The 144,179-nt window shown below is 43.2% G+C and overlaps 3 protein-coding genes across 3 annotated transcripts; all 3 read left to right on the forward strand.

The window, feature by feature from the left end:
* The first annotated feature begins 9,098 nt into the window (after positions 1 to 9,098).
* On the forward strand, positions 9,099 to 68,929 carry CRYL1 (crystallin lambda 1). The gene is made up of 8 exons (XM_082489162.1): positions 9,099 to 9,171; positions 11,722 to 11,829; positions 22,916 to 23,042; positions 36,484 to 36,645; positions 40,735 to 40,929; positions 52,112 to 52,217; positions 66,567 to 66,673; positions 68,640 to 68,929. The coding sequence occupies exons 1-8, from the start codon at positions 9,140 to 9,142 to the stop codon at positions 68,784 to 68,786; spliced, it is 984 nt and encodes a 327-aa protein (XP_082345288.1). The 5' UTR covers positions 9,099 to 9,139; the 3' UTR covers positions 68,787 to 68,929.
* Positions 68,930 to 113,991: 45,062 nt separating this feature from the next.
* Positions 113,992 to 114,783, forward strand: LOC309671297 (gap junction beta-6 protein; the record flags this gene model as incomplete). Its single annotated transcript, XM_082482516.1, has 1 exon — positions 113,992 to 114,783. One exon carries the CDS (start codon positions 113,992 to 113,994, stop codon positions 114,781 to 114,783), a length of 792 nt encoding a protein of 263 aa, XP_082338642.1.
* A 27,380-nt stretch (positions 114,784 to 142,163) lies between these two features.
* Positions 142,164 to 142,841, forward strand: LOC309686153 (gap junction beta-2 protein-like; the record flags this gene model as incomplete). Its single annotated transcript, XM_082498709.1, has 1 exon — positions 142,164 to 142,841. One exon carries the CDS (start codon positions 142,164 to 142,166, stop codon positions 142,839 to 142,841), a length of 678 nt encoding a protein of 225 aa, XP_082354835.1.
* Between the last annotated feature and the right edge of the window lie 1,338 nt (positions 142,842 to 144,179).

The following is a 144,179-nucleotide window of genomic DNA, read 5'->3' on the forward strand; positions in this document are numbered from 1 at the left end:
GACAAGACTATTTTTTTTTCAGCTGTAACACGAAATACACGCACTTTAGCAGCTAAGCCTTAGCCAGAACGAAGGGCCGCACACCCCACCGAGGTCCAGTCCCGCTCCAGTCGCAACACGGGATTTCCCCCCCCCGCTGCCTCCCCCGTGGCTGAGGCCTCCTCACGGCGCCGCCGCCGCCCGAACCCCAACCGCTCCTTTTCGCGGGTTCCCTCAGCCAGCGCCCGAGGCGGGGGACCGGCGGCGACGTGCCTCAGAGGGCGGCAGGTCGGCGAGAGACTCAGGGAACCAACGCGACAGTGCCCCCACCCCGACACGGCGCACACGGCCTGCTCCCCGCTCGCCCACGGCGCGCTCCCTCTGTCCCGAGCGCGGCAGCAGCCACCGAGCCCAGCGTGGGCCGCGTTGCTAAGGGGGAAGCGGACGGACGCGGTCCCCTCACGCACCGCGCCCGGATGCGCGCAAGTTCCGCGCATGCGTAGAGCAGCTGCCGAAGCCTTTGCCCCCCTTGGGAGTATCCTGCTGTGAGGGGACGTTCCCCCGGGAAATGGCGGTGCCAGAGCAGTGGGGGGCGAGCGGGACAAAAGGGGCTTGTGCTGCTGGTATCGCTCGTCCCCTTGGGTGTCGCAGACGCCGGATCGCACGCCGCCCCTCCGCTTCCTGCAAGGATCGGCTTGGGCGTGCTTAGTCTTGGGGTTAAAAAAGGAAAAAAAAGGAAAGCCGACCCTCATCTCCTTTCCGCAAATTAAACGGCAAGGAAATTCTGCCCTACAAAATGTGTAACTGCAGGGAGGAACCCACACAAAAAAAATTTCCACGACTACCTTTTAGATGGGAAACTACTGCTCTGAACTCTCTGGACAGTTTTCAAATGGATTAATGTTGATCACTGAACTAGAGCTAAATGCGAACTAAATTTGACTTTCTGCTTGTTCTAGGACTTACCCAGTGTTGATCCTGCAAACATTTGAACAACACTTAATCTCCTGAGATAGGTTATGCATATTTCCAGGATGAGAGCCTGTGTGCTAAGGAATAAAAGCAGTATCGTAAGATGGACGGACACACCAATGTTGTTTCCCCCTATGCTTTCCTTAACTCCAAGAAGAGGAACACGAAATTCCTGTGAAGGATGGTGAAGGATAGTCAGACTGCCTACCTGTAGTCCACAGGATAAGGAAAACATAAATGGAAACAAGATCTGTTGTCTGCTAGACATTGCCTTGCTGTGTGCAAATAAAAGCCTGTGATATGTTGATAATATTTATTGACTTTAAAGGGAAAATTAGTAGGATAAATGAGATAGTGTTTCTAAAACATTCACTAGAGAGCAATTAAAATTCAGAACGGGGGAAAAATTCTAGATTCTCCATAATGGGGAATTTCTGATTACAGGACCATAGAATAATTCAGGCTGGAAGGGATCTCCGGACATCTCTCCCATCCTTACACCTAGTTTAAATTTCTTTGTGTCTCTTCCCTAGAGTAAAGCCAACCTGCTGTCATTTTATGGTAAAAAAACAGTATTTTATGCTACGGATTTGCTATCCTGAGAGAAAAACAAATCTAGTATGGTAAAGTGCATGGCTTCTTGCATAGCTGTCAAACCTTGTGCTCGAGCACGTGTCCCACGCCTGGGGGCACCTTATCACAGCGCATGCCTTTAGCACGTGTCTGGAGCTCCAGGCTATTGCTGGCCCATGCCCTCTGGAGTGCGGCATGCACCAGCAGGCATGGCTCCCAGGCAGCAGCTGGCACCTCCAGGCAGAGACCTCATCACAGTCACCGCTCACTCTCGGAGTCCTCAGCCCCACCATTTCTTCCAGTGAGCTGAGAAATATGCTCTCACAACTGAAAGGCTCAATAAAAAAAAAGTCGGTAAAGCTTCCCATCTGCCATAGTCTCTGAAACTAAATAAAAAAATTAAGGCCCTAATGTCTTAGAAAAAGATGACTCTGACTACCATTTTTACTGCTTTCTCTTAGTTGGTAGTTTTGGAAACCCTGACAAGTGTCAGCTGATTTGCCCACTGCAAATCGTTACACCCTGGGGAAAGTGTCCTGTCCCTAAACGGGAAACAGAATAGAGCAGGGATCTCTGAACATGCCTACAGTATTTCTGAGAGAGAAAATATTTTACGAGAGCAATTGTAACCTACCCCTACTGCCTTAAGCTAATGGCATAAGAAAGCTGCAAAGACAATATACAGTGCAGAGTCAGACAGAGCATGCTTTTTATGATCAGGGTTTGTCAGCATTATGCAATGTCGGGACTTTCTGCTGCTCACCTTCTTTCAGCCTCAAAGTCCTTTCTGAAGAGATAAGGCACAGAGGATATGAGTGAAAGGTCTTTCTACTCTGGCTCCCAACAAGAGAAACAAAGATAACATAAAGAAGTATTAAGACATTATCACTTCTTGCATTAACCTGTTCACGTTCCATGCATGAACCACTTTCACACAGAAACTTCAGACTTGAGACCTTTGGACATGAGACTGTTTATATCTGAAGTTTCTGGAATACAAGTATTTTGTAGAGTAGCAGACTTAAGGTGGGAAAAATTTTCAGGTGAGTTACTTACCACAAATGATGAACTTCAGCACCAGAAATATATAAGTTTCTAGCCCCCCTTTTCTACTTGTGACTCCTCATATACAATGGAGCCTATGGTTTTTAGATTTTTCTGTTTGTCCCCAGACACACTCATGCATACCCGAGCAGCAGGTACGTTCTGTGGCAAAAGCCCTAGCTCTGCTACCCAGCTTGTCCATATCAGGGACCTGGGCATACTGGTGCCCAGTTATCTAAGGCAGGGGAAAGAAGGCACTGTGATAAGGCGGCAGTGCATCTGCCTTGTAAATGAAACAGTGGTGAGGCACCACTGGAATCTGACCATGTTCATATTATCAAACTTCCTTAACCTCCAAAATTGGGTGTATACATTCAAATCAGCTATTGAAAGCGGTCCCTGGCCTGTATGGTCCCTGACCATGCTGGAAATTGGTTAGGAGAATGGTAACTTGCTAACACTATAATGGGCTATTTTAACCCCAGAGACAGTCGACTCCAGCGCCTCTGGCCCAGCCCCTGGCAATGCTGCACATTGTCCACGCTGCCAGAGCAGGCACCAAGGGCCAGGAGCTTGGGAACGCTCCCTGGCCCAGCTCCTTAGGCCTCTCTGTCCAGCTACTGCTTCTGACATCCTCACAACAACATGAGAGTCTCAACAGACTTTACTTACATTTCTAAAAGCTGTGTCAATCTACAATTTTTTTTTTTTTTCTGGTGCTGTGAAGTATAAATAGAGCTTAATGCATGAAGATTTCACACAAACCCCCAAAATCTCAGGATTCTTTGTGGCAACACGGGACCTTACTCATGAGTTGTGATTATAAGACATCTTCTTCTAACAAGATCATGCTACACGGAGAAACCCATATGATGCACTTGTCTTTACTGGGTTTGGCTAAATCCAGAGGGCAACCTGGAATGTGAAGCTGCAAAAAAATAAATGTAGTAAATTTAGTAAACAGCCCAAGCAACATTGTATGCTGTGAATTTCTGATCATTTTAAGTTGGATTAAGCCAGCACTGTCACTAAACGAAGTTGTCCCATTCTTTTCCCATCTTCTAATTTTCATTCCTACCCTGGATCAGTCCTCTGACTGGCACTGAGTTAGATGCTTGTGCAGCTGAAGCAAACTGCAGATCTGATCAGGTTCAGGTACCTTTCAAGACATCAAGTACCTGATCCAGTAAATTCACTGAAAACTTATGGCAGATTAAGGAGACCATGAAGCTATACTCTTAAACTACGAATTTCTTTGCCTTTCAACACATGGTGTATCTGTCTTTTTGCAGCAGTAACATTGCAAATTAGGACCCGGACAAACTGTTCCAGGTTCAGGGGTTACTGGCCATCGTCTGCCTGTCATAATCACTGTTTGTTATGGTGTACTTTACCCTTTCTCTGGCAGTTTAACTGTTCGTCTGATCAGCCACTAATTGGTGTTTTTAGAAAATGGTCTGAATTGAAAAAGTAATTCTCCCATTATAATCTTTAAAAAGTAATTTTCTAGCATTGAATTCTGGACTGACCAGGTGTTCAGAATTTTCTGATGTTGTGTAGAGACCCTTCAGCTAGCTCAACTGCCACAAATAGTGAAGCTGCGCTTGACTACTCCTCTGGGAATTAATGGATCTTGTCAGCATACCTCTAAAAATTACTGAACGGAAAGAAAATACAGAATGCATTTAAAATTACAGTCTTTCTAATACTTAACCTTTAAAAATATTTTTTTTTACTGTTGACAATTTAAGAGTTGGATGGTAATTGAACTTAATGGTAACTAAATTTATTTTAAAGACAATTAAATTTGAAAAAATAAAGCCTCAGATCATGCTCTTCCTACACTTGAAAATTCAAACTTCAACTGTTTAGTATTTCGCCATCTGGTCTATGTTACAGCCTTGATACTCTGAGCTCATTTATCTCATCAATAGATACATATTGCATATTACTTTCCTCTGTTATCAAATGTATGAACAGTATGGGTGTTAGAATCTCTATATTCACTTATTTCTGTGATGTTAAAAACACATCTCTAGCACTTTTTAACATAAAGTTATTCCAGTTAATGTTTCCTTACACAGAAACAATAAGTTAAATAAGCCTTTTTATCTATTGTAGCAGATTTAAAAATCAGTTTTATATTTGTGATCTCTGAGTCAATGTGCATAAACATACAAAAATTATGTTAAGAGACTTCAAGTTAAAAAATAAAGTTTCTAGAGCTATTCTTCATGCAATGATAAGTACAAGGATCAGAGTGTTTTCGGGGTTAGGTTCTTAAAGAGCTTTTTAAAGAGCTATTTCAGAGCAGTTCTAAGGCAGAAAATACTCAGTATAGTTCTGCTCTAAATATCCATTTACTATATAGTCTGCATTTAGTAAAGCAAGTAAATAAATCAATTTACGTACAATTTGAAAACAAACAAAATGAATGGAAGAACCTCATTATGAATAATACATATGTTATGAATAATGTATATGCTGTAGTTTGTGTTTAAAATACATTTGCAACAAGAAAATTATCTTGTTAACAGGTATTTTTACTATTAAAGGATATAATTCCATCTAGTTTTGCTGAATCATGTTTTTGTAATATCGATTTTACTACTGTTTAGTGTCCAATTCCTGCAGATAGGTTCTTTAAGAATCAGCATTTTAGCAACATCGGTAGCATTTGCATCAGACCATTTGCACTGTGAAAGACCAGCTAAATTAACTGCACAAACTACTAGTGATAATTAAAATTACAGTTTTAATTGTCGCATAATTTTAATATAATCACTGGTTATAATTACAGTATGCAAACCATTAGTTAGAAATCTACAGAATCGGAATGAAGTTATTAAAGCTATCGTTTTAAAGCATTATGTTTTCTGGACTGTTAGGATCATAGTAGCAATGTACCATAGTCCATTACAAAAGAAATGTACTTTCTGGGTGCTCTGGTGACCAAGTAATGTATTAAACCAATCTAATACATAACAAATGTGAACTATGCCTCTGTTTTCATCCCACGCCAAAAGCTCAGGCTAGGACACTGTATTTTAGAAGCATGCAATTCCTTTGTTTTCTGCAAGGGGGAATTCACATCCCCTTCATATTCCACCTCCCTGTGGCTCACAGTTAATGCTAGTTATTTCCCCTTGTTTATTCCATGACTTTTATACCGTCCTGCTCCTCCCCTGCAATAAACCCACCTCCTCTCCACAGCCAGTAGCTGTTTTCAGCTCCTCACGTGGGGCAGCAGAGGAGCATGCTCAATAGAGACTAAAACATGGAGTGACCAACTTTGCAGCTCCCCACACAAGTCAAGTCAAGTCTGCTCCTACTGCTGTTGGACTTGGAAGAAATAATATTGTCCTGGTAAGTGCATATTTGCTCCACTTGGGCCTCTCCTGCTGCCAGGACAAGCCCTACTTTTCATTCCCTAATGGAGCCCGGGGCCTTTCACCATACTGGTTATAGGTTTTTGATGTTTCTGGGCTCAGGGTACCTTCTGTCCTTCCCATGTGAGTTGCAGAAGAGGGAGAGAGTTGCTGTTCTTCATGGAAGCTGCAATTACTGGGTCTAAAAATTCTTATGCTATTACACAAAAATGAAACTTTGCTCTTTTTAAAAAAATCATATTTTCTTCCCTTGACTTACACTTATGAGAATTTAATTCTTAAGTTTTCCTTTCTTCTTGCAAACCTCTCTTCCTCTTCTTTTGATCTATTCAGTTTGGACTCTTCAGTGTGTCTGGTCACCACAAACAATGGGGAGTATGGCTGCTGTCATACCCTAATCAAATTACCAATGCAGAATTATGTGGGTTTTGTCACTAATATTTGGATGATAATAATATAGTTCAGATTTCATTGCCACAGACCTCTTGTTTTGTTCACCAACAGAACTGAAAGACCCTGTAATTGCTATTATCACAACTGTGATTAGCTCTTAACCCACTCCTGACCAGTTTAACTGAGCTTTTAATTCTGCTGAATCCATTTGTCTATCTGTAATGGATTTTCTCCCTAACAGTCTATTACCTAAGACAACCTAAGTTATAAATACACATCTCGGGAGGTTGAAGAATATTAAAATAACTTGATAAGTACTTCCAAATGGGAGTGATGGTGAACTTGTTCTGAAAACCATGTTTCCAAAGCTTTTCAAAAGGCTGAGAGAGCTGGGACTCTTTAGCCTGGAGAAGAGAATGCTGAGGGGAGACCTTATTATGGCATTCAAGTATCTAAAGGGTGGGTTGAAGGAGGATGAAGCCAGGCTCTTTTCAATGGTTCCCAGTGACAGGATGAGGGGTAATGGGCACAAGTTGGAACATAGGAAGTTCCGTTCAAATAGACGGAAACACTTCTTTATGGTGAGGGTGACAGAGCACTGGCACAGGCTGCCCAGGGAGGTTGTGGAGTCCTCTTCTCTGGAGATTTTCAAGACCCGCCTGGATGCAGTCCTGAGTAATGTGCTCTGGGCAATCCTGCTTTAGCAGGGGAGTTGGACTAGATGATCTCTAGAGGTCCCTTCCAACTCTGAAAACTCCGTGATTCCGTGAAAGCCAAAGAGACATCAGTTTTATGTTCTAGAAACTTGTTTGCTTTTCTTTGAAGTAAAAACTTGAGTACACAAAGTAAGTATACATCGATTACTTCAGTTACGCTTTGGCTAGACAAAGGTCTTTGTGTTAGTAACACGTGACAAATCGTGCCATTTTGAATTAGTGTTCAATGGAGCAAAATTGGTACTTGCTAAAATCATAAAGTGACACTTTCTATGCCAGTGTACGCAAGCTATGAGCAGCAGAACGGGCATGGCATTCTGCAGCCTTCTGTTCCGCTTCCTTCAATCATCCCGTGGCCCAGTTATAGCCCCTTTGCTCCACCTGCGTTTCCCAGCTACTGGCAGGTCTTAGGTTACATAGGTGGTGTTCAGGTTGGGAAGTCAAGGAGGTATTAGTTTGGTTTTCCACCTGCTATCCATTGAAAGGTCTTTGTGAAGCCTTTAAGAATTTATACTTTAGAGAGCTGTCTCCTTATTGAATGTGGTTGGAATAAGCAAATTGCTAGTGGGGGGGGATAGATATACAAAGTGATTATGGAAGTCTTTTATTTTCTTGGAAAGTAGAAGAAATGATAGCCAAACAAAGGTTCAAATGATAGCCAAAGGTTCGCTGAACTTTGTCAGTAACTATGAAACATTTATTCTGGGAACAAATGTATTAATTTTCAACTTAATTTTTTTCAGAAAGCCAGAAACACAAGAAAACTTGCAAGCATTTCTCACCTATATTAAGAGTACTGTAATATAATCCTTGAAAACAAGTAAGAATTTAAAATGTTAACTTTTGTTTCTTTTCAGGAATATCCAGCAAGATTACAGAGCAATATGCAGATGAGTAGGAACTACACAGAATTAGAAAAAATGAGTAATGCACCATGCCAACAGGAACAGGAGATATTGTAGAGCAGCTTAAAGATTATGTTGACATTGTAATGTCACAGTTTTGCACAATTTTTTTTAAAGTTTTTCTATGAAAACCAAGGACAGCAAAAATATATTTTTAATTCAGAATTCAAGAAGAAAGTATTTTTAAGAATAATAAGGCCTTGCTTAATGTGAAAAAAGTATGGAATTAGTTTCAAATTTGAACTTTACTTTGTAATTCATTTATGCCCTTGTCAAAAAATAGAGAGCAATGGCGTTTGATGTATTCTTGTACTGTCTCTGGTCAAAGCGTGATGGGGGTCTTTGGGTCCTCAAAGGCGGCTGTGAATCCTAAGGCCCAGACTCTCACAGTTTTATTGGGAGCTCACCTGAGAGTATCTGAACACCTTTGATTACGCAGCCACAAGGGTCTACCCTTTATAATGGTAGGGTAAAAAACCTTGGTCTATACCCAAACCTTGGCCTTGTCCCTCCCCAAGTGGGTATACCTGGCAGGCCTCTATCCAGTCAAAGTCTGACCACCTGCCCCTTGTCCCGCAGGTGACCACCCTCGTCCCACAGGTGACCACCCTTGCCTGCCTACCTCTTGGTGCAGCCTGAGGGTGAACACGCAGGGCCTGCCTTTCCACAGGGGCCAAAGCAGTGCCACCAGCACGTCGAGTTTGTGGGGAAGACTGTGCTGATCCTGTGAGAGGAGGTGTCATGGCCGTGCCCCCTGCCGCCTGTGGAGGTTGAGGAGGGGAAGGAGGCGAGCTGGGACTCGGCCCAGGTGAGAGCCGCCGGTAGGTGGGGGGGACGGGGAGACCTCTCCGTGTCGTGTGGGGGAGGGCACCGGGAGCCTATGGGCGAGAGGAACCCGCTGTCGCCCGGCCGGGGCCGGCCGCTCCCCGCGCCGCCTAGGGGCGGGCTCTCTCCCCGTCGGGGAAGCGAAGGCCGCGGGGCGGCTCGAGGAGCGGCCGCTGAGGGGCGCGGCGCGGAGCCAATCGGAGCGCTGCTAGCAGTATCCAATGGGGGCGGCCGTAACATGGCGGGAGCTGTGGGTGGGGGGCGGGCGCGCAGTGAGGCCGGGGCGGCACTGGCGGCGGTGACGGCTCTTCATCCCGCATCGCCCGGACCGGCGCCCGCAGGCATGGAGCCTTCGCAGGTTGCCATCATCGGCAGGTAAAGTTCCCTCTCAGGCGAATAGGTGCAGCGCCCCGGGGAGGAGGTGGCAGCCCAGCTCGGGCCCCGGGGGCTCTGGGAGCCCGGGGACGTGCGAAGGGTGTCGGGCGCTGTCCCGGCGAGGCCCGGCCTGCGGGGAGGTGGGTTTGCCGCCTCAGCCCTCCCTGCCCTTGCGGGCCTCGGCTGCCGTAGCGAGGTGCTAATTCGGGGCAGTCGGTGGGTTTCGGCGCGTGGGAGAGCCGGGCTGGGGCAGAGCTGACCGGGTGCGGGTTCCTGCTGCCGCTGGGGTTCGGGAGCCCGGCGGGCCAGGCTCCAGTTTGGCTCGTTAGAAAGAGTGTTTTAGTGCTGAAGTCCCTGACAGTTCTGTGCTACTTAAAAAAAAAAAAAAAAAAAAAATTAAAAAAAAAAAAAAATTACAGCCCGTAACAAACAGCAAACAAACATCTGCAGCATCTCTACTCGAAGTCAGTCATCCTTCAGGTCCGAAAGACTGCTGCCCTCTTCCATTGCGATGTTTTGTGTGAGCGCGAGAGGAGTGGGGAAGTCTGAGCACAGCGTTGAGATCCTGTTTGTCAACTATGTCAAGAAACTCCTAAGTTTCTCTTGGGCGCTCCTTCAGTAATACCTTTTTGCCGCAAGATACAGTGATGTTTCTGGCTTGTGTAGGAATACGTTGTTTCATCCTTCTCTTGAGCTAAAACTGAGGTTCTCTATTTGAACAGTAATCTGGTGGGGAGAGGAAAAACCTGCCCGAGAGTAACAGCCCCCTACCCACTGCTGTAACTCTGTGCTAAAAGCGTGGGCTGCAACGAACTTTATTGGTGAGACTGCTTGAGGTCTCAGCACACGTGTCTGGGCGCTGTCATGTGGTGGTGACAAAGCTGGCTCTTACCGGTGGCGCTCGGGGAGCTTTTATTCACCATAGGTGTACAAAGGGCCGGAGAGCTGGACTTATTTTGTATGGTCTGTAGTTCAAAAGAAAAACAACCCCCACAATCCTAAAAACCTGTATGGAAATAAAAGAAAAAAAAAAATTGATCAAACATTGATTTAAGGAATCTTCATTTAAAAGTGCCATTTGAAAGAGATGATGCTAATTTATGAAGATACTGGTAGCTATGCTTGTTTGTGTGATCCAAGTGCTTTTATTTTAGAAATATGTGTTACTCAGGAGGCTACAGTAGCTAACAAATCTTGACCCATACTTTAGCTTTTCTGTAAATGTGCATGTTCTGTAGCTTGCCTGAGAAATTCTGAGGTCTGGGCTTACTACAGTGAAGTTGTGTGTATGGTTTTTGTTTTAAATGGTAAGTTTTGAGTGAGAGCTTACTGCCGCTTAACAACACTAAATGCAAAGTTTAACTTTCTTTTTTCTTTTTTGGTCCCAGTTATTTCCACTGATCCCTGCTGTTTCCTGAAGCTTCCTGTTTTGTTCCTCTTTTTCATATTTAAACCAAAGGCTGAGCATGTTCCTGTTTACCTTTTCTCATCTGCCCTAGTGCTTTATCTCTGACTTTTACTCCCCTTTTAATCCTTTATTGATGCCCTAGTGGCCCTGCATTTTCCAGTTGCCAGAGATTGCTTGAGTTTAATACTGCAAATACAGTGGTCTTGGAAGTGACAGGAAATGCATGAAATTATAAGACCTGCCACTGTAACAGTCGTGGATATGGAGTTCTGCTCCTGTCTTTGTTAAAGATTTATTATTTTTTTTCTGATCTCAGGTTATTTAAGATTACTACCCTGTTCCTCAGTGCTTCTGTTTGAAGAGACTGATGCCCGCTATGAATCTAATTAAGTTAAAACCTGCGTTGCTTTAAGAGACATGATTAAATTGTCAGTTACTACAAGCTTCCTCTGGGCATTTCTCAGTAATTTGACTTCAACAAAAGATGTAGGCAGACTGTTCCTGCATGCCTTCAGCATCGTAGGGTGCTTCATCTAAAAATAAAGGTAGTGCTAGAAGTCAGTAGGTGGAAAAGCAATATCAAACACATAGTTACGATTTTTGGGGTTTTTCCTTTTCACATGCTCATGGTACTTCCTGAATTGTAGAGGACTTTAGTAGCTGGGCCTTTTCTGATAATCTCTGAAGCAAGATCCTGAACTCTTGGACCAATGGGCTGGTGTCTGTCTTTAGACTATGAACTGAACAGATCAGTTTTAAAAATAGTGGGGAAAAAAACCCACCTCTTTAATGTAATTCTATGCACCAATTCCAGGTTAAGATTGCAGCTGCGAGAACTGTTGATACTTGAGTGCAGTGTCCCAAAGTAGTGGTTCCTACCGTTTGGAATTTTGCTGTCCTTTTTCTGCTTCGTCTTTTTCTTGCTCATTATCTTTCTTCCAGCTCTTAGAGAAGCTGCTACACAGCTAACAAAGGATATTTCTCTGTTAGAGAGGGATTTGTTTCTTATCAGTATGTCACTGATCTTTTCATGAAATATTGAAGAGTCCAAGCTCTGTTTTCCTTCTTGTAATGCTTTTCAGACCCCCTTCCCCAAAAGAAATGCTGCTTTATTAATTGACTGATATTTATTTTCTTTTCAGTGGACTCATTGGTCGCAGCTGGGCCATGGTATTTGCTGCTGGAGGCTTAAAAGTGAAACTTTATGATATTGCACAACAACAGCTAACAAGTGCACTGGAAAACATTCGGTAGGTCACCTGACTTGAAATGACCAGGACTGTAATGAAACTGGGGTTTCTGTAATCATGAATGAACAGCCACATCTTACTATTTAAGGGAACATAGGTTTTAAGCTTGGAAGAAGGCTTTAACTTGGAAGTACAGGTCCTGTTAAGATCAGAACTGTGTTCCCAATGACACTTCTGAAGAGCACTTTAATTCTTAAGTAATGATTTAAGAGCTTAAGTTTAGATCCATATTCTTGAAACGATGTTTACCATGATATAGGTTAAGTTTAAAATACATGAACATAAGAGTTTTTGCATAAAAAGACAACAGAGACTTTCAGAATGGAAGTAGGTTAATATGGATTGCTGAGGAGCCCTACTGCAATTATTAGTATTTTATAACTAGAATTTTTTAAATTCTCAAACTAATATTTTTTGAGTCTTAAAGGAATGGATTGCGAGTTCCACTGATGATGCAACAACTGATCAGTTATAGTAGAGGCTGGGAAGCATCTTTAGAAAGAGCAAATTTGAGAGTGTGAACACACAAGAACAATCACACTGGTTTAGACCACCAATCCTCCAGCCCTTTACTGTGTTGCTTTGTGGCACTACGGCTAAAGACATGTGCTTTTGGTACATGACAGAGCTACAAGTTCAAGTCCTGCCTGTCTGCTCCCCTCCCCCAACCTTCAGTGCCTAGAAATTGTGTGTGTATTCAGTAACTCTAACTAGATTTCTTCCAAGTATTTCTCTAACCTTCCCTTGAACCTGTGTAAATCCTTTTGCAGCCTTCTTGCCAAAGGACTTTGTGTTCTGCAGGTTTATGGCTCACTGTGTGAAGAGCTGTTCCCTTTTTGTTTTCAACCTGGGTCCTCAGTTGCTCTGTTTGGCCCCTAGTTCTTATGTTAGAAGGGACAGTGGCTGGTTGGTTCTATTCACCCTCTTCTTGCTGGACCTGAAATAATAGCTTTTTATGTGGCTTTGAGAGACATTGCATTTATAGAGTGGTTCTGTGAACAATCTTAGGTTTCTGTATCAGCATTCTAAAGGACAGGTTGCTTCATGATCAGCATCAGCCTAAATGCATCAACCCCTCCCTTCGTGGTGCCTTGGAGTGAAATACATCAGCTGCTGTGTGTTAGCTGCTATGGGAAGTAAGCTGCACCTAGAAAAGGGTTGTGGTGTGTTGAGTCCTGACTGCCTTTTTGTAACAAGGCTTACACCAAGGAGAAGTGACTTCAGGAGCCCCTTGTAGGTCAGTTCAGTTGCTGGGGTTTAGAAGTTAAACGGTATGTGATATCCAGTGAGACTTGCTAGAAAAGGCTTAGTAACAAGAGAGGGGAAAATCTATCATCTCCTACAATTTTTTAATTTTTTTTTAATTTCACCAAACCTCTCTTTCCAGGTAGGTGTTAATCACACCAAACACCTCTATTGCTACACCTAGATGACAGAGACTTGTTTTTTGCAGAATTGCTGCCATAGTGGTAGCCCTGATGAGGTTCTGGATTATTGCGGAGGGGGAAGTTTTGCAGTCTACATTACTGAAGAGAGCACTCACCCTTAATTTTTTCTTTCTCTAATAGTGAAATGAAGCCTTTAGCCTTCTAAGGTTTTTGGCTTGGAAAAGTAAAGCACAAAATGTCTTGTGTAATAGAGTACAGTGCTATTTGGGTGTCTGTACTGTCATGTGCCTGCATGTGCTGCCCCATAGGAGTTCAAAGCAGGTTTTGCATTTGCATAAGGTGTTCTTAACTCAACTTATAATTAACTTGTGTATCTTGGCTGTTGTAACATCCTAGTTAAAAGCCTAGTTTCAGGACAACATACTGCTTGTGATTAGAGTACAAGCTATGCACTTTCCTTCAACCAGTATTTTACTGATTGTATCTATCAAAATATTGTCAAACTTGAACTTCTTTGCACCCATTTCATAGCACACAGCCTGCAGTAAATCCCTTTGAGTTACTGATACGATACTTGTGTAAGGGTTGGAGCTTGAGTAGGTAACGAGGGCTTGCAGGAGAGAGCAACTCGTAAAGCCAGCTGGTGGCTACTTCTCTGGACTTGCTGGGATTTGCTTTCCTTTTTCTTAGCAAATAGCTAGCACTTTTACAGAAGGTTTTAGTTTAGGGGTTTTGTGTTGTTTTGTTGTTATTGGTTTAGTTTTGAAAAGCATTTGTTCCGCTCTAGTCTGCAGTCCATGAACTTTTAGTGTATGGAGGTGCTCTACATATTAAGGAGAAATTGTAGTGTACGGACGACCATAGTTTACCTTTTATAAACAAAAGAAAAGTGAATCTTGTTCACTACTTAAATTGCACTTTACTTCTAAAAGGAGATGATACTCCTTTGATGACAAATTATACTTCTGTATTTATTAACTATTTTATGCGATGGACTTTTAGTACATTGACGTGTAACTTGACTTGTAACTTGTTGTTCTGAATTTATATAAGGGACATCTCAGGGTTCATTAACCTCATGAATTCAACTCTCACACTATAGTAGGGGCGACAGGGCTGTGTAGTCCTGCAAGAGAACTGGAATGAGTCTGGAATAAACCTACAATGATCATGAGAACCTGTGTGTATCTATGTGGGAAATCTGAAGTGTACTCTGTAAATTTATTCAAAACACTTGGTTATGGGTAAAAAATAAGATTAAAGTGTGGATTTTGGATCTACTGAAACAAGTGGAAATATGTATGGTGCTACCGCAATATCGGTAGATGAGATACGGGAAGACAAGGAGAGTGTATTTACTAAGGCCTAACACGGTGTGATGGATTTACTACCTATCTACCTGTTGACAGGCACATGGCAGGCAGTGCTCTGGCACGCAAAATGACTGCGCATTGGGTTGAACTGGGTGTACCAGTGGCATTATTAACCAGTGTCTGCTCTAATGGAACAACCTTTTGTTCTGCTGAAGAAACAAACTAATGAACAGCTTTATGCCACGCTTGACCTACTGAATGCATGCTGTAGTAACCTGTCTTGGACAATGTAGCTTTTCATATCCTTTCTTCTGAGTCAGTGGGATTCTGGTTTGAATGCAAGACTGATAAACTTTAAAATAATGAGAATTAGGAAAAAAAGTAGTACCCTATTCCTGAAAGTAATCCTAAAGCATATGGTGCAGTAATGCTTTAGTGCAGCCCCCCCAAAAAAACCTTTATGATCCTTGTGATATGTAAAACTTTTTTCAAATGGTTACTGTGCTACTGTTCTAAACACAACTATGCTGCTGGTAAAGATTGATTCATTACATTGGAAACACTGTATTTTTTTCCCCTGTGTAACTGGTTCATGTTTTATATAGAACAGTTTTCCTGCGTATAACGGACTATTGCAAGGGGAAAAAGTTTAGTTGACTCTGAAGAGAGCAAATTTGGATATTTGCACATGTGTTCTGTGATTTCTTTCTAGAAGTAGATGCTGATTAAATGTGGTATTTGCTTAGATACAAAACTGTGTCTCCTCCAGGACATGGGAGCAGGTAAACTTTTAATGTATAAAAACCAAACAGTTGTAGGCATAGAGGCTATAGCTAACTTAAGGAAAAAAGAACCCGTAGAAGATCTCAGGAAGTAGTCTGTGCTAAAATATAAAGACAAGATCATTATTTAAAACTACGTATTTCTATTCAACTGCACTAAACAGTAAATTTATACTAGAAGCTTTTTTCTATCTTCTGATCCTTCCTTTCTTCAGTTAGCCCAAGTTGAAAAATTTTCTGGATCAGGGTGAAGTGCTAGTTGTATCTAGGGATATGGGCACATAAAGATAATATTGCTACTTTTATTGCATAGATAGAAGTGAAATGCAATACTAATATCAAAACATATTTGGTTGGAAGGGAAGCAACTTTGACCCTCTCTTTACTAAATAATAGGGGCCCTTTCCCTTAAATTTAATTAATTAAAATGAAATAAATTATTAGTGAGTTTGGTTCTTCCTGAACTTTGCCTTCTGAAAACTGATACATGGTGCTAAGGTTGCCTAGTACTTTAAGCTCAAAAGCGAGGCTGTTCAGTGGGAACTACTTGTATGTCAGCTTTATCTGACTGTAGGTTGCTCTTCTGCATGGTTCAAAGACTGTGGGCCTTTAAAGAGTTGGAGCCAAGCAGCCTTGAGATCGGAATACCACACTTCCTCTCTTCATTAAGTATTAATTTAACCGTAAATTTTATTGGACTTAGTAAAGCACAGTATTGCACTAAGCAACCTTAACTTTTTCTGTGCTGTAGGAGCATAATTGCTGTGAAACCCGAACAAGATACAGGGCCTGGAAAAAAGTAGCATTTTGCTGCTCACCCTGGCCAAGTAGAGAGAAGTACTTTAAGAATTCTGTACTGTTGTGAATGGGGATCTGGAACTTGTAATGAAGTGCCCAATGTATGGCAGGTTGCAAGGCCAAGGTAGTAAATCATATCTATGACTTCGTTATAGCCAGAGTTTTGAAAGACTCTGCCCCCCTGTAACTCAAGCTCATTATCTTTCTCATTCCAGGAGGACACAAGTCTCTAGGAAAGACATTTGAAGGTGTATTACTTCTTGCTGTCTGGTGCCCTCTTATGCTTTGTTTGTATAAAAAGCACAACAGTTTCCTGGATTGGTTTTGTAGCATGAGGAGTACACTGATGGAGGCTTTGCTCTCTTTTCCTAGCTCATGGCCTGTTCCATGGCTGTGGTTAGAAACTTCTCCCAAGCTGGCTTCCTCTTCCAGTCTCTGGTCTGTATTGCTGTATTGTATTGACACTGTTTTTGTATCAAGGGCAAAATGCAGCTTGGCTTAGGTCTTCCTTCATAGTTTTATATATTTCCTTTGATGGGACACCTTCTAAGTACAGAATTCTTATCAAAATACATTTTGATCTTGAGTGCCTGACACCGTCACATCAAGCTTGTGCTAAATCATGGGCTCGATTCTACCTTTCAATTTTATCTTGACATACCTAATGAGTGAACTTAGCTCACTAGATGTGGAGACAGCACAATCTTCTAGCGGTAAGAAGTGACTTGTAATGAGTTGCAGACCTTGCTCAGCCTCAGCAATATTGGCGACTCTGCGTTTAACATGGAAAAACATGACTGTAACTGCATTTTCCTGTTACAAAATCTTTGCTCTTGTTGCAGCATCCAGTTTCTGTAATGCCAGTATAGACAACCTGAGAGTGCCACGGCTGGAAAACAGTTTGTGTGTGTGATAACTTTAGGAGATCTCAGGACTTTGATTGGATTTTGTGTGTCACCATGCTCTTATGCTCTGTCCAGGCTCCTCTGTAGTCCTTTGCTTTGTGCCTCTTCAAAACTGTGTTAAAGGGATATGTGCAACTGTCCCTCTTTAATAAACTGCCATTGGTATGGATGAAGTGCGTTTGACAATGCTGGATCTCTCTTGTCTTGACAGAAACATACGTGCTTCTGCGGTCTACCTTGCACTGCTCTTTCAAGGTGGTGTAATATGTAATAGCTTTTCTGTGGTGGTGTGCTGTTTGCTTACTTTTAGTCTGGGGGAAGCAGGAAGATGGAAAGTGGTTGCTCATGCTTTCCAATGACCAATTGCAACTCAATATTAGCAGCTTATTATTTGGCCATTTTGTGGACTTGGTCCATTATATCTTGGGCTAGATATGTGGGACCACTACTAGTGTGTTTGGTGGGGTTTTTTTTTGGTGCCGTGCTGACTACCCTCCCATTTATCAGACAGCACTAGATAGTAGTCTCGTGCCACGACTGGTCAATGGCCCGAGTCTTTGACAGCGATGGTTAGCTGAACTTTTAAAGAATAATATTGGTGTTGTCTTCTTTTCTTTCCTCCTTTCTCCTTGCTGCTTTGTGCAGTAAGTTTGTGATTCAGTGGTCTTTAATCTTGTGAGTATTTGCTTGTTGCAGCAGTGTGTGCTGAATGCTATGACTGCCCAATAATAGCTGTGGATAAAGGTGAGGCAGTGGGGTGTGAACAAGATGGGTTAAGTATTAGCATCACTTGCAAGGTCCTTCTCTAAAAACTTTTAGATTAGGATTTGTAACCATGAGCATCCCAGGTAGTTTACGTGATAAGGAGTGTTGTTATAGATTGGGTGCCTTATCTTGAAGCAAATACTGGCTCCATTTCCAGAGTAGTGTTGACATGGGCAGTCAGGTACAACAGTAAAATTCTGGGGGTAGACAAAGTGTGGGCTGGAAAAGGAAGAAGTATTTTCTTATGCATGTGAATTCTTTGTTTTTCAAAGACCTTACAGGTATGAGTCAAAGTCTTCAAACTGTGCACATAATACAATTGCAACGCAAAGTCCCGTGGTGTGTTCTGTGGACATGGCTGCAGTGACCTCAGTCTGTGGTCATCCTCAGGGGTGATCACCCTGAAGTCTAGGCTGCTTTGAATAAAAAGTCATCCAGTAGAGGTCAGTGGTGCACTGCTGTATGTTTGTGCCTTAATGCATGATAAATACCAGGGGAATACCTTTGCCACAAAAGTGTGGGCAATCTACTACCCCAAGGGAGTATAAAGAGAGTTTAGCATATAAAATTCATTTGTGGAAGAAACCAGCCAAAATTTCAGTAAATATATTGGTGAAGAGGGGTAAAAAAAAAAAAAAAGGCCAAAATTCAAGTACTGTGTAAATTTTATTTCCTATTCCATGTTTAAATAACTATACTAATTTAAATAAATGGCTGTCATGAAGATCGGTGATGTTAACAGGAAGACTTTTGTTTAGGAGGAAAAATCAGTCCAGCCTTAAGTTCTAAAGTCTGAAGACAGTGGTTTTGCAGGTTAATTAAGAAATGGTGTTCTTGGTGCACAGTGTAGTGTGTAATGGCTTATGACAGAGGAGCAGAAATGACAGGATGGTCATCACCAGCAGAGAAGGAAAGGTGTGGAACAGGAGATAGGTGCTGCAAACTTCTGTAAAAACTTGTGGAAGAAAAATAAAAGCCATATCTTTTAGTCTAAGCCATATCTTTTAGTCTGTCACTCTAGCCTTTTTGAATCACTCAGTTAGCAGTCATGGAGTGGAGTTTCAGAGGACCAGTGAGGATGACGCTAGTGTCATATTGCACAGAAAGTGAACAAGAACTTCGCCCTTTTCAAAGAAAGAAATAATTCTGTTGTGGTCTCTTCAAACTTAAATTTTGGTTTTGTTTTTTAAAAGCAATATGCAGCCTATGAGCAAGAGGAGGATGCTGGATTTAAGCAAGTAGACCTGGGAACTGAACTTTTGTTGAATGGTAGTTAAGACCTTTTGAATTAGGGAAACAGCCTCAAGTTGCGCCAGGGAGGTTTAGATTAGATATTAGGAAAAATTTCTTCACTGAAAGGATTGTCAAGCATTGGAACAGGCTGCACAGGGAAGTTGTTGAGTCGCTGTCCCTGGAGGTATTTAAGATGTGTAGATGTGGCACTTAGGGACATGGTTTAGTGGTGGAGTTGGCAGTGTTAGGTTTACAGTTGGACTCAATGATCTTAAAGGTCTTTTTCAACATAAATGATTCTATGATTTGTTCCTTACCATCTTGCCTCACAAGGTGTGAAGGAGTCAAAAGTTTAGATACTGTAGTTTAGGTGCACCTGTTTCTTTACAGATGAAGCACTGGCACCTTTAGTGTGCTGGAAACCTTAAGTATTGGAAGGACCTCTTGCCTAGTAAGCTGTGGTATACCCTGGCAGCTTGGAAAATGGAGTTGAAACTTCCCATTTCCTATTCCTTACCACACAGACTGCTCAAAAGCAGAAGTCTGTGCTTTCCAGCCATCCATTTGCTATGTTGTTCAGAAACCAAATGGGGAACTCATCCAGAAACTTGATGGATTTCCTGCTTATTTCTGCTGCCTGCGGGGACTGTTGGATCACTTTTTTTTTTTTTTTTTTTTTTTTTTCTTTCTTGAAGTGCTTTTAAACAAAACTTACCAGAAAAGAATTTCTGGCTAGTTTAGCTTTGGGTAGGAAAGATCTGGGGTTTTGAACCTAAGTCCATATTTGAGAAAAGAGGCAGAAAGCTGTTAACGGAATTCTTCTCATCAGTTTTAGACTGTATAAACTGGTAGGAATACTAATTTTGACACCAAGTCTAAGGGACTCCAGGGAAGCAAACAGGACAGACCTGAGCAGTGTCTAAAAAGCGTATGACTCTTGGCTTTGTTTTCCAACCTTTTCAAAGCTTGTCCAATATAAACAGAATGCAGTGCCTAGCTGTTTACCCAGGCGTGCTCTGCCTAAGAGTCAAAAATTATTGTCCGTGATCAGCTCTGACAAAAATAAAGCCGAAATGTTAGAACTTGCAGTACAGAAATGATTATGTGGTGTTAATTGCTGAAGCAGCTCATTGAAGAGGAGAAAGTTAATGCTAAATTAATTTAGCATTAAAAGTTAATGTAGGAGTTAGTGCTGTGTGTGCACATGCATGTGGATTTTTGTTGTTGCTTTTGTTCTTCCCAGTTCAAAATATGGGTGCGTATTCTAGTTTAGAAGGTGCACTGTCACTTTTACCAGCTTCAAACAGAGCCTCTGTTGGAATCTTACCTATTCCCAAGTTACTGGAAATACTTTGATTCATTGTACAAAGTCCACGGTGATCTGAAGGTATTTGTTTCTTCCAACCATTATGCTAAACCAGGAGCAGAACTGCTCTAGGCATTTTTTGGCTCCTCCTGAGTGCTCCTTGCCTTGACCTTATTGAGGTTGCTCCCAGGATAAGGTGTTGCTGCTCTGGGTTGGTGTCAGAAAGATGTATTAGGAAACTGTTTTGTTTGCTGGGAAACAAATGTTCTCTTTTCCATGACTTTGAGCGGAAGAAATTACATCAAAGTAACTTGTAGAGCAGCAGGTGTTTATGACCTCTTAATAAAGCCACGATAAAAGTGCTAGAGACTGTATTTGCTGTATTTTCTTGGACACAACACAACTACATGGATGCTGAAGTAAAATTCTGGTTCTTTAGAAGTTAAGGGTAGATTTAATGAGCCAGTTCAAGCTAAAGATCTGAGGGCCTATTGAATCTCTGCTGAAATTTGACTTGCATCTGTATAGTTAAGAAAGAACTGGACTGTCTTTAATTCCCTGCACATTTTCATCTTTTTGGTAACTTCAGAATACTATCGTCTAACTCTCTCATTCTAAGCTATTTTCTCTGGGAGGGGGGAATAGGTATTTCCATTATAAGACAAGATGGATTGCGTACTTGGATGCCTGTAAAAGATCAGATAAACACACCTGAAACACTTAGTTCTCGCTTCTCTAAGAGCTGAAGATGACTGTCTCAGATGTACATGTTGACAGGGTAGATGAGGTGAATCCCACTCGTTTTGTTTAGGAAAATCTGGAGAAGGAAGCTTAATATTTTTTTGATCTATGGACTCAATACTTCTTGACAGGAAAGAGCTCTAAATAAAAGGACGATTTGACAGAGTGTGAGTGTGTTATTACACATTGCTCAGCTGGTGGTCTGAAAGGGGTAGAGAGAAAAAGAGGCAGTGTGATCTACATCCTTTTCAATTCATTTAAAATGCTGTTGGAAAAATATAGATGATACTTCCCACAGCTGCATAAAGCAGTTGAGCTTAGGTCCAGTTGCTCACTGTCTGGTGTGTTTGGGATTGCTGGTGGCTGCAGCAGTGCCATTGGCAGTGGTGACGAAATGCCTCCCCAGGGTATAAGTGCTGGAGAAGTGGTCTGGGGCTGCGTTGTCCTGACCCTGTGGCTGACTGTCCGGCTTCTAAGGAAGGTGTTTGTCTCTGGCTGCTGGAGGTTGTGACAAGCATACAAAAATTAATCCAGCGTTACTATCTGGGTACGTGGAGGGGCCTGGCAGGTGTATTAAGGACTGAGGTGTGGCTGGCAGTGGAGATCATCTGGGCCTAGATAAATATGTTCTGCCCATTTAACATGTACTGTCCCATAAAGTGCCTAACGAAGACTGTCATGTGTGCCCCAGTGCCACAGTCAGTCAGGAAACACATGATGGATCACGGGTTATTCTATGCGCAGTTGTATGACTTGTGCAGTACAAAAATACACTAACTTTTTCCAGGCTGTACAGCTTCTCTGCTACAGCTTTTCCACCCTCCAACTGGGTGGCAAGTACAATTTATGATGTAGAAAGGCATCCAAAAAGAAGCTAAAGCTTCAGAATTCAATTGGTAGGAAGAAGAAAGGATTTTTTTCTGTGTGTGTTTTGTTTTGGTTTTTTTTTTTTTTTTTTTTCCCTGCTGCTAATTATTAGCTCAATTTCCTCCTCTGTTCAAGATGAGCAATTATTGCTGGATAATAACCAAAGGCTCAGAGGAGTTCTGGCTTGAGGTAACTGACAGCTTTAACTGATAATGGCAACATCAAATAGCTTTGTGTTGATTGTGATCAGATAGTTTAATCCCACTTAATTCCGGTGGGAACTGCTCTTCTAAGTGACTTTTAGCGGTTTGGAAAATGGCTTGCTTGCTCTGGACTTCTGAGACCTTAAAATGATAGATACTTCTGAGAAGGTAACATGTCCAGCCCGAGCAGTTACATGTACTTGAATGTTCAGTTCAAGCTCTGGCCACTCAATTTAGTAACTACTTGAATTTTCTGACGCTTTGTAGTCTTTACCTCTTTTAGGGGTATGGGTTTGGGTGTTTTTTTGTGTTTTTTTTTTTTGTTTGTTTGTTTGTTTCTGGTTCTTTGGGGGTGTGGGGAGGACTCCTAGCTGTATGGAATATTTATTTCTATTCAGTTAAACAGTGTTCCTGCAGTGAGGCTTCATACCAAAAGAGCTGTTGTTTGTAAAGCTAGATGAAGTATATGAGACCTCTCTTTGCATTAAATATGAGTTGAAAAATTCCTGCTGATCCTGCACCGGTGAAAACAGGTTTGAGGTGGTGACATGCTTGTGTCTAGGAGTAGATCTTGGAGCTGTCTGTGCTTGAAGAGAAGAAAAATGTTGTAAGATGGGGAGAGCAAAGAGAAATAACTGAAAAATAACCTTTCTATTTTTTTGAGTATAAATATATGCAGTGGCATGGCAAACGGCATATTACTGGGTTGTTAAGAAGCTTTTTAAAAAAATTAGTGCTGGCTTAACAATGATAAAGTACTTAATTGCGTGTGTTGTTTTTGTCAGCAAACAAATGAAAGAGCTGGAGGAGTCAGGATTCCTGAAAGGAACTTTGAGTGTGGAGCAGCAGTTGGCTCTCATTAGCATCTCTACAGACCTGAAGGCAGCAGTAGAGGGTGCTACTTTCATTCAGGTAAGCAAAGATTTGACAACTCCTAGCAAACAGTTTACAAAGATGTTTAAGAGCTGTGTTCTGCAGTCGATGGACAATGGAGGGTTCAACATCCTGACCACAAATATGTTTGTGCTTGTTACATTAAAATTATTTCTAGACTGCTATCTTGACATAGGAGATAATGCCTCTTTGCAGGGTTTTGGTACTCAAGAGTCCTTGCAAGTTTCTTTGCGTTATGTGGAAGAGGCTGGTGGCTGGCTGAGCCATGAGACCTCCATGTGTAACAAAGACTATACCTGTTAGAAAGATGAATATGGGGGTATGGGAGGCAAAAGATTCTTGGGGGAGAGATTATACTTATAAATACTTAAAGGGTGGGTGCCAGGAGGATGGGGCCAGGCTCTTTTCGGTGGTGCCCAGTGACAGGACAAGAGGTAACAGGCACAAACTTGAGTATAGGAAGTTCCACCTAAACATGAGGAGGAACTTCTTTACCTTTAGGGTGGCAGAGCACTGGAACAGGCTGCTCAGGGAGGTGGTGGAGTCTCCATCTTCTGGAGACATTCAAAACCCGCCTGGACGCGTTCCTGTGCAACCTGCTCTAAGGTAGCCCTGGTCTGGCAGGGGGGTTGGACTAGATGATCTCCAGAGGTCCCTTCCAACCCTATGATTCTATGATTATCTCTTTGGGAACACCACAGATTCTAGTGCTGGGACTAAAATGTGTTTATTCGTCTCAAAGTACCTCAGGAAGGCAGGGAGTATGGCTGTGCCTAGGGGTGACTTCCGTTCTGACTGTGGGGGACCACTGGAGCCAAAAGCAGCTATCTGATGGAGTGTTAGAGTATTAAAACCAGGGTTGATATACAGGGCTGGGATCTGTGCTGCTGAGTAACATTGGGATGGGGAACAAGCTGAATTACTGAACCTTGTAGTTTGTGGCTGCTTAACTATTTGTATGCTCACTGGCATGGGCATAGTTTAAGGAATAGGTGAATCAGGGACCTTTTCTGGGATAAAGTATGAATGAGTTTGCATTGGATTTGGCATCTTTTATGATACATGGTTGCCCAGTATTATTCCAGTATTGTACCATTAACTGTCCCTACATGTATGTGTGCTGCACCCAAGAGTTCACAATTTGTCCAGTTTCAGGCTGTAAATCCACAATCTGCTTAGCTTCAACACATCCCTAATAATAAATTGAATTTAAAGGAGACAGATTTCCAGACCTTTTCTTCCTCCCGAGTTGGTGAGGTAGAAAGGGAGAGAATGGGAGGCAGAGCAAAGCCTCACACAGGAGTCAAGGTGTGAATGCACTATAGACTTTTACAGTGGTATACTATCTTCTGTTCACTTCCTTTTCTCCCGGTCATGAAACTATATACTGTTATCCCAATATCTTACTCCTTCATCAGTAATGAGCTCAGAGCTTGTCCGTTCATATTATTGTTTTCACATATGTATCACTTAACCTCTACTGAGTTTAATCTGCAGATTTATTGTCTAGTCACTCAATCCTGTAAAGTCCTTCCACAAATGTTTGCGGTTGTAATGATGATGAGTGACTTAATTTTATGAACTAACTTTCAGGTCATTTATGAATGGATATAACAAAGGACGCAGATATCTGTGAAACAGCACTGGTCAGCATCTTCCACTGAGTAAGAAGTGACTGTTCTTCCTACCGTCTGCTTACTATCTCTTTACCAGTTACTGTCCATTAAATGACCTTTTCTCTCACATGTGATCAGTTAACTTCCTTGAAAGCTTTTATTATTTTTTGGTACAAGACTTCTGGTAGTCACACTGACTGCATCAGCTACATCACTCCTGTGCCTGTGCTTGCCGCTTCCTTTAGAGAATTCTAGTAGGTCTATGAAACAGGACTTCCCTCTGAAAAAGCTGCTTTGATTCTTCCCTGTTTATGTAATACTTATTTGGTGCTACCCTTTTCTCTTAACTTGCTTGACAGACATGTGCAGCCTCATTGTTGAGGTCTTTCCTGAAGTTCCCTTAAAAGTTGTCATGCTTGCCTCTCTTCTGGTCTTTGATACCAAAATAGCATATACTCAGTTTTGTTTCAAGTGAGCAGTTGAATATCGCTGCCACTGTGCTGGGTATTCAAATCCTATCAAAAGTGTCCTAGTACCTTGGTTCTGGTTCCCATCTCCTATCGTGACTTGAGACAGACCCTGGGTATCACCAAGACTAAGGCTTCAGTTTTCTGCAAGGATTAGAAGGAGAAACAGAACAATTGCAAAGAAGTCACTGCGCTGTGTATGTTTTCCAGATGATCATCCTTCTGTACTCTGATTGTTTCTTTATCCAATGCATTCTTGTTCTCCATGCATTTTGAAGAAAGAAGGGAAATTTTTTTTTTAATTATTCCTCTTCTAAATTGGGGGGGATCGTCTGCTTTGTTTTGTCTTATTTTGACAAATGAAGTCCTACATAGCCATATTCATTTGGGTACTGCCTAAGCTTTGTGAAGGCTGCTGTCTTGTTTCTAGCAGACTCTCCTAGTTCTGCCTGTTTTCTTTTGCTCTTTCAAGTGTTTCTTAATACCTGCTATGTCCATATGATGTCTTTACTTTCTTGGTATGTTACCTGTAAGGATCTAATCCTTCTTACTGCCAACTTTGCATCTCCTTAGTATCCTTGCTTTTATTTTAGTATCTTCTTTTGAAGCTAGGTGCAGCTGTGATGGAGGTCTTGGCTCTTGTTGCTCCTACAGAGATGTCAAATCTTAGTATGCTATTGTTCTTCTTAGAAAGGCTCTTCAACAGTAAGACTTTTGAACAAGGTCCAGCGTGCTACTTCAGATTATATCAGGGGCTGCATCATCCATCTATGCCACCATCAGCCCATCTATGAAATAGGCATCAGGCAAATGTGGCAAAATCAAAGTAATTTTGAGTTGGAAGAGACCTGTGGAAGTCATGTGGTCCATCTTGCTGTGGGACCAACTTATATCAGCTTGCTCAGGATTTGTGCAGTTGAGTTTTTAATGTCTCTAAGGATAAACGCTTCCAGTCTCTTTGAGTAAGTTGTTACGACATTTGATTACCGTCATTGTTAAACTTCTTTCCTAATATCTAATTGGAATTTCCGTTCTTGCAACTTTAGTCTCTTGCCCCTTGCCCTACCACCATGAATCTTTGAGAAGAATCTGGCTTCTCTGTGTGTTCCCTTCAGGTAGTTGAAGACAGTGGTGGTGTGTTGATGATCAAATAGCAACAATCTACTTGGGGCAACTCAAGCTTTCTGGTACTATTTTATGTTCCCCTAACCCTTTTGATGTCTTTTAATATGTAGTCATTAAGCATATACATAAATGAAAAATAAATAAACTGCAGTATGCCTGTGGGTAACAAATTGTATGTGGGTAACACTGTTGGTGGTATTCATATCAGCTCATCGGTTTCAAACCATAGAGTCAAATTCTGGTTTGATACAAAGTGTTAACAATTACACAGGGTAAGTGGGCAAATTATTTGAATTAGTCTTTAATTTGCACTTGGAAGGGCAGTGGAATAGATATAAAAGAATCTTAATTCTAGGCTCACAGCCTTATTTCAGCAATGAACAGACTACTTTCTGGCTGAACTGTATTAAACTTCAGAAACATTGCCTAGTGCAGCTTTGAATCTGGAAGGACAAAATAGACTAATTGTAACTTATGAGTGCAAGTATTCTGACTTATAGTTACTTAAAAAACAAAACATCAGTTGCATTAATGTTAGTTGAATACAGAGGACCCTATTTTCTTCCTTAGTGATATAACCTACTGATTAACTTGTTAGAGGACTTCCATGAGAACTGCATTTCTTTACCCTAGATTTCAGTTGGTTAAATCTTAACTTCTTTCCAAATTTGGCCTTTGTAGAGTAAGTCCACTTCAAGCTTCAAAAATTTCCTTGGTGTTTTGTACTCCTTGAATGAATTCTGCAGACAGTTGCCTTGTATGTCATTTTCATGGGACATAACTTAAAACAAATGGGATGAAACAGTAAAAAGTGGAACTTCTTAAATGACATTGGTGAAGATATAAAAGTGAAAAAGATGCAAGAAATAATTAGGACTGAGTAAGAAGAAAATGCATAACAGTAATGTCATGAACCTTTAAAAACAAGGTATGCCTCGATGCGTGTTATTTTATATATTCCTTCTCCTGAGCATTTTTATGAAGTAACTTGTCTTGATTGGTGTGCTTTGCACCAGCCTCAGAAAGAAATCAGTCTATTTTTTTTCTCTAAAACTGAGTATTCACACAGTTTCATTTCTCAGAGCTTTTCTATGCTACTTGAAGTAAGTGCATAACCCCTAGCATTTAGGTGAACGTGCACTGCAAGCTTCTTGCATCACTAAAAGCTTTAATTCTGAAATAACGTTTCCATTAGCTGAAAATGCTGTGGAGACAAGTTAATGGATACATTTGTGCTATAATGTCCCTGGTGTGGGACTGTCGTGGATCAGGTAGATGTTTCTTAATATTGTGTTCTTAACTTTCCTGCATAAATATGTCTTTTGTCCTTATGTGACTATTGGGTACTGAACTTACAAGTACTTCTTTCATTATTAAAAACATATTTGAGTGGATGTGTGTCTAGTTCCTAAATAATATAAGCTCAATAGCAATCAGTGCAGCATTTATATGATCTCTTGCCACAATGCTGGTAAAAGGAAAACATATATTTTTAAATGCTTTGCTTTCGAACAATTTACTAACAGAGTAATGAAGTTTTACTAGCTCTCAGAGGGGGATAAGATGACAAACTATAGGTAAGATCTCACTCTTGACAGCTGAGCTGCTGTGTGCGCTGGTGGGTTGGGAGGCCTGGCTGGGCTGGTTGAAGCCAAGCATGGAGGGTGCCTGAGGTGATCTCCAAGCCCATCGCTTGTGCTGTGGCATGGGACAAAGCAGACTGGCAAGGGGATGAAATTAAGCTTGTAACTTATAGCTTGTGATCTGAAGTATTTATCATTTTTCCTATTAAAGGAACCCTGCCTAAAAGCCTTAGAACAGTATCTTTTTTTTTCCTCTCCTTTCTTTTTAAAGAGAGGGTATACTCCCCCCTCCCCTGCCCCCGCCATTACACCTGCAAACTCTTTTGAGCTGGTGATAACACTAACAGATCTTTAGCCTCATCTCTTTTAGATCTTGCTGGCTCTTGTATCTCTCCCACTGAGACACATTTAGAAAAACTGTTACCAGCTTAAAAACAGCTTTCAAAAAGCCTGGTGGTGCTTCAGAATGGGAAACCAGCATTGATTTTTGGGAGCCTTGACAGTAGGTCTCATGTCTCCTGTCATAAAACTTTGTCTTTGATTGGCTGGTACCAGTTTCTACCACTAGCTTTTGTTTTACTTCCCTGGTGGCTTGCAAGAACCACTTCTGGGGATGAGGGAGTATCTGCAGACAGCAATGGGTGAAGATGTCTTCAGCTGCCCTGAGCTCATTGGATAGAAGAGCATCCCGGTTTGGAAGGTGTGTTAATGATATACCTCTGTAAATACGAAGCTGCTGGAAGGCAGAGTGTGCCAGTATTGCAGTAACATGGCTGTGTCCAGACTGGTCACTGGTCAACTCTGAGCACTGGACGGACAAACATGGGTCTGTTTGCTCTCAGCTGGGTAAATATGACCCTAGGCCTGGTTTTACCCTATTTATCTTAAACACTGACCTGAGGCACCAGAAGATATGTTTTGGCTTCTGAGGGAGCTGGCTTTAAGCGCATGACCTGACTCACCGTCTCTGTAGAGGTTTTGAGAAAACTTTTCCTGAATTTAGGGTTTGAAACAGTTTGATCTCAAAGACCTGCTGTAAAATACTTCATCAAGTCGGTGTTTGAGTTGAACTGAAAGATGATATCTGGGTAAACAGCTTTTCAGTGTCACTGCTGTGGTGCTGCTGCTGAATGGACTTTTGTCCTTCCAAACTTTCTAACATTCACTGTCTTGTGCATATAACAACTAGTCTTGTCTACCGTTACAGACTTCAGTATGGTTTTGGACCCTGTTACAGGAGGTCATCATTGCCAAACTGTCATCCTGTCCAGCAGTAAATTCTAGGGCCGTATTGCATTTCCGTTGCCTTTCCTAGATCATTTTCCCTCTTTTTCACGGTGGATAGGATCACAGCAGAAGAAAACAGAGATGCTCTGGTCCTTTGAGCAAGGATGCAGGGTGAAATAAGCCAATCAACCTGTTTGAGATCTTACTGCCCTTCCCTAAGGGAATCAAAAGGATCTTAATTTCTTCTGTAGCAGCCTGATCAGCTTTTCTGTCTGTCTTTTGAAAGTTTTATAGGGCACATGAAGATCATGGGAAAAGATGGTTCTCTTCATGGTGTCATACTGACACTAGATAAAGCAAAACTTGCCTTCATTTGTTGTATGCATGTTAAACAAAATACAAGCCAAACAAAAAACCCACACAATGCCCCCCCCCAACCCCTCCCAAATCTGCAAGTTTTGATTTCAGAAAATGTAGTTCTGAAAACTAGTACTTCCTCAAATCTTGTTTTGTATTTTGTACTAAAGGTTGAACAGACACTTATAATTCAGTCATTTATTCAGAACAGTATATAATGGCAGTAACAATATTTTTATTGCTCCAGTTTCTTAACAGGGTATGTTTCTGAACTGTAGGAAAGTACAAAATGTTTCCATCTAAATGCTGGATTTCACCTCACCAAAGTGTTATTTACTTGTACAGTATCACGTGATAGACAGTCTTTCATGTCAGTCAAGAGGCAGTGATTTAAGAAGCATCATATTTCGCATTGGTATGAGCTCAAGAATTCAAGACAACTAAGAAGTTATCACTTCTTTAGATTTGAAGTGAATTATAGCCCTAAATTAATTAAAAAAAAAAATTAAATTAGCCTGAAAGTACTAGTGTTCTAACTAGTTCTAACAACTGCTCTGTAATAAGCTTACTTATGTAATGTACTTTAGTTGATGGTTTTGAAGTCTATTAAAGCTTTTCTGAATATGAACTTAATACTATTCTGAGAGCCGGGCACTTGTAGATTTGCTGTAAGACACTTTTGTAACTATATTTTGAATGGAAATTTAAGCAAGTTCAAACCCTGTGAATCAGAGTTAAACTCATACGGGGGGGTTCCTCCCTGCCCCTTATCTGCTCCTCAGCACAACAGTGTATGAGAAGATGCCACCTTTATCAGAAGATTCACCTTTAACTTTGCTGCCCTGCCAACTGCAGAGTTATCCAAAATCAGGTTGGAAGGGACTTCAGAGGTTACTTAGTCCAACTCCTGCTCCAATCCAGGATCAGTCATACCTAGACAACTGTCTGTCAAAAATAGGTTAACCTGTTCTTAAAATCCTCATGTTGATGTGATTCTTTCTCCTCCCCTGTGTTAAGCATTTTACTTCAGTGCACGCCTACCCTGTAGAAAGTGTAACTGAAGAACCAGAACGTGAGCATAGGTGACCACACCTTTCTATTTATATTTTTTAATAATTGTGTCAAATAGTGATAAATAGTGGCCCTGTCATTAACAAGTTGCCAGTCTGCTTTTCAGTTAAATAAGCTGCAGTCCTTATCCTGCTTTCTTACCCTTGGCTTGCAGGATACCAATTCTTGTTCAGGTTGAAAATAAAGTCTTGGTTGCCATAGTTGTGGTGGCTTGTTTTGGGCTAACTAGAGTTGTTTTACATCTAAGGAGTGTTTTGTTGCCAAGCATATTTTCTTAACAATCTGGTATTTGGACGTGTGCTTGAAACCATCTAGTTTACTGAGGTATGTGGAATGGGTATCTGCAAGGGGAAAAGGGGCAAACAGCCTGATGATCTTCTGTTCCCTTGTGTGTATCCCATGCGGTTTGGTTCCTGCATCACCTCCAAGTGTTTCGGGGCCAAGTCCCACTTAATCTCACCTGCCTGCTGTCGTGCCCAGCCAGCTGCTCCCTCTGCTTCCCCATAACCCAAGCTCTTGGGGGCTTGAGTGCTAGTCATGCTCTAACGTAATCATGTCAATTATCAGACTTGGTTTTGTGGGTTGTGTGTTGGTTGGGTTTTTTTCCTTTTAATCTTCCTTGTTTTAACTGATGAAAATGCTGACACCGTACTGAAAGATGTGCAGTAGCCTGGGGACTCGTCCAGCTGTTACTGAAGGTGTCTCGTGTTTCTGTGCTGTGTCCCAAACCCGTACAGTGGTGCGCAAGAGTGTGTGTCTCCTGCCCAGCTGCTGTCCCTGCCTTTACCTTCAGATGAGGGTAATAAGACTTTCTAAAAGGAGACTGAAGTAAATATATTTCCCCCCACCATATTTTCAGATCAAAATGATACATTTTTATTTAGTAACTTGTCTTAATTAATATCCTGGTATTTTGGTATATCCCCATATTATCCATCTTTAAAGTGTCTCAGAATAAGCATCTGAAACTACCTTGCCGTTTTGAGGGGAGCATGATGGAAAAGTCCAAAATACTTGCAGTCAAGTATTTGAGTTTGAAATGTGTAATAATTCTGTGAAATTACCAAACCTATTTAATGCATGAAAAAATTCAGATAGTTGAGCTAAATCGTAATGGTTAATGATACAAGAAGCAAAATTGTTATTCTGATAGAATAATTTATTCTCATACTAAAAATACCATTTTATTTCTCTGCTTGTTTCACTAGCTGAAATCCCAAACTCTGCAGTCAAAATGTCACCTTTTTTAATTGTAGCTGGGGTAGTTCCCCAGGTTCATGTGCGTGACTCCTGTTTACTGAGTAGAATGCGCATCGGTGTCTGACATGGAATACAAAAGAAATAAGCTCTGGTTTCCTTAATAGAAGGTGCATCTTCAGTCTTCCAGAACAGAAATATAGACCTAAGACCTGCAGGAGACCAAACTAGCATGTCAATACAAAAGCCTAAATACAAATAATAATAATAATTAGCACTGAAATATTAATGATAGTAGTGAGCATTTTAAACGCTCTTTTCCTTAAAATATAATTTGACTTTGATACAGATTCTATAAAATGGTGGTAATGACAGCAACACAGCAGTCTGTGTGTGTCCACAAGCGGAGCAAATAGATGCAATCTTGCTTTGGTAACTTCAGTAATTTCAGCTTCACCAGTAGTATTGGTGGGAACAGAATTGGTTGGAAAATTGCAGGGTTTAATTTGCAGAGAGATTATTTTAGCGTATGTACTTTTTTTTCTGAATTCAACTAGGTTTTTACAAGAATCTTTTCATCGTTATTATTTAGATGTGGTAAAACTATATGGAATAGTTGTATTTGACTGTACAGTTGCTAGCTATAGTAATAGCGCTTTGAAATCTATATTTCTTTTAATTAAATTTACAAGTCTCCTTTTCAGGTATTTTTAATGCCTGTCTGTATACAGATAACCTGAATGCTGTTTAATCCACGTGTCCCTGCTTTATGTAGATTTATGTTAATCAAGCTTTGTTTTAGAAATATGACAGTCTAAAGTGTCTTGGTAGATTGAAAATAAAACAATTATGCCTGAAGTCTTTTCTGGGAAGTTCTTTTTCTAGTGGATTATTACTATAGAAGATAATGAAAGTATTTGTATAAATGGATTAGGCACCAAAACTTTCAGAAAAGCTGCTTTTCTGAGATTTAGAACTCTTTGTCTCTAAATCCTGTGAAGATCTTTATATTCCTCCAAAAAGTTGGACATAATGCAGTTCCTGTCACAGGAGTGCTGACAGTCTGGGTCCAGCTTGTGAGATAGTTCAGTGCTCTGAAAGCTGCTGCTACGTCTTCATTCTGTGAGAGGAGAGGATTGCTGTCACTTGACTCTGGGAACCGTTCTACAGAAGTGCCTCAAAATTGTCAACTAAGTTGCAGCACTGAAAAGCTGAGACCACTTAAAATGCTGTAAATTATATGTGTATAAATAGAGGAACAGAGCCAGGGTTTGTGGCATGTTTGGAGATCATCACTTAACTGCAGAAGATGAAGAGCGTCCTTGTAGCAATCAAAGTGGTTGCAGCTCTAAACAGTTTACTTGGTACTTGAAGCCCTGTTGAATTTACTGAAAAGAGGAAACTCATGAGACTCTTGAAAATAACTTTCTACCTCAGCTGTGGTTAGGGCAAGGCTGCAGGGTGCTCTTGCTGTAGCAGCTGCATCGTGGCAGTGGAGTACAGCTTTTGGAGGTTAATGATGCAAGATGAAGGCAGGAGAGGAATGGCTGCCTAGGGTGCTGTGAGCCAGCATGCACAGAGCTTAGCTCTTCATTCAAACCGAGTCAAGTTCAGAGCTTATGGGTCAGGATTAACAGGACCAACAATGTGGGAGACATGGTGGTAGGTATCTGCTACAGATGATCTGATCAGGAAGAAAAGGCTGCCTTCAGACAACTGGAGGAAGCCTAACATTTGCAGACCCTTATCTTCATGGCTGGGCTTCAACCACATCAATATCTGCTGGAGGGACAGCACAGGAGAGCACAAACAATTTGGGAAGATTCTGGAATGCGTTCATGGTAACTTCCTGACACAAGTGGTTGAGGAGGGGATATGCTGTGCTAGACCTCAAGCTTACAAACAAGGAAGAACTGGTTGGAGATGTGAAGGTTGGGTAAAGCCTTGGCTACCGTGACCATGAGATGGTGGAGCTGAGGATCCTGAGAGGAGAAGCAAGACAAAAAGTGGGATCACAACCCTGGATTTCAAGAGAGACAACTCTGGCCTGTTCAGGCCAAAATCTGCTTGGAAGAATCCCATGGCATGGGATACAGTCTGGGTATGAAGAGCTAGTCTAAAAGAGCTCAAGATTGATCTATCTTCCTTATTTTAGGACCATACTACTGTGTTGCAGTGCTTTACTTCAGGCCATGCTTTCTTTCTTTCACCTCCCAGTGCTAAGAAATCCATGGCATTGGCAGCGATTCCCATTGCTAGTGTAAGGAGAAGGTATTTTGCAAGATAGTGTCTTGGGGAGTGTTTCCTAGAAGGTGGTACAGGTGAGTTGCTACTTTGGCATATCAGAGAATGGAGAGGAAGAACCTGGGTAGATGCCAGCATTTAAATATAGGTAGATGAAGTTGTGCGCTTAAATGAGTGTGGATGTGTGTGGGAGCACAGATGGTGGATAGCATGGTAGAAAAGCCTGAAAAAAACAAAACAAACAAACAAAAAAAACCCCACACAGAGCCACTGGGTTTAAAGACCTAAAACTCCCTAGCTTTCTCTGTATTGGCATTCAAGGGGTTGTGTCATATGAGTGCAGCTTTTTAATTAGGGACAACTAGACCTCAATCACCTTGTTTGACTGTCAGTGTTGTCTGCTGTGGAGAGAGTGTAGTACGTGTTTTATCTTTGTGTAGTTCTTTAAGAGTTCATAGGTTGGTCAAGTAGCTGTTATGTATTTTGTGAACATGTATTTAAATAGTGTAATGGCTATTACATTTAAGCCTTTAATTCAGTACAACTCTTCCAGAAGGTGGGTTTTAAAAATTAACTGTAGTGTTCTGATCAGGCTGTTAAAAAAGATATCCATTAAAGTTTAAATTGAAAATAAGATTAGTAGCAACCTTGTTCAGGTGCTCAGGACTTGGAATAAAGGTGTACTGTTCACTGTTCTCTACAAAAAGGGCACAGAAATATACAGTGTCACTTAAAATGCGTAGAGTTGTATGCTAACCTTTTTGCACTGATTCTTTGAGAGAGACTGTGGTAGCTTTAAAACCATATCTTATCTGCTCACTGTTTGATCTTCTCTTTCTCAGGGTAAACAGAATAGCTTCAGACCTCTCTGGGCTCTATAACTGACAGCAAGTGAGGTTCCTGTTTAATAGATTGTTTAGAGCTTAATTTTCCCCCTGTTCTTCAGGGAATTGGTGTCTCTGAGAAAATAATTGCATGCTTGATGAGGACAGAAACTTTATTGCAGTGATCCAACAACCTGAATACAATTGTGACACTATATGAGAAACTTCAAGCAAATGGCCCATTCAGAAACCTTACGTAACCATGGCAGGTTTGAGTTTCCAGCAGATTTGAGTCTGCCTTTTTGATTATCATCTGATGTGAGAGGAGGCTTAGAGTTTCAAGTTCACAATAAACCTATTCAGAGCAACTCTTTTATTAGCTTGAACAGTATCTGCAGAGTTCTCTTCATCTTTGGCTTTACTAAAAGAAACTATTTAAACTTAACCAACAAGCAGGGATCCTGGAATCATAAGCAGAGTATCATTTTGTTTTGATAATGCCGTCTATTACTTTGGGCTCTATGTGGAGTTCTTAAATCACCCTGTTTATCTCTTCCGCATCATGGAACTTCTAGTACTGTTCCATGCAACTTGCTTGTTTTTAAGACTTCAAATTACTTTTAACCCATTTACTGGGTTAAAAACTCTGGCCCTGGGTGTTCCTGCCAAAGGGTCTGTCTGAAGCTGCAGGTATTAATGTAAATTTTAGATTATATTCGAAGTATAGCCTTTTTCCCTGTCCCCATGTGCAGTTCAGCATAACAGGAAGGACAGAATGAGGTACTGACAGGTGGGAGAAGTTTGGAGTTGGAAAAGAGCAGGTATTTTCTGTGTGTTTAAAGGTGAAAGCTGAGGTTTTGCAAGTTTGGGATCCTGTTTAGATTTTTTTGATTATTTTTTTTTTTTTAAATCCTTCCAAAAAATCCAGAGAACAAGCTGGTTTTGTCCTCTGTTTTCTTATCGTAGACTGAAGCCTTTCCTGTTGATTGTGGGATCCACTGTAGACATTCTCCCATGTCCTCGTTGCTTCCAGCCTGGTGGACTACTTCATGCTCTCCTTCAGGCAACTCCTGGGGATAATTTTGAAATTCCTAGTGACTGTAGATTGTGGCTCTTGGCTCATACATGTGAAATTTCACACAATACTGCAAAGCTGAACATGCTCAGTAGCATAATTCTGATAGCATGCATTCTACTTCAGAAATCTTTCTCAGAGTTGACATGAATGGAGATATTTAATCTTTTTAAGTGTGAGGGTAACTGAGAGATGTTTCGGTGCGTGTTCCATAACTGTACCTTGGAATCTCCTGCCATAGTTCCAGAGATTGTAAGTTTCTTCTTTTGAGGTACACTTATTCATTTCCATCTTGTCTGAGAGAGAATACTTACTTTTGTGTGAGATTCTCTGAAAAAAATGGAGACCAGGTCTTATTCCTCCATACTGTGTTATCTCTGTGCGTGAGTAAAAGTCTGTATTTTAGACAAAGCAGAATAATGTGTTTTGTGTTAAATCTCCTGTGGTGTTTGGTGGTCCATCTTCTGCTATAGAGAAACTTTTCATCTTTCCATTTCTTTATATGTGGGAAGGTATTTTTGCGTTATGGCTCACTGGTATATCTAGGCTGACTAAAATAGATGGGTTTTGCTGAGGTCCTGGTTCTCAAGGTGGGATCAGTGGAGTCTGAAATATATGGATAAATACTATTGAACTGGAAAGCTTCTAATACTGATTTTTGTTTTTATTCCAGGAATGTACTCCGGAGAACCTGGAACTGAAAAAGAAGATTTTCGGTCAGTTAGATCTTATTGTTGGTGACAATGTTATCTTGAGCAGCTCGACCTCTTGTCTCTTACCCAGCAAACTGTTCACTGGCCTTAAGCATGTTAAGCAGTGTATTGTGTCACATCCTGTAAGTATGATGGCATGTTTTGTTTTTGTAGTAGTGGTAGTACAGGTGTTTAACTAAACTGCATCCCAAACTTTTCACTGCAGACTGAGAGATATAGAAGGGTATTTGGAGCGCTTTTGTGCCATCGTTAGTGTGCATGGGCCTGACTTTTCAGAAAAAACTTTAGTTTGGTCAATCTGTGAACAGCAGCAGCATCTACTGAATTGAGAGTATGTAGGCATGTTTCATACTGTTGGCTCAAGATAAGCTGTGTAAGCTATTGTGCTGATACTGTTGTGTGTTACTCAAACTACTGGCTCTCAAAAAATGTAGGAATTGTGTGTTTTGAAGACAAACCTATAAAATTCCCTACTTTCTTGTTGTGGCATAATTAGTCTTTTCTAGTATCCTTTTTCAGCTGCTGTTGAGTAACAGTAAGGATCCAAACAGGGAGCTGCATGTGCTTGTCATGTAATGTTGATGAAAGGTAGAAAGAAGGCTTTGACTCTGGTTTCTTCAGTTTTGATGAAGAAGCGTTATACCCCAAGAGGAAAAGCAGGTGGATGAAATGGGACAGATTGTACTTGGAACTGAATTTGCATGCTTTGTGACCAGCTGGGACAGGCATGCCAGAAATGGCATGAGTAGTTGTGGCAGCAGAACCTCAAAAGGCTGAAGGGCACCTGTAAGCCTCTGTAGAGGTCTATGCGGGGCTGCCAGACAGCATTTTCTCACATCTCTCCTCGGTATGGAAGAGCATTTTGCCTTGATCACTGGGATCCTTACTCCTTCTGTTTTCCACTACTCCATAGCATGTTTGTTTAATGTTAGTCTGGTGTTTGACAGATCAGTTAAGAGGACTGTTGTTATGAAGGTTTGCAGTATCTGGAGAACGGTACTGCTGTGCTGTCTTCAATCTGGTAACTACATGTTGTCTCTCTGGGCATCCCTCAGGGTGCAGAGTAAATGTCGGTTCCTTGGGCATGCTCAAAGTGGCAGTGTGAACCCAAAAATACAGCACTACTTTACTGTAGTGTCTTGGCAGCTACCTGTAGCCTAATGCTGCATTGTCAAAGCATTTGGTCAGTCCCTTCTTGACACCCCTCCACAACCACTTGGGGTGATTGGGAAGCAAAAGGAACAAAAAGATTGGTTTCTTTCTTTATAATTAGTTTTCATCCCCTTTTAATTAGGGGGGAAAAAAAAAAAAGTCCAACTTCAAAGTATGTATCTGTGCCTAGGTTTAGCATTTCTCATTCTAAAATTCAGTAGTTCCTTATCTCGTATTTCCAGGGTTGAAACCTTCTGTAGTGTTAGAGAAGAGATAATGTTTCTTTTAGACTTCTGTATTAAGTAACTATAGCAATAATATTAATTTTTTTTATCAATTCCTTGGCTTCTGCCTATTCTCTGACTGTTTGTCAGTCTTTATATTACTCTTACTGTTTTCCCAAGTTGGTCTGTACCAGTTGACTTGTTGAGTCTGAGCTGCAGTCTTTGTAGGAGCCACTTCTGAAACCAGGTTTTATCAGATCTGGAAAGGTAGCTAAGTCCCTGCATAAACATTTTCTAGGTTGATGTTGTAAGGATATATGTATTTTCCAAAGCAAATACACTGGAGTGCCTTAAAAAGTCTAATTGTTCTGAAATGGCTTTGCAATCCAACTGAGACTATTTTCATAGTAATCTCAGCTTCACTCAAAGAGAAGTGTACTGGAGAAGCCTTGAGCCAATGTAGTCTTCCAGGGGCCTTTCTGCATCTGTTATATCAGGAAACATGCTTGCTTTCTTGGCTTTTGGTGTTTTTTGATTTAACCATGGCCTTACTAATATCTTCAACACAACAGTAGAACATGGGGAATGGTGGCTGCAAGAATCAAACAGCTCTGGAAGATACTGTGAGAACAAAAAGTTCTGATATACCAGAAAAATTAAAAGCTAAAGTTGTAAAGTCTCTGGCACAGATGAGCGTGTTGAGGAGAAATGAAATGAATGAGGAGGAGCTCATCCTTTTGCTTAACATAGCAACAGGTTCAGTAATTAGAAAAAATAAATTAAATCCCATAGCATAGCTGTATGATAAAAATGCATGCAATTCGTGTAGGTACAGCTGTTCTCTGCAAGCAGTTTCAGACGGTTTGTCAGTGGAGGTCTTCTGCAGAGTGGTTCATTTCTTATGTACTATATACACATGCTAGGTCACACAGCTCGAAATAATTAGGTGGAGGAGACTGTGTGCTATTGAGTGAAGTTCCTTGCTTTACAGGAAACCCTGTAATCAAATCACCTTAAAAATGTATTAACCTGTATCTGTTAGATTTTTTTTTTTTAACTCCACTACTCCTGTTGGAAGTTGTTTGTGTCTTCTAATCTTTGTTCCAATCTTATTAGCAGTCCATTGAAATTAATTTGACATGTGTTGGCAGCGTTTGTGTAGCTTAATTCTTTCTGTTTACTTTGTCATATCCTTTCTTAGCTTTCATTTTGTTAGGTTGAGTAAGGTAAACTCTTCTGTTCCCTGAAGAAAGGCTTTGCATTTACCTTCTCATTTTTAGAAACATTCCCCCACCCCCAATTTCATCCATGTTTTACAACTTTCAGTTTTTACCAACATGTATTATCTCACTCCTTAAAAATTGTCTTTCTAAGTCTCCTCAGTGTGCTCACGAACACACCCGTGTACTCTCCTTGCCAAGTTCATGAAACAGAATATTTCAATAAGATGACTGTCAACACTAATCTTGGAAGAAATTTATAATAGCCTCAGTCTCTCTCAACAATTAACTTGTCCTCTTCCTGATTGGAACCTGTGATATAGTTAAGGGTTAGAAAAGCCTTCAGAGACCTTCTAGGTGCTTGCAGTGGTTTTGGGTCTTGCTAAATTGCCTGGCACCACATCTGCAATGGTGCCCATCACGCTGTTCTCAGCATTGGTAGTGGCATTGCCAAAGAGACTGATGTGAGAAAGGTTATGTGGGAACACAAGGCACTTTAAAGGGAATGAAGTAAGTGTGTTACATCAGTAGTCAGAGCAAAGGTAGCCTACAACAGGTTACGTATTGGTCAGACCCTACAGTAAAAGAAACCATGTAAGTAACGAAAAGAAAGAACATACAGAGAGGAAAGACTGCTTGTGCATTGCTGTGACTAAATCCTGTACTTGCATTTGCATGAGCATAGTTAGAGCAGTTGAGTAAAAGGGAGGATGGTGAAAGAATCAGTACTTAATTGCCATCCTTTAAATGTCAATTTTATTTCTGGTAGTAATTTATGATATGTTAGCTCCTTCTATCGCCTGGAAACTAGACCAAGAGCTGAGTTTAACACCTTAAGAATGTGCCTGACAGACTGCTGCTTTTGGAGAGAGCGTGCAGGCAGTGTTACTGTCTGTAACACTATGACCTGAAGAACTTTTAGCTGTTTCTAGGATGTTCTTTAGAATTTTTTGTTTATTACTTTAATAATACATTACACAAAGGTCATGACTTCATGAGAAATTACATTTGGGAAGAGTCAGGGAGAGGGAATTTTTTTTTTTAAGTCGGTACAGTGTTTGAAGGTAACCTGTTCTGCAACTTTTTTGAAGTATGTTTTATGTGATACTTGTTACTGCGTTTAGCATATATTTACAGGCTTGGGTCAGTAGCAGCTTATCTATTAGGTGTTACATCTTACAGGTGGTGTTTAGCAATAATTTTCTTATAAAGTTCTTGAATATGTGAAGGGAAGTGCCTGCCTTCGTTTGGAAACACGGGTGGTAGCCATATGTCTTACAGCAACAAATAGACTTGAATATTGAGAAAGTATCAGTTACTCAAGTCAGTATGAAGTTTTCTAGTACTATTTGAGTGCCATCATCTTTAGTGTAGCTCCATGAACTTTGCTGGGGTTGAACAGAGTTAGATTTAATGCAAGATTAATTATTTTTTTAATTTGAATTAATACACCAGCTTTTATTGGACTGGTGAAGTCTTTCAGAGTCTGAAGATCAGGCTTACTGTGTTCACTGGAAAATATCCATGCTAGTAGCAAGCTATAAAGATGCTTTATATTGACTTGTTCTGTTAATCTGTTGATAGTTGACATTCTTCTTTTGTGTTTCTTCTTGAGGTAAATCCACCTTACTTTGTGCCGTTGGTTGAAATTGTTCCTCATCCAGAAACGGATCCTTCTACTACAGAGAGAACATACACCCTGATGAAGAAGATTGGTCAATCTCCTGTCAAACTAAACAGAGAAATTGAGGGGTTTGTTCTGAATCGGCTCCAGTATGCAGTGATAAGTGAAGCCTGGAGACTTGTGGGTGTATGTATATTTATTTTTTTTCCACTTTCTACACACACACACTGGTGGCTTTGTAGATATGACAGGTGAGACTGTATATTCAAATTTCCTATAAATTTGTGTTGTCTTTCTTAAACTGTGAATATGAACTATATACTAACATGTAAATTAAAAACAGTAAGAAGTGATGTCAGTTATAAATGGCAAAGACTTAGAAAAACAAAGTCATGATCATAACCACTACCCTTTATCCTCCTTTCTTTTCAGAATACTGTCATTTTCAGGACAACAAAAGGAACTATCTTAAAAGCACAGAAATCAAACTAATGTATTTCTTTTTTCTCGTAGTCTCATCATTTTCCTGTTATTTTCTGAATGTTGCTTGCCTACTGTACAGTGGTTATGAAAATTAGTATTTTAAATAGTTTTCTCTTTGGCCTTTCAGGAGTCGCACTCACAGGTTCAACAGTTATTTGATACTTGTAGTTAAAGACAGATTTCTCCTCCTTCTGCCCATTCAGACTTCTAGCTGAGAACCATTTGTTTGTACCCCTTCAGCTTTTCCCACAGTTACCTGTTTTGTGCTGCAAAGTCTGATCTTTCATCAGGAAGAGCTGAATTTGAGTCTGCATATTATTCTGTTGAGAAGAGATTCAGTTGGACTTGAGTAGGGCTTACTTTTTTGTCATGGAGAATGTTTTGATTTTTCAACTCTTTTTCCAAAGCAGTATCTAAACATAGTTGCTGAACTGATTTTGCTTACCTCTAGTTAGCTTCCATGAGCAATACAACACAACAATATAAAGGAGGTGGCGAATAATAGTAAATAAAACAGTACCGCTAGGAATGATCTGACTTCTACTGGAGATTTTTCTTTAAACTAAAGAAGTTTCTGTTATTAAAAAAGTTAATACAAATTCTTAAGTATATGATAAGAAAAAACCCTTCAGAAAATTGAAATAATGTTGAAAGACACAGGATATAAAGGATAGTAACCTCAAAATTGTTTTGTAAACCCTAATAATCGCAGATGAAAAAAAGATTTTGAGAATAAAAATACAAAAGTTACTGCTAAAAGTGAATGAGGAAGTTAAGTTCACTGGAAAAAGCTAACTGAGCTGCAGTGTTCATTGTTAAGGAGGTTCCCACGCTGTAATCTTTCCTTGAAAGGAAGGGATCTGACGCAGAAGTAGAACAAGTCATGTTAAGAACAAGATTTTTGGAACAGGAAAGAGTAAATGAGTAATAGCAGACTATGAGGGAGAAATGGAATTTATTCGAGAATCCCCAAACTCAAACATTAAGTTGATGAAATACTGATTTAAGCACCTTTTTACGGAACAACTAGCATAATACTGCAGAAATGGAAGTTAGCACTTATATCTGAGCTCTTTTAAAAGAGTTCAAAGCATTATTGGAAGACTGTAGACAAGTGAGTCTGATAATACCCTTGGTCAGCACAGGTATCCAGGGAAGTAATGCCTCAAAAATATGGTAGGATTCTTTCATGTCTCTGAGAGGCGTAAACTGAATTGTGGAAGTTACTGCTATAAAAATGTAGGATGCTAAAAATATGAGTGGGTTCAGGGAACATTTAGACACACTCATGTTAGAGGAAAACCATGCAGAAGGAACCTCCAGCTGTCGAAGTCTCAAAGACTGGACTGCTGGGAGCTGAGACAGTGCATATCATTGAAAGTATCACTGTATTTGGTCTTTGGTTATGGAAAGAGTATAAGAACACTTCATGGGCTACTACTGGAAAAGATGTATTGATTTGAGGTCAACCTTTAGTATGAACCTATACGAATGCTTTTGGTGTGTGTGGTGGTACATGAACAGTAACAAAATAGTGCTTGAAGCACTAACAGATAATTAAAGTTGCTTTTGTTGTGCATCATCAAAGTTTCCAAGTTGTTCTGGTTTTGTATAATTTTGTCCTCTTTCAGGCAAATACACATTTAAACTGTAACAACTTTGATGGCTATATTTCCATTCCAAAAGCCTGGACAAAATAGAACTATCAAAGGTGTATAGTTACAGCTGTGTGACTTCAGGCTACACACTGCCTTTGATGGGAGGAGAATCACTGCAGATAGGTGAGAGCTGCAGGCCTGGGGCAGTTTCTGTGTTTCTACTGTTGTGCTGCCAACTTAGTCGTTTTTATTGCGGGTCATGTTCTTTTGGTGTTTCCACTTTCAAAGTGGGGAAAAATACTTCTTGCTTCTCATTGTTAAGTCACTTTTCAGTCCTTATGGTTGAAAACGTCAGCCTCCCCAACTCTCAGTCTTTGAGAGGCTCCTAAAAATCAAGCTTTACTGACATTGACGCCTTCTGGTAACAAATATTTTCCTTACCTTAAGAAGCACTGGGGGTGGAAGATAAACTACAAATATTAGTAGGAGGAACATATTAATAAAGCATTCTTGTCCAAAGTGGCCACCCTATTAATCCTTTTGTGGTTAGATATGTAAATTACATGTATTGGATGAGGCAATGCAAATCAGCGTGGATACAGGACACAGACATTCTTATGAAATTACTTATGAACACTGTCATATTTTGATGCTAATAATTGTGTATTGCTTTTGACTATTGTGAAAGAACAATGAGACAGAACCATAAAACATAAATTCAAGGTTACTTGTTTTATTAGTGGTTGTAAAGGTCTGAACAAGTATCTTTGTATGCTTACAGTTACATGTCACAAACTGATCAGTGCTCCTATTTCTGTTACAAGTTTTCTTTAATTTCAACATGGTGAGTGCTTGAGAAAAATCTGCATTGTTGCTGGAGGACTGTTGTATTTGCAGTGTATCAGTTCTTTGCCACATAACAAAGACATGTCTTCCATATATGAATGCTATGTGTGAACCAGGAGAGAAACATAGCAGCAGTCTCCAAGTGTTTTGAAGCAACTTGAAATTATCTTAAATCAGCCCAGTTATGTAAACAACTGTCTGGTTTTTTTGAGGACTTCACTGAGATGCAGGCTTGAAAGTTCTCATCTGAGTCCTTGCCTCAAAAATATTTATAGTAATGGTAGGGGAGTGATCTTACACATGTGCACATATACTTTTATCAAAGTCCAAATTTAGACACCTTGGCACAGACCAAAAAAGTCTGTCTTTGTTTTGGTTTTGGGGGTTGGGTTTGGTTTTTGGTGGTTGGTTTTTTTTTTCAATCAGTTGAGCTTATTTCATTCAAGAAACTAGTGGAAACTTCTCCAGTAGAAGTATTTATATACTGTTAAAAAAGGTATTGGTGGTAGGACAGACATGCAAGTACAGCTGTACTAACAAGATTTGTCTGGAAAACTTTATCACAAATGGACTGGGCAGCTTGCAGGATGTGTTTTAGTTCCCAAATGTAGCTCAGCAGCTGATGACCTGCCAGTCTCTCTCTTTTCTTTAGCAGTGCTGTGTTGGGATGTGTGATGGATGAGGCACGGGAGAGGGATCATACGATGGGAGAAGGGCTCTGATACACAGCGTGAATATGGGGCTGTATAGAAAGCAATGTGGTAAATATAGCTGCTTGCTGGATGATGTGTGGGGCTCACCAACTTGTGCCTTGTGGGTCCAAGAGTAGGAGAGGCTATATATATGGCCTATAACACAGCTAGAAATCTGAGATAAGGCCCTGCCATCAGATTGGTCTCAGGCTCGGACTCCACGTGGTGCTCAAATTGCATGTGGGCATGGGTGCTGGAGCAGAGAGAGAACCATAATTCAAGGCGAAGTGATGAAAGGAGCAATGAGAATCCCAGGTATTGGGATACAGATTGTCTTTGCCAAAGGTGCTGGGGTCCCCAGGAGCATATGCAGGGAGCTGGTATTTTGAAGCTGGGCACAAAATGAGTGCTGTGAATGCAGGACAGGGCCAAATGTGGGAGTGGGAAGTACAGAGTTAAGGTGGTGAAAAATGAGGAGGCCTGAAGGCTGAGATCCCAATTTGTAGGAAAGTAGCAGAATGAAAATTCATTTGGAGACATACAGTTGGGTGGTGAGAACTTTGGCCGTGTGGACAATTAGGAACATGGATTTAAGGATGCAGAAGTTAGACTTTACAAGAACTTGGAAGCAAAGAGCGTAGATTCAGTTGTGGACCTAAAAGAAAGAATTCAAGCAAGTGCCCCCCTTTGAGGCAAGAGTGGTACAATGAGATGCTTCATTTTGGATCTGAGTTAGTCTTTTGTGTGACAAGATTTCTTTTTGAATGTTGTTTTCACTTGCAAGTCATGAGCACTTGAGCAATGCAGATGATTGTGGCAGGAACTTTTTGCATCAGTTATCTCTGTCTCCCCATATTCCACATTTAATCCATGAAAAAGATACTGGGAGCACTCCAGTCTGTCTCTTTAAGGTCATGTATCTGACACCATTCCGTAGGACCATATATTGTATCTGTGAATTTTCTGTAGGACCGCATAGCGTGTATGAGACTGATGTTCCTGTAGGTTTCTTATTTATATTTTTAATTCTTAAGTCTCTGGTAGAAGTGTTGCAAAGCTGGTTATGATGTGAGTAAAAGATGTACTGTGAGATGTTGAGGTTGAAGACCCTTATTCCTGTTTTCTCAACCCTAAATTTTGATATTACAAGTTTGGAATCGTTAGAATAACCTGTAGCCAGTAACAGGAACAATATCCGAAACAGCTTTCTCTGTTATTCCCTGTTACCATTTATTTACCTTGTCATGCCTCCATTGACAATGGTCACTGGTACATCTGATTTTGTTCATAACTCCTTGGAGCAGAGACTTACTGCCTTTATTTGTCTGGGAAACACCCTGTTCACTGCTGACACTACTACTTTTATATTGTTACCGGTACCAATACATTCTATAGTAGCTTGGAATTACGTTGCAAAAGCATGTTAGTTGAATAGCTTGACTTTGTCTTGTTCTGAAGGTAAAGTTTTGGTTGACTTCATCCAGAAAATAACAACCAAAGTTTCACTAATGCTGTAGATCAGAAGTCTCAAATCTTACTCTGAATATCTCGGACTGTCCTTTTGCTGTGGATTACTGAGTGGAAGCTTATCTTGGTGAAATATTATTCTGAGCATCACCTGGAATTTGCAAGGAGGTCATGAAATACAACAGCAGAGGTAGTGAGAACATGGCAGTTTTTCAGCCCTGATCTAATTTAGGAGTTTCAGCTGCTTTTAAGAACCTGCTAAAACTATTTTGCATGATGGATCATATAAATGTCTTAAGAGTCTGTATTTTCCTTTTTATAACTTTTTGATACTGTCTTAATGTATTTTTTTCTTTAAAAGTGGGTTTTCTTTTAGGTTATAGTAATTGTAAAAGATGAGAAGAATGGGGAGTCCTGCCATTTTTGTTAATCTTTTGGAAAGTAAGCAGTCATGGTTTGGCTGTGTGTCCATTTTATTTTGTTTTCACAGCAATCAGGTGCATTGGCTTCAGTCCCTAATTTACGTACCTCTCCCTTCTCAGGTGACTAGCTTGGCAGTCCTTAAATGCTGGCAAGACTTTTTTATTCCAAGTTCCTTATTATTAATAATTGTATTATAGTGTCATCCAGCAAACCTCTCCAAAAGATCAAAGATAAGGTATAGGGTTAAACATCTAGTTACATCTAGTGCCCCATAAAAGGGGGATATCATAAAAGGAAGTTTAAATGGCCAGGGAGAAAAATAGTGTTGATACTAAGTGTTTCTTACAGGATGAGGTAAGTGAGGGTGCCATGGAAGAAGGAAGATAAAAGCCAGCAAACCGAGGAGTTGTTGTCCTACACACTTCACAAGTTTCTCAAACATGATGAAATGGAAAGAGATGGAACTGGTAAGAGGGATCTAGGAGAAAAGTCATATGCCCAAAATGACAGGACTGGAAAAAGATCTCATCAGGGCGTGGATGGAAGGGACTTGATTGAAGTGATAGTGAAGAGAAGGGTGTAACAAGTGCTGCTAAGAGAGAATGCATATATTAGTGGCAATCAGGAAGAAAAATTCTGGATTTGGGAGATACAGAGGATAAAGTTGCAAATTTGGAGACAGAAAGTGTGTGGTCGGGGTGCCGTGGAGTTCAAAATAACTCTATAGACAGACTGGAGTGAGTAGGAGAACATGATGAATTGGTAGTATGACAAAAAGTAAGATAGGTTTTTTTTTGCCGTGTCATGTTTAATATGATTACAAACCAATTCAGTGACAGAAGTTGTGATGTGGGTGTGACTTACAGATGTAAAGACTGTTGATTAAAACCAAGCAGGTTGGCTTAGGGCCTAAAGGTGGAGACTGCAGAACTGCCATGGGTTTTTGGAAAGGAGAAAAGGGTCCCTGCATAGCAAGAAGCACTAATGAAATACGAAAGGAGCATTAGGACAATACTGTGGCATCATGGGAGATTAAAATCTCCAGGAAGATGAGGTTGTGCTATGTAAGTGGTTCCATAAGAAGAGTGGAGGATTCTGAGCTCGTCTAGATGTTGAAGTTTGACCATTGGGGTCACTGAGGATTTTGGTGGAATTTAGTTTAATTAAGATCCTAATTCTGTAGCTGTGAAAGCTTCTGGTGAACTCTAACACACTTCCTCTTCCTTCTGACAAGTGCTTGAGGGGAAGCTTACAGGAAGGTTACCCAGGATGAAGAGGATGAAAAATCCCCTTTGGAAGACTGTTTCACACCTAGACTTAATGAAACTGGGTTGGAACTCATTTACTTCTTAGCATAAACAACGATCCTTGTGGAAGACACCTTGCTGACCTTGCACCCACCCTGCTGAATCATTCCACCAACTTATGATCTCCTTAACATAAGTGGGAGTAGGGTTATTCCCTAGGGGAGGACGGTCTAGCTTGTTTCTCATTTATGTGATTTTAATTTCTGAAGAGAAAAAGTAAAAGGATTTTATTTAAGAGGTTATGTGGGACAAGGAGAAAGTGACCTCACATGGATAAAATAACATATCCTTCAGTTGGAGGGATCTGTAACGTTTTCCTCTGGTAGCAGCAACTTTTGCCTTTTAGCAGCTGTAACCATAAAATTACAGCTATAGTCAAAAGGCCAAGACGAAAAGCACTCATCTCATGATTGAGAGGGCACCTGGTCTTCAAATGTCAGTACCAAAGCTGAGGACTATGTAAAAGTATATCAGTTTTTAATTTGAAACTTAATTTGCAATGATTCTGAAGTGTTTCGAGAGCCTGTTAACTCTTTAACGTTATGTTTACAGTATTTAACTGCCACTGTGGTTCAAATGCTTCTCTGGAACTTGTGGTTAATCTTTTGTCCACAAATCCATGTCAAACAGGGAAAAAAAAAAATCACTTATCAAGCACAGCTTTACCAGCATAACTCATTGTTTGGATGAAGCACTCCCAACAGCAGAGTGCTTTTGTTGCCTGTACTGATGTCATTCAGAGAAATTGTGTTGCCATGTCAGGGGAAAAAACTTTCACAGAACGTATGGTGCCTGTGTTAGTTACACTGATGTTGGTCTGTAATCTGAATGCTGTCTGAGGTTTTCGTTTAGTCCTGTCTTTATACAGACCTTCTTGTCTGGCTCTAGATTGGTTACTTTACCATTCCTATGCCTTACCTTTAAGTTGAAGAAAATAACGCTTCCTTATCCCTGCCATTTTATGTCTAATTAAATTGTTACCAGAGCTGCGTGTTCTGTATATGGTGGGTAGATATTAATAATTGTCTTATTGTTCCCTTTTCAAGATAGAGTTCAAAAGCCACCTGCAACTGGGATTCAGCCAGGCTTTTTTTTATTAGGAGCAATGCCTACTAACAGATCAAGACTTGAGGTTGCGTAGAGTCTTTTATGACTCTACTTAAGTCTCAGATGATGAAACTTGATGTCTGTGGCCAGCTGTAGAAGTTATCGTAGAATCATAGAATGGTTTAGATTGGAAAGGACCTTGAAGATCATCGAGTTCCAACCCCCCTGCCATAGACAAGGACACCTCCCACTAGACCAGGTTGCCCAAGGCCACGTCCAGCCTGGCCTTGAACACCTCCAGGGATGGGCCTCAACAACCTCTCTGGGCAACCTGGTCCAGTGCCTTACCACCCGCAAAGTGAAAAACTTCTTCCTAATGTTCAATCTGTACCTGCCCTCGTCCAGTTTAAAGCCATTCCCCCTCGTCCTATCGCTACATGCCCTAGTAAAAAGTCCTTCCCCAGCTCTCCTGTAGGCCCCCTTTAGGTACTGGAAGGCCACAATAAGATCTCCCCAGAGCCATCTCTTCTGCAGGCTGAACAGCCCCAACTCTTTCAGCCTCTCCTCATAGGGGAGGTACTCTATCCCTCAGATCATCCTTGTGGCTCTCCTCTGGACCCGCTCCAGCAGGTCCATGTACTTCTTCTGTTGGGGACTCCAGAGCTGGATGCAGTACTCCAGGTGGGGTCTCACGAGAGTGGAGTAGAGGGGCAGAATCACCTCCTTTGACCTGCTGGCCACACTTCTTCTGATGCAGTCCAGGATACAATTGGCCTTCTGGGCTGCGATCGCACATTGCTGGCTCATGTTGAGCTTCTCGTCAATCAGCACCCCCAGGTCCTTCTCCTCAGGGCTGCTCTCCAGCCATTCCCCGCCGAGCCTGTATTTGTGCTTGGGATTGCCCCAACCCATATGTAGGACCTTGCACTTGGCCTTGTTGAACTGCATGAGGTTGGCTTGGGCCCACCTCTCCAGCCTGTCCAGGTCCCTCTGGATGGCATCCCTCCCCTCCAGCTTGTCTACCTCGCCAAAGAGCTTAGTGTCATCAGCAAACTTGCTGAGGGTGTACTCGACCCCACTGTCCATGTCGCCGGCAAAGACGTTGAACAGTACAGGCCCCAGTACTGACCCCTGCGGAATGCCACTTGTCACTGCTCTCCACTTGGACATCGAGATGTTGACCGCAACTCTTTGAGTGTGACCGTCCAGCCAGTTCTTTATCCACCGAGTGGTCCATTTGTCGAATCCATGTCTCTTCAATTTAGAGACCAGGATATTGTGTGGGACAGTGTCAAACGCTTTGCACAAGGCCAAGTAGATGACATCAGTTGCTCTTCCCTTGTCCACTGCCACTGTAACCCTTTCATAGAAGGCCACCAAATTTGTCAGGCATGACTTGCCCTTGGTGAAGCCATGCTGGCTGTCACAATCACCTCCTTATTTTCTACGTGCCTCAGCAGAGTTTCCAGGAGGATCTGCTCCATGGTCTTGCCAGGCACAGAGGTGAGACTGACTGGCCTGTAGTTCCCTGGGTCTTCCTTATTTCCCTTTTTGAAAATAGGGGTTTTGTTTCCCCTTTTCCAGTCGGCAGGAACCTCGCCAGACCTCCACGACTTCTCAAATATGATGGCTAGTGGCTTAGTGACTTCATCTGCCATTTCCCTCAGGACCCGCGGATGTATCTCATCAGGTCCCATGGACTTGTGCACCTTCAGATTCCTCAGGTGGTCTCACACTTGATCTTCACCTACAGTGGGTGGTTCTCCATTTTCCCAATCCTCGTCTTTGCATTCTGCGTCAGGGTAGTGTGGCTGCATCTTTTGTCCTTGCCAGTGAAGACTGAGGCAAAAAAGTCATTGGGTACCTATGTTATGTTGGTCCCTGGCTTATAGCTTTCTTTTAAAGTAACAGTAGATGATGTAGTTGATGAACACAGGAAGACACTGGGTGGGATTCAGCTCACTTAAGGTGGGATTTCTACAATGTAGGCATTAATATCCAGGTTGCTTACTCATCTTTCATTCAGTGAGGAGAATTAGGCCCTTTTAGGAGATAACTCATCTTACCTGTTCTAGATGCCTGCTTTAGGATGCTGATTTCCTTTTTCTCCTTAGTGATTATAAAGAGAGTCTAGATGTCTAGCTTAGATGTCAGTGTCTAGAACAGGTCAGGAGGGCTGTCCTGCATGCCTGTAACTCTAGCTGATCACTGTGTGATACAAAGGAGCATTCAAACAGGGCCCTGTGAGGTGGAACTTTAACAGAAAAAGACGTATCTTTGTCCAAGCAGATGAGTATACCTACTTGTGTTCTGCAGCTCAGAGGGGCTTATGGAGAAAGAGGTGCACTGATTGGGGAAGGCACCTCAAGGTAGGGTGAGAAGGCAAATTAGAAGCAGTTCAGCATGTCATCCTCCTTCTTAACCAGAAGGAAATGTTTTTATGTTTCTGGGAATAAAGATGACAAGTTCTTGAAACCAAGCTTTATCTGATGGAAGTTGTTAGAACAGGTCTTAGTTAATTCCTATCATTCTAGTTGGTGGAAAACAACCTCATATAATAAACATTATTATTCTCAACTAAATCTGTTAAGGTAATGAACTGTAACTCTTAACTTTTTTTTTTTTTAACAAGCCTTCCTGTGCTTGCCCTAACCTGATGGGGGCGTTGGCTTTCTTGTAAGTGCTACCATGTGGGTGGAACAGCAGTACTCAACTTTTAACAGGAGAAAAGCTTCATTTTGCATGCTCCGTATCCTGCCAGCTCTGAGATGTGAGGCTGGCAATGAACCTGAGAACCTGAGCACCTGAGCAGGTTGAGGCTGGGTAGGTTGAATGTTCAGTGAGTTTTGTGGGAGGGAGTGGCAGCTGCATTGCCTGCATGTTTGGTCCCAACCTTTTTTGCAGGTACCCACTGCTGCACCCCTGTTCTGCTAGTTGTGACTGCCCAAAAATCCAGAACTAAGAGAATATGAAGGGAGGTGTAAGATTTAGCCCAAACTCCTGTATTTAAAAGGTGTGGTATAGTACTTGGATTTGATATAAACTCTCTTGGTCACATGCTATGAAGAGTGTCACGTTTGCTCTGTGGTCTCCAGTTCTCAGTTTCTGTTAACATAAACAGCTCAATTTAGGTTTTGTACATGAATTATTATAAGTAATAAATATCAGGCAAACTAGTGTTTACAAACAGTTCATATTGTATGAAAAAGTATTAATTTATAAATTTAAAAATCTTAAATCTTAAAAATAAGATACTGACAAAAATGTATCAAAGTACTTGGGTTAATCTCAGATATGTGAATGAGAGTTTCTAGTGAACCATAGGAAGGCTTGCATAATGAACATTTCTGGCAAACAACTGTGTTTCTGTTTGCAAGCTAACTGGTATTTCTAGCCTTAGTTTTTATTACTTTTTAAATTTTTTAATTGTATACCAAAAGCAGGAATTTTGCATTAAACCCAAACATTCACAAATCTTCCTTCCTGTTCTACATTTGCTACTTAGGAGGGAGTAGTATCCCCTACCGATCTAGACCTTGTGATGTCTGATGGATTGGGAATGCGATATGCATTTATTGGACCTCTGGAAACCATGCATCTTAATGCAGAAGGTAGGTAGTTAAAATTATATGAATATGAAAGGAAGGCTTACGTTGCACAAGACTCTGGAAAAGTGATATAACAAACCAGGTTAGGATTGCTGCAACTATGACTTGTCTCTCTCTTTACTGTCATGATAAGAAAAGGCAAATTTATCTAAAACTTGAGGTTGGATGGAAGGAAATGGATATTGAATATCCTATTGTAACCGATCAGATGAAAGATGCCAAATCATTGAAACAGTAGCTCTGTAATTCATTTTTTCCAAGACTTGTCCCAGTGCTTTGCAAACATTGCTATACCCGTAGTTCAGGACTGTCTGAATGTCAGGAAAAGAAAGTATTGAAAAAGTTTATCTGATAATCCAATGTCAACAGGAACTCGCTTTCCATAGATGAGTGCTTCCCCCCCCCCCCAAATTTGTAGCAAAGAGAGTGTAAATAACACTGGTGCTAGCTTGCTTTAAGCTGACTTAAATCTGGAGTGAAGTAAAATTGCTCTGGCCACAAAATGCTGTGTGTACAAAGTTGACTTGACAAAGCAGTCAAGTAACAGTTCCTCATCTGACTTGCATGATCAAAACAGATTTTTAGATTATTTTGGAATAGTATAAATGAATCCCAGCTTAATGAAAAGTTAATTGCCTAAAATTAAATAAAAATTACATATAAGAATTACAAAGGTTTGAATTTAACAAAACATGTCAACTTCAAGTGAAGGTCAACTAAATAAATTTTTAGCTCCTTATATTCTGGGCTCTGCCTTTATTCTGGTTTTGTGTGGTCCCTGACATGGTAGGCCGCTGCTCCATTACTATATCTTATAGGCAGTGCTGCAATGCCTAATAATAAAATAATAAGAAACCAAGATCAATAAATATCAGTTCACAATTAGAAGTGTTACTTTATGTCTACTTGTTGGTTAGTTACTTGGCTGAAACTTGCATCTCTTAAGGCTGACTAAGCAAGTTTGACATGAATGTGGAATTGTGGATCCTCCACCAGTCTTTCAGCTTGTCAGTGTATCAGTAAATTAAATGTCACAAGATGTTTGCTTTTGTGCATTGTTAGGTAAACAACATCGATCCTCCAAATAGAGGCACCTTCCTAAAAGTTTCCCTCTTCTGACCTGTTAATATCTGGGAGTTTCCAGTCCTTTCTAGTGATTTCAGACCTAGTCGATATAAACCATATACATTCTTTACATAGAACAGAAGAGGTGCATGTAGTACTAGCATTAAGCACAGCAATCTACCTGGAGTCTTGCAGGCCAGGGTTGTCCAGTCCTGCCCCCGCCATTCCACTAAGGTGCCATGCCATCCTCTGCAGGAACTGTCCGTGCACAGGGTCTTCTGTCAGAGCAACTTGCTGAACTGCCTCTACTAAAACACAAAACCAAACCAAAATGCTTGTTAATACCAAAAAAATTTAATCTGTTTTAGAGATCAAATCATACTTGTGAATCCTTTTTTTTTGATCCATGTTTTAGAATTCTTAATTCTAAAACAATGTTTACTTGAGATGAATGGAATTGTATAAGTCATCTGGGTTGGTTTTGATGGTCTTCCTGGAGTGCCCTTTGGCATTTAATGCTCTATCATGATCTAGCTTAGTTTCCTCCCTCCCATCAGGAAGTAGTCATTGTTACAAAAACACTTCTGAAATTTCCCATCTCAAACCAGTTTTATGTAACATATGCACCTGGTAGATTGCTTATTCGTGGCAGGGTTCTAGAACCTTATCCAGCTTCTAGATTTAATGCTACCTTCCCTTAGGAATTTTAGTAGTCCAGATCAGAGGAAGAAAAATTATGAAATATAATCCAAGAGACTGATAAACTGGAAGAGCAATCTTGTGGTGGGCTTGCAAAATACAAACCCAAAATATACCTGTAGAGTTTTTCTAACATTATATAATATTCTCAATTAAAAATAACCCTAAAATAACATCATTCGTACGCTCATGGACTGGGTCAGTTACAGAAAAGCACCTTGTCAGCTTGTTCAGTAACTTGGATCATGAGAAGGATTGCTTCACTCCCAGTCTTCAGGTGCATTGTCTTTTGAGTCTAGGGCTGCTCCTGTTTATGTGCTGGCAGGCTGACTCAGGCTGTTGCTCTCATCAGAGACGGTTTAAATCAAAACTGCTGATGTCAGGACACTTGATGGCTTATGGTCGTAGTTCTGTACCAGTTCCGGCTTCTCTTTGGTTGCCCAGTATTGCTTGACATAATACAGAATAGAACGGGCCACCTCTTGATGGCCCAGGACAACCCACTCTGATGCACTGTACTAACAGTGTGTATTTTTTATCAGTGGAGGGAAATGGAGGTAGAGATAAGAAATCCCCTCTATCCTGTTTGCTAGCCTGTCTAGCAGCTTCACCATCTTCCCAGCAGCTGCCTTTCTTTACAGCCATAAGATATTAATTACCCACAGTCTTAAACTTGCTCTTAATCAGTGAGGAAGAATGGTGGGGATGCAAGGAAAAACATGAGAGAAAAATAGTGTTATTTGTGGGATATCTGGGAAGATGAAGAAGTCTTTCTTCCTGGTTTGTTTTTTTTTTTTTTGTAAGGGTGATGTGATTTTTGTTTGGTTTTGAATAAAGAATATTATTCCAATGATTTTTTTTTTCTGAGATCAGTGTTATTTTTTTCCCTGTGGGATGTGTACATCAAGATCTTCCCAGGAACTTCCTATGTGCTAATGCCAGGTTTCCCCCATGTTAATTCTTACGTCCTTTCCTCCATATTCATAAATAGCCCTATCAAAAGCTATTATCTAGGCCACTTTAGATTACCAGTTAATCCATGCATGAATATTGGGAATTTTGAATATATGGCAGTGAGCCAACACCCTTGAACATGGAATAAAATGACAGCGTTAAGTCACTAAAAGGAACAGAAGCAGCAACAGCACTTTGAGAACTGAATTGCAGCAGACAGGAAGGAAGCCCCTTTGAGGGGGGGGGGGGGGAAGCACATCCAAATTGCGTAATATTATCATGTTGATTGTTGGTTTCAGTAAATGAAATTAATGTTGATTTTAGTTTCAGTAAGCTCTGTCTTCTGAGTCTGTCATCTTATGATTTCAGATGGGAGCATCGCAACAAATGCTGTTGTCTTTTACGAGGAACGTCAGTAGACTTCACTAGAGTCATTTTACCCATTTACTTATCGTGGGATTACGTTAGCAGACACAGTGTCCCTCCTGTATATGTACTTGGCTATTTGTGAATACACTGAAGGTGTTCCGACCTCAGTAAGATTGTATCTCCTGAATCTTTTGTTTCTTGAACTGTCAGCTCCTTTTAAGCCCTTGCAAAAAATCATCTGTAAAACGAAATGCTAGACTGTCATACTGTGTTTTACATGTTTGCAGCAAAAGTTCTTCATATATATTTCACAATTGTTTTAGATCAATTACTTTAGCTCACTAAATAACCCACTAATAGAATTGGAATTTAATCTTGATCTAAATTGCTGATATTAGCAGAAGACCTGGATAGGGGGAGGTTGAAGGATCTTTGTTGCTATTTTCTCTCCTGCATTTCGAAAAACACCGCTCCAGGATCCCATTCTACCTACCACTCACTGTGTTGTTAGTACAGGTGACTACAGGAGTTGTGTGAAAATTGGGGCTGATGTATGTTCCCTATATCATAAGTGCAAATATCCAGTAAGCTAGGAATGAGTCTTCATGGTCAAAATTGTGTTTCTCCTACTGGAAATGGGAATGCTTGCTTGTTGTAGAAGCACCAGCCAGATGAATTAGTTTTGGATGATAGGAGCAGAATGATTGTGCTGTACGAAAAGCACAAAACATGAAAAGGAAAGAAGAGAGGAATCGTAAGCTATCGTTCAAAGCAAGGAAATATTTCTTGTCTGGCTAGGCAAAACATAAACATGCATGTTTTCTAACAATTACTGTAGACAGGTATTCTGGCTGGTTCAAAAGCAGAGACTGTTTTCATTGCTATAGCCACTACTTTAATGCTGCCACATAGGGAGCAAACTAATCTTTTGTATCACGAACTAGCAAGCAGAAGGTGTGGGAATCTGTAAGTTAAGGTAGTACAATCTAAGAAAAGGAGGATTGCCTCCATTTCTGTCCAGCCCACGTGTTATGTTTTAGGACAGTAAAATATCACAACTTAATTCAGGAATATTTGTAAAAGGGTACTACTGAGATGAAATATCGCAGTGGTACCTAATCATACAAAACCCCTCTTCTTTCATGGACCCACCAGTTATTTCATACAGGTTTACACATATTCAGTTCACTTCCCAAAAGGCTGGAGAAAGCAGTTTATAGTCCTTTGAGAACTGCTGTTTGCCTCTATGCAGCTGCAGGGCTTTCTGTATGAAAAAGTTTGTGTGCAATAAGAAAAGGTGTGAATTTTTCAGCATACTGGCTGCGGTGCACCAGTTTCCTTCTATGAACTCTTAGGTGTAAAGTGGTTCCCTCCATCTTCTGAAAGGAAGGCATGACTTTGCACAGGAATTCTTAATGCTTTATTGCTCAAGTCATTATAGAGGCGTCCTAAAGAACACATTTTGGTGCATCCTTCTCTCTTATGCTGACAAAAGAATGTGTATGGTCACCAAGTGGCTCAGACTGAGGAATTAATCCGAGATTTGAAACTGATTGTCATAGTCTCAGTTGGGACTGAGTTAACTTTTTTACTAGCAGCTGGTATAGTGCTATGTTTCAGATGTGGAATGAGAACTACTTTTGATGACGCACTGGTGGTTTTAGTTGTTGCTATGCTGTCAAGGCCTTTTCTGCTGCTTTTATTCCTGCCAGCGAGTAGGCTGGGGGTGCATAAGAAGTTGGGAGGAGACACAGCCAGGACAGCTGACCCCAACTGACCAAAGGGGTATTCCGTACCACGTGACATCATGCTCAGTATATAAAGCTGAGGGAAGAAGAAAGAAGGGGTGGACATTTGGAGTTATGGCATTTGTCTTCCCAAGTAACTATTACATGTGATGGAGCCCTGCTTTCCTGGAGGTGGCTGAACACCTGACTGCTGATGGGAATCATAGACTCGTTTAGGTTGGAAGAGACCTTTAAGAACAAGTCCAACCGTTAATCTAACCCTGCCAAGTTACCACTAAACCATGTCACTAAGCACTACATCTACAAGTCTTTTAAGTACCTCCAGGAATGGTGACTCAACCACTTCACTGGGCAGCCTGTTGCAACGCTTGACAACCCTTTCTGTGAAGAAATTTTTCTTAATATCCAATCTAAACCTCCCCTGGCACAACTTAAGGCCATTTCCTCTTGTCCTATCGCTTGTTACTTGGGAGAAGAGACCAACCCCCACCTCTCTACAACCTCCTTTCAGGTAGTTGTAGAGCAGTAAGGTTTCCCCTCAGCCTCCTTTTCTCCAGCCTAAACAACCCCAGTTCCCTCAGCCGCTCCTCATAAGACTTGTGCTCTGCACCCCTCACCAGCTTCATTGCCCTTCTCTGGACACGCTCCAGCACCTCAATGTCTTTCTTGTAGTGAGGGACCCAAAACTGAACACAGTATTCAAGGTGCGGCCTCACCAGTGATGAGTGGAGAGGGGTGATCACTTCCCTAGTCCTTCCTGCTGGCCACGCTATTTCTAATACAAGCAGTGACTGAATTTCTTGTTTTGCTTTGCTTCTGTGTGCAGCTTTTGCTCTACCTATTAAACTGCCTTTATCTCAACCCACGAGTTTTTCCTTACTTTTCTGGTTCTCTCCCCCATTGCAACTGGGGGGAGTAAGCAAGCAGCAGCATGGTTCTAGCTGCTGGCTGGGCTTAAACCACAATACTGATCTAACAAAAGAAGTGGCTTATATTAACTCAGTTTAATTCCTTGATCCAGCTCACAGCAGTCCTGCACAAATACTTGTGCATTGTTTTTGAGATGGTAACACTGGGACAGCGAGAATAAAACTTTTTGTGGTGCTACCACTGTCTTAGGGTAGTTGAAAGTATTCATGCAACTATAGTCTAAGTGAATTTATATGGGAATTAATGTAGAGTAGCAAGCGTCCTGTGGATTCACACCCTAACTAAAAGCATGCATCTGTGTTCAGACACACCCTTGATGAAGATAGGATTACATTTAGAAAGTTTTCTTTGGAGCTGTAATGTCTAAAAATGTAATCCCTCTGTCAGCAAAACAAAGAGTTTGGGACTCTTTTTTTCTCTGAACATAATCTAACCATGACAGATTCCTCCATGATGTTCCTGAAATATGCCCCTTCTTTTCTATTCTCATCCATACTCATCTTCAGTCTTACCAAGTGCAGCCTCTTAGGTTTTACCTGCTAAAATCAACCCCACCCCAATCTTTTCAAATTGTTGATGCTATTACATCAGTGGCTTGACCATCTCGCCTACTCTTTGAGTCATTACAGTATCTTATTATGCTGCTCATGGGGTTCAAAGTCATCAAGTTAATACTCAGTATCGTCAGGCACCCTCTGTCTTTGGTGTGTTCCTTGTCCTTGCCAGTAACACTTGCTCCTGTCTCTTGTTTTCTCTCACAAATGTCTTCCTTGTTTTGCCCCATGTGTAGTGTCCTTGCCAGACTGGTTTACCAGGTTTGTTTGCTTGCATCCTTCAGCCCTCCTGCCTGTTGTCTTTCTTATGAAAAGGAAGGAATAAGACTTAGCATACAAGAAGCTAAGATTTTAGACTTGTGCTTTCCCTTCTTTTTTCCTACTACTCCTATCACCTTTATGTTTATGAACCTCACTTGTGAAGAGGTCTTCTCAGAGCAGTTGTCCTGGTTTGAGGTAAAACAGAACCAATTTTGTTCAGTAACTTCGCTTCTTAGCTGGGCCTCTTCTAACAACTGAAATTAACTGCATATTGTGCAGAAAATGTTCACTCTCTCAGAGTGATAAGACCAACGTTTATAGCTGATGCCCAGGCATGGTATGCAGAGAGGCTCCTGCTTACACTTATTGCCATAACAGCCAAGGCCAACCAACTTTGTTATTTGCCATGTTGGAGGGTCGGAAGCGGAAAAGCATAGTAGGGTCCCACCTGCAGGGAGGAGCGGACAGGACAGGTGACCCAAAACTGACCAACAGGGTATTCCATCCCATCTGCCTCATGCTCAGTATAAAAGCTGAGGGATCAAAGGGTCACGGGCTCTTCCTTCAATGGCCGACGTCTGAGGAGGACTCTCTCTGCCTGTGATCCCAATCCTGACTCCAGATCCGGAATCCAGTTCCCGTCCGTCACTGAGTCCAGCCTGGGACTGCCCCAGTGCCAGCCGGTGACGTGATTGTCATCTCGGGAGCTTGATACGGTTTTGTATATATTTTTCATTATTTCCTTTTATTTTATTATTAATATTTCATTAAAGTAGTTTAGTTTCTTCTAAACTCGTAAGTCTCTTTTTCCTCCTCTGCCTTTCTCTTTGTAGAGGGGTAGAGGGGAGCATCTGTCGGTCCCGTCTGGGGTCCCTCGGGTCCCCAGTGGTGGATTTGGCCTAAACCACGACAGCAGTGAAGCATTTTATGGATTCTTCTAAACTAAATATCTGTCCTGAGTTCCTTTTCCTTCATCAATGCCTTGTTCATCGTGATGATGCAGCTAGAGGCATTTCACTGATACCCATGTTTGCACCACACCAAATGCAAGTCCTTCAGCAGTGAACCTGCAAACACAAAGTATAGTTGTATGAAAGAATTCTTGTGGGACAGTTCATTAGCTATTTTGGAAACTGCCTGGACTCACGTTGACGCTAAATAAGCAGCAGCTTATTCTTCCTTTGTTGGTGGTATAAAGAGCCTTGCATTTCTTAGATACATATGGGCAGCTAAAGAGCCTTGAATCAATGCCCTTGTCTGGCTGTGGTAACATGTTCCTGTAACTATACTGTACAAGTCAGAAATGTTGGGTGGGTTTGGGACTTTCAAGGAAGATAGAGTATTCCTCTTTTCATCTCTATAATCCTGTATCCACTGCTCACTTAGAATATTTTGTTACTCATTTCTCCTCTTCCACTCTCTGCCATAGTTGTAAACACGTGGTAGAAGGAAAATTCAGGCAACTCCTGCCTTCCCTGGAGGTATTTTTGTTCTGTGTTGATGGTTGTCCAGTGCCTGCTGTAACACCTACCTTCTCTCACAGCCCCTTCCCTCCAACATTGGTGAGGTGAGTGTGCAAGGAGGATGGAGGTTTAGACAGGGAGCCAACAAACCACACAGACAGGAAGAAACTACCATCATTCCTGTGCTGCAAGTTGATACCCCTCTTTCTCTGTCCCAGATGTATCTTTTGTCATTCTTTTTCTCCAGCTGGTGATAGTGGGGCACAGTGTGGCCATGGCAGCTGGATACAAGGAGTGATGTTGATTGTTTTTAACAGCCCCATTTGCCATCTTCTTCCTGTTTCACCAGCTCTGAGGTGCTGCTCTGCCTGTCTCACACTGTTTACAGATGCTAATTCTTCCAGCTTAAGTTGCTCCCTGGGCAGTATCAACAAGGATTAAAGTTAAAGGGATTCTATCATATTTGTTTTCCATCTTCTTGTCCCTGTGCTGCAGTCACGTGCTCTTCTCATCCACCTTTGCAGTAGCCCTGAACTTTGAACCAAAGGACTCCTAAGTCTAAAGGCCTGGAGTCAAATATTGGCCAGTTTTGAGTTTGCAGTTGAAAAAAGCAAAGTGATTTTTGTAGCAACATTCCCTGTTGCTCAAGTGTCTTCTTGAAGCTGGCAGCATAGCGTTGATCTTGATTACTTAAATGAAGTTAAAGATTGCACTAGTCTCCACTGACATTTCACACTGGGAGTGCTATCTTGCGTTATCTATTTTGAAATTATTATTTTTTTAATCTTTGAGTGAGACCTTGTATATATCCTAACTTTTGGTGTATTTCCTTCACTTGAGACTCAAAAGATTTTGCAGTGTCCACCCCCTGCTTGACATGCAGCATACACGCCTGCATGTTGCCATTTCAGCCACAATGTTGAGATCAACTATACTAATGCTGCTGGTCTTCTCTAGACCTGTAACCTTTTTTTACCTTTTCCTATTTTGCTGACTTTGCATACGGCTTCTTTTCATTCATACATTGCACGCAGTGAGTAAAATGTATTGCCCAGCCTGCATTTGCCATGTCTCTGTTGCATTGGTGAGCTGCACCCACCCAGGAGTTGTTCTGATTCATTCAAGCTGCAGATGAGCTGCCAGTAGGAGCTTGATTTCCAGGACTAGCTGGCTGAGTGAGCTTTGAAGGCCATCTCCAGCTCAGGAGTTCACATTCACTAGGTAAATAGATCAGCCATGTCCAAGCATTCAGCTTTTACAAGATACTAATGTTATCTCTTTAGATTGAGGCTAGTGAAAAAGATTTCTGGCACAGTCTTCTCTTACACCTTCTCCTGACTGTACCAGAATCAAAACTGCTCAGATCTATGGTATTATTACACAAGCCTACCAGGTGGTTGAGAGGTTCCCTGTGACTTTTGGAAAAATGCCAAACCCAAACTATTCAGCAGTGGTCTAGGTGTCATAGACTTGTGTGGGCTGGATAAACACTCGAATAGCTGGTAACTGATACTGCTCTGTTTACCATTCCTTCTATTGCCAATTGCTCCTGTGGATTTGCTTGAATTTCCATATTTGACTGAATTGCCTTTTTTGGTGTTGTAATTGTCCAGCTGACAACAGCTGCTGCCAGCAGCTGTGTGTCAGCAAGGTGTACCCAAGTCCACATAGTTCTGCACTCTTCAGCCTCAGACATTTCTATGTCTACCTCTGGAAATTTCCTATGATGTTACATGATGTGGGGGCAGACTTCTTCCTCAGGGTCCTCCCTGTTAGAGGAAAAAGCTCACACGAGCAAGGTGAAATGTAAATATCATTGTCTTGTGGCTGGTGCATGAGTCTCATCCAGAATTGTCTTGGGTTCCCAAGACTGCTCATGCAAATAGCGTATCCCCTCTAGGTTGATCTGGGTTGGCTTCGGATGCCAAAGTCTGTGAGCCCAGCTGTTGAGATGTAACACGCAAGCACTTACGTGAATGACAGGGTATGGTCAGTAAACCCTGATAACCAGTGGTCCTTTCCAGAGTGTTTATGGAGGAGGATGGTCTCTGCTTATTCCCTCAGTGAAGAGATAGAATTGTATCACAGCCTATTCCACATCCCACTGTAATGCTTCTCTTCCTGAATCTCACTTCCTGCCAGTGATGTTTTGGAGCCCACTAGGCAATATGAAGGTTTCTGGCTGTGTGTCAATTAAGAAAATTGAGCAAAATACTAAATTTCCATATTATTAGAGCACCCATATACCTGTATGACCGGCTGATCTCCCCTTTTGGTTTGGAGAAGGCCAGAACATGCCAGAGTGTCTTCTAGGAACGCATGTGCTCCATGGGTAGATAACACAAGGAAACTGGCTGGTTCTCCATACTCTTACTGACCTTAGAGGCCTTTTGGAAAACCTGTACTTCAGCGATTTCAGTATAAGTGTTGTATATAAGTGTTTTAGTTTATGATTCATAGTTGCCAGTAGTCAGTGGTTTCCTTTCAATCATCTGCCATTCAACCTCAACCATTTAGGGTTAGACAGGTGTGACTTCTTTGGTATTAATATCACCCAGTATTACATTCCAGGGAACTGTTTACAATCTGTTTAGGAAAGAGACTGCTTAATGACTCTTGAACAGAGTTGCATTCTTTTGTGTGGTAGTCAGGCCACCCCACTTACATTTCCTGCATTTTGTGGTTGGACAAGACCATGAGCAGTTCAGGTTCATGCTTCTTGGTCTGTATGATCTCCTGAGTCTTCATGGAAGAGTTGGTCACCGTAACTGCTTGCCCTTGTCTTCTGCAGCTTTTTTCTCTTTGCTTTGATAATTAGCTAAGAAAACGAGAGTTAAGGATGCAAATTATTCAGTCTCTATGGTTCTCAGAAAAGGGAGATCTTCACAAGCTTTTAGTTGCTATCCTTCTCAGATCTAGGGTGTTCCTCAGGATAATCACATTATTACTCATGTTAGTGTGCTTACTGCCAGAGAAGCATTGCTCATTTACTGTTCTGGTGCAGCTCATGGCTTCTTGATTGATGTACAGTGGGAAAGGCTGCCTTATCCTTTCTTGATTATGTGGTAGTTAATAGCACTAAAAAGTCTACCAGATGTATACGTCTGGCTAAATGACCAATATCTCTTTTTGGTGCATTTATCATTCCAGTTCCTCTCTAGTGCCTCAACAGTGATTTTTTTGAGATTCCTACTTGAGCTGACGGAAGGTGGACCTTTCCCTAATTCAGCCAAGGTCTACCTGACTGCTATTTTACCCATTATTTTACCAGTTAACTGGTTCTCAGGTTCTCTGACCATGTGTTTTTTAAGATGTTCACAGCAGGGTCAACTCTGAGGTCAGACCAAGCTGCTCAGGGTTTCATCCAGTCTTGAAAACCCCCAGAGATAGAGACTGCACAACCTCTGTGGGCAACCTGTGCCAATGCTTGAGTATCCAGTCTGAACCTCTCGTTTCAAATTGTGCTATTGTCTCTTGTCCTTCTGCCATCCATCAACTGTAAAGAGCCCGGGTCTGTCTGCTCAATGACCTTCCCGTAGGCACTGGGGAGCTGCTGTTAGGTCCCCTCAAAGCCATCTCTGCTCCAGGCTGAACAAGCCCAGCTCCCCCAGCCTCTTGTCACAGGGCAAGTAGTCCAGCCCCCACCATTTTGGTGGCCTCTGCTGAAGTTGCTTCAGTTTGTCAATGTCTTTCCTGTATTGGGGGATCCCCAGTTGAATGCAGTATGCCAATTAAAGGTGGGTAATAACTTCCTTCAACCTACTGGCTGTGCTGTTAACTCGGCCCAGGATGCTGTTGGCCCTCTTTGCTGCCAGGACACACTGTTGGTTCACGTTCAGCTTGCTGCCTACCAGGACCAGGAGTTCTTGGGGTTCACAAGCCTGTGTTGTTGCAAGGAGCTCTTCCTTCTGAGGTGTAGGGTCTTGCATGTGTCCTTGTTAATTTTTTTAAGGTTTTATTTTGGCTCGTTCCTCCAGCCTGTCTAAGGGCAGCCCTGCCCTCCAATGTATCAGCTGGTCTGCTTCCCCCCGCCTCCCACCCCTGCCCAATTTGGTATCAGTCATAAATTTTATGAGCAAATGCTGTTAAGCAGTACAGGTCTCAGCATAGATTGCTGTGGTACTCCCCTTTATTTGCCTTCAGGTAGAGCACAACCCCGTAACCACTACCATCTGAGCCTGAGTATCCAACCCATTTTTTGTCCATCTGGTTGTCAAAGCATGCAGACTTTAATGTCCTAACTTTGATACAGGATATCATAGGAGATGGTGTCAAATGCCCTTCTAAAGTTGAGGTACATGATATCCACTACTTCACTATTTTCCACAAATACATTGATTTTACCACCAAAGGCAACGAGGTCAGTCAGACATGATTTAGACTATGGTGTACCCATTGGTGACTAGATGCTGACTGTCACAATCACTGTCTTCTTATTCCTGTGCCCAATAATTTGTTTCAAGATGACTTGCTTTTTTATTTTCTGAGGGACAAGTAAGATTGATTTGCCCAGATTGTTCTTTTGACCTTTTTGGAAGATGGGTGCAACATTTGCCTTCAGTCATCTGGGGATCTCAAGTGATGAGATTGATGCATTGACTGGCATGATTTTTAAAATACAATAGAAAGCAGACTTGCAAGGGCATGGGCCATTTCTCTCATATCCTTGGATATAGTCTGTCTCATCCCATGGACTCAGGTGGGGCTGTGTTCTTGTGCATGGTCACTGACTGGATTGTCATCTACTGCTGATCACTACTCTCTTCCTTGAACCCTGCCTCTAAGCACAGAGGCATAGGAGACCTTGTCAATGAAGACAGAAAGCAAAGAAAGCAATGACTAACTTCGCTTTACCTGTTTCTCCTGTCACTAAATCACCCACCCATTCAGCAACAGGCCCACACTTTCCTTGTTCAGCCTTCATATACTAACATGACAGTAGAAGCCCTTCTGTTGCCTTTGACATCTTTGCAAACCTCAACTGGAGCTGAGCTTTGGATTTTCTGACACCATCTCTCTACATGCGTGGGCAGTGTTTTTAAGTTTCTCCTTTACAGCCTGTCCTTGCTTCCACCTCCTGTGTACTGCCTTTTTGCACTGGAGCTCATCCAAGCCAATCTCTTGATACATCTACTTGTCTTCCTGAATATCAGGATGGACTGTTCCTGCCCTTGGAGTATATTGTCCTTTACTGGTTTCGCTACTGATGCTGATCCACAGGCTCTCACCCAGCCAATTCCCCATCCCATAGAACACTCCATACATCTGAGCTGCTCCTTAACAGTGATAACACCCCCCTTCTTGTCTTCCCTGTCTGTCTTTCCTGCAGTGTGTGTCTGTCCACTGCAGCACTCAGTTGTGTGAGCCATCCCACTGCACCTCAGTTGCTCCAACAGTATTGTAGTTGTGTGACCACCCGTGGAGCTCTCATTTCCTCTGCTCGTTTCCCAGCCTGCATGCATTTGTGCACATACACTAGAGGTGGACTCCTTCTGCCTTTTTTTTACTTTATTGAGGTTTCTCTTGTACTTTTTTGCACTCTTTTCTTTCCACTCCCATACACCCCTTCCTCACTTGACTACAGGTTGTAATCTCACTTTTCCAGTGTTCCTAGTGTAAAGCTCTTCTCACCAGATTGGCCAGGTTTTTGGCAAAGATGCTTTTTCCCCACTTTGTCCGGTGCATCCCATCTCCCCATACCAGCGCTCAACCCCCAAAGAGGGGCTTGTGGTCATAAAAGCCAAATCCCCGTCGCTAACCCCAGTTGCAATACACGGTGTTGATCTGCAAGATCCATCCATTCCTCCTTAAGTGTTTCTCCTTCACTGGAGACCAGGTGGGTCTCCATGCCTTTGACACTTTCGCCCTGAGCGCTGTTGCTCTTGATACACTCCAGGTCAATAAATAAAAGTAACAACAGGAATGTTTCGACTGATATGAATCATACCGAACAGGAGGAGAGGAGAGTACTCTCCCAGTGGACACAGGTCGGGGAAGCTTTTTGGTCTCAAGTAACAAAGCATGAATATATCCATGGTTGTGTACTACGCCACTCACATAGCATCGTCTGCTGGTATGTAATATTGATTGGTTTTGCAGTGAAGGCATGTCTTAAATGATTTTTCCATGAACCTTAAAGGAAATCTGGTGCATAGAATCCATTTTTCCTTGATGACAATTAGGTGTCTTAAGCAAAAGAGCAGACCTTTTTTTTGGACTCTGATTTAAGGCAGTGCTCAAGCACAGGCAGACTTACTGAACTTAAGTAGGAATTTCTGTTGAAATGGAATTTTTCACTCTTATTTTTAGGTATTTCAAATTATTGCGAAAGATACCGTGAAGGTATGAGATGTGTTCTGAACACCTTTGGACCAGTTCCAGAATTTTCAGGTGAAATTGAGCAGAAAGTCAATCAGGTAAATACGGAGTTGATAAATACAGTGACATTCAGAACAAAGAACGTTAACATTTATTTTAACATCTGTACTGTTAACAGGTTATCTAGTTCGTATTTCTTGTGTGAATGTGTCTTTGAATGAAAAGATCAGTATGGAATGCACATAAGTCCCTTTTCAAAGCACTTTGACAGTGGGAAACTGGGAAAGTGATCTAGCAGCTGAGTAACATTATTACTAGACAGAGGAGTCAACTGTTAACGGCTATGGGTTATTGACATTAAATCCTTCACGCTATTTCTTACCACTTCTGTTCTCTGTCCTCTACCATAATATGGACAGCTCCAAGCTTCCTTTCCTACATGACTTTTCTCCCTGTGTCTTCCTGCATGAACCCTGTAGCTTTTTTCTTCTGGGTGTTCTTTTTCTTGGTTTTATATACGGTGCAAACTAGAGCTCCAGTCTGTAACACGTCCAAATACATGTTTAAGTTAAGCATATTAGCAGTGTGGTAAGGTTCCTTGCATGTTTAAAGATAAGATATGTTGAAGTGCTATGCTGGATTGGGACCCAGTTTGTCCATTAACATTTCTAAGCCTGCAGTTTGTTTATATTTACTGTGTAGGCTGTTTTGTATGATTATAGGAATTAACTAAAGTATTGTTATCTTCTAACTCTGCTTTTTCATAGTTGCCTTTTTTAATGCTTCGCTAAAGAACATGTGTATGTGTTGAATCGTTCTTGAATAGCTGTCAGGTTAATTCCATAGATGGAAACTCTGTCTGGAACTCAACATTTTTGTTCCTTTTTTTTTGTTGTTGTTCCTGCTTATAATAACAATCAATAATAATTGTGGAGTTATTAATTATTAGAAGCTTTTGATTAGCATGAAACAGTTTGGTTTTCTTTATGGAAAGCTGGATTTCACTTCAATGGCTGTTTCTGTCTCTCGGTTATCTTTGGTCTTCAACGCCAAAGATAGGTTAGCAAGAATCCTCTTAAGAGTAAAACATTAAACATTTCTTATCTTACTCCTCTGTCCCTCCCCCCAACTTTTTTCTCAAGTGACTGCTACTTGCCAGTCATTGGTACCAGGTCCAGGTTTTACCCAGTTTCTCAACACTTGCCTTTTAAACCACAGACCTCAGGTGCTATTTTGGCAAAGATCACCTTGTGATCTCTACCTGCCCTCTCAAAACAGCTTTTTTTCTTTGAAAGAAAACCTGTTACAATGTACTAGCTGGCCAGAGCTTACTACCTTTTGTTCTCCTTTCAATGATACATTTAACTGGCACTTCTAAGACAACTTTAATTATGCAACTCAGAAATACTTTTATTTTCCATTTTGTTTTAAATATCATTTTTGCATGCTAACTTGTTCAGACTTCCACCTTGTGTGTCCTCAAATGGTACTGTACTTTCTCTCCCTCATACTCCAATAAACAACAAAATCATAATTCTGGGTTTGTTATGCGTCTTCCCCTGTCGTTTTGATTATAACTGGCACTTCCAAGACAAAATATTTTTAATAAACATGGTATCCTTCATTACATTTATTAGGAGCCAGAAGAGAGATCACAGCTTTAAACACACGCACACAGGAATTTGGTTTAGAGCACATTTTAGGCCACATAAATGGCTAGGTTGCCTCCTTCCTATTTAATAAAAGGTTATTATAAAAGAAACTAGACAGTGGTTGTGTGGGGCAAACCCAGAGAGGAGGCTGATGTTTTGATGTTTCTGTAGGCACCTTCATTGCCACATTCAGGCCAACCTCCTCCAAGTGGGAGCACTTTTCTTCTCGTGCAGGTTAGCTCACTTCCAGTCACCCATGTAAAGAATTAGTGGCCTATTGCTTGTGATAGGCTAAATTACAGTTTGTGCGGATGGTTGCTAGGTCTGATGCAGGAAAAGCAGGAAAATGATGCTGGTGAGGAACTTTTTACGCAGAACGTGAGATTTAATCATCTTAAATTTTCTGTTCCAGGCAATGTCTGAAGAAATTCCAGCTGTTCCAGAAGTTCTGGATACCAGGAGAAAATGGAGAGATGAATGTCTCACTGGTCTTGCCAAACTGAAAAAAGAAATGAAATCTGACTGGGATGCACCTTGTCTAACAGGAGAGACCAAATGAAGAGCAGATCTTCATAAAAAGTGGCAATTTTTGGTCATGCAGAAGAGGAGACTGAATGTGCAACCAATGATATGCACAAATGTAGAGACCAATGAAACATTTGGTCCAAATTTGTCATGACATAATTCATGAATAACTGGAAACAGTTATTAAAAAGCAGTTAAAATTCATCAAATTATTATAAATATGCATTAGATGTGTAAGCATTAAGTAGCTTTAGCAATATTAATATTGTGCAATGCTGGAACACAATCATGTTTTAAATAATGCATTTTTCAGCTTGCTTAGGAATTCAGCACTTGGACAATATTTGCTTATGCAGGGATCTGAAATAGGCAAACATCAGCTGTTTGTCTCTGGAGAAAATAAGCCCTCACCTGCCAATCACTGTGGCAGGGAGGTTAATTTGTAAAGCACTGACTGTAGATAGGAGAAGGCCGTGTTGAGCAAAAGAGTAGATTCACTGGCTGGTGAGCTGAGACCTCAACAACAGTAAGGGTCACTTCAACTTAGCTCTGTGACTGTTCCACAATGTAGGGGAAGGAATAACTCCTCCTTTCCCTCTTTTTGGCACTTCTGTACCTGTATGATGATCTAAGTTGGAGTAAATAGAGCAGAATTCCCCCTTCATCCCCTACCCTTGGTTCTGTAAGACTTTCCAGAGACCTACTCGGTCTTTAAGATCATGCACTCGATACCCCATGGCTTTGCCCCCAGCTCAAGTCAGGTGTTTGATGCTGGCCATTGGCATTGCTGCATAAACGTGTGCCCCATTTTAAGACTTGTCTATGAAAAATAAGATATTTTGATTTAATAGCTAGTTTGGAAGACAATATGGTGTAGTGGATCGGCCTGGACTTTCTCCCAGGCTACTCCATTACTATTCCCAGGCTACTCCAGTCCACCTCTCTGTTGCCATGCCTATTTCATACATTATCTGAAGCAAGGAGTGCTTCTTCAGGACTCAGCTGTACTGAATAACAGCTGTAGCTGAAGGGACCCCAGGTATCTGCTGTTTTGCTCCCCCACAGAGGGAAAGATGCAGAGGATTAGATGTAGCATTTATGCTTTACTGCTGCCCTTCCTACAGGAGACACACCATCTCCTCCGCGTACAAGGACGCAGTATACACCTGGAAGTAGTAATATCCTCAGTTGCTGCAGTGGTGTGTTTTGGTCCACAGCAGCCAAAGTGTTACTACGAATGTATGTACCCTGTAATATAGTTGGACTTTGGTCTTAGCTGGAACCTTGGGGCACTATTGTTATGCAGATAGGAAGAGTAACTTGAAACAGTGCATTGCACCCACAGTGCTCAAGCTAAGCGTTTCTAAATTTGTACTAACTGGTCATGTAGCTTCAGTCGCAGCACACATGCAGAAGTGTTAAGCTGTCATTTTGCTAATGCTCAGCTCAGGGGCATTTCAAATCTTGTTTTTTTACAGAGGGTGCAGCACACAAACAAGTTACTGAAACTTAATTAGTTGCCATTTTGAGCTGAACAGCAGATATGTCTGCATGAACATACCAATACCACTTATTTCTGCTTAGGTCACGGTAAAAGAGACCTAAAATAGATTGTATTGCTTGACATAAGTGGTGGGCCAAGAAGACATCTATGGATGTGAAACATGGGGTGGCAGGCATAATGCTGAGGTTATCCCATGCACCTTTGTAATCAGTGAAGAGAAAGGAAAATTTGTAAGCTCAATTTATTTTATCCCAATATAGACTTGATATTGTCAGGTTTCTTCCATTGCTTTTTATTGCCACAATCTGCATTTAGACATCTGAAGCTAGGGAGGTCAATCCTTACTCCTGATGCCTTATTAAGAAATAGAAGATTAATTATGGGGCTGATTTCCTAATTTTATGTATGTTTTTGTATTTCAGACAAGGCCATAGAAAGTTCCAATACTTTCAGGATTAGACCTGGTTTTCTATGAGCATATGACATTGTCATAACTAATTAGCTTGCATTGCTTCTGTTTATTCTGAGATATTTTAAAACTCAATCATGTCATCAAATACTTGCCTCTATCTTTATTATTTGCTTATGAATAAAATATTTTAATGAGAAAGGTGTTAACTTCTGTGCTCCAGTGTGGTAGTCTAGTGGTAGCACTACATAATATGTCTTTAGAAACCAGTGCCCTGATAGAATAATTTGTGGATGTCAGTGGGAGTAAATAGACAAGAAATAATGTGCACTCTCCTGTAATTCGTGTGTAGGTGACCACCTGCTGCAGAGGCAGGGCCCTGCCATGAGGGAATGGCTTTCTGGGGCGGGGGGAGGAAGCACTCTGGAGAGTGCCAGAGCCATCCTGTGCGGTGAGCAGGTCATCCGCAGGGTCTGGCATACCGCAGAGCTCGCCCTGGAGTACAGTTCCCACCCAGGTTCACAGCTACAAGTTGGCAGGGAGACGCTTGACAAAAAAATGTGTTTTAGTTGACATTTGCTTAGGATTTGAAGCACACAAAATTTTTAGTTGGTAAATGCAACAACAACTGGAAAGCATTAGGAAAAGGTAGCTAAAGGAACAAAATGGGCTGTCCTCATCCCAGGGACCGGTACCCTGTTCACAATTAATCCCCTTTACTTGTCACTCATTAGACTGTGCCTGAATCCTGTGCCCAGCTTGAGGCTCCCTGGTACAAGACAGACATTGGACAAATGTTAGGGCAAGCCCCTGAGATGGTGGGGCTGAAGCAGTTTTCCTGCAAAGAGAGGCTGGGGGAGTTGGGCTTGTGCAGCCTGGAGCAGAGACGGCTTCAGGAGGACCTACCAGCAGACCCCAGTGCCTGTGGAGACGTCATCAAGGAGATGGAGACGGGCTCTCCAAAGTGGGACCAGATGGGAAGATAGAGATGAGTACATTAGTTGAAACACAAGAGTTTCAGCCTGGATGTAAGGAGACACTTTGTCCCCTGTGAGGACAGTGAGGCAGAGGCACAGGTTGTCCACGGATGTGGTGCAGTCTCCATTCTTGGAGGTTTTCAACTCCTGACTGGATGAAGCCCTGAGCAGCCCTGTCTGACGTCAGAGCTGAGCCTGCCATGAGCAGGAGGTTGGAGCAGAGGTCTCCTGAGCTCCCTCTCAGCCTGCATTAGCCTCATTCCAAGTTTGGTTTGATTTTGGCTTGTCTTGTATCAGAAATACTGCTCTGGTTTAAGTAAATTAACTCCAAAGGATGTGTATAGATTACTTCAACTTGTCACATATGTTGAGGACTTCTTAACTTAAATTGTAAATGAAGTTTAGGATGGTGTGAACGGATGTAGATAAATCTGCATGCGGGTTTTTCCATGCGTTTTCCTGGGCAGATCAATGTAATATCATTAAATAGTCACAACTTTTCACATATAAAGAATTCCTTACAGAAGAGTCTGAGCCAGCAAAAATCCCGTGTTGCTGGTCCCCAGGGGCCACCCCTCCTGGTGATGGATAAATGCTGCATTCACCGAGTGCAGCACCTGCACTGCTGGAGGCTGCTGGCAGGAGCGGGGCTTACCAGGAGGGGGTCCCCCCTATCTCTCCCCCCCTTTTCACTTTTTTCCTTTACCTTCCTTTTGATTCTCAGCTTCCCCTAATAGTCCATCACTAACTTTTTCCAGGGTATTTAGCTGACAATTTGGACAGAATAGTTTTGCTAATTGGACAGTGAAAAATCCCTTCAGGGGAGCAACTTGTCAGAGCTGAACTGCTTGTAAGAGACAAATCTCAATTCTGTTGAATTAACCGGTTTAATTATTTTCTTCAAATTTGTCTTACTCCTTCTAGCCCATTACTTTTTTTCTGCATATGCAATAGAGTTCTTGGGATAGATTGCACCTGGTAGTTTATGAGGACTCTTCTGGAATTAACACCAGCAGTCCTACAAAGTTGCATAACTACTGCATATATTGTCAAATATTTATTTTGTTTGATTGTCAGCAGAAGAAGTAATATTTTTATTTTATGGTTACAGATATTTTGGAAGAATTTACCTTGTGGTTTCTTTTTTACACAATTGTATTGTTTTTAATCAAGTTACACCTACAGAATTTTCTAAATCCCTGTCTTTGTTGCACTGTGTTTTTCTCTGTTTTATCAATTTGATATTTATTGTTTTCCATATTATTTGTACTTCGCTATTAGTTACTGCTGCTTATTGGAAGCAGAGTCCAATGTGTTCATACCAAAGCCTTTGATTTAATGCTATTGCAAATCAAAAAACCTACTATGTGTAAGATAAGGAAGAAAAGGCAGATGCAGGGAAATACTCATCTGCTTGACTGAGGGAAGTCCAGTATCTGTTTCCTAAATGTCTGAGTGTAATGGAAGTAGGTTGCAGCTTGTAAAGCAGCCGTGTAAATTTACTTTCCTTATTCTGTAGTTATTCTTCTGTTCAGTCATGATAATAGGTTTAAAGTTAAAATGTATTTTCTGATTGCCATATTATCTAATTGAAATGGTATTCAGAAATAGCGTTATCCTATCTATACCATCTTTTAGGCAAAAAATGAACTGTGCTTCATTAGGGAAGCGGGATAGTGCTTGTAGTGCTTGTTATAAAACCAGAAAAAATTGTTTTGAGGCAAAATTATGTCATTGTCAGTCTCAGTTTCTCAAAAGAAAGCAGAGAGATGCTGCCAGTACCTATACAGTTACATGTCAGGAATGCATTGCCGTAGTGTGGAGTTACATAAAGGTCTTTGAGAACATATAACTGTGGTACACTTGCAGAGACGAAGATATGGAGGACGGGAGCCCTCCATGAGAAGAGGAGCCCAGCAGATGTGAACCTAGCAATTAGTGTAAGTGTCAGTAGAAGAAACAAATGTTCTTTTGTTTTCAACAGCCTACCAGGCCCAAAGGGAATGCTTCACAAATTAATTTGGATCTAGTTGGAGTAAACAAGTGTAAATGAATGTGTTTGCTCGAGCTGCCTGCTCATCTGCGCCCATTCCCCCAAGCTGCAGTCACGCTGGCAGGGTCGCCCTCCGCTCACCCGCGCCTTCCCATTCTGTGTGTGTGTGCGCTATGGCAAACCAGTCAAAGTGAGTGGAAAGACAAAAACTGACCCCAGGGGAAAACTCACATTTGATTTGGTAAGGCTTTGTATCAAGCCAACGGCCAAGGATTTCTTTCTGTTCTCTTCTGTGATTTCAGAAAGAGAAGGGAATTCCTCCTGTCAGCATGTTACTCGGAGTTTAGTGGCAAAGCAGCTTAGAGCACACGGCGTAGAGAGAGGTACCCATTGACTGGTATTTCTTATCATTCATTTTTCACATAGAACTTTCTTCTCCTCTCAGAGTTTTTTCTTTTATTGTACAACTGTAAATTGGAAGAGTCATTTGACCATCGAATGCAAGCTAATATTCATACATGAATAATGATAAATACTGACTTTTATAATAAGGAATATCAGAAAGACAGGAACTTAAAATCCAGTGTATTCATTTCAACATGTACATTTAATCCTAGAAAAGCAATATTCAAATGGCAAGATTTAGCTGCATATCGTAATACTCATGAAGGCTTAAATATTACTTACAGCATGTGCTGGGAGCAGACGAGTAGCAACGGTTGATTCCTCACCGCTATGTCCATACAAAGCTATCCATTGGGAAGAGTGAGTACCCGCATCCTCCAGTGCTGCGTGTGATGCCATAAGGCGCAGGGCCGTGGCTACACAGACCTCTCGCTTCTTTTATAAACAGGAGGTCAGAAAATAAACTAAGAATTTAAATAGCAAATGCTGTCATATCAATAGTTTCATAAGAATTGGGGGGGGGGGGGGGGAGATGCTAGAGTGCCCTTTTGAGGCAAAACAGGGCAACCTTGAATGTTTGACCCCCAGAATTTGCTCTGAAGCTCCGGTTTGCACATGCTGATACGTGGTTGTGAAACGCTCCGAGGATGGTTTCAGCTGGCTCCGACTGCAAGCCGGCTGCAAGTGAAGCCGTGAACAAACACAGCTGGACTAGCAGTTTTTTGTTTACAGCTCATCAAAAATTGGTCCACTGTCCTGCTGGCTGTGAGGAAAAGCCTGCACCACTCCTATGGGAGCAGAGCGAATTTCAAGACCTGTTCGTAAGGGCACTGTTTCCACAAAATTCAGTGAACTTTTGAAATACACCAAACTGCTTTGTTTTCTAGTTTGTTAGAAAACAGCGTGATTTATTTTCTCAACGTATATTCAAAGAAATGCTCAACAGGGTTGCACATCCCTCAGCATTTTCCCTTCTCTGATGATTTTTGTTCCTTCAGCGAGGGTGGATAATCCTTCACTAGGGGAAACAGAGGGATGCTTGGAATAAAATGGCACTTAGCATGCATGGGATTTCTTCTTGAACCTGAGTGTGAAATGGAGATTTTAATACGTGGCTTTGTAGACTTCTGCCAGCTACTTGGATTTCAGACCTGTATTTGCAAGAGGTGGAGATGTATAAGATACAAAATCATCCAGAAACTTGTTTTTCTTTATCTGTGAGTAAAATGTAGTCTTAACATGGAAAGGTCAAGAGCCCACACTTGCATGTGGATATAGGACAGCTTTGTGCAGAACCTGAACTTACTTTTTTAAAATACTCTATAAAATAAGAGCTGCAAATTTGCCCCAAATTGGGTGTTTGATCTGTTTAGCTTAAGTCTAGTTGATGACTACCATTACAGTTTTAACCTACTGCCCAAGGTGTCCCTAAGGGTCCAACACCTCTGTGTTGGCACAACAGACAGAGATGTTTTCCAACAGAAAACATTAAAAGTCCTCTGTAATTTAAAACATTGTGAAAACCTTCCTTTGCATTTGTGATGTATTTAAACTGTAACATCAGATCTTGCACTAATTTTTCCAATATCGTAACAGTACATACTTTCCATATGAAGCCATAGTTGCTTGTTCTTGGTCGGCTTTAACAGATAATACTCCTAAGGAATGCAATGGCGGTGGTTTTCTTGCAGCCCAGGGAGAAAGTGACGAGGCTGGAAAATCCTCACTGTCACTCTGATATTGCTGAAGTACATGAATTAAAACTGACACTACCAGTGGAAATGGTTTACTATTGCCTTGTGCTTCCCTCCAGCAGCTGCCTCAGTGAACACCTTGGCCGTGTCCATGTAGCGCAGAGGAGTTCTTTATATGTGCCTCCCTCCTGCGCCTGCCAGCAGCAGCCGGGCAGCTTTACGCCCAGCTGTGTTGCTGTGGAGCTTGTATTTTCTTCTTAAGCTCTACTTAAAAACCTAATGGGGTGCAATCTGTCTCCTGAGTTCTTAGCAGTAATACAGAAAATATTTCTGTGCAGTTGAAAACAAATTATTGGAATTACCACTATAATACAAAGGCAGCAGACTAAGACGTGCGGAGCTTTCCACACCACCTTACAACCACAAAAACAGATTTTCTGATGTTACTCAGCAGTGTCATTTCAAACCCATGCAATAACGGAAAGATGTAATTGTGCCATTTCAAACATATGGGGTAGTGGAAATACGGAATTGCATAACCAGGCAATTTAACCAAGTGGGCAGTGCCTGTGCCTGATCCGTATCATACGTGAGTTTATGGAGTATCATGAAGTTGCATTGTGTCATTCTGTAAACCAGAAACGTTTCTTGCATTTGTTTTTGGTTTTCCTTTTTTAGGAAGAAAAGTTAATTACAAACATCATCTCCCCCCTATCAAAATCTGTATCAGTGCATAGTAAAGGGTAATTAGAGAAGTCTGCTTGATTTTAAAGTCTGACTATAGCTGCAATTGCTGAAAGAGAAAACATACTTCTCTAAACTGTAGTTTGCAAAACAAAAGCTATTAAAAATAAGGCTTTGAGAGCAGAGAAAAATATAAAATATAAATTTTCTAACACAATGCAGGTATTAGTTATATTACTACAAATAAAAACATATTTCATTAAGTAATAACCTGAGCTTATGTTTTAATCTGATCTTAGTATATGAATAGTTTATTATAAAGAAAACCATTAGACAGGGATTAATGCAATCTTATTTAATCATCAGTAAAAGTGAGGTACGTGTTTGTTACTATTGCCCCAGTACACAGAACAGTGCTTACTGTGTCTGAATATAGCTTTTGGTCTCTTCTTAGAAAAGTTACAGTCCGGCCTCCTCTGCAGAGTGCTGCCCTACCAACTCATCGCACTCACTGCCGTAAAACTTGCCGTGACAACTGTCCGCACAGCGGTCGCTGACTGTATCCTCACGTAATTATTGCCACATCCACCCTGTTAGCAATCCCGTCCCCGTGCATATGCAGAGCAAAAGAAAGTGTAATTTCCAGCTGCCACCTCTCCTGTAACCTGCCAATGAGTTTCTTGCGTGGACCTTCCTCTGACAGCCAGCTCCTGGTTGTAATATCTAATTGGCCAGTCTGCCCAGTCCAGCTCATAGGAAGCCCTGCCACAGCCTGTTGCATAGCTAGAAATGGATGTCAATAGTTCATCTTCATTCATGTCTCCTCCAGGCTAACAAACTTGGACTATTCACCTGTAAAATCAATTTTTTCCTTCCAAGATGATCTACCTGCAAAAGCTAAGTGAGGTCCCTCTGCCCTAGTGCTATGCTGGTCCAGGCTCTGTGTTTCATCATCACTGATGCAGCTTTTCTGATTTTCCCTAATGCAGGTTACCCCCAGCTGCCACCTGTCTGATGGTGTTATTTCAGCGTGAGGAAAGCTTGAGAACTTGCTGTGAGACTTAATATTCATCTTATCAGCAGCATGCGACTCTTTTGCCAAGATGCGTGTAGTTGTAGGACCTTCTTCAGGTGGCCGTATCAAAAGCTTAGAAGCTTATATTATCATAATTAAAAGGCAGAGGTGATCACCACTGGACGTTAGGGCCTACAAGAAGGGCTTGAATAGGACCATGGTCATGATTTATGAGTAATAAGGCATAAACAACAGGGATAATTTGGAAGCTCCCTAATTAACGCAGTGTTGAAAGACTTCTAGAACAATACATGATCACGTTGCTTATCGTAGGAAAGCACAAAGTCCGGAACTGAATAAAGCTCGGGTACAATGGGAAGACTGTTTGCTTTATCATTAAGTCCATAGCTGTCTCTTACTTTTGGTAACACTCAGCAAGCTTATTACCAATGGTGGCACTGGGACTGCATTACCCTGGTTGCTTCTCATAACTCCTCCTTCTTGGGTACACTTCCTCTAGAAGTTTCTCTGAGGAAAGCAAGACCTTGTATTTTACAACCTTTTTTAAATATATGTTCCTCTGCATGATTTCCAAGCTCATGTAACCATACAGTTATACATTACACTTTGTTATATTTCTTCTTTTTCCCTTTTTTTTAAACATCCCTTTGAATTGTCCATTTGCCATTTACCATCCACATCTGTTTCCACATTAGTCTCTTCTGATGACCGTTTTCTTTATTATTGATGTTTCTCAGCTGCTCAGAGGATCATCTTTAATTTCAAAAGTACCCACGTGGATTAATTGCTATCCAGATGTTGTACCAACCTCCCACCCCAGACTTTTTGGGTAATCTGAGTTTGTGGCAGCTGCTGATTTTTTTCCACTCAGCAGATGGGATCCAAATTTCAACCTCTGGCCATCTGGACCCTGCTTGATCATGGTTGATGTCTCAAGAGCCTGGTTTGGTCCTTCCCCAGCAGCACATTGCAGTTCCCCAGGCACAGCCCAGCTGCCCATTGGCAGCAACTTTTCTGACTCACATTCCTCCTGGGAGAGCACGGTGTGCTGCTGGCGGTGGAGAGCCAAACGCAGCTTTTTCCTAATCCTCGCTGTTGACAGTGATGTTTGGCTTCTCTGATTTAATCTCATTATATGTTCCAAGATGAAGCTGCTCCCTGTTTTATGGCTGACTCAGTATTTATCTGTCGACTCGGTGCCTGCTGAGATCATTGGTGATCAACTGCTCTGTGAGCCTTAAAACAAAGTTATTAGCAGAAGGCCTTTCTATACCACAGGGTTTTTATATTTGGACCTAGAAGGCACAGGGCAGTAGAAGCAGGACCCTGGTGGCAAGCATGATCCCTGTAATGGAGGACATTATGTCCCTTTTTTAGACTCCCAGGGCAGCTCTTCCACCCCCCGTGTCCTGTTAGTTGCCTTTTCAACTCCTTATGTCCTCCCTGAGCAGCAGAGACCCCACCACAGGTGGCATGTGTGGTGGATGTACCAAGCTGCTGCGTGCTGCCCTCGCTTTTATCCCTTACTGGTGCAGCTTCTCTGAGCCCCTGTTCCCTCTAGCTCTCTCTTCATATTCTTTCTTTATATTCTCCAGCCATGAGATATATTTTGGCTGGTTTCCAGGCCTGTTAGACAAATACTGTCCTTCCAAACATGGTTTTCTCAGGGAGTCCTTACTCTTTTTCTTACTTGAACTATTATTTTCACGTGTGTTTTGTGGTATACCCCACATTTTCTCTAGGAGAAAACTATTTTTAGCAAATCCGTGACACCTGTTCCTCTTTTATATTCCTATTGTGTGGAAATTATAAAATGCTTAATACATGCTTCTAATTTTGTGAGTCTTTTTCTCTGTCTGGATATGGAACCAGCTACAGTGGCACAAACTTTGTCCCTGGCTAAAATCCCCAGCTCACATACCTGGGAAAACCACAGTAGCTGGGTGGAGAAAATATAGTCTCCACAACTAAATTGCAAGCTGACTTAATTAAGGCAGATTTATTAGGGAGAATTTTATGACGGTATGTTTTCACCTTTGGCAACAATCTAATAGGTGGCACAGCAGACAGCATGGGGCTGAAAAACACCCCCAGTGCAGCCCGGGATGGAGGGGGGCTGCACTGAGGCATCCTCAGATCCATGTCAGTATCTCCCTTCACCGCCCAGGAAGATGGGCAATGGTCCTGGCCCACTCTCATTGTTTCTCTCTGCTGTTTATTCATACACAGTGCGCTTTCTCCTAGCAGCCCAAACAAGGGCTTGCATTTGTGGCCTCATCTAGTTCCTGCTCTACTATCCCATCATTTTCTTTCTTTTTTTTTTTAATCCATGCCTGTTTGGAAGTCCCTTACAGCCTCCCTAGTTTTTCAGCTGCTCAGTCACTGCTCAACTGCATCTTTGCATCCCCGTTTCCCCCCTGCCCCGGTGCAGCTCTCGGTGGAGGCCAGTGGCCATCTGGGTCATCTGCCCTCCTGGAGGAAGCGGGTTGGAGACGGCAGAGGGAACTGCTGTGAGAGCTGCGCAAGAGCCTGATCTGAGGGTGACACCTCAGCAGAGGTTGTTCAGTCGAGCTACAGTCTCAGCCCTGAGTGTGGCAAGTTAGAAGAGCGTGACTGGGGACCCTGTCACCCCAAGACAGCGATAAGCCAAGTAGGTTTATCACCTGCTGCTCATACTTCCACATCTCCTCCTCCTAATGCCCAAGATTTTGGCTGACAGTTATTTTAACTGTCCACTTGGTCACGAGCTTTTGTTGAGGGATATTAGTTGTTTAGTGTAAATAAGTAAGTTTTAATTAGAATAAATTACTTAGGATTATAATATGGTGTGATTTGTGCTGTTTGCTTAGCTTTACTTAGCATGAGTAACTAGATTTGCTGAAGCCTGTAGGCCATGATAGGATTATTTTTCTTAGTAATTTTCCTAGCAGCTGGTACAGTGCTGTGTTTAGTCTTTTAGTATGGGGAAGATATTGATACCAAACTGATGTTTTGGTAGTGTTTTTCCCAAGTCTGGGACTCTTCAGTTCTCCATGTTCTGCCAGCGACTGCAGGTGCACAAGGAGTGTAAACCAGAAGATAAGGAGGCTCCAACCCTCGGCTGAAAGTGCAAATCAACAAGATAAGAGCTGGCCTGCCTGGACACAGGAAAAGAATCCACTAAGATGTTAGAAGACCCCAGACCAAAAATCACCATTGGACTAAAAGACGCATGGACAGTGTGTGAAGAGTGCGTGAGGGGCGGGTGTAGAGATCACAAGGGTGTAATTGCCCAGGGATTTCTTTGTTCGGGGTCCCTCTCTTTGGAGGCACCCAGCCAGGGCTGTTCTTGCTGCTGTACCTTTCAATTAAATTGATTATTTTATAAAATCCGACACCTGAGACTGTGCTGTGGGAAACCTAGAGTCGAGCCTGAAGAAGGAGGGAGCGTGCCCAGGAGTAATTGTGTGTCTGGTGACACCATGGTGTGTGAATGCTCAGGCAGCGGCTTCTCCTTTACCACTTTGTTCCTTGTTGTGGGCATGGAGACCACCTTCACATGCTTATCTACGCTCTTGGGCTCACTGCTTATGAAATAGATTCAAAAATATTTTTCAAGCTTTTACAAGATTGTTTGAAGTTCATCCTGGGTGAAAATACAAGCATTAAGAGGGTTTGATCCACAGCTTAAATTTTTTTAAATGTCTTCCAAAGAGTAAGTTAAGCAACTGAACAAGCTATTTAGAACAGTTGCAAAGGTCTCTGAGTTCTTTTAGGGCAGGTTAGATACACATCTTTTGGAGATGATGCAGATATAGTTAGTACAAATCAGAAATCCTTCATCCCTATAAGCATGCAAATTAAAAACAATTAAAATATAAAACATTGCCTAATGCTTAATAGAAGCATACACCCAATGCTCATGCAGCCAATAATTAGTTTATCTAACAAAGAGACCAAGAGGAAGACCAAGAAAAAGGTGGGGTGACACTTGATCACAAGAAGTAAAGGCTGGCTCTGAGAAGGTTGTTTCCAAAGAGATATTTTGGTAGCATTTCAGGTGATTGTAAGAAAAAAAAGCCCACTGTAAATCATAGGATAAATATTCAGGAAAGTGATCCAAGAGAGCATGGTGGTGGGCTTTGAAGGAAGGTCTAAGCAAACATGGTAAAGCTATACAAGCAATACAATAAAATCATTCCCAGAAAGGTATGAATAAGCCAGAGCTGCTGAGACATCACCATTGCACAAAGTAATGAAGAAATCGCCAAGAGTGGATACCTTTTAGAAAGGGGAAGTTATGAAGGAAACGGGAAATAAAGTCAAGACAGAGGAATGTAGGTCAATAACACTAGTCATAAAGGAACAAATGCTATGAAGGTGCAGGGTCTGTGTAAAGAGCACTCGGATGAAGGACTGAACTGTACAATCTATCCCAGCATAAGCACTGGTGCGTTGAAATAACCAGGGAGCCTGTCGGGAGGGATCGGTGTCAACGCTTACGCTGTGACAGATGAGGAAACAGAAGAGGGAAACAGCTCCAGAGCCAGACATGGCTATACAGCTAGTGGGAAAAACATCAGAAAAGATCTCCAAACCCTGGCAGAGCGCAAAGAGGTACTGACTGGCAGGTTTTACTGCACTTCCCTGATTTTGTGGAGGGTCAGCTCAATGCTCCCTTAGGGATATGATGGGAGTCAGTATTGAAAGAAGCCTTGGTCCCCCTCTACTCTGCACTGGTGAGGCCACAACTGGAATACTGTGTCCAGTTTTGGGCTCCCCAGTTCAAGAGGGACAGGGAACTGCTGGAGCGCATCCAGCGAAGGGCAACTCAGATGATTAAGGGACTGGAGCATCTGCCTTATGAGGAAAGGCTGAGAGAGCTGGGACTCTTTAGCCTGGAGAAGGCTGAGGGGAGACCTTATTATAGCGTACAAGTATCTAAAGGGTGGGTTGAAGGAGGATGGAGCCAGGCTCTTTTCAATGGTTCCAAGTGACAGAACGAGGGGCAACGGGCACAAGTTAGAACATAGGAAGTTCCGTTCAAATACATGGAAACACTTCTTTACGGTGAGGGTGACAGAGCACTGGCACAGGCTGCCCAGGGAGGTTGTGGAGTCCCCTTCTCTGGAGATTTTCAAGACCCGCCTGGATGCAGTCCTGAGTAATGTGCTCTGGGCAATCCTGCTTTAGCAGGGGAGTTGGACTAGATGATCTCTAGAGGTCCCTTCCAACTCTGAAAACTCCATGATTTCGTGAAAGTAGCTGTCAGTGGATTCACATCAGTTTAAAGGCAGCAGTGAGCAAGGAAAAGCTGCTCACCCGCAACAGCCGGTCAGGGAGCTGGGGATGCCATGGGCTGGTCATGCTCATTCCCCGCAGGAGGTGTCTGCTTCTGGATGCCGCACCTTTACAGGGAAAGCAATAAACCATGCAGACACTCAAATGACAACACTGTCATAAAAAAAGAAAAGATTATGTGATTGCAGTTTTCCAAGAATTGGCAAACCTTTAGGCCACTGTTCGTGGTCAGATGCTAAGGACAGCCAAAGAGTTGTGGCGCTTCTGTGCTTGTCATTTTCATGAGCAAAGATTTAGCATTTTGGGGCTGGGAGAGGTATTCCCATGGCAGTTGAATGCTGTTTCTTGGTCACTGTGGGTAACACATTATAAATAGCAGCCACATTTAAATTAGTGATCTACCTGGACTTGTGTAAAGCATTTGACACTGCCCCACACGACACCCTTGTCTCTAAATTGGAGAGACATGGATTCGATGGATGGACCACTCAGTGGATAAGGAATTGGCTGGATGGCCACACTCAAAGAGTTGCAGTCAATGGCTTGATGTCCAAGTGGAGACAAGTGATGAGTGGTGTTCCTCAGGGGTCGGTACTGGAACCAGTGCTGTTTAACATCTTTGACTTCAACATGGACAGTGGGATTGAGTGCACCCTCTGCAAGTTTGCCAATGACACCAAGCTGTGTGGTGCAGTCGACATGCTGGAGGGGAAGGATGCCATCCAGAGGGACCTGGACAGGCTTGAGAGTTGGGCACATGCCAACTTCATGAAGTTCAACAAGGCCAAGTGCAAGGTTTTGCATGTGGGTTGGGGCAATCCCATGCACAAATACAGGCTGGGTGAGAATGGATTGAGAACAGCCCTGAGGAGAAGGACTTGGGGGTGTTGGTGGATGAGAAGATCAACATGAGCTGGCAATGTGTGCTTGTGGCCCAGAAGGCCAACCGCATCCTGGGCTGCATCAAAAGAAGCGTGGCCAGCAGGTTGAGGGATGTGATTCTGCCCCTTTACTCCACTCCCGCAAGATCCCACCTGGAGTACTGCGTCCAGCTCTGGGGCCTCCAATATAGCAAGGACATGGACCTGTTGGAGCAGGTCCAGAGAAAGGCCACGAAGACGATCAGAGGGCTAGAGCACCTCTGCTTTGAAGACAGGCTGAGAGAGTTGGGGTTGTTCAGCCTGGAGAAGAGAAGGCTCCAGGGAGACCTTATAGCACTGTTTCAGTACCTAAGGGGGACCTACAGAAAAGATGGGGAGGGACTCTTTGTCGGGTAGTGTAGTGATAGGACAAATGGTTTTAAACTGAAAGAGGGTAGACTTAGATTCGATATTAGGAAGAAATTCTTTACTCTGAGGGTGGTGAGACACTGTAACAGGTTGCCCAGAGAAGTTGTGGACGCCCCATCCCTGGAAGTGTTCAAGGCCAGGCTGGATGAGGCTTTGAGCAACCTGGTCTAGCGGGAGGTGTCCCTGCCCATGGCAGGGGGGTTGAAACTATATGATCTTTAAGGTCCCTTCCAACTCTAACCATTCTACGATTCTCATGACAACACTCTCCATCACCCTGCAAACACTATTCTTGCCAGCTTGGATTTGCAGCCTGTCATCTCCAAGGTCTTCATCTAAGGCAAAGGGCAAAATGTTGCAATGCAGCAGCAGGAGTTAATAAAGAACAGGTAGATGTCATGTCCACAGGAGCTGGACTCTGCACCACTAACTCCTCCATGGGTGATGGCAAATGGAGATGTGGCTCAGCCACCCGTGTTGAACAGACACTGGTACATGGAACCATTCCTTAAACCTTTCTTTGGTGTTGAAGTGCAAATGTGTCCAATGCTGTGTGCGACGGGTCCATGGGTGTTATTCCACAAAGTGAGGATGGCTGCAGCAGGCAGCTGGGTAAAGGCTGGCTAAATTAGAGATGTAAGTTTGAAAAAGCCCTGCAGATTAAAAGAATTGGTTGTAAGACAAATAAAGAGAGAATGCTGTGAGATAAAGGTACATAATGGGCTACAGCTGAAAAGATTATGGAGGTGATATGTAAAGAATGTCCTGAATTAATCACTTCCTTCGTGTAAGTATGTATTTATGTTTTGGGAATCATTCTCACTTAGCAACCTACGCTGTCCTTTTTATTTTTTAGACTTAAACTGTTTCCTGGGGGTATTATCTCTGTCTGGCTCAGCAAAATTAAAACAGTATCTCATTTAACACTGTCTATAAGTAGATGGAAATAGTTGGCCCCAGATGTGTTCTAAATTGTGCTTAGAGAATTAACATGGTTTAGCTCATAGAAAGTGGGGCATACTTGGTGTTCAACACTTTCTTATAGAGCAGTAATCTCTGTTTAGCTTCATGGATCTTATCAAATGCTTGTTTGAGCCAAGTTATGACTCTTGCCAAGAATACTTAATGCCACGTTTCAGGCAACGAAATGTAAACCAGAAAGGGACCTGGCAGGACCTCTGGGTCCCCCTCTGCACTGAGGCACCCCTCACCTGCCAGGGAGACCTGCCGGACCCCCGCCCACAGGCAGCCTCGGCGCAGGGAAGAACCACGGGGAGTTTTGTCTATGGACTCCTGAAAAACCTCTCTGGAAAGGGTTTCTCCAGCCTCTCCCCACACACTCCACGCCTTGTACATCTTGGAAATGTTCCCTAATAGCCAGTCAAAACACTCTTTGTTGCAGAAAGAAAACTGATGTCTTGATGTCTTTGTCTCCACCAATAATATAACATGATCATCTCCTCAAGAAGGTTTTATGTGTTAGAGGATTGTTTCTGTCTTTGTTCCCAACATTCTTTTCTTTGATTAAATGAGCCAAGTTCCCCATTTTTTTCCTTTTGAATCCCTTGGTCTGTATTTGTCCTGATTCTTGTGCTCCTCGAATGCTCCTCACATTGTCCATGTCTGCAAGCACTGTGTCTGGACCAGGACCCAGCACTCATTAATTCATTCAAAGATCTTAGCATATATTAAATCATACCAAATGCTCACTTCTGTGTTAGGGGAATGAAGACAAGACTTGTCTCCTCCCAGTCCTTCTCAGACCCATTTGCTGCCATGCCAGGGTGACCCACACCAGGCTCAGTGGTGATCCCAGCTGGACTCTGGTGCGCACGGACCTCCTGCCCAGGCTGCCTGCACCTAGTGGCCTTTCTCTTGCACGCTGCTGTTTTCAGTCCTGTCTAGATGAGCAGAGAGCGAATGGGTGGAGGGCAGGGAGTGGACGATAAGTGGCTTTGTCCTCCTCCTCCCTGAAATCTGCTGCTCGGTACTTGTGGTCGGCCCAGAGGGAAGTCTGGGCTGGGCTGTGAGTCACCCTCCGGGTGCTGCACATTTCCTGATGGCTGCAAGCTACGGCCAAGGCCTTGGCCCTGCACTTTGTGGGAGAAAAGTCTTCCCTCCCCTCATGCATCCACCGACATTGCACATGGCCCCATTTGGAGCAATGCTCTCTCTTCCCAATTTCTTGGCGGATGAGCCCCGCACCCCTCTGTGTCACCGCTGTCGGCAGACGCATGCTCCAGCCCTGCTGCACGGCCCAAGCAGTGGCCTTGTGGTGAAGAATTTCAGCATTAAAAATGGGTCAAGTCGTCTGAAGAAAAACAGCAATCATCTCATGACGTTGTAATACCTGATGGAGAGCTGAGACAGCACAGGTCTGTAGTGCGGGCACTTACAAACCCACAGAAACCTACCATTCCTGTCCTCATTAATAGCAAGGAAAGCTTAAACACACTACTTCCTTTTACTGACAGCTGCATTAATGCCAGAGGTACAGAGCCAAAGGCAGAGGTGAACTGAGGAATTAAGCATTATATAGCTTTTAAGTATTAAAAACAACATGTCTATGGCCACAGCATTCCACCAGGAGTTCCCTTTAATGCCTGAGCCTCTCAAACCAGCAAGCTATCCACTGAAGGACTTCTCCACCAGTGCCTCTCCATGCTCCAGCTGTGCGTGGGGCAGGACGGACCCTGCTCAGGCTGCGCTGGAGGAGCCGTGCGATCGGAAGGTGGGTGCAGACACCCTGGCACCGCTCCAGTGCTGCCAGCTCAGGGGCATCAAACAATCAGCAGCCTAGGGCAGCAATCATGTGTGTTTTTATCACAAAGAACACTTTTTATTGGTTATTAGTGTAGGGGTTTTTTTAATTGGTTCTTTTTATTAGAGCATCTGGCTACTTTAAGATGGTGTTTTGTTTTGTTTTTTTATCTACAATATGCAGGATTAAATATGTACTGTGGGAGCTGGCTTTGATTTGACAACTTCTGATTGCCTGTGTTGTTTGCAGAGATTTTCACATACTCCAGGTGACCCAAGCAGCCCTGGCTTTTCAAAGAGGGCATCTATCATCAGCCAACACTTGTAAAATCCTGCAAACCCGTGAAGAGCATTGCACAGCTGTGCCTTGGGCTTTGCTTGGCATTTCTAAATAATTTTGAGATGGTTCTGTATGAAGGTGCCGGGCAAGAAGTGCCAGTTCTCATGATGCAGCGGTATTTTCCGGTTATTTCTTTCCTAGGCGAAACCTAAGCCCACGTGTGAAGGGGAGGGGAGGCTCCCACTCAGCATCCCTGAGGGAGAGGAAGCTTTTCCCACCCTGCCCTCCACTCCAGCAAGAAGTGGCCCTTCTCTCCCATGGACCGGCACTGCGGGAACGCACTGGGGCGGCACATAGGGAAGCCGCCCTGGCACTAACTAGGCCAGTCTGGGGCCATTAGTCATCCGCTCGTCCTGTGCCTCATTGCCTGTGTCCTGAACAGACGTGTTTGACTGCCTTTATGTAAACCCCCCCCAAAGGGCTGGCTGGTGCCATGGGAGGGACGGCCACCATCCCCACTGCCCACCACTGCACACCACCCCAGCGCCCATCGGGAAGTTTGTGTTTTGAGAAGCTTTGAAGCCTGCCAAGAAAAGGCAGTGGTGCCCATGAGTTAGGTGCAGGAGGACCTGCTGCCACGGTGCCAGCCCTGAGATGAAAAGCCCACCTGGAGCAAAATCCCCGGTCAGCTGGTAGCACTGAGCCTCTCCTCCTGCCCTCCTGGCTGGGGCCGCACTGTCAGGATAGAGGGTCACCATCAATTTTTGTGCTGGAGGAGGTGGGGGGTGCTCAGCCCCCTCCCGGCCCCCCAACCCACAGGCTCTGCTCCATCCCAAGCCAACAGTCCTCGTGGTTTTTCAACAACCACGAGGGATTCGGTCTGCTCTAGTCCCCTGTGCAGTCTGCCAGCAGGTTCTTATCTTGACTTAACCTACAGGTAGAACGACTCTGGTCATAGTGCCGGCATATTTCAGGGGTTTATGTCCACACCCCTGTGGCGTATGCACTCCGATATCCCTCAGGTAGTCTTTCATCATCAGTTACACTTCAAGCCTCTGCAATCAGATACGGTTATCTGAGCAACAGGGAGAAATATTTACCAAAACGAGATTTAGAGGGGAAAAGGGGGAAGAAAGAAAGGAAAAGGAGGAAGGGAAGAAAGAAAGGAAAAGGAGGAAAGGAAGGAAGAAAGGAAAGGAGGAAAGAAGCAAAAAAGAACTGAAAATGGAAATTCAACATTATTTGAAATATGCACTGATGTTTGCTAGAAAATTAATTGGTTTCGCTTTTGCACATTGGCAGTTCTATATGCAAAGATTTATCTCATGCAATATATTCTTTGCCTTCTGTTTTGCATGGTAATTTGATTTTTAAAATATTTGTTTCTTTCATCTCCCACACATTTTAATGCCTGCCAATGCTGTGACAGGTGTCGGTGAGGACCTCAGGAGAACTTGAATTGTGATGAGCCAGGGATGTTGGAAGTCCAATTCTGGATAACATTTCTACATTTTTACTGTTCTTCAGTAAACATCCACTAATTCTTTCCCAGAATTTCTTCCCACAGGATGTTATCTTGGCTATGATCCACAGGGGATGGCTGAGATCTGGGTACAGATTGCTGAGCGGAAATGTTACCACACACTGAGATACCCCTGTGTGCAGGTGACCAACCCCAAATTCCATTCACATGCAGAAGCAGCCCGTTAGGCCAAGGAACAGCCCTTCCTCAGGACCCTTTAGTCCTTGTATGAGAAAACTAAGACCTTTAGCCATGACTTTGGGCAGAGCAGGTCAGTGACTTTGTGGTTTCCTACCAAACTCTTTGGGGATGGCTGTCAACACCATCTGTCCACCTGGTGTCCTAGTGAGAGCTAGGGGAGACAATGGAGAAGCTGCTATAAACAACAGCTTAGTAGACCATCACCATCTATCGCCATGTCTGTGTGAGTGTGCTGCTGTGAGGAAAGCTGCTCCTGGGGGCCAGCAGGTGCTTTGTGCTTGCCTCTTCCCCTGGCTGGTCCCCTCTGCACCATGGTACATCGCTTATATGCACCTGGTTTTCAGGAGGTTTTGTGTTGTACCTGGCAAGTCAGGTGGGATAAATGCCACTATGCTGTCCTGCAACCACACAGCTCAGGATAGGACAGACAGCAACAGAATTCATAATCACATTTTTCTTGTAGCTAGGGAACAAAGAAAAAGAAAGAGTGAAAAAGCCTGAATGGTCTGGTGGAGATGACCTTAGAAGACAGGTTTGTGGGTGGTCACAGGCCCGTCTCCTGGTCCTGTTAGGGCACTCAGGTTGCCTTCTCCATGCTCTGGCATTCCTCACATCTAAAATGGAAATTTCTGCTTCCTCACTGACAGATTTGGCTGGTTAATCACGGTGGGCTTCTCTGAGCTCCAGAAATCGAAAGTTGCACCAAAACTGGGTGGTGTTGCTGCTGGTACTGTCCACAGCCCTGCGTGATTCAAATGGGATTTCTGCTCTCTGCAAAAGTTGTTCATCTGGCTCTTCTGGATGCAACCTGACTTGTGACTGCCATTGCAGCACCTAATGAAGGGGTTAATGGACATCTTCTCCTCCTCCCTGCTCATCCTAATGGTAATGGTAATGATAATGGTAATGGTAATGGCAGCCACTTCAGGGAGGGAGAGCATGAGTGGATCTCATCAGGGATCTCCTTTACAACACTAAGATGCATTCCTGAAATCATGCTGTTGCCTTGTGAATATCTATTGTGGCACAGGTTATAGAGACATCTTTGTGGACGTGGAAAGTGTTAAAAAGTACCTACTTACTGTGTTGCAAAGGCCATGCATTGCAAACTTGGGAAAGTATGTTAGGCAGCATGAATTTTGCCCTGAAGCAATACGTAATATGTGAATTACTTCTTAAAATTAGTATCCCATGCTTGTTAGGATTTGTTTTTTCATTAAATTCCTTTGCTACCTGCTCAGCCTTTGTACGTCTTACATGTCTTATTAGTCTTTCAATTACTGCACACTTTCTACCAGGCCCATAGGGATCAGGGTCCTCCGTAGTAGGCTTTCTTTTACCCTGGGTGACTGTGATCTGCAGGACAAGAGCTGTCGAAGAGAACTGTGAGTGCTGCAGAGCAGTCTGAAAGCAAGTAGGTACATGCTCAGAGCTCCCAGCCAATGGATGCCAAAGTGAAAGCACTGTCCTGACTTTGCAAAGGGGGAAGAGGTCAAATCAAGGTGAGACTGAAGTAACTTATGTCAAGTTTTCCTTCTCAAGACTCTTGCCTCATGCCAGTGGGTCCCCTAAGGAAAAGCCCCAGGGAACACTTGTTCTCTGGGGCTGAGCTAGGAAACTGTGGGGAAGACAAGCGGATGTGTGATTTCCCAAAAGGGTTTGGAAGACCTTCTACATGTTCACAACAGTGTTGATGGGTGGGAGGAGATATGTGTCATGACAAAGTCACGGAGGCACATAAAACACAAGCTGGTCTGATTCGCTCTCCTCCACGAGATTTACTATATGCTGATGAGATGGACTTGGAGGAACAGGGCTTAGCACATAGAGGGCCTGAGAGCCCTCAGAGATGGGGGAAATTTTGACAGTTCAGAGTTTGGGCTTGATTTGGATTGTATCCACTTCACAAAGGCTGTTTTAAGGGCAAATATTCATAAACATTAGAAGAAAATGAAAATAGAATAGGCTTCTTGAGGGAATAGCAGAAGTGGAAGGGTAGGTCTTGGACACCATTAGACAGACCGAGACTCCCAAGTAGCAAACCAGCAAGATCAGAAAATACTTTCTACCCCTGCTCAGCTTGTGGAACGGTCCAGAGGTTGCACAGGCTTTGGAGGCAGCAGTTTCAGTCCTGTCACTAACCCACCAACTGCCTGTGTAAATTGCAGCTCTGCATCCCAGGAGGAGGCAGGGTCTCTCCTGGAGGTGAGATCGTCAAGTGGTCACAGCAGCCTGGGTCTTGGGCAGTTGGGTAAGGCTAGTCCTGGGAGGGTATAGGCCATGCTGGGAAACATCACAGAAGCACCTGGACAAACCGAAACCCTCTGGACATCTGTGCCTCGCAGCTCTCCTTCCTACTTGCATTTGGGATGTGGATTTTATACATGGGACTCATATCTCATAAAGACAGGGAAAGAGCAATTATTTACCTCTGCCTTGTTCTCTGCTTTTGTTAATTTACTAAATAATTTTGTTTTACAGGTAGGCAGTGACTTTTATTTTTTTATTGATGTAGTTATTCTGTGGCTGAAGAAAGGGCAGAGTTGTACATGAAGGATCAGGTAAAGAAGGAATCCTTGATGCTCAAGACCTCGGTGATGGAAAAGGTACTGGAAAAGAGAACTCCTCTGCTCATGTAAAATATGGGAGGCTTTAAAAAAAAGTCTCAGGTTTCCCTTTTAAAAATTCAGAATTTACTAGAGTCTCTTGAACCAAGAAAAATGCACTAATGGGAAGGGAGTGCCAGTAATAACAGGCCTGCACTCACATCCAGTGGTAAAAGAGAAACAAGCAGCAGTTTCCCCTGAGGGAAGGGGGATTCTGGAAATTAAACAGAAATGTTTATGGTTGTGAAGCATTAAAAGGCTTCCTAGGCACCCCGGCTTCCCTTTCATATCCTGAGCACCTCAGGGTAATGCCTCATCCCTGTGGCACAGGGAAACAGCCCATCAAAGAGCTTGCTTTCTGCAGCTCTATGTTCTGCAGGGAGATCGAGGAAACACCAGAACAGGGAGGTAGGTTAGAGTGGACTTCAAAATTGCCTGTGGGGATTATTTACATGTTCTTTCTCTGCAGGAGACTGGTGGTTTCTCAAGAGCTGAAGCCTTCACTGGCTCTAGTTGAAAACAGCTACTGTTACCAGATTTGCTTTGTTAAATTTAAGGCGACTCATACAAAAGTGAAGTAGATAGAGTTCAATGTGACTCACCCCTTACACAGTGATCAACCCGCCTGTTCTCATTTCTGCGTTTGAATTATTCTGTTAAATTTGCATTTAAGACCTTTCTGTAGTGTGACTTTTGTCTTGACACCAAATATGAATAATTATCCTGCTCTAATAACATCTATATTCTATGAGCACTCCTCCTGCAAATGTGCTATGTAATCTACACACACATCGATCCTAAATTAAGAGACAGCATCAAAATCTGAGTCACTTCTTCTACACATTATTGTGTCCGTTTTGGTTAAGCTGGCGTCAGTTGCCAATCCCATTTCATACCCACCCTTTCCTTTTTTCTAGTCTTTCTCTTCTCCTGGCAGAGGGCCGCACAGATGACCAGAGCACAGTCTAACGTGTCTTTGTGTCTGCCTTTCACTTGGTTTTCATATGGATTTTTGTCTCATGTCAGGGACGCTTTTGTGGCCCCATTCAGTTGATGGTGTCCCCTCTTGCTCATCTCTCCAGTCCCAGCCAAGATGAGTGGCTGAAAATCTTGCATGGAGAAGCTGAACTCAATAGTCCAAAGCAAATTTCCTGACTCTGCTTTCACTGGGTGGAGAAAAATCTACAACCAAAGCAAATCTGGTTTCCTGGCTAAGAGGCAAATTTTTCCTCCCCTGCAGCCCTGGGAGATCCTGAACATGGTGGAAGGAAAACAGTTTTGCTGCATGGGGTGAGGGAAGGAAGAGCAGGAGGCAATTTCCAAAGGGCCACCTCACTTCTTTGCTCTACACAGCAAGGCAGGAAGCCCCTGTGCTGGGAGGACACCTGGGAGGCTGCAGGTTTGCAACCACAGAAGATCATGACCAGGCCCTGTTACCTCCAACCAGACAAACTGCTGAGTGCCAGAATTGGAGAGATGTCAGCCAGTGCATGCTACAAAGGGGATGACCAGCAGGACAAAGTCAGCAGGAGCCCATTCATTGCTGGGCTGAAGGTTGGGATAAATGGGAAGAGTCCTTCCTTGGGAGGCAAACCAGTTTGCTGGATGACGAAGAAAGAGGTTCTCCTGTGATGTAAATGTGTCTAGCACAGACTCAATAGGGACTTTTAAGTGTCATGAGACAACAAAGCTTCCCACAACTTGAGTCAGCTCTGTAATCCCCACACTGCAGATTACCACACAGACAGGCACCCAAAACAGCAGAAAAAATTGGAGATTGTATCCCTCAGAGGCCATGGGTGCTCCACCAGCCTTCCTGCTGCTCCAGAAAATAACATCATTGTGCCAAACCAGGAAAAGCAGAGGGTGTGACCATCCTGCATTGCCCAACCTCTGCCCACTCAGCCGGCGTCTGCTTGGCCATACTGGAGGAGAAGAGAGGAGAGGGCTGGCTGGGCACTGAGAAAGGGGGAGCATGTTGGCATGTTAGCCTGAGGTTAGTTAGGAGCAGCTGTGGTCTGGGGTGTTTTTTGATGGGGTGGGCTGTCCCCAGGTGTTATCCCTTTCTAAGAAGCAGGTGTTAGATGGGAGGCACTCACTGGCCACTGAAAATCAATAGTGTTGGCTGAATGAAAACTCTTAATACTAATAGACTCATAGGACAGGCCAGAAAGATGCTAATAGTCACTGGCTGATCTCAGCACACTCTCTGCCAGTGGCCCACATGCTTCAGAGAATGGAAGACACCCCATGGGATTTCTGTAATGACCTCCTATGGGGAGAGGGACATATTTCTTACCTCTTCAGGTAGGGTGTCATACAGGCCCTGAAGTATGAGTTGTACCTAACCAAGTTAATGAGAGGCTATGATTTTAACCGGGACTATTTTGGCAAGACTGGCTCAACAACCCTGGCCCAACCACTTGGGGAACCTGGCACTGGAGGAGAGATTACCTCAGTGGCTTTGACTGATGGGGACTGAGGATCACTGCAGAGGCATGAAAACTGGGAAGATCCCTTCCTCCTTTCTCTTCCTGCAGGGCCTGGCAGCCCAACTTAGTCATTCTCTCCTGAGAGGAAGAAGGGAGGTCTTCCAAGACCTTCACTCGTCACTCCATCTGCATACTCTAAGTCTTTCTAAAGTTACGCAAGTGTTGGGGCTGGGGACAACAGTGCATGAGTGGAAAATGCTAGCTTTCTGCTCAGCCCATATCTATGTTGCAGAGTCCAGTTTACTCAGCTTGCGTAAGGAGTGTTTTCTTAAAGCATTTCACTTTTGAGATGCTTCAGTGAGCACATGCTGGGAACGGCTCCTGTTCAAATCCAGTAGCTGACATAGCAAAATCTTGCACTCAATTGTTGCAAATCATTAATTCAAAGTCACAATCCATTTGGAGTAACTCATGGAAACCCATTACTATTTTGCCACTGCTTGTTGAGCTGCTTAGATAATCAAAATACTTGTGAGAACAGGCAAAAACTCTTGCTCTTGGCCTAAAAGGTATAAAGAGCAGTGACACGTCCCAAGCAAGAAGCAGCAAGATATGTGGGAGAAGAGAAAGAGGATGAGGGAGGATAAGAGCCACAAAACCCCCTGGAGCCTCGGTCACATGGACTTCATTGCAGTTAAACACAATACTTCTTTGAAAGGCTCCTACCTGCTCTCTCATTTCATTGGTAAGGTGCAAGGGAGGTAAGGGAGGAATGTAATGTGAAATTTATTTTTTTTTTTTAGTAGCTAGTAAGGCAAAGGTCCTTGCCATGTTTTGGAAGCCCAGAACTCCTTCAGATAGAGACAACATAGGAGGCCTGGGACAGCTGTGTGGGGACAGCTGGGAAGCTCCAGGGGACTCTGCTCCTTCTTCATCCTGGAAGTCTGAGAACGGGCAACAAATCAATGGGAAACGTTTCCTTTAAGTCATGAGGAAAAATGTGAACTACTGCTGAGGTTTACGTTCTGCACCAGTAGGGAGTGATTTTTTTACTCTGGCCAAAGATGTTAAGGAATATTTGGCATATGAGGACAGCAGTGACTTTGTGCATTTCTTTCATATGCACTTGAGACTGATGCCATTTACTTATTTAGGGCTTGATTCTGCAAGCATGTAAGCAGGTGAATACCCACTTATCCGAATGGTTCCTTTGAATGATTTTGTGGACATATGAAAACATCCATGTCAGACCCTCATAGCCCCAGGGACATCAGGGAAAACGCCCATCTGGAGCTCTGAAGATTGACATTAGTTGTGACATTTCCAATAAGAAGCTAAATAATGACATTTCTTAGATATGATCATTTACAAAGTGAAAATGTCAATGTAATAGATTATATTTGAAACTATTTTCTTATGACTAATTATACATCTGGAAGTGAATATGCAGCTGCAGTTACCAACTGATGGGGCAAAGTCAAAGGCCCATAAATATACTCTAACCATAATCATCCTTTTTGCCAACAGAAAGCATGGTCTTTCACAGCTGAAATACATATAACAAGATAAAATATACATGAAAGCAATCACACTATGTAATTATGCAGTTTCTATAAAAAGCCATGGAAAAAGAGAGCAAAGCATTTGAAGGAGCCAAGTCATTTGGGACCTTTGCTGCTTCTTTGCGGCACTTTCTTTGCATTTTACAAGCTCCTACACTCATTGTGCCTCTAAGGCTAAATTCTGCAGGCCCTTCCCAGCTCACATTTAAGGGTTAATTCATAGAGCCTCTGTCCTGCAGAATATGGCTCACTGTTCTTTGCACAGCTGCATAAAACATTGTAAACATTTAATAGCAAATAATGTTGGGGTAGGAAAAATAAGGCATATCTTCAGAGGAAGACCAGGTTTTTGTGGTACGCCTTGTTGCTGTGAAAGTGAAGTAGCTGAATTAGTGGTTTATACATATTTACTCTGACTGAGCCAGTAAGGAAAATGGACAGTTAGTGTATTTATATAGCTCTGTATTTATATATTCTTTCCCAAATTCATGTCTTTGGCTGTCAGTAGAGCAGTTACAAATGGTTAAACCCCTTTGCCCAAACCCTGTGGTTATCTATATCCAGCAGCATTCACTCAGCTCTTCCAGAGGTAGACTGCGTGTCGCTTCTTGGCTTTTGCTATCATGGGGGGTGGTGGGTGGGTAAGGAATGTGAGATCAAGATAGTTTAATTTTCTATGACCTGCATAGAACCCCCTGACCTAACACCTGAAATGTTGACTCTATGAGATGCCCCCAGCGAGACCCCTCTTGCTCCTTGGAAGTTGGCCTTCTTGCAGAAGAGTCTAACCATACTTTCCAAATTAGAGGCATTCAACCACCCCTGCCCAGAGTCAGAGAAGATAATTATCAGCATGATTTAACTGGAAAATTTTCAACTCTTGAACATACTGTGGTGGCATTCACAGACGGTATTGTTAGTATGCATTCTGGTAATATGTATATCTAAGGTCATGTGTAGGGTTTGGCCTTTTCAGATCACTGTACTAATGTTCACTAAGGGTTGGCATGTCAGTATGTGTCTTGTGTTTATAAAAATCATCCGGCATAGACATCACTAAGGAAAGACAGAAGGATGCTGTGGTGGAAAGGGAAGTTGTTGGTGAAAACTGCTGTTGCAGCTGCTGCTTAGCATGAGGGGAACTCCCACAGTTCTGGAGACATAGGGTGAAGCCACACACCCATCTAGTGATGCTGATTCCCATCAGGGCAATCCAGAGAAATGCCTTGCCCTTCGCCACGGTTTTGTAATCTGAAATGAAGAGGAAGGAAAACTACAGGATGAAGGGAAAGGAAAAGAGAAAAGTCTTCAGGTTTCCTTATGTGGGTGAAAAAAGACCAGTGAGGACCTCAGGAAAAAAGACCAGTACTGCCTTTCATGACTGCATCATGATGAGTATCTCACAAAGCACCGTGCAGGGACTCAGCACCCCATGCCCCGGTCCCTGTTCCAGGTACTGTGCCTGCACACTGTGGAAGGTGGCACAACTGTTCCAGGAGACAGGGTAACCTCTCCCAGCTACACACCACCCATGTGAAAGGGAAGAACCATGTCCCCATCCAGCAGGCAACAACTCTTCCCTGGATGCAACTGCATCAAAATGGCGGCTAAAACCGATTTTTTGTTTGTTTCTCAGTTTGAGATAAAATCATTTGCATAAATAATCTTGTAAAACTTTTGGGTTTTTTATCTCTGTCCTTCTCTTTATTAGAGCATATTGACACCACGATAATTACATCAATGCAATGATATCAATGAAAACCTCTGATAAGCCTGCAATGAAGTGACTTGCACAGATTTAGCTTCATTTGCAATTTCTGAAGGAAGTGCAGAGTGCTTGATCTCAGTGTTTTCTCAAACTGCAGAAGTCTCTGAAGTGCAGGGTAGACACCAAAAAGGGAACAACTTCAGGCTGTCATTAACATTTTAGAAAAGGACAAAATACTTCACACCAAATAAAGGTAAAAGGCCATAAATACTTTCTTTACGTTAACCATCTATGCAGCTATTGTTTTTGCCACAGGGGTACTTTGCAAATACAACTGGAGGGGTTGGTTGTACATTGAAGGGCAGCTGTCCTCATTTCTCTCTTTCTTAACTGGTGCTCCACACTACAAAAAGCCTCGAGCATCCATATTTTGCATATATCAGCTCAGTGAATGGAACCACTACCAAATGCAGAAGATGGAAGACGTCAAGAAGAGTCTGACACCCGCTAATTCTAGAGCTAATTTTAATGTTCTTTTAATTACCGTAATGGAGAATGGAATGAAGAGTCTGTGGCCCAGTCCTGTTCTCATAACATTTTATGAGAGGTTTGGCACCAGCTTTCATGAGAACAGGGCTGAGTGTCATACCTTCGTGTGCTAGTAATGCAAGAAGGATTGCCAGTATCTCTATCATCTCTAAAGTCAGATGGCCTTTGTAAATCAAGCAAATGAGCTGAAGCCAACAATGGGAGGACCTGCAAAGATGAATTCAAAGGGGTTCACTTATATAGGGGATAGAACAGATGTTAGAATAGCAGAAATACGAGTGTGTTGCATTAATTGGGGTATGCTGAAGCTCTGCATCCTGCCCTGCCTACCATGCTGGGTCTCCCTTAGAGAACTGTACTCAGGTTCATGAGCCTGTAAGAAAAAGAAACAAACTGAAATGAATTTGTAGCTAAGGAAACACAGTTTTTGGTCAAAAGAAAACTTGCGTGGCTAACTTAAAAAAAACAAATGAACAAATAAACAAACAAAAAACACCAAAAAACCACCACCAACAACAAAACAAAACAAACCAAACAAAAAAAAAAAACAAAGACCAAGATCTCCCAAAGCATCATGCAAGGTTCTTAGGTATTTGAAATCAATGGAGCCTGGCATCTGAAAACCAGAGGGCACTGACCAAAAATGCCTTAGGAATATAATGGCTTTTACATGCATGAAAAGCGATGCAGAAACAGGATAATTCACTGCAAGTGAAATTGAAGAGCATCAGCCATGCAGTATAGGATGAGTAAAGGTCCCTTAAAGGCTGGAGGGGAGGAGAGAGGTGTCTTTGTAGACAAGAAAACGTTGAGGTATTAGTGAAAAGAGAGAACCAGAGGAAGGAGGGGCAACACATCCTGAAGCTGTTCCCAGGAATACAAAAGCCAGCTGTCAGTTGGCCACTGAGTGATGGAGATTACTCTGGATGGACAAGCAATCCTTCCTGGACTTTCTTCCAAGATACTTGACAACACAAGAAAAAGAAAAAATGGGTAAATGATGATGGGCCAGAAAGAAGACATGGCCAACAGGGCCTGGTCAATGCAAGGCCAGAGGGATATACTCTCACACAAGATGTTGTGCATACTGGACTGACAGCACAGGTAGAGCTGACTTCACAGGTATGCACTGAACTGAAGTGGCCAAGGGGAAGCCCAGGCTCATGCTGATCATTAATGTAAACGCAGACTTACAGCTTGACACACTTACTTTCAAAAACAGTAATTCTCTGCTTGCAGAAGTGGGTGTCTACTCCTAGCAGTGATATCAGATGGATAGTGGAGAACAGCAGAGAAAAGAGGGCAAGATACACCTATACCTCATTTTTTCTGCTGAATGGAGACAAAGGGACATGCAGAAGGATAAGCCAAGGCGACTGGGGAAGACTGGGGAATGAAGTGAGAGCCAGAGTGGAGGGCCAGCCAGAAACCTGAACCATCCCATCATCAGAACATTTTAGGTGAAAACAAGGCTAGAGTATAAGCTTAGGAGCAATCAGAGAATCCTTACAGCAGACATAGAAATCTCAAAAGAATTGAATGGATCCGGGGCAGGGAGGGAAGAAAGAAGTGTTGTCCCAAAAGTGGGGTTGTTTATCCAATGTGCAAGAAGAGCCAAGAGCCTAGATGTTGCTAGGTAACATGCAACAAGGGAAGAGGGTTCTGGATGATACCTTATAGGAAGAAAAACTAGGTAGAGGCAAGTAATGGAAATGAAAGAAAAAGGAGAGCACCAGAAAAGTGCTGCTGCCTGCACAGGACTCCTAGGCAGAACAGGATGAAAAAATCCCAGTACAGGAAGGGCAACCCGGGACCCTGGAAACAAGTAAAAAGTGAAGCTATTGGGGGAGCTCAGGAGCACCGTTAGAGGAATTGCAGAAAGGGTAGTTACTGTGGGATACAGTGGTGATAACTCCCAGAGAAAAACTGGAGGCAAGCCCAGGGCTAAAGCCAGGGAAAAGCAGAGGAGAAAGAAGAGGAGGATTACAGGATGAGTAAGCGAAGTTCCTTGGGTTGGGGAATAGCTACAGGAACAGAATGGAGAAGCAAGAAAGGAACAGAGGACCAGAGAGCAGGCTGGTATAGGTGAAGAACAGAGGTAGACAGCATGGATTAGGAGCCATGAGCCATGCTGGTAGTCGACAGCAGGAGCTTGCTTATTCAGCAAGTCAGGCAGCAATTAATTAAATCAAGTCAGGCAGCAATCAGTCAGTTAAATCGGGTAACAATGACTCAATTAAGTTAAACTGGGGAACAACGAACTTATTACAGCAAAAGAGGGAACAACAAACTAATTAAATCAGCTGGAAGCCTCCATGGATCCATCCGGAGCCTGGGCTAGGTGCCACTGGAGCGGAGGACTCTCGCTGCAGCTGCCCGCTCCAGGAGAAACATCACAACAGCAACTGTGCATCACTGCTGACAGCCTTTCTTGTCCCCCTTTGCCCAGAGCAAAGAAGGACATGGCAGACTACAGCTGGTCTGATGAAATATTTGTAATAAACCAAAGGGGTGGGGAAATGGAAGCTGTCAGCTTCCAAATTAGCAATAGCGTTGCAGAAATTACTGGCTTGCCTGAGGATGGAGAAAGCTCTGCCTTTCAAATCAGGCTGATGTTAGATATCCGGAGCTGTCAGCTTAAGGAATTAACTGAGAGGCTTTGGTGGGTGTCTGGCGATGATTTAGTCTACCGTACCTAGCATGCAGGAGAGGAACGCTTTCCAATGGCATCCTGAAAGAGCATGCCTGTGTACTGAAACAGCTGTCTATGTCCATTTTGAGGTGGGATTGGCGTAAACTGGGCTGGTTGTGTACTGGCAGTGCTAAGAATCATTTTCATCCCCTTTTGTTGGTCCCCCATATCATTTGGGGTTGCAGTGGAGTTTTTTGGTTCTCTCCTGTTCCTTCTTTTATCTCCACAAGCAGGGAATATCACTGAGCTCGCCGAGTTACCTTAACAGGAAAGAACCTTCTCTTGGGATATTTTGAGTGTCAGTTAACTTAAAAAAGGGAAGGTCTCATTGATAAGGACAACCTGAGGTCAAAAAGACAAGGGAAAGAGCCATCTGCCCCATTATTCAAAGAAGGAGCAATCTTAATTGTTCTGCAAGAGCTCCTGTAAAAAGGCCACTGCAGGTGGGAAAAAGTACTGCTTGTCACAGCAGTACAAGTGCTTGTGAAGCTGTAATGGTTAATATTACATGGACAACCTTTACAGTACCACATATTATCATTAAAGTAATTATATTGAAAAGGAAGGGACTCTTCGGGTGTCATTTCCGGCTAGATGAGGTCCTGGGATTTGCTGAGAGTGCGTAAATCAGGGTCAACACAATCCCTGTAGATATGTCAGGCAGTAAATGAAACTGAAAATAAAAGCTGAAGAGCAGCTCCCCGAGCAGTGTACAAGGACAGGGCTTGATCTGAGACTTCGTATATAGTATCAGTACCACATGTATCCTGTTGTCCCCTAATAAATGTGCCATAGGAGACCGTGCACTTTGAGACACACCTGCACAACAGTTTCACACTGACAGACTGGACTTAATTTCCTTTTTCCCCCTCCAAACTGCTAAATAGTTAGAAGGCAAAAAGAGTTTAATTAGAGTTGTGAAGGTTTGGAAAGAAACTTTCAGGAAGAAAACCCTCCCGCTTCCAGTCTTCATTACAATGTTGGAAATGGCAAAGAAACTTCCTGGTGGGTTTTTTTTCTCCTTTTTTATCCCTTCTGAATAATAAGATGACTGAGAAGTTGGGTTTGTTTGACACAAATCTTCAATCTAATGAAATACATGAAAATGAGGTTAAAATTTCAGTCGAAAGTTACAGTCATCTCAGACTCTGGTTTGATTAATGTGGTCAAGAGGAAAATTTGACCTACACCAGTATTTTAAAAATTTTATGCTCCTACATGATAGTCAGCCTTGCCTATGATTATGACCTTAGAGATGCTGATACGCACTACCAAAGAGACTGGCCTTGTCCTAAAGTTAGGCTTCATACCTAAAGCTACTCTTGGTCCTCAATATTATGTTGTGAAAACTACCTCTACTTAGTTTCAAAAAAATGTTATTTATGAACATGTTTCTTTTGTACTTGCATTATCATGCGAGGCATCTGGTGACACAGAATTTCTGAAGCCTGCAACTTTAATTTTCCTTTTGTTTACATGTCAATAACAGATGGTTTCTATGTTTATCTGTCCCTTCCCCCTTTTTACTTAAAAATTATGTCAACAAACAAAATATTCACATTATAGTGCACAGCTGCAGCTATTACAGGAAGAGGGGTTGTCATCAAAAGTGATCAATTTACATGTATTTATTAGGTTTATCAAACAGTACTTCTTATATGCTGACTAAATAATACACAAAACATTCCTCATCTGTAAAGAAATAAGTACAATTTAACTCTGATTACTAAGTAGTCAGTTACAAAATTTTTTTTTTTTCCCTATAATTAAAGAGAAAACCCTGGGATTAAAACTAGGAAACTCTTTTTCTGTTCCTTAAATTTCCAGCACTGACACATCTCTCTTTCTTTCTATCTAGCATCCCTTGCATCATCACTCATAATCAAAGAGCATGCTGATGTTACAAGGTCAGAGAAGTAGCATTTAACAGATGAGAGACGAAAAAATTACCCAGCAGAGGAGAACCTGTCCTGTTGCTCCCCACCATGGTTCCAGCTAAAAAAAGGCTAGTTCAATATTGTCTCATATTTGAAACACAGAGCATCACTAAAGGTTTTTTCTTTGCTGCCAGAACTGGGTGTTTCTGCCTTGAGATAAACACCAGGTATTGGCCTCCAACTGTAACACCCTCCCAAAGGCACTGCAGTGAAGACCTGATGCAAGGCAGCTCAGAGAGGCTCATGCTGTGCCCCTGCCTCCAGCTCATCTCCTTTAGGTAATTTCACAATGAGACCCATAGGGTCTTGTCTCCCCTGGCTTTTCATAATTCTTTTCTTACTGCAAAACCCCATCATTTTGGCAGCAAACACAGCCTTGAAAAACAGCACAACACTCAAAATCCTCCACTGCAGCTAAATATACCCAATGTTTAAAGTATTTTGACCTTAGAAAGACAGAGATGGGACATGTTTTACTTTTTCAAGGTCACTGAATCAAACTGGAAAATGACTGAGGAGGGAACAACACACAAATTCCAGATGTCTCTTTTAAAGCTTTTCTTCCATTAGGAAATGCACTTACCCTTTTGCAAAGTGCAGACGCGTGGCCAAGTCCAGAGCCACCTCCCTTCCTCATAGAAGCCGTACACACGAACCTTAAACGTCATCTGAACACACAGAAGTCATCAAATGCAGGAAGACTCACGCCTCAGGTATTTATTGCTTGACTAGCTCAGCGTAGCATCATATACCTTCGGCCTGGTCTTACGGTTGCTGCAGAGAACTGACTCTGGCTGCAGCAAGTGATGGGTCCCCCACAGGTGGGATATAACTATTGAATGGTCCGAGATAAGAGCTGACCCTGCTTTGACCAGGAGGTTGGACAAGAGGCCTCCTGAGATCCCTTCTGAGATGAATTTTCCTATGGTCCTAACTTGCAGGTCGCATAGATCTAAGTCCAAGGGTGGTGGGGGAAAGATGAGTACCACAGAGACAGAGGCTAATATTTAAACCACAACTGGTGGCAATTTCTTATCCTTCAAGTATAAGATTGAGTTGCTTGCGCTAGAAATTTCTACCTCTTTTTCCTGAGCATGAGATCAATTAAGCCATTGACTTTTGGTTTCCCTGTGTTTATATTTATTCTAGGACATGGAGCTAAAGGACAGAAGAAATTAGCTGGAAATCATTTATCATTTGAGCCCTTATACCAGTACTCTAAACAAGTGTAAACACATGCATTTTTTACCCAAAGCCCAAGCAAATACACTGCTGTTTTTGCAGTTGTGCTGCACATTTTCTTTGGAAATTTAGTTAAGAGGATTCAAACTCATTTATTTAGTTTGATGTGCATGTGTGCAAGATGGAGAAGTTCAGTTTCGGGCAGAGATTTTTGAACCCAAAGTAAATTGTTTCCTCAGCAACCGTATTCCTTGGAAATGGAAAACTTTCCAAAATAGGTCTTTGCGCTGACAAACACCCCCGGCTTGGCGAAAGCCCGCGAGCTTGCAGGGCACTGCTGTAGCATTTCAATCGCACTTGAAAATAAACCTCAAAAACGCCAGAAACTACTGGCTCTACCTTCTGTGTTTGGCCTTAATGATTTCCAGGACAAAAGGCCTGGTTTGTTTTGGTTTGGTTTTTTGGGTTTTGGGGGGGGGATTTTTTTTTTTTTTTGTCCTAAGGCCCTTTTGAATACCTGGATTTGACAAGATGGAAATACGACCCTGTTATCTTAAACAGATACGCGTTTATCCTGAAAAAGACCACACATCTAGTGTTACTTTGATCTCCTTTGCCCTCATGCTCTCCCCCTGCAACCTCAAAACAGCCCTTGGGCGGCGGGAAGCGGTCGGGGGGCGGCAGGGGGCGTCCGCCCCCCGGCCGCTTCCCACCGCCCCCGGGAGGGACATAAGCCCTCCCGCCCCCTCTACCAGCCGTCCCGCCCTTCATTTTGGCTGTTTTCCCCTCACGATTCAAAGACCCGCTCTCCACCCCCCCGCCTTCCCCAGAGCACGGCGGTGGGGATGAGCGCCCGGCCCGGCCCCGCCCCGGGCTCCCCACCGCCTCCGCGGGCGGCCTGAGGAGCCGGGCGCGGAGGGGGGCGGGCGAGGGGCGGGTTAAAAACGGCGGCAGGTGAACGGGGAGGGACCTTAAAGCTGTGGGGCGGCGAGGCTGGGACCGGCCGCTTCTCAAGCACCGCCGGACCCGTATTAAGCCGCGCCGCCCGCCCGCCGTGCGGCAGCACCCGGCGGGGCTGTGTCTGCGGCTGTGGGCATTGCTGAGGTGAGGGGCGCGGCGCGGCGGGGCCGGGCTGGGCCGGCGGCGGGGGAGGCCGTTTCCGCGCGCCTTCCGTGAGGTGAGGGCCCGCGGGGGAAGGGGAGGACCGCCGTCCCCCTGTGCTGCTGCCGCCGCCACACTTGTTGCGCCCCAACGCGCGGCCGGGCCCCTCTGCAGCGGAGCCGGGAGCTGTGGTGGTGTTACCCGCCGCGGGGAGGGAGCGGGGGCCGCCCGCGGAGGCGGGCTGGGGCTGGTGGAGGGGCGCCGTGTGCGCTCCCCCCTACGCTTGACGGGATTTACCCGCGTTTGGCCTGGGAGCTCTCGCCTCCGCCTGCAGAGCTTAAGCATGAGGGAGAGCGCTTGAACCCCGCGACCGGTTTTTATTGGGAATACCCTTGTCGCTGTTAATTATCCATTTAACTCCTAACAATCTGTATTTTTTTTTAACTCCTGTTCTCCCAACAGCTATTTGTCAGTACGTTATGTGAAGTACCCGACCAGCTAAGAACACCAAGCAAAATAAAGGCTTCCGCAATTACAGGTAATTTACGACACGCCTACAGATGTTAAGAGAGCTGCATGGAGGTAAACAGCTTGCATCAGTAAAACTGACAGGTCCTGTGAGTGTCTGATCACACACTGGAAACATTCCTCAGAATTACAGGGGGAATAGGAAATGAGAGGTATGAGTCAGAAATAAATGTATTTTTGAATATCAGGGCTGGATAAGATCGCATGAGGAACGAGTACTCCAGCCCTTAAATAAAATGCGAGGGACGAGTTGGAGTAAGGGCAGCAGTGCTTGCTTAGCCGACGGCAGGGGCTGGTAGCTGACTGTGTCCCTGTGGTGTGCTGGGCATGGCTGTTCTTCCCGTCATTGGGCTTTCCTATGTTGGGTGTAACTTTTCTAATCTCTTGCATTGAAGAATCTCTCTTCTTCCCTGCCCCCCCAATAGAAGAAATAATTTATTTGTCTTGTTCTCCATTAGCTTTCACTATGTAGCCTGGAAATACTCTAAGAGAACAGGTAAGGCATTGAAAGGAGGAAGTGGCCTTTTGTCTAAAGAATGCTCTTTTAAACCCAGTTTTTGTGACTTTGCTCACTAATGAGATTTTGTTGGCTGTGGCCTGTTTGAAATGATACGAGGGTTTGGGCCCAGATCCCGTATGGGATTACCACCATGTATGTGTATGAGTTGGGAACAGAATGAAATATAGTTTCATCACTGATTTTGTTAAAGAAGTCATATGTGGTTTCTAGTATCTTGCTCTCCACTGTTCAGCCTGGAAACCCTGCTTGCCAGATACTTACCTTGAAGACCCCCGGTGGAAAGGCAGCAGGCAGAATGATGTGTACGTGATTGTGTTAGGTTTGAGGACAAGGCAATGGTGGGCCAAGCATCAGCCTGGAAGAAGGAGGCACCTCCATGTGTCAACTAGGCACTGCAATGTATTTTTCCGGGTGGGATTTCCAACGTGTTTTCAGAGCCATGAGGTTGTACCTCTACACTACGCATCAGGGTTTCTGTGAGACTTCAGTCCCCAAAAGTGTCAGTCTCATAATTGGTAGAAGGACTACATATCACAGAGCTTAAAAATGGAACAATAAAAACCCATGAATTAAAATATTTCTCTGGAGGTATTCTGTCCTGACAGGGCTAGTTCTCTCAACTTTCTGAACCTTGTACCTCTGACTGTTTTGCATCCCTTGAAGCATAACCCAAGTAGATTACTTGGGCAACCTCATTTAATCTGCGCAAAAAAGTAATTGTACAGTGAAAAAAGTATAGCAGACTATCTCAGTAGCTGGAAAAATGGCAGCACTTTAAGATATAAGTACAAGTTCTTAGTAACAGTCATTGCATAAGCTTAGTTGGCACCTATGATTAAAGTGGATGCTTTACAAGTTGATTCTTTCTGTTATTTATGTGAACAGTTCCAATGAAATCAGTGGTCCCAGAAAGTGCACCAAACAGGAGCATGGGTGGAATCTTTGTTTTTTCTTTTGATGTTTTTCCTTGTTCTGTTCCTTACTGCTTTTAATTGTTATTTAATGATGACTGAGTTATCTGAAAGGAGGAGATATGCGACTCTTTCCTGGCTAAAAAGTTTCTGTAAGGAAAAACTTGAAGTGATGATGTATGAGGAAAGATAATGAGCTGTCAAAACAGAAGGAATGTGGAAAAAGAGAAACAAATCTATTAGTTGATAAAGGAGTTGAAAAATAATTCTATTCCTTATCTCATACAAATGTTTCTTCCTGTAATAGATTTTTTTTTTTTTTTAAAAAAGGAAAAGGTTGCTTTTGTCTTTTCTTTGAAAAAAAGTGATAACAAAGTACGCACTCAAAGAAAAGCTGCACTGCAGTATAAAATCTTAGTGTTTATAAATTCAATTAGCATTTCCAAAAGGATTTAAGTTCTGTCTGTCTGTGTGTGAAAGAGGCAGTGACTTGCCAGTTTCATAGGAAATGTTACACTGAAGTGGAAGTAGGCAGATTTGTGGAGGGGATGTAGATGTTTGCCTAAGTCTGGGGAGAAGGAAATAAGAATTAAATAACAGGTTAAAAAAAAAAAAAACCAACATAAAAATGCCATAACTGAAAAGTTGCTATTTTCATGACTGGGAGCAGGGTACAGCGTGTATAAAACTCTTTAAAAATCTAGGAAATAGGACACTTGCGTCAGTGAAGACAGTCCTCAGGTATTTGACTTTCTTTCAAAGAGAGAAATTTAAAGCACGTTTTGAAGGAAAGGTTTACAGGGGAAAATGGCTGACAGGAGCCAAATTCTAATAGGACATGTGCTGTCTTGTTATGCCTTCAAGTGTAACTGGCGCTTCTGATTTCCTGTTTTCCACAAGTGGAATGAATTTTGTGTGGAGACTTTCTGAAGGATGGTAATCCTCCATTTACAACTGTAGGCCAGTAAGGTAGCTACGGGTACTTCCAAACATGCTTGGAAAATGACTTAACTTGTGTAGGGGTGTGAATATGGGACAGTCATAAGGGGGTTGTTGTGGCTAGAACTGAACCCTTAAATACTGTTGATATTTACCTAGGTATTTTTTTTAACATTTAACTGCATACTTACTGGATCCTAATCTGTTGTGTTAAAGGCCATATCTGGGTTTCACACTGGGTTTAATTGGAGAAAAGAATGCCTCCTGTTTTCATAAACTTGAGTAGAAGAAAAGTACAATGCTTGCAGTGTTCAGACCTGCAACTGTCAGAGGTTTCCTGTTGCTGATTAGTCTTTGCCTGTTCTTGTGTCAAATCAGGTATATTGTAATCCCTCTGTCATGGCTCTTCTCTTCTCCGGTTTCCACTCTGATCTGGAGATAGGTGTTCAGAACAAAGTTTAAGAGCTACTAGAGAGAATTATATAGGCTTTAGTGATTGTTAGACTGCTCTTTTGATCTTTATTCAACTCTTTAGGGAAGAAGTAGAGTTGTTGATATTTCAAAGTGTTCCAGCTGCATGCTCTTTGAAGTTTAATATACAGCTGTAAAATTAAAATAGCTGGAAGCTGCCTATAGTAGTGAAATGAAAGAATTTTGGTTGCCAAAGTCCGAGTTCAAAGCTGCATCTTCTTACAGTTTGAACTCTGCATTAAAGCTATAGCAATGTAGGGAGCTGTATTCTTTTTCAGGTAGCAGGAACATCCTGGATGATTGAATTGAAGCTCTGTACTTCCCACTTTGAACCGGTACTTATCTGTCTTGGTCCACTGATAACAAAGTACAAGTCTGTGAAGCCTGTAATTGTAGTGCAGTATTTCAGAACAGCCCTGTGAGATGGTGAGATTTTGTTATCCCCAGTTTTCCCATGTGTGGGAAACTGAGGCATGGGGCAGGCTGACAAATTAGGTAGGCAGTCTGAGAGACTTAGCAAGTAATTGCTGTAGCCTGTATGCCAGCCTTTCTTGGTGAAATAGAAGGAAACTGTCTTTGGAAGATAGCTTCAGTATTTATTAGAAGCTTCCTTGGTTCAGTCCTGGCAATGCTGCTGTTCTTGTGGTACAGCACCAAAACTAACACAGCAATAGGAATAACATCCACACACTAGCAATTAAGTGCTTGCTGTTTTGCTTAGCAATAAACTAGACCCCAGCTTTGCAGGGTGACAGTATGCTGATACAAAATTGCTGAAATCCAAATTTGTGTGTTCTTCAAATCTGGGTATGAAACAGCATATACAGTATGACTGACACCTTGATGCTGGTTATCAGCCCCTGTATGAGCTAGTGGTCCCAGTGTAACTGCTTAGATCAAGACCTGAAGGAAGAGTTGTATCAGCAGTGCCTTTGAATGCATGCTGGACCTCAGCATACAGCAATACTTGTGTGAAGTTGGGTCATAAAATAATTTTGGTCTGATGCAGTTTAGATGTTTTAAAGCTTTTCTATGGCAAAAGTTCTGTATTAGAACTGCCACTTTTGGGCATTTTGAGTTATTTTATCACTGGCTTGGGGGGTGGGGAGGAACACCCAGGACCAGTGCTTTTTTTGTTTAAAAGTTATCTTGGTTAACGCATTCTCATGTGGGATAAAGTGACTTTTGTCTTGACAGACTGCCGATCTTGTGTCAGTATCTGGAGGCACTACTGAAAGTGATGGGGTGTCACACCAAACTGATAACTCTTGGTACACCTTGCACTGAAATACTGATAGGAGTGGAGGCATTGTGAACACCCTCTATACTTCTGTGTTATTCAAGTAGAATAAGTAAATTGGTATTGAGTTTCTAGCTGTGGGCAGAAGGGTATAATCTTACTCTGACTTTATACGCAAGTTAGCATACTGTAGGACCTCTTCTTGACTGGGACTCCTAGATGTTCCAATAGCATGAGCAAATATTGTAACACTTGCTAATGACTACTTTTTTTGCTTGATAATATCTTATAGCAGCAAGCACTGTGATGTGTATATGAAAAGAATGCATCTTCTGTTGTTTTTACCTTCACTGTATTCTAGTTGTGGCTTCCCGAAGCTGTGGATTTAACCATTGACTAATGATTTCCCAGTATAACAGTCTTTAACAGAGTGAAAAAAGTATCTGCTAACTAACTGTACTCAAACACAGGCACTCAATGATAATTGTCCTCAGCGTTGTGAATTGCAGGGATTTTCACTGGGTGTATGCACTGCACTGTGATTGTGGTTTAATGGAGGCTTACAGGAGCTAGCTTTAAAGTAGAAGGCAGTCTAGCTGTGCCAGCACAGAGTTCAAAACAACACTGCCCAGAAGCTGGGGAACTACAGATACGGTTAAGCTGTAGTTCTTCTCTTGTTGCTGCTTAGCCTGCTAGTGAAAAAACACAACCCTCTACCCCCCAAAACAAACACAAACCAAAATGCCTGCTTATGTACCTCTCTGTTGTCCAATCATATAGACCATTTCCCTCATAACTAGCTTTTCAGTGGAGCATGGTGATCTTTTGTGATTGTTGTTAACTCCTAATGTAACAGCCATATAATATTGTAATCCTCTGATTGTTGAAATGGAACAGAAGGTTCAGCTGGTAGCAGAACAGAGATCTATGCTGAGACTTGGAAAGGCTTATTTTCATGCCCAGTTCCAATTTTTTTAAGGAAAGTTTAACACTTTAAGATAATACACTCCCATGTTAGAATGGGTTCTAAGTGCTCAGTTATTCAATCTCACTGACTTCAGCTATCTTCTGTTCTTCCCAGCTTCTTGCTCTATAACCAATCCTTGCTCAGTCCCAATCCTCATTCCTACTTTACTTTTTCCAAAAAAAATTCACTTGAGTCTTGAACTTATTCTTGTACTGTCCTGTGCTTACTTCTGAGACCAGCGAAGCAGGTAAGTCCTTAACTGTCTGCATATTGTTATTTCTGCAAGCATTTAACTGGATTTGCTCACATAGAAATAGTATCTGGACTGGCCCTGTGAAAATAAGAGTTACCACCCATAAAGGGATGTTGCTTTCCTGCTTGCTTCTCCTTTGGTTAGCAAGACAGTTAATATTTTACTTGCAAGTAAAAAGCTTTTAAAAGCAAGTATCTGGAAGAGAGGTAGCCTACGCTTATGAGTCAACATCCTGATTTTTGAGTAAGTTAGGAGTAAATGAGCCATCACATCAGTACAGATAGCCCAAACTTGATGTTTAGCTGGAGTGATCTGCACTCATGGCATAATAGCGTGAAAAGCCATGCTCAGTTAACTTAAACAAAGTGAACCAAGCAGAATTTATTGGAGAGAGGTGGGCACTTCAGCAATCTCTGAATTGCCTTTGTTAGATCCTCTGTATTGCATTGATAAGAGCTGTTTAAAGGCAGCTAGTAGGAAATACTGCAGCCAGAGTATTTGGATGGAATTCGGGCTGCCTGAATATGGCCCTACAATCTTAACTGTGCCACCCTTCAGGGAGAAGATAGTCAGACTTTACTAGTATCTGATCAGTGCCTGTATCAATCTCTGGAGTGTTCCAGAAGTCATATGACTTTCGACCAGCATAAAAACAAGCCTGAGAGACCATGAGAATACAGCAAGAAGGGGCAAAGGTTGGTGACTAGATCTGCAAGCAGCAGGAAGCATACAGGGAGCTGAAGAGATAGCTGGAGGATTTGGAAAGGTAGGGGGGAGGGTTTGGGCAGATATGAAAGAAAGGCTTCTTTGGGAAGGAGAGGAAATGTCACTAGGAGACTTGGGGTGTAAGGCTGTCTCTCCAAAGTGTGGTGGCTTTTTCTGCATCGATTCAGGTACAGACATGCTTTTGCTAGAGTTGAAGCACCATGTTTTGGCTTAGCAAGCATGATACACTCTCAAAGGAGGTGGAGCAGGTCAGCTGAAGAGTATATTTTCATGATGTATTGTCCTCAGGAATAAAGCTTTGCCAACCCTTCTTCCCCACTGCTTTTCTTTCCCGGGCTTTGCAATTTGCAGCCTGTTTTTTAAATGAAGTGCTTTTCAGATGCTTTGTGGCTGTCAGGCAGGGAGAAGAAGGAACAATGGCTGAGAATAACTGACAGTTCCACTGCTGGCTGAATTAAAGGATGGGTGAATGATGTGTGTAATACCACAGTTTACATGGTGCCAGTCTTCTACAGGATTTATATTCAGGTGTACATAAGTATTTCTAGTCATAATACTTAGTTGTGGTGCCATTTTATAAGTACTGTAATTGCTGTGTGTACTAGTAACATAGAACACTAATAAAAACACTGATAAAATTGTAACAGTTCCTCTGCTTAATATACAATGATCTCCAAAGCAATCCTGAAAGAAAGGCTGGTCTGATTGATGAAAGATCAGATGGTAAAAAAGGGGGTGGAAACAAATATTTGAAAATCTGGCTAGTATGTTTTTGTTAGTATCTCTGGTATTAAGGGTCTTCCCTGAGCCCCTGTAGGGCTGTTTAACCTACAGAGACTTTCTGTAATGTATGCTAACGAAAAATGAACTGTTGTCTTGGAAAAATAACCTAGCGTGATAGTCCTGGAAGCAGAGGTGCCTTCCTGTTTTCGGAGAGATACAGAGGTAATAGCCCGCATAGATTCTGCATTCTGAAGGAGGCTCAGGAAAGGTTCTCTACAAGCCAAACAAAATCTTGGGTGTTGTCCCCTATTTCCCCCTGGCTTTTTTATTCCTGAAGTATAACCCCACACAGTCAACCAGAATGATAATGATCTGAGGGAAATGTAGTGTACGGAACCAGTGAAGGGAGGTTACACTTATTCCAATAACTTAACAAAAAAAAAAAAAAAAAAAAAAAAAACCAAAAAAAAAAAAAAACCCTTGCATTCATATACCAATTACATGTCCTCATTTTTCCTGAGCTGTTGTGTACTTTGACTGATGCTCTGTATTCTTGTATGTGACTTACTGATTATATATAATTCTGCTGTAAAGTAGAAAGGTTTTTCCCATTACTCAGAATGGGAGTGTGACGTAGAAGACAACTGCAAAGAAATGTCTTAATTTTCTTCCTCATGCAGTATGACCCAGATCACAGTTAGGAAAATCTTAAGAAATCTGTCACATGATGGATATGATGGCCTTTGCACTGGTGGCTGCTCTTCTCTAGAAACGTGAACAATGTGATTTTTGTTCATTGGTGCCCTGTGCTGTAAATGCCAAAGAAAGATGCAAATGAATTGACAAAGTTGAAGAATGAAAACCTTCATGAGGAATTTCAGAGCAAAGAGATCTGTGAGCACTTTTAGAGGGTCTTGGCTGATAGGCACAGGAAATGCTGGTTTCTTGAATTCAGAGCAGCTTGCAAACTAACTTTCTGTAAATCTATCTGAAGTGGAGGGGTGGGGATAGGTAGGTTGAAATGCCTCTCAATGTTCTCTGTGAAAGGCTGTTGTTTGTGGAAGCTGAGCAAACCCAGACAATTGTGTTCCTGGGGAGGTATGCAGGAGACAAAAGTGAAATCCTTTAATTCATTATAGTCATAGTACTTTAAAACTCACCTACTGAAAACTATATGTTTCTGTTGAAAAGTCTCTGAGCTACTGCTGGCCTGTCTGAACCTTTCAAATGTTGACTTTAGCACTCTCCCAGCCTCTGAAATGTCTCCCCTATGCTAGGAGTAATGCAGTGTGTGTTACAAGGGGGGAAAAAAACCAAACACCTGACGGGCATTGACAATGAAGGAGTCTTTGTCTAGTTACTCTAGGCTCTCTTTGTAGTTAGTGGAGAGAAATGCAATTTGGGGATGAATCTTTAAGCACTGATTTTCAAACATCCAACTTGAGCTGGATCATCACCAAGACTTCACCTTTGTTGCCTCAAACTATTGTGGAATTTGCTTCAACTAACAATACAGAGCCCTACGGTCCCATTTTTTCAGATTGTGAATGCCAGTTATCCAGACGTGCTCATGGAAGGTGCAGAGTATCAGCAGTAGTTCTTCAAGGTCTGTCTTTAGTGCTGGAATGTATTCGTGAAAACATTGTTTACACTCTAAAGCCAAGGGTGGGCCAACTTGGCTTAATTTATATAGGAATTCTAGCTGTCTAACACTTTATTTTGTTTAAACATAGCACCTACCTTACTTTTGGCTGGTGTCATCTTCTGTTCTTTTGTTACTGTTATGAAACTACCAGAAGTTGTAACTTTTAATTTAAGGCTGTTTTCATCAATTTCCCCTGTCTGCTTTTCGTACTTAATGTGGCTAATAGCTGTTTTCAGTTAGCAAATACACCTGGAAGTCAAATGAATGTGATAGCATGTGTGTAATCAAGTAATGAAATATTACCTGCTGATCTATGATTAGATTGTTATTTATGACTGCTTATAGGTAAGCCCACTGCATCAACAAAATGTTACCACAGCCAATGGTTATGCTGCAACTATATAATATTGCCTTTATTTTATACTACTTGCCTGATGGTATTTGTTTCCTGTCTTGATTAATCTTAGTTCTGTTTATTTTTCTTGTCTCAGGTCAGACAATTAAAACAAGACAATGGATTGGGGAGCTCTGCATACCATTTTAGGAGGTGTAAATAAGCACTCCACCAGCATCGGGAAGATATGGCTCACAGTCCTGTTCATCTTCCGTATCATGATCCTGGTTGTGGCTGCAGAGAGAGTCTGGGGAGATGAACAAGATGACTTTGTCTGCAACACTCTGCAACCTGGTTGCAAGAATGTTTGCTATGATCACTTTTTCCCCATCTCTCACATCAGACTCTGGGCCCTGCAGCTGATCTTTGTTTCTACACCTGCTCTGCTGGTGGCCATGCATGTAGCTTACAGGAGGCACGAGAAGAAAAGGCAGTTCAGAAAGGGAGACCAGAAATGTGAATACAAGGACATTGAAGAAATCAGAAAACAGAGGTTTCGTATTGAGGGCTCCTTGTGGTGGACGTACACCAGCAGCATCTTCTTCAGACTAGTCTTTGAAGCAGTCTTCATGTATGCATTTTATTTCATGTATGATGGGTTCCGAATGCCTCGCTTAATGAAGTGTAATGCTTGGCCCTGCCCCAACACAGTAGACTGCTTTGTTTCTCGACCTACTGAAAAGACGGTGTTTACTATTTTCATGATTGCTGTGTCCAGCATTTGCATTCTTTTAAATGTGGCTGAATTATGTTACTTACTGACAAAATTTTTCCTCAGAAGGTCTAAAAAAGCTGGAAATGCAAAACATCACCCCAACCATGAGAATAAGGAGGAAACCAAACAAAATGAAATGAACGAGTTAATATCTGATAGCTGTCAGAACACAGTTATAGGATTTTCAAGTAGCTAAGGTGGTATCAATGCTGGTGTTCACTCTTTTTGGAGTGAATATTCTTTGTGTAAAGGCTGCAAATGAAATCTGTTATGAAACAATTAAAGTTGGGTGAGACTTTGATATGTAGTGTCAGGTGTCAATTATGCATGTGTCTGAAAAAAGGGCAGCCTAAACATGTGGAAAATTGTGTGAGGATTAAATAGGAAAGTGTCTTCCTATGAGTACCCTTACAAGCTGACTATGACAAGTGGGAAATCTGTTAATACCTTTGCAAACTACACACAACAGCAATAAGAACAAAAGTCTTTCCAAGCTAGATACTCTAGTATTACAAGATGTTTTGTAATAGTGATAGTTTTTACTTGTGAACTGACAATTAAAATATTTTTCTAAAATCTAAGATTCCATGTTACTTAAGGTGTTATAGCACACAACTGACTCTGTTTTGTTTCTTAACCAGGCATATGCAGATGAACCCTGTAATACCGTATTCATAGGGAGGCACAGTGACAGGCTGCATCTTACAGCTTCGCAAGCGCTGCTTGAGTCTGGACAGGTAGCTTGACATGCTTGCATACATGCTGCTGGCTGTAGGGGAAGCTTTGTGAAAACCCACCACATGTAGTGTGGATAATTGAGGTAGCTAGGTCCCAAGTGCAAAGTCATGCCTAAAACCAGCGTGACAATATAGATACGGCCTAAGTAGACTTGCTTTAAACATCTAGCAAACCTGGTAATCTTACTGATCTTTTAATTGCATATTGCCAGTTTTATAGCAAGATACATAACTTTATGTAAATGTTTATTTCTCTAATACATTAGCTGTATTTGTTTCTTTATGCTATATCACACCATGGAACTTCTTTGGTTTTGATTCGTTTGCTTTTTTTTTTTTGTGGTAGACTGATGGTGCTGTTACGGAACTAGGGGCTCTTTGGTTTGAAGGACATGGAAAAGTAAAAACACTGGAAACGGAGCAAGTCTTCTGAATAAAAGGCAAACACTGTAACCTTTCTCAATGCAGTGAGAGTCTGTATGTGAATGCTAGTGAAATCTTAAGCAGGACAAGTGCTTATGGAAAGCTGTTTTCAAGCAGGAAGTGTATATCCACAGTGCATGTAGCCCATATGCACCCCTCATTCCCAGCCAGAGCACCAATGCCCTGATTCTTTTGCCCATACTCTAATGGAGGTATGCATATAACTGGAGTGCATGAGAGTATGTGCTTGTGGGGGGGTTATGCTGTTGGGAGCCAGGGGATCCTGAAGGCCGAAGAGGTGGGTTTAGTAAAAGAGCTTAGCCATAGTGTCCTGTGTGTGTTTCCTGTTTTGGGTTGCTTCTCACAATGATAAAAATGTTATGGACGCACTGACCTCAGCAGAGTTGCTCTTTTCTTTTTAACACCAGTGCAAATGGATTAGCCTCAGTGTTTTTGTATCATGGAGCTACTCTTTCAAGGGGCCAGTGAGGGTAACAAAGAGCAGATAGCCCGAGGAGCAGAGATTACACTTGGTATGGTTTTCCTCCTGCTGTTGTATATGCTTTTTCTTACAGGTGCCAGCACAGCTTTGTGTGTCTATGCTGTGAGTAGGTTTGGGTCAGTTGGTTGCATGTGACCAGCAGAACTCTAACAGGGTGCAGGCACAAGCAACAGGAGAGAGAAAATACCTAGAGTCAGCTCTGTCCCTGCATGAGGGCCTGAGCTGAGCCCTGTCATTTATCTATTCTCTTCCACTGGCAAACTCCTGATCTTTCCTGCCTTCACAGCACATTTTCTTTTTTTAATTGCTGTTGTGAAAAGAAACTGCTGCTATTCTTCTGAACATGTCTACCTACAAGCTCAAGGAAAAAATATACACAAAACTGCATATTAGGGTGCTTGTATTGTTCTCTCTGCAGACTGAAAATACAAACAGAAGTGAAAAGTGCAGCAAAAGCTTTCTTTTGTAGGCATTGTTGCTGGTGGCCTCATTATGGTCCCCTCTCCAGGCCCACAACCTGCTGTGGCAATGGTTTAAATCTTTATGTAATGGAGCTGCTCCCATGGGGTCAGGAAGGTGGGTGCTCAGGCTGTACCTCACCAGATCACCCTGAGCCTGCCCAGGGTCAAACAGCGAGGGCTTGGGCCTTGTGTTGTGCTGGTCCTAGGGTGTAGAGACACAGCTACTTCTGGGGCAGAACTTTGTTTCACGGTGCAGCTTGAGCTATGGACTTTCATCCAAGGCATACTGCGAATCTCATACCATATAGGGAATACGAATGGAGATCAGTTAATGATTATGCCTGATTGTGCATCACCACTTTCAGTGATCACATTGAAATAGCCCTATGATGAATGTCAATAAACCTGGAAAACACCTTAAGGCAGATTTGTTTTCCTCAAATGGAGGAGGGGTAGTTTTTCTTGGTCTATGAGAAAGTGCAGGCCTGCTGAACCCCAAATGGGGATGTGACAATAGCTCTCTATATGGTATTTTAATTTCCCACTTACAAGTTTTCAGACAGTGTTTTTTATTCCAGCAGTTGGATTTTTCTAGACCAGTTCCATGTCTTGTTATTGTACACCTGGATAAGTGGGCAAAGCTTAAATGAAGAAATTTGGCATATGTGGTCCTTGTGTGTGTGTGGCCACACTGTAAATGGGTTTGGGTTGGTTGGACGTTTCCTGCATGGCAGCAGGACCTGGTAAGGTGTAGACAAGCCACACTGCCCAGCTGCTGGGGAGTTGTGGCAGCCAGGTGGGTCAGGAACAAATGTGACAGTCCATGTCCAACCTATGCCAAAGGGCAGCTGTAAATCAATGAGCCAGAGCTTATCCACGGTACACTAGTGTTAATTCATTGACTCAGCAGGGAGGGCCAGCTGTGGCTGAGATGTGTTTGGCTGGGACATTTCCCATCACGCTACTGTGTGACCCTAATTACGGACACTCTCCTTTATCTGAAACATCCCCTGACTTTTGTTACTGCCAAAGAAAAGTTCCTGACAGTTTCAGTGCCCACTTTGAACAATTCCTCCTCTCCTGTTGTGTTAGGCTGAAGTAGATGGCATCGTGAAGAAATGGCAGCATTCAGTGTCCACCACCTGCTGCATCCTGTGGCCTGGGCAGAGGAGGGGGTTGTTTGGTGGGGTGGTAGTTAACCCTTTGTACAGGGAAAAGCTGAGCTGCTTCTCTTGGTTTCAGACCTCCTCCTGCACCTTCGCAAGCTGGCTGGGGCTGACCTGAGCTTCCAGCCCCTCTCTATGCCTGCACTTGCTCCTGCCCCATAGCCCTCCCCCGGGCAGAGGGTCTCCCCCGCTAAATCCCTGACCCACTGGTGACCTGCAGTTGGTACTATACTGGCACCGCCGTCACCCTGTGGTAGTTCAGCCAGTTCCTCTGATGGCAGCAGGCTTAATTGTCCTTGCCCGTCCCTGCTGGGATTCCCCACCCTGTGATTTCCCCTTTGTTATGCCTGGGGCAGAGATTGCTTAAATTGGCTGTAGTGCCAAACCAGTAATCATAGAATCAGAATGGTTTAGGTTGGAAAGGACCTTGAAGATCATCGAGTTCCAACCCCCCTGCCATAGGCAGGGACACCTCTCACTAGACCAGGTTGCCCAAGGCCACGTCCAGCCTGGCCTTGAACACCTCCAGGGACGGGGCCTCAACAACCTCTCCAGGCAACCTGGTCCAGTGCCTTACCACCCTCAAAGTGAAAAACTTCTTCCTAATGTTCAATCTGAACCTGCCCTCTTCCAGTTTAAAGCCATTCCCCCTCATCCTATCGCTACATGCCCGAGTAAAAAGCCCTTCCCCAGCTCTCCTGTAGGCCCCCTTAAGGTACTGGAAGGCCGCAATAAGATCTCTCCGGAGTCTTCTCTTCTCTAGGCTGAACAGCCCCAACTCTCTCAGCCTCTCCTCATAGGAGAAGTGCTCCAGCCCTCGGATCGTCCTCGTGGCTCTCCTCTGAACCCGCTTCAGCAGGTCTGCGTCCTTATGTTGGGGACTCCAGAGCTGGATGCAGTACTCCAGGTGGGGTCTCACGAGAGTGGAGTAGAGGGGCAGAATCACCTCCTTTGACCTGCTGGCCACACTTCTGATGCAGCCCAGGATACAATTGGCCTTCTGGGCTGTGATCGCACATTGCTGGCTCATGTTGAGCTTCTCGTCAATCAGCACCCCCAGGTCTTTCTCCTCAGGGCTGCTCTCCAGCCATTCCCCACCAAGCCTATATTTGTGCTTGGGATTGCCCCAACCCATATGTAAGACCTTGCACTTGGCCTTGTTGAACTGCATGAGGTTGGCTTGGGCCCACCTCTCCAGCTTGTCCAGGTCTCTCTGGATGGCATCGCTCCCATCCAGCATGTCTACCTCGCCAAAGAGCTTGGTATCATCAGCAAACTTGCTGAGGGTGCACTCAACCCCACTGTCCATGTCGCCAACAAAGATGTTGAACAGTACAGGTCCCAGTACCAACCCCTGCGGAATGCCACTTGTCACTGCCTTCCACTTGGACATCGAGCCATTAACCGCAACTCTTTGAGTGCGACTGTCCAGCCAGTTCTTTATCCACCGAGTGGTCCATTTGTCAAATCCATGTCTCTTCAATTTAGAGACCAGGATATTGTGTGGGACAGTGTCAAACGCTTTGCACAGGTCCAAGTAGATGACATCAGTTGCTCTTCCCTTGTCCACTGCCACTGTAACCCCTTCGTAAAAGGCCACCAAATTTGTCAGGCATGACTTGCCCTTGGTGAAGCCATGCTGGCTGTCACCAATCACCTCCTTTTTTTCTACATGCCTCAGCAGAGTTTCCAGGAGGATCTGCTCCATGATCTTGCCAGGCACAGAGGTGAGACCGACTGGCCTGTACTTCCCTGGGTCTTCCTTATTTCCCTTTTTGAAAATAGGGGTTATGTTTCCCCTTTACCAGTTGGCGGGAACCTCGCCAGACCTCCACGACTTCTCAAATATGATGGCTAGTGGCTTAGTGACTTGATCTGCCAGTTCCCTCAGGACCCGTGGATGTATCTCATCAGGTCCCATGGACTTGTGCACCTTCAGATTCCTCAGGTGGTCTCACACTTGATCTTCACCTACAGTGGGTGGTTCTCCATTTTCCCAATCCTCGCCTTTGCATTCTGCGTCATGGGCAGTGCGGCTGCAGCCCTTGCCAGTGAAGACTGAGGCAAAAAAGTCATTGAGTACCTCAGCTCTGTCTCTGTCCCAGGTAACCAGTTCTTGCGTTTCCTTCTGGAGAGGGCCCAGATTTTCCCTAGTCTTTCTTTTCTCACTGACATACTTAAATAATCAGAGCCGCTGGAAAAGCTCTCTTGCAAATTCTCTGCACCCCTTCCCCCCCCCCCACCCCCCCCCACCCCCCCCACCCCCATCTTGCTTTCCCATCAAACAGGCAGGAGCTCTGAGCGTTTGCCGGACTCTGCTCCCGTGACACACAACAGTCCTTGACTCCAGCCCCACTGCATGCCCTCCTCCATCCCTCTCTCTTCTCAGCCCAGCCCCCCTGCAACTTTGGCTCTGTTTTTCCATTGACCTAAGCCCTTCCCAGGAACCCTGCATACCAAAGGCTAAGAGCAAAATGAACCCAGTCACAGGATGCTCTGAACCCTCTCTCCTTTTGCGTAGTTGGGCTGCCTACTCCACCCCACCCCATGCACCGCAGCCGTTAGCTCATTGCTGCCAGGTCAGGGTGGGTTCAGCTCCCCCAGCCCCTCTGCCGAGCAGAGACTTTGCTGCTGCTGCGTACAGTGCTGGCCCAGCGCCTCACCCACCCTCACCCTGTGACGGTGTGCTGGGAAGCACCACCACAGCCAACACGAGGCAGACCTCTGCTCTGAATTGCTTGGTATGCTTTTCTGTTACCACTGTTGCCTCTGTTTCCCTTACTGATCCAAAGCTTTACTACAGTGCTCCTGAAATAAATCTATTTCACAGAATCATAGAATAGTTTGGGTTGGAAGGGACCTTTGAAGGTCATCTAGTCCAACCCCCCTGCAATGAGCAGGGACATTTTCAACTAGATAGGTTGCTCAGAGCCCCATCCAACCTGACCTTGAATGTTTCCAGGGATGGCACATCTACCACCTCTCTGGGCAACCTGTGCCAGTGTTTCACCACCCTCATTGTATAAAATTTCTTATGTATATGTAGTCTGAATCTACCTTCTTTTAGTTTAAAACCATTACCCTTTGTCCTCTCGCAACAAACCCTGCTAAAAAGCTTGTCCCCATCTTTCTTATAAGCACCCTTTAAGTATTGAAAGGCCGCAATAAGGCCTCCCCAGAGGCTTTTCCAGGCTAAACAACCCCAGCTCTCTCAGCCTGTCCTCATAGAAGAGGTGTTCCCTCCCTCTGATCATTTTCATGGCCCTCCTCTGGACCCGCTCCAACAGGTCCATGTCATTCCTGTGCTGAGGACCACAGAGCTGGATGCAGTACTCCAGGTGGGGTCCCATGAGAGCGGAGTAGAGAGGCAGAATCACCTCCCTCAACCTGCTGGCCACGATTCTTTTGATGCAGCCCAGGATATGGTTGGCCTTCTGGCCTGCGAGTGCACATTACTGGCTCACATTGAGCTTCTTATTAACCAATACCTCCAAGCCCTTCTCCTCAGGGCTGCTCTCAATCCATTCTCTGCCCAGCCTGTATTGATACTGGGGGTTGCCCCAACCCATGTGCAGGACCCTGCACCTGATCTTGTTGAACCTCATGAGGTTCACATGGGCCCACTTCTTGAGCTTGTCTAGGTCCCTCTGGGTGGCATTCCATCCCTCAGGTGTGTCACCCACACCACTTAGTTTGGTGTTGTCTGCAAACTTGCAGAGGGTGTACTTGATCCCACTGTATATGTCATTGATGAAGATATTAAACAGTACTTGTCCCAGTATGGACCGCTGAGGGACACCACTTGTCACCGTTCTCTATCTGGACATTAAGATGTTGACCACTACCCTCTGGATGCAACCATCCAACCAATTCCTCATCCACTGAACAGTCACCCATCAAATCCATATCTCTCCAATTTAGAGGAAAGGATGTTGTGGGAGACCGTGTCAAAGGCATTACAGAAGTCCAGATAGATGACATCTGTAGCTTTTCCCTTGTCCACTGATATTGTCACTCCATCATAGAAGGCCACTAGGTTGGTTAGGCAGGACCTGCCCTTGGTGAAGCCACGCTGGCTGTCTCGAATCACCCCTATGTCCTGCATTTGCCTTAGCATAGCTTCTGGGAGGATCTGTTCCAGGCAGAGGTGAGGCTGACAGGTTGATGGTTCCCAGGGTCCTCCTTTCCACTCTTTCTAAAAATGGGTGCGATTTCTGTTCTTCATAAAGTAGCATGCACTGCCTCGCTGGTGATTCCCATTGCCACTGTGGTGACCGTGGCAAGGCAACATGAGGAGGTACCCAGAAGCGAGGCTGGGAGAAGAGTCCCCGTTGTGTACATCTGAGTATTGATCACTCACAGCTCAACTTCTAGCTCAGAGACTGTGTTTATTGATTTGCAGCAAAAGGAGTAGCTGGGGACGTGGTTTAAGAGCGATCGTTCTGCTTCTGGTCTTTGTTACCCGATACTCGGTGAGCCACTCTTGCCATGGCAGGCAGGCAGAGGGGTGGGCATTAGTTCTCCACACACATTTTTAATTGTTTGTTGTGCGATCACGATGGACAAATTTCTGCTGTACTCTCAGAAAGCATGGCCAACAGAGGACTGTTGGATCTGAGATCCTACACCATGCTGGCCACTGCTCTCCCCTCAGGTGGGCCCATGGACAGAGACTGTCTCCACCTCACCAAACCTCCTTGTAGGGACTTCGCAGTATTGACTGTAGCGAGAGCACTACTGTTGTAGCAGCCTTTCTCCTGCCAGAGGCAGTGCGTGTACCCACCTCCCTGCACAGCCCTGTGTTGTCAGGCTTGTATATCTCAGGTTAGGCACGTAAAGGTGAACGGCCTCCTTTTCAACTTACACAGAAGCCAAAAACTGGCCAGCTTCGCCCCAAAAAATGGGGGTGGGGTAAAAATAACACTTCTGCAATTCCCCACCTACTTGGCCCTGCACCCTTGATGCTACCTGTGGAGTGTGACTGCTTCTTCAGTGTGCGCGCGCAGCTGGGTGGTTCGGGGGTGTTTCTCTGCACAGAAGCACCCAACGCGTCCTCTGACACACAGAGCAATGGGCAGGTGGGTCCGTGGGAGGAGGAGACAGGGAGAGGTTCTTGCAGAGCCCTGACTCAGCCGTCAAGTCGTAGCAAGGGCCCCAGCCAGCACCCTGCTTCATCCCTGCCAAGAGGCATGTGGACAGGAGTGCCGCTCCCAGCATCTCGTCACCACCTGGCTACTACCTGCCTGTGCCGCTGAGTCCCTGCCTATGCCAGAATTTCTACTTCAGCCTCCCCTGACCCGTTGGTGCTGTGAAAAAGCACGTTGGCACTTTCTGCAAGCTTGCAGATATTTCAGGGCCAGATCCAAAGCTCCTCACTGTCACTCAGCACATCCCTGTTGATTCCAGCGGGCTTGGGCCAGGCCCGTAGGAAGGGTGTAACTCCTTAAAAACACTACAGTGCCACTCAGCCACTTTCTGCACAGCCCTTTTGCAACAGCAGGTCCCACCCACCACAGGCAGAAATGCTGCCCCAGTGTCCTGCGGACCAAAGCACCCACGCCGACATGCGGTCATGCTCTCACAATCATTTTAGCTGTTTCCAGTGATTTGTTGGTGGTTGCAGAAAAGAGTTTATTCCTTGGAGAAGGACCAGGAGAGCTCCCTAAAATGGTTGGGCTATTAACAAATCTGAGGGCCTTTTTTCTCCACTGGCGTGGATGTAGTGTAGCTGTTTACTTGTGTACGAACCCATGAATCAGGGGAGCTTGGGGTGGCAAGATCAGTAAAGCAGGAAGGTTTTAAACCCTGCAGGCTCCTGACCTACAAGGACTCCCGATCTGTGGCAATTAGGCTGTTTTACTTCCTTCAGACCTGGGGCAGAGCCAGTTATGCTCTTAACTTGCCAGAGCAGCATGGTGCAGCCATTCTGTATTGTCAAAACCACAGTGGAATCCTGGCTAATCTGATTTCTTCTGGTATCTTACACACACACACAGACACCCCCCCACACACACACCCTGACTTGTTATCTTTTACATGATGTAGTTCCCAGACCAGGGACCCATTTCAGTGATGTCTTGGGGACATCTGGGAAAATTAGACACTTATTAAACAACAATGACAATGACGACACCATATAAAGCATGACGATGACCTCACGAAAGAATTGGACTGTGTCCTTTGATGCTGCTTACAATATATGAAGAACCTGGAAAGAAATACAACTGGTGAACACTGTGGTCCTTGTAATGTCCCTGGGGCTTAAGTTCACAACAGTGAAACTGGGACCAACTCTTGCAGTTTTTAACCAGACCGGGGTGACACAGGAGGGAGAATTTAATCCTGTTATTAGGCCTGGTGCTTTGGGTTTAATCAAAACATGTCCCAGGTAGGCACACAGTATGTGTTCAGTTTGGGATAGTAAAATCCAGTTTAAAAACATCCGACAGAGCTTTAATAGGCTGTCTGAAAAAAATGCCCCTCTCACAGTTACTGAGTTTCCGGTTTCTTATCTAGTAAAAATTTAACTAATTTGCCAGTCTCTGCGAAGTTTCCCAGTGCAGATAAGGCTTGAGCAGAGAGCAGGAGTGCTCATGCCTCGCACACTGCAGCTGCCCGGATGGGGGTTGAACCCAGCTCCGACCCTGCAGTTCCTTGGCCAAAGGGATGAATAACAACAATAATAATAGTAATAGTAATAGTTTGTATTAATACAGAAGAAATGCAGCAAAAAATAGAATTCCCAGCAAATCCTTTAAACTCTGGATTGAAGATTTGGTTTTATTTTGGCATCCCTGAGAATTATTTATGTTTAAAGGGATATTTTCACCAGAAGAGGCTGACAGAAGGCAAAATTGTCAGATGGTTAGAGAGAATTAGCTGAGCTCAGGGAAGAATAAAGGCACTTTGGGGAAAGATCATTTTAGCAGCCACACAATGGTAGGTGATACATGGAAAATAAAATGCATTTCAAGGAAAAAAATGAACTCTTCATCCAATTCCCTGGTTTCCAGTGTCCTGAACTGCTTCAGGAGTGAGACCTGGCCAGGCTGGCACTTTGGTCCACGCTGCCCTGTGCCCAAAGGTGATAGAGAAAAAACCCCCTAAACTCTTTCAATGTATAAAGAAGGAAATTAATAATGAAATTGATAATTATGTCACCCAATTGTGCTGGCAGGTGGGAGGCAGGTTCAGCTATCCACAGGGGATCAGAAATACGATGGGTTTGCTCTCGAAGACACACGTGCCTTCTGGCATGGAGCTGGAAGGTGTGCCCACCCAACCAATAACCTGGAACCATGCTCACTGTGTGGTATTTCACAGGAGCTAGGGAAGAAAGGGGGATACTGCATAATTCAGGTTTCCCTCCTCACAGCCAAGGGGGATAACCTTGATCCCAAGATTATTTTTGTGTTTATCCACTGCTTATTGCAAAACATAGAATCATGCTGGGGCTTCCTCTGGAGGGAGAGCTTGACCTGCCAAACTGCCGCCCACACTTTCTCCCTCTGATATTTCCTCTTTTCTTCTCCACACCAAGGTGGGGTTGATGTGGGGGGAAGCGCCTTCTCCACCCCCCTGACCCCTCCAGTGACAACAGAAAGAGGAGCTGTGGGTGAACTTGCAGGTCATAGAAGGCACTCGGTGAATTTAAGTGCCTGGAGGGCTGGGTGGCAGCTGGGTGGGGGTTTTCTTTATTGCAGCTCCAAACGTAGGTGTCTGACATTTATTTAAATCCTATCAAGCACCTGAATAGTCTCTTGGAACTTGTCCCAAAACCTATCTAACCCCTTTATCACTGCGTAGGAAAACCTTGATTAGCAATCAAAGGATTTGGCAGTCAAAGACATAGTACTAGCTACTCATGAATCCAAGGGAGATCTTCAGGCCTGCTGCTGCCTCCAGAGCAGGACTGACCCAAAGGATGATACAGCCATGCGTCCCTGGGCCTGAATGGTCTTGCAACATCTGCTGATTCATACATGATTCACCAGCTTCATTTATTCCTCAGCAAGCTAACTCTCACCCTTCGTTTTTTTTTTTTTTTCAGCCGTTCTGGTAGTATAGTCTCCTTCACCAAAGAGCTGGGAGGCATTATTTAATTAATCACTGAAAAATTAATCACTGAAGAATAAACCCTTATTAAACATGATTAAAAACCAGCAGCAAGTGCATTTTTCCTAATAGATCTGTTAGTTTTTCCACACATACAAACCAAGCAAAAGAAGTAAGTACCAGAAATGAGAGGTCACACAGCCCAATCTGCAAATCTGAAGCAGAATCAAACTCACCTGGGTCATACCTGTGGTGTATTTGTCTGACATAGTGTTGTGGTTTAACCCCAGCCAGCAACTAAGCACCACACAGCTGCTCGCTCACTCCCCCCTGGGTGGGGTGGGAGAGAGAATCGGAGGGGTAAAAGTGAGAAAACTCATGGGCAGAAATAAAGACATTTTAATAAGTAAAGCAAAAGCCACACATGCAAGCAAAGCAAAACAAGGAATTAATTCACTGCTTCCCATCAGCAGGCGGGTGTTCAGCCATCCCCAGGAAAGCAGGGCTCCATTACACCTAATGGTTACTTGGGAAGACAAACACCATAACTCCAAACATCCCCCCTTCCTTCTTCTTCCCCCAGCTTTATATACTGAGTATGACATCACATGGCATGGAATACCCCTTTGGCCAGTTGGGGTCAATTGTCCCTGCTGTGTTTCCTCCCAGCTTCTTGTGTCCGCCCACCCCTCCCCCCCCAGCCTACTCACTGGTGGGGCAATGTGAGGAGCAGAAAAGGCCTTCGCTCTGTGTAAGCACTGCTAAGCAGTAATGGAAACCTCCCTGAGTTATCAGCACTGTTTTCGGCACAAAACCGAAACATGCTTGAAAGATAAGGGCTATCTGGTTTTGCTTGGGCTTTTTCTATAGCAGAAAGGCTGCTTGGAATAAATAAATTAATTTTATATTTATCTTGATAAATTCCTGGAAAATTCCTGTGTTAGATATGCTTCAATTAGACAAAAGCTTGTATACATTATTTTAGCTTAATTTGGTAAGCCATCAGTGCTGGTAAATCAATTTGGGCATTGGATAAACTCTCAGCCCTAGCCAAGCCCAGCAACACTGTCAGCAAAAGCCTGGATATGTGTTATTTTGGGGATTAATTATCACTTTTGGAGGGAAGTTCTTAAATTCTCAACTCCTGAAAGCAAACCATGCTCAGGAGGTCACTTTTCCACTTGTGTGGATGCACATAATGTGGTTCCTCAGGATACACTTCTTTCTGTGAGGCACCTCTGAGAGCTTTCCCCCCTCAGCCACTGGCATGGCTGCAGGGTGCCCTCAGGACACCCTGTTCCTTCCGCACCACAAACCCATGGTCATGAAGAAGAAGCCACTGATGTTCCCAATGGATTTTGTCAGCATGCTGCAGACATGCCTGCATGCGGTTGGGCACCGTCTGGGACCTCACAAAACACCTCCTTTCCTAATGGAGCTGTCTGGATAGTCATTTATCCCTCTGGGTACATCTGACTCCCAACAAGGAGAAGACCCAGACGGGTATTTCCTTTAGACTGCAGGGTTCGGTCCCGTATATTTCCTTCAATCCCACATCTCTATCATTCCCACATATCTCCTTCCTAAGGATGGTGGCCAGGTGTGGAGGGAGAGAAGGAAGAAGGGACACTCTTCACTCCTGTGGGACGCTGCCAAAAGGACAGAGAGCACGCAAGACATGTCCTGACTTATCTGGTGGTTAAGATCGACAGCTAGGAAGGAGTAATTCTACTTCTGAGTCCTATTTGCTGCCTTTTATTCAGTGTTTAATGTAAAATGCATAAACAATCCTGGGAGCAGAGACTCCAGCACTTCTTACCCTTTCCCAACTGGGTCCCCTAGTCCTTAGGGAAAATTGTCCCACTAATTATCTCATTCTCTCCCCCCATCCTTTTGTTCTGCTGACTTTTGTTGCCCTCTGCCCAACTGAATAAATTCTGCAGGAGAGGTGGAGACCAGCATCATCCCGGGCTAACCTACAGCCTGGTGGTGACAGCATTGTGTGGGGAGTAGGACATAGAATCCTCTCAGATCAAGCAAAACAAAAATTTCCAAATCTTGGGTGAGTTTGAGAAAATCTGAGGATGTTTCTACACTAGCATTTTAACCGGGGACAGGAACAGGTTGCTGAAGTGAATGCCCTGATTACTTCCACTCCGGTGTTTTGGTTCGCACCAAGGGGTCAGCCCGGGTCTCTTGGATCAAGCAGAACTGGAAAACCCTCTCCTGGAGCACAGCACCTATGCTCCAGCTGCCCCAGCAGTCAGTCCACAGAGACCGGCCTGAAGCAAACCCTCTCAACATGTATGCGGTGTGACTGCTGTGTCCTCAGCACAAGCTGTCTCTACAGAATGCTCTTGGTGGGCTGCAGTGGTTGCAAATGTTTGTAGCTGTATCCTATGTCCGTAAATGTCATGTTGCAATGTTCTGTGCTGTAATATGGTGCAATGTACTATAATGTAATGCAATGTAGGTTTAGCCAAATGCTATTATATAAATTAAGCACGTGTGAAAAAAGAATCCTTGATGCAGGATTCTACATTTTACATTAAATTATCAGCACTAGCAGCTGCTTTTAGGTGGAAGCAAGCTGTTCAGCTTTTGGTCAGAAAAGCTATGGGAGCGTCTTCTATGATAAAGGAGCGGCTTCTGAGCTTCACATCTAAAGGGATGGTCTAACCCCAGGAGAGAGAGGTGAGAGTACACCCCGCCACTGGCACAGCTCGCAAGCTCCCCTGAGCTGTCCTGGGTGCGGTATAGAAATGTAATGCTTACCAGAAAGTGCTGGATTTCAGAAATCTGGCCAGCAGCTTCTAGGACTTACAGGATTGTTTAGGCAACTTTCTCCATATCTTCCTTTGCTCTCTGGAATTTCAAAGGGAGCGCAAGTTGTTTTATTCCTGAAGCCAGACTGTGGCTGCGACTCTGTCATATCAACTGGGCAAAAGGGAAAAGAAAAATTAATTTCACATGTTTTAGTGATCTTGCTTTGATTTTCACGTTAGCAGGCAGTGCCATTACATTAGTGGGTAGTGCTGGAAGTGTACCGAGCGCCACAGAAAAGAAAAAAGAGATGCAAATCCAATTAAGCAGGCCAACTGGAGCTGTGCATAGCTAAACAGGCATGAACAATCTTGTTTTTTATGCCAACATTTCGTCTGTCTGAAGTTATAGGCATGCATGTGTATTTTGCTGATTTACAGGCAAAATTCCTGTTCCCAGGGTGTACAATAGGCTACACAACAATGCAACATGTCTTGACACAAGGAAGAATGACCTCACCTGAGATTGTGGGTTGCAGTTTGGAAATAAAGTGTTTCAACAGCAATTGCAATCCCTGATGGGAACTGGAAACTCTGCACATTCTGATCTTGCCTGGAATTTCCTTGTAGCGTCACATAAATGCTGTCGATCAGAATAATTTCCAGTAGATTCTATCTCTTTTGAAATAATAGAAACGACTGCAATTGATTTATAAGCACCCTTGCCTGACAGTCTACCTATAACAATAAAATACCTAGCGGTAAAACATCTTGTGTGGTTTAGGCCTGATTTATTTTACATTTTTTCCACAAGCTAGACATGTACAGAGTTGCTGTAAAGTTGTTTTAATCCCATTTTTCTATTGTCCAAACAACAGTCTTTGTGCAACTCGGGCCATCAGCCAGCCTGTGTCGTGCAAACGCCAGCAGGGCCCCTGTGCTCCCCACGCCAGGCCTAAGAGCTAAGTCCCACTGTGAATGCCTCCTGGTATCACCTGGGCTCATTTTGGTTTTGAACCCCACAGCCTGTGGGTCACCAAGACCTGAAATTTGCCTCTTTTCCCCTCCTCTCCATTTTCTCTGAAAGCCCAGCATATTTGGGAAATGGCCTTTTGCTGCTTTTCACTTTTGCAAAAAAGCTGGCACATCACTATGTGCCAAGACAGCCCAACACACAGTTCCCCTGTGCTGCCTTGACCAGGAAAGACATCCCAGTCCTTCACAGTGCCATACTGGGAAGGGGCTGCACACACAGGTGGAGGCAAGAGAGAAATTGAGGTGTATGCAGCGGAGAGACCGCGAGTCTGGGGCTGCCACTGCGATCAGACAGAGCAGCATGGGACAAAAGTGAGTCTGCCAAAAGGGCTGGGAGTTACTCTGGGGCTCTCTTGGAGGGCATCCCAGCACAGCTATGATTTCCCTCGCAGCAGCTGTGGACAGCCTGTGTGACACACTGGAGCATATGTGGTCGTGCTGGGGAGCAGGGACACGGCAGGGTGCGGGACAGAGCTGTGGTCAAAGCAATTGTGGGCTGAGCCAAGAGCGGGGTCTGGTAAGGAAATCTCAGCTAACACAACACTGCATGCACTCAATGTGCGGGGTTTGGGCATTTACCATTGAGGGTGCCCCAAATCCCTCCAACCTCTTTCAAAATGTTACCCTTTTATGTAGTCAGGGAACAAAGGAATGGTTGGTTGGGGTTTTTTTGCCATAGTCAATTTATTCTGCCACTCACCATTTACTCATAAAATGTCAGTTCATACAGGAACCCCTTAGCAGCAGGCACATTTTGGTGCTGAGAAAGATCAAATAAGAGGGAGAAGCAACCTGTCAGAAATTTATTTCTTAGCAAAAGAAATGATCTACTGACCCATTAAAATATGCCATTAAGTCACCAAGTACCTGCTTAGCTGGAGGCCTTGACTTTTAGCAGTAAGTACTGAGAGTACGCTGGTAATGCAAACATTGCAAAAGACAGTGGTTTTCTTGGACATCCACCTTTCCCTGCCTGAAGTAAATCCCTTCATGGTGTACTTGAATAAAGTGGAGAGCAGAGGCAGAAACGTTCCTGACCCAAAGGGGTTCATTTTTCCTTCTCTTAGGGTGCTGGTTCAAAGGGATATTTCTTGTCTCTGCCTGGAGTTTTTGGAAACCTGAATGCATATATTGCTTAGGAACAATCTCAGTGGCATTTCTAAGGAGGTGCTGCGTGGCTCTTTGTCATTTCTTGGCATGATGGCTCTGTTTCTTCTATGTCTACAAGATCCCTTCCCACAGATCTCTGCAATGGATTCTGCTGGGACTTCTGCGATTAGCGGTGTGATGACAAGCAAGGTGGAGAGATGTTGGTATCTGGAACAATACCTGCCCTGGGGCTCCACCACCCTTTGGAGCCAGAAATCAAGGACTTCTTCCTTATATTAATATAGCAGCAATTACTGCTCCACTCCTGAATTATCTGGTCCCTTTGGCTCTGTCCAAGACCAGCTGATTCAGTTGAAGTGTGGACTCAACCTCCTGAGCACCTTTCCCTGGTCCTGTGCAGTTCAAACACACCTGAAGCTGCACAAAAATCCTGGAGAGATCTTTCAGGGAACATCCTGGCAGTTTATAGCTTATCTTTTCCTGTCAAATCAGCCAATACAACTGTCTCTCCAAAGAGCTTGGAAGTCACCTACTGCCTGAGTCAGGCGCAGGGAACAGCCTTTCTTCTCTCTGGGAGCATTCTGCACACCAGGGAGTTCTTGGTCCTCAACAAAAAGAAATGCAGAAGTGAGATAAGTTCTCAGTTTTTCCAGCCTGTGGCAGCCACTAACAAAAAAACTAGGGAGAGCGACAGGGCTGAAAAGACACTGTTCTTCATGCAAGGAAAAGGGGCTATTAGGAAAGTAAGGACTGGAAAGCACAAATACAAAGTTCGTAGGGATGTCAGGGAGAGCCTAAAATAGCAGGCAGACAATTAAGACTACTGGGGGAAGAGTTCCAGGGATTTCTTCACCCACAGCCTTTGTACCCCAAGGAAACTGCTATGTTCAAAGTGTTCTCCACCTCTTATTGCACAAAGCCAGGGAAGAGCCGACATCCTTATCCCTTTCCAACCTGTTACAGACAAGGGCTATGAAACTTCGATGACTACAAAACAACAACCACTTCACCCTTCCCGTGGCTGTTCACAATGGTTTATACTGTCATAAATTACTGACTTTTTTCATGAACTGCTGGTTCAGTCCCTAGCTGTTATCAAAGTGGTTATACACATACAATGTATCTAGCTGTAGACCAAATTTATCAGTGAGGGTCATAAATCACAAGCATTGATCATTATCTAGCCCTTAAATATTAGAAGTCTGTCTATTTATACTGAACATTTGTTTATCACCTGTGGAAATGCAGCAAAGGGATGTAGCAAAATCAGAAAAATTTGGGCATGAAAAGGGTCACACTTACTGGCCCATGAATATTTTAGTCAACTGCAGAAGAATGACTTTAGTCATAAGTTGGGGTTTTTTTTATGTATGTTAGCAAGGTATCCAGTATTTCCCCTGTTTTTACTTGTGTGTTTAGTTATCAGGTTTTACATATAAAATGCACTATGTGAGACTTGTGCTTCTAGCCTGGGGTTTGCATATGCCATAGAAATTAGAAGAGTCCTTCAAAGCAGCAATACTGTGCTGTAGTCCAGCCCCACTCCCCAAACCCCAGCGAAGCAGTGTCTGCCTTCCTCTAACAGAGGAAGCTGCCCTCAGCTCAACAGCATTTTTGTGTACTTTGCTATTTGTTTTTGTGTCTGGTTGTTTTAGGTCAGCAGAATCATTCCAGCAAGCTGACTTCACTCTCCACTCTGCTGGTAACACCTCCCTCTTAGGTATGAGGTAGCGTATAGATCATCACTGGTATCTTTTCAAGTTTGTGGAACATCAATGAGCAGACGGTATCTGTACCCTTCCTTAATACTGTTTGGTGTCTAGCGTAGACACTGATGAACCATAGCTGTCACTCCAAAAGCACTACTCCCAAAGAAGAGGAGTGGATCTGGGCAGACACTACTACCTCACCTAATTTGTGTTCTTTGAAGTGCGCGTGGCTTGTACTTTCCCAGTGCAACCTCTGTAACTCCATGTGGCAGGCTTCCGTTGACCTTCCCAGCGCACATATAATCTAGGAATATACCCTTTTCATTATATACTTAGTGGCCTTTGGCCAAACAGGTCTTCCTGAAGCCTATTTCAGCTTCCTTTATTATTTCCTGTACAATGCAGAGCCTCACAGTCTTGCATAATTTCTGTTGACTTTCTAGCTCCAAATTGCTGCCCATTGACTAACAGCAGTCAAGCTCCAGCATGCAGCTGCCTACTTGGTTTTCTGTCATGACAGGAGCTCTTCTGATGTTGTCTCTGCACAGGGACACTAGTGCCAGTTTGCACGTAGCTTTGTGTGCTTCAGCACCCAAGAGCTCTGCAGACATTGAAGATTTTCCTCAATCAGCATCACTATCTCACCCTGTCATGCTGTGCTCTTTTTAAATCTGCCCCACTGAGTATAGACGGCCCCCAAAAGTCAGCAGATGTTGAGCATTCTCCAAATTATGTGCATAACCCCCTTGCAGAGTGCTAAATTATCTTCGCCACTCAGCAGAGATGGAGCCCTTGTTCTTGAATACCCACAAATAAAGAAAAAACTGTTTGGCTTCAACATGTGAAGGAGACATCTGATGGGATGAGTGACAGGTGCAGTTTGACAAGTAGTTCAATTGCCAGGAAAAAAAATCTAAAAATAGGGAATGCAAAAAAACTAGGGAATGAAAAAACAAACACCGGACATTTGAGAATTTGACTTGTCCTTATTTTCTGAGACACTGTCCAGATGCATCCCATGTTCCCAGGGGATGCATCCCAAGTGTGTTCCCAGGGGCATTGTTCCAGTGAGTAGCACTGGACATGGGGATGCCACCCAAAGGGCCCTGGGGTTGCAGCTGACTGAGAGCACCACACAGACACATGATCTCCAGGTGACAGCTGTAATCCAGCACATATCTGTTGGTGGAACACTTTGGTGAGGGCTTGACTGTAGCTGCTGCCTGAAAAGCTCTTTGTAATAGCCACTGCTTTTTTTCTTTCTTTCTTTTCTTTTTTTCTTTTCTTTTGAACAGCAGGAGATTTTAACTGTATCCCCTTAGTTCCTCATGACTCTTCCTTCCCAAACCCAGTTCAACTCCTTTGTCTCTGATTAGTTTAGCAGGAGGAAATGTTTCCCATTACATATTTGGATTCAAGAAATGACTTGGTTGATATGATGCATACATAGGTGCAACCAGGTTGTTACTGAATCATCCTATTCTTGGTTTTAATCTGATTCAGGACTTGCACTTGAGGCCTCAGCAAACTCTGCTGGATTAGTCACGTAGTCAGTGATTGGAATATTGACAAAAGGAACAAGATAATGGACTTTATTCGGATTGAATTAAAACCATGCAAAACGTGAATCCAGCCCGCTTTCCATGGAGGAATCGTATATCATTCTCAGATGCTGCCTGCTCTCCCCTCCATTCCCCTTGAGCTCCTGTCACTGTGTCCAACGACTCAGACCAGAAATCTTAACTGCAATTAAGTCTTCCCCTTTGCTCTGTGGGGTGTACAGGATCAGTCCTTCTCCTGCTGTTGGCACCCAGCCCCTCCTCAGGCTTCACTGGCACCACCCTTTGTACTTTGCAGCCTTTATGGCTGCTCCATCAATGCTGCCTTTAGCAATTTCTCTCCCCAGGCTCCAGCGTTTGCCGCTGATTTCTCTCACTGTCTTCTTCCCATTCTTATCTGTGAATAAGTAAACTAATGTGGGTTTCTTGTAGCTCTGTGTGCTCCAAGAGATAGAGAAGAACAAAACCTCCTCAGATAAGCATCAAAGATTAAAGTGTTCTTGGCAAGCCTGAGAAAACTTTGCCTGAACTCTAACAGTGCATTTACAGACATGCAATATGCATGACAAAAGGTGGGGATTAGTCAAAAGTAAGGTCTGCCCCTAGCTCTGGCCTGTACCCTACACCCCTCTCCTTTGGGGAGAGATTATTTCTGAGGGGCAGTGGAAAGCACCTTCCCAGAAGCAAAGAAAATCATGACCCTCCTTTATAAACCCTCCTCTGCCTGGCAGTGCCTGGCCGTATGGTGCATTTTCATGATACAGCTGTTGGTGAAATGGAACCCTCTTTGTGAAAAGGTACCATGTCACCTCTCACACAGGAGACTCTGCTACTCTCTCCCCAAAAGTTGTGGGTTATTTTTGAGCAACAGACAGCAGATACGGGTCCTACCCACCAACTCCGTTTTACCTGTGAAGGCATTTGAGCCTTTGTGCACAAGCAGGGCCAGGGGCTGCAGAGCTTGGAGCAGTGGAGCTGGGCCAGCCAGGTTCCCCACATGAGGGAACAGGTGGCAGCACTGGGAAGATGTCTCTGGAACTTGCAGGACACGGACAAAGGACCTGGGAAGTTGAGGGAACCACACTAATCTGTTTGAATTAGGGAGAAAAGGCAAACAGCCACTAGCCGAGTAAATTCTGGTTGCCACAGAGGGTGAAACAAGGGAGTGGGCAGCTACTGACACAGTGTCACATTGTTGGTTTTGTTGTTTGTTTTGGGTTTTTGTTTTGTTTTGTTTTGTTTTTTTTTTTTGTTCAGCTGGATTAAATGATGAAACCTGTTTAACCTCCTTGTTATCCTGCACAGACAAGATTTCACCAACGGAAAAGACAGGGCCAACTCTCGTTTATGGAGTGACTTTGAAGAATAATTTTGAGGAACAGCCTGGTTAAAGACAGCTCGAACTCATGGGTGGAAACTAGGTGCTCTCCAGAAGCCTCCTGAATTATTTGAACAAGGCAGTGAACATAAGAAAAGGTTGATGGTCTGCACTGGCTTCTTTTTTCAGTGGTCTTAAGTTTTGTCTGACAGAGGAGCTTTTGGAGACTGGGAGGATTATGAGATCGATGCCTGTGGCCAGAGAAGTGAGACTGACCTGCAGCAACATTGATATAAACCAGGGTCTTCGCAGCTCTTGCACTGGGTTGGGTTTAAAAAGCACATTGAGTGCTGTTTTCACACTCAGACCAGCCTCACATTCTCTGATCCTCCTAGAACACTTAACCACAGTGGTATTTTTATCAAATTAATATTTTACTGTTACAAAAGCTGAAAGGTGATGAAGTAGCAAACAAAGTATTTATGTCAAACAATAGAGGTTTGTTCTTTGTAAATAAAACGTTCCTTGAAAATGACACATGAGCCCGTTTCTTCTGTGTGGGGAGGGAGGAGGCAGAGTGTACCAAACACGGCGGCTGTGTAAGCTTTGAGAATTCAGTGTTGTATAGCAGACATGGAAGCTACAGCTTTATGGATTTGAGCTTATGAGACCGTGTATTTGTATCAGCCAGACCTTGCCAACAACACTTCAGGCACTGTTCTATAAAATGCAAAGGCTTATTTTTTAAAGACTGGGAGGGCAATTAAAGTGAACATGAAAATAATGTTCCTATTTCAGACACTAATATGTGCGTAAAGATATCGAAGGAGACAAAATGGTTTGCTCACATGCGAAGTAATTATGGTATTTTTGGTCTTACTCTGACTAAAGCAGGTGTTTGAAAAATAAAAGCAGAGGCAAACTGGTTACACATGCTGAGTTGAACCGGGAAGGTGCTTTTATTGCTGATGTTAATGTAAAAATGTCAGGTGCAACCCATGTTTAGCTCCGCCTCAAAGAAATGAAAACTCTTTCCAAAGTATGAGCTGAGCCTATAGCTGCATTTCCAGTTGATTAACAACAATTGTGCATGACAAGTAGCAAATAAGCTGCTAGGTGTTGAAAGAGCCTCATTTTAAGCAAAAACGAATGAATAAGGAGGTTGCCACATCTATGAATTTGCAAAAATCAAAATGCTTGGGAATAGCACATTATAAAAGTGATGCTTCATGGTAGTCAAAACTAAACCTGACCATGAGGAATAGCAGAAGATCTTATCCAGTGTGAGTAATTGGATAATTAAAATAGCAAATGAACCTCAGTGTCTGCTGCAAACTAACACACAGTAAGAAGATTATCCAAAGTACACCTATTCGAGTATATGGGCATATACGTACCCCAGGAGGTATTGTTATAGTTTCTAGAAACTCTTAGGAAAGAGAATCTTGGAGTGACTATGAAAAAGTCAACTAATTTCTTTGAAAACAATTAAATAGGAATTACTAGAAAATGATGGAGAATTCAACAGAAAGCTTTGCTCTATGCTTATATAAACTGTACAGGCACTTGGGCTGCTCTTGTAAAAAAGGCACAAAAAGTTGTGATGAAGATAATAAAGATATATAACAGCTCCTGAATAGCACAGATTCAACAAATTAGGCCTTTCCACACAGAATAAAAAGGATGGAGAGAGGGTATGGCAGAAGTTTATGCACTCATGGAGGAGATGAACAGCAAAAGACAATTAGCTATTACTCCAGGGTGAAGAAAGTCGCATGAAATTATATAAGCACAGGTTTTCAGTAAATGAAAAAATCTTTTTTTTTCACCACACAAAATTAAGCTATTAAATACTCTGGGATCTTGTGGATTTTGAGATATATATAAATAAATATTATATTTTTATATAATCCAGGTACAGGTGACATCAAAACATGGTAAGACAAAGCAGAGAGTGAAGCAAGGGCTATTAAAAGTATAGATCCAGACAGAGCCTCTGGAGGTGCCTGGGGGGCTGTTGTATGAAGAGAGGCAGACACAGTCTTTGGAAAGCCGTAAGACATTACTGGAAGATGATGCCAAGATTTCTGCTATCTTGAAATAAGGTAAAACCTGTTTCTGTGTTGAGAAAGTTGCAGCAGTATTTATTTTCCTATTTTTTGTGACGCTTTTATTTTCACATTACTTTACAATCCACAAGAATCAATGTTTTGAACATATATACACACTTTATAACATTTGTCACTTTCAATGTCACCAGAATAACCCTTCCTTACAGCTGAATCTTTACAGATGCCAGAGTTGTTAACACTAGGCTCTCACACCTCCTGCCAACTAGCCAGGTGGTAAGCAGAGAGCAGGCAATAAGCCTGCACCCCTGGATTTTGCTCTGTCAGAATCTTTGCCAGGATTCCCCTTGCCTTCCCAAATAAAGCATTACACACACAAGCAAGCAAACAAAAGATAAGGAAAGTAAAGGTAGGACTGAGCTTTACCATAGATTTTGTCTAGTTGTAAATGAAAACTGCTGTGGCAGTACTGAGCAATGCGAGCTGTGGATTTCTTTTAAGCATTTGCATTTACCACTATCAAACTTGGGTATTATTTTATAAAACATAGTTGATTCTTCCAGACATTTCTTCTTAGGTTATTTAAAGATCTTACATATCTGACTTCATTTTCTAAACCTCAGAAAGAAAAACTGAATTCACTTTGCCATTTTGCAGACACACATGCAAGTTCTAGTTTCTTTTAATTGTTATCTGTACAAATTACTAGATCAAGCTTAAATTTTATCTAAATCCCTACTGATGAAAGCATTTCTACTTCCAGACATGCCTCATAAAACCAAGCTCAGTAGTAAGTGCAACATAGAGGATAGATCTTTACTTCAATATACAGAAACAAACACACAATTTTCAGCAGTACTTTATATACTTAGACAAGTTTTTATTATCTCACGAGTCATATGCATAGCATTTCACCACCCTCTTTAACACAGCACTCTTTTCTGGTCGGATTTTTGGTCACAGTGTTTTAAAAAGCAAAGACTCTCTACTGTGTTGTAATCAAGTGTCATTTAACAGAAGTCATTCTTGGTTGGATGCCCTGGGTGAAGCGCAGACTGTGTGAGGCAGACCTGAGCCTGACAGCAATACTGGACATACTTTACAACCAAAGCCCAAGGTAAGGGCTGCAGTGCTGATCCAACTAATTCATGCCTGGCTGGTCATAGTCTCCATCCTCAGCAACTTTCCTTAAAGATGGAGTTTAAAGGACACCGCAATTAGAAGAGGCCTTTTTAATTTTTTTTTTGTCAACAACAGAAGTCAAGCTCCAGAAAAATAACACCTAGTGACTTTTCACGTGGCAAGCAACTCTCCTTTGATTCATTCTTTATATTTTCTGCTAGATTATTTTCTCTCACAAAAACAACTTTAGCCACCCCCTTTGCGCAGGAGCAGTGAAATCAAGGTAGTGGAGGATACCAGAAAGGTTTCTTACAGCTATAAGAAAGCCCACCAGATTTCAAACGGAAAACAACTGTAAATCTTACTTCTGTCCTGCCCTGAGCTGCCTGCTGCCGTTGTTATCCCTACATCTGGCTAGCAAAATTATTCAGTTTGTTAGTATCAAATTAGCAGTTAGTTTATCTGTTCTTTGTTTTCCAAACTCAAGACATCTAAGAAGGTCTCAGGTTTCTTTCTCCAGCCCTGCCTCACCCTACAGAAAGCCTCTGGGAGCTGCATTTTGTCTGACCGTTGTACGAATTGGCCCACAGTGAGGGTTTCCTCGGGCTCTCACGGCACCGGGCCAGTTTCGGAGGGACCCCCAGGACTGGATTTCCCTCGAGGACATGTTTTCTGCCAACACGTGGGAATCAATCCCGGCGCAGGGCCGCACTTGAAGGCTACCGAGACCACTCTGCCGGATGCTCGTCCCGTGGCAGGGCTCTGGGCAAGGACGTCCCGGACGAACCCCGGCTCAGCCCCTCAGTCCTGTCCCGCGGCGGCGATCACAGCCCCACAGCCGGCCCCGGCCCCGACTCCGCCCCGGGCTCCCCACCGCCTCCGCGGGCGGCCGCAGGACCCGGGCGCGGACAGAGGCGGGCGGGGGCGGGTTAAAAGTCGCGGCAGGTGAACGGGGAGGGATCTTAAAACTGCGGCTGGGAGAGGCTGGGATCGGCCGCTCCGCTGGCATCGACGGACCCGGGAGCGGAGCAGCGGGGAGCAGCGCGGCGCGCCGGTTGCGTCCCGGGTGCCCTGCCGAGCCGTGCCAGGTGAGGGTCCGGATCGGCTCCCGTGTGCTGGAGCGGTGGGATCGGGATTAGTCTGTGCGCCCCCCGAGCGGGTCGGGATGGGTGAAGTGTGGCGGAGGGGAGCCCGGGTCGGGGGCGTCCCCGGCGGGGCTCGGATGGGGCGCTGCGGGACCGGGGTAGTCACTCTGCGGCCACGTCCCCCGGTTGCCTGCGCGGACCTGTCGGCGAGGCAGCAGTGCTTGGGTCGGGGCTGGCCGCCCCCGGCCCCGGGACCGGCCGAGGCAGCGGGGCTGCGGGTCGGGGCGGCCCGGCGCTGGCAGGCAGCGCTCTGCTGGGTCGCTCCCGCAGCGCAGCCGGTGCCGGGAGGAGCCGTCGGGCCTCGAAGCCAAAACTGTCGTTTGGGAAGGGGTGTCTGCTGATAGCAGCCGACAGCAGTCGGCCGTGGCGTTTCCCGCCGCCAAAGGCGGGCTGCGGGCTCCCGGCGCTCCCGCGCTCTGGAGTTCGGCGGGAGCAAAGCTCGGGGCAGCGCGGGCATGGGCTGGGAGCTGCCTCAAGGCGTCCGGTTTGTAACCACAAAGTGAGGATTTCGAGTGGTTTCCAATAAATGCTGTCTTGGTTGGCAGGGTGAGTGTCCCTGTAGATTCACTCAGTCCCGACAGCCAATTTCAGTGTTTCTGTAGTCGCAGGTAAGCAGAGAGAAATGATGTTTTTTTCCCCCAAAACTTGCAGCACTGGTTCAGAACTGCAGTGTGAGCCCACACTTGGAGCCCAGGTTGTTCATCCCGCTGGGATATACACTTCAAATACTTGCCTTCAGTCCTGATTAGCCCCTTTGAAGGTTTCATTGACGTTGTTTTAATGACTCTGCAACAGACACGAGGAAATTCTTAACAGAAAGATGCGGGTACCTGGTTATAACCTAGAGTTTTGGTCAATGTAAAAAGTTGCTTAAAATGCTGCCACTTTCAGCAGAGACAAAACATAAGAAGTCTAAGAAATTCCAGCCACCTTCTCAAAGCTTTTTTTGTTTGTTTGTTTTACCCAATTTCACCTTTCCTCATGACAGTAAATCTGACCTGTCCTTCTTGCCTCAAGGCTTGTCTGTACAAGCTAGGCCCTTGTACCAAGGGTATGTGCTGAGGCACGTTGGTCCTTTAGTTGTGTTGCAACTACACCAGGGTAGAGAAGTGGGATTTTTTGGTTTTTCTTTTATTTTTTTTTTCTCTCTATTATGTGAGAATGAGAGATTTTGAAAACTTTGAGCAGTGCGGTGTTGCAAGGTACCACGGTCTCCCCACAGCACACAGCCTGCACCAAGAGGAGACGGAGCTCTTATCTGTGGCCAGTGTGGCTGTCCCACACAGCAAAGTTGAGCCCTAGCCTTGAAAGATGATGGACCAGCTATGCAAGTTCCCAGCTCTGATTTCAAAGTGTTTGATTCAGTGACAGTTTCCAAATGGCTGCAATCAGTGAAAGCTGAGCCCTGAGAATGAATTCTGACTTCAGCAAAACTTACCTTTAACTTGAAAGGGGCAAAGAGTGTGGATTTTAGTTTTCAAGAGTAGGAGGATAGGAGGAAAGCTGAAATGGAGCTTCCCTGAAGTTTGACCTGCTGTTTATTCTGCTGGGACGTGATAGCATCTAGCAAATCAACATACACTCTTTAGCTGAGGGCTCTTTCCTCCTAGCGCTGTGGCTCTGCTTGACTCCTTTTTGGATGAGATAACAATGAATGTGGAAGGGCAGGCTCTGTAGTATCTTCCTTTGTCTGTCGGTTTGTGCTGTATATGCGTACAGCCCTGACAGAGCTGGCTTGAGGCTTCTCAGCAGCTTTGGCAAAATCAAATGCTGTACTTCTGAGATGAAGGGCCTGCCAAGAAAAGGACATGTCTGAGCTGCAACAGAAAGCCTTGGAGCCCTGCTGGAGGTGTCTGGGAGGAGCAAGGGCTTCTGCTGAATAAGACTAAGCCATACTTAACTCAGAGGCAAAGAAAGCGCCAGCCCAGCCTTCTAGGACTGGGGTGTTGGCAAAGAAATCCTGTACTAGAGAAGTCTCTACTTTGTCTAGATGTGGCTTTAACTCGTGCAATTATAGTAATTTATATTGCTTTGGGAAATACACTGAGAGGCAAAACACTGATGAGAATCAACCACAGAAAGGGAAATATCTCAGGAAAGGGAAGGAGGGCACAGAGGATGCACAGAGGAAACATATTTGAAGATGTAACTTATTTCCTGCCCAAAGCCTTGTTGAGAAATATATCAAGGTATGCTTATCCCATCATAAGTACACAAAAGCTGTTTGAGTTCATAAACATAGGGGTGATGTTAATGAAAGTGACTTGCATTTGCCTATGACTCTTGAGTGAGTGCTAGGAAGTCCTCTCTTCATAGAAGGTCTAGAGCTGATTTTTCACCCTTTGAAAAGTGACCATTTGGTGTATTATGTCATCCTGCAGGTAAAAGGACACAGAAAAGAAGATGGACTGGGGAAGTCTGCAGGCCGTTTTAGGAGGTGTAAATAAACACTCAACCAGTATCGGGAAGATATGGCTCACAGTCCTGTTCATCTTCCGTATCATGATCCTGGTTGTGGCTGCAGAGAGAGTCTGGGGAGACGAACAACAAGATTTTGTTTGCAACACGCTTCAGCCTGGGTGCAGAAATGTTTGCTATGATCACTTTTTCCCCATCTCTCACATCAGACTCTGGGCCCTGCAGCTGATCTTTGTTTCTACACCTGCTCTGCTGGTGGCCATGCACGTAGCTTACACCAGGCATGAGAAGAAAAGACGGTTCAGAAATGGTGAGAAAATTGATATTGAAGAGCTGAAAAATGAAAAGATTCACATTCGAGGCCCCCTGTGGTGGACATACACCAGCAGCATCTTCTTCAGGATTGTCTTTGAAGCAGTCTTCATGTACGTGTTCTATTACATGTATGACGGGTACCAGATGCCTCGCCTGGTGAAGTGCGATGCATGGCCCTGCCCCAACACAGTGGATTGTTTTGTGTCTCGGCCCACTGAGAAAACCACATTTACTATTTTCATGCTTGCTGTTTCTGGGATCTGCATGATGTTGAATCTGGCTGAGTTGTGTTACCTAGTGATAAAAATTTGCATGAAAGGATCCAAGAAAACAACGGTTTTAAAATAATTCCCCAGTTTCAGGATTTCCTAGTTCCCCATTTCCCTCAAACTTTCTTAGGTGTCAGAAAACAATCAGCAATATTTTCATACTCGAGGAAAAGGATAAAAATGAAAGTTTATTCATGTTTTAGAAACTATAGCCTCCCTGGGAAGCTGCCACTGAGGCAGGTTTTAAAGCTCATGATCTAATTCAGTATTCCTACATCCACAAATAGAGAGAGCAGCATTCTGGCAGCAGCTTTTCCAAGTATGCCTACTGCTGGGATCTTGTTGTTGGGACAGAGTCGCTTTTCAAAAAGAGGGAGTGGAAAGGCCCAGAGAAGGCTCTAGTGCCCAAAGGAGAGCCAGGAATTACAAATGCACTATGTCATCTTCAGAGGCGAGCCAATAACAGAGTTTTGGTCAACAGTGGGGTGAAGGTTTTTTTTGGGGAATTTACGCCTTGTGAAAGGGAAGAAGACAGGGAGGTGATTGTGTTTGTAGCAGGTGTCCTATTCTCTGTAGTATTCTGGAGAGCAAGAAGAGGGCCTAGGAACAGAGGTACTCTATGGCAATGCATGCTATCAGCTCTGGTGGGCACCAGCAATGGTTTTTAGCTTTTTATCTCCTCACCTGCACCAAGGAGCACCTCCTGCAGGGCTGGGGGTGGACAATCTCAACTGCTTGTGAATGTCATTAGGTCAGTGCTGCTTCCCTCCACTTACAGGGGCTGCAGCGGTAGGAGAAATGAAGTTTGGTTTTTCATTCTCTTGGTCAGGTGAAAAAAAAGGATTGTCACCTTTGAGAAGGTGGGGGCAGTGCAACTGTCTTCCTCCTTCTCTTGTTTTCCTCCAACACTTTGTGAAGAATCTCAGTACAGTAGATTTTATTCAGTGAAGAGACTTTTTACCACCCGACTGTGCCTCCTTCAGCTGCATGCCTTTAAAAAGATTTTTTTTCATTAAAAACCGAGAAAAAATTGCCTTGTTTCATTCTGTTTGTTATCCGAAAGAAGTGCTTCAACACTTACAGCATGATATGCAGTAAGTAGATTGTGCCTACCAATGCTCCTTCCATCAGTACCTATCCAACCTGCACAGCTTTTTTTCATAAAACCGTCTCCCTATCTGAGGTACCTTTCAAGTTAGTCTGTGAAACCACTCCCAAGCTCTCTGACATTCCACACTGTGAGACTGAATCACCCTTCTTCTTACAGTAGGTCTAGTGAGAATTAGACAGGCTGTGGAGCTAAAATAGCAAAGGGACCCAATCAGAAATGAGGAGGAACTTGATATTTTTCTTAAAGTCCACATTGCTGAGCTGTGAATTGTATGTTACAAACTTGAAGAACTATGTGAGTCAGTCT

This window comes from Vanellus vanellus (genome assembly GCF_965231255.1).
Source record: "Vanellus vanellus genome assembly, chromosome: 1".
NCBI classification, from domain to species: domain Eukaryota; kingdom Metazoa; phylum Chordata; class Aves; order Charadriiformes; family Charadriidae; genus Vanellus; species Vanellus vanellus.

What these genes read in the sequence shown, in the direction of transcription:
- CRYL1 (XM_082489162.1), top strand. Translation starts at nt 9,140, where the DNA reads ATGGAGCCTTCGCAGGTTGCCATCATCGGCAG. An exon ending in AGTGCACTGGAAAACATTCG is followed by an intron (nt 11,830 to 22,915) that starts GTAGGTCACCTG and finishes TGTTTTTGTCAG; the next exon opens with CAAACAAATGAAAGAGCTGG. An exon ending in AGTGTATTGTGTCACATCCT is followed by an intron (nt 36,646 to 40,734) that starts GTAAGTATGATG and finishes TTTCTTCTTGAG; the next exon opens with GTAAATCCACCTTACTTTGT.